General features: G+C 33.6%; 5 protein-coding genes, 2 long non-coding RNA genes and 1 pseudogene across 10 annotated transcripts; 4 read left to right on the top strand and 4 right to left on the bottom strand.

Moving 5' to 3' along the window:
* The first annotated feature begins 11,657 nt into the window (after nucleotides 1-11,657).
* On the top strand, nucleotides 11,658-16,587 carry LOC112006432 (F-box/LRR-repeat protein At5g63520). Its single transcript, XM_024038696.2, has 10 exons — nucleotides 11,658-11,969; nucleotides 12,093-12,200; nucleotides 13,229-13,321; nucleotides 13,475-13,594; nucleotides 13,973-14,074; nucleotides 14,153-14,192; nucleotides 14,418-14,567; nucleotides 15,109-15,290; nucleotides 15,588-15,709; nucleotides 15,862-16,587. Exons 1-10 carry the CDS (start codon nucleotides 11,769-11,771, stop codon nucleotides 16,256-16,258), a joined length of 1,515 nt encoding a protein of 504 aa, XP_023894464.1. The 5' UTR covers nucleotides 11,658-11,768; the 3' UTR covers nucleotides 16,259-16,587.
* A 267-nt stretch (nucleotides 16,588-16,854) lies between these two features.
* LOC136071431 (uncharacterized) lies at nucleotides 16,855-26,487 on the bottom strand. The gene is made up of 3 exons (XR_010632732.1): nucleotides 26,195-26,487; nucleotides 24,254-24,531; nucleotides 16,855-17,358 (listed from the first exon to the last, which is right to left on the bottom strand). It is a non-coding gene; the product is annotated as an uncharacterized LOC136071431 (long non-coding RNA).
* A 5,179-nt stretch (nucleotides 26,488-31,666) lies between these two features.
* LOC112006449 (gamma carbonic anhydrase-like 2, mitochondrial) lies at nucleotides 31,667-38,306 on the bottom strand. Its single transcript, XM_024038719.2, has 2 exons — nucleotides 37,794-38,306; nucleotides 31,667-32,244 (listed from the first exon to the last, which is right to left on the bottom strand). The coding sequence occupies exons 1-2, from the start codon at nucleotides 38,203-38,205 to the stop codon at nucleotides 31,868-31,870; spliced, it is 789 nt and encodes a 262-aa protein (XP_023894487.1). The 5' UTR covers nucleotides 38,206-38,306; the 3' UTR covers nucleotides 31,667-31,867.
* A 5,641-nt stretch (nucleotides 38,307-43,947) lies between these two features.
* On the bottom strand, nucleotides 43,948-51,351 carry LOC112006468 (truncated transcription factor CAULIFLOWER A). The gene is made up of 9 exons (XM_024038745.2): nucleotides 51,223-51,351; nucleotides 50,926-51,131; nucleotides 50,708-50,786; nucleotides 46,561-46,622; nucleotides 46,361-46,460; nucleotides 45,911-45,952; nucleotides 45,041-45,082; nucleotides 44,834-44,913; nucleotides 43,948-44,297 (listed from the first exon to the last, which is right to left on the bottom strand). Exons 2-9 carry the CDS (start codon nucleotides 51,105-51,107, stop codon nucleotides 44,270-44,272), a joined length of 615 nt encoding a protein of 204 aa, XP_023894513.1. The 5' UTR covers nucleotides 51,108-51,131; nucleotides 51,223-51,351; the 3' UTR covers nucleotides 43,948-44,269.
* An 8,973-nt stretch (nucleotides 51,352-60,324) lies between these two features.
* Nucleotides 60,325-60,990, bottom strand: LOC112006462 (uncharacterized). The gene has a single exon (XM_024038735.2). It carries the CDS (start codon nucleotides 60,781-60,783, stop codon nucleotides 60,574-60,576), a length of 210 nt encoding a protein of 69 aa, XP_023894503.1. The 5' UTR covers nucleotides 60,784-60,990; the 3' UTR covers nucleotides 60,325-60,573.
* Nucleotides 60,991-63,275: 2,285 nt separating this feature from the next.
* Nucleotides 63,276-63,382, top strand: LOC112006484 (U6atac minor spliceosomal RNA; annotated as a pseudogene).
* A 14,424-nt stretch (nucleotides 63,383-77,806) lies between these two features.
* On the top strand, nucleotides 77,807-85,256 carry LOC112018407 (CBS domain-containing protein CBSCBSPB1). 4 transcript variants are annotated; one of them, XM_065782722.1, is made up of 15 exons: nucleotides 77,807-78,149; nucleotides 78,286-78,452; nucleotides 80,119-80,287; nucleotides 80,417-80,549; nucleotides 80,658-80,825; nucleotides 80,931-81,009; nucleotides 81,137-81,250; nucleotides 81,430-81,496; nucleotides 81,689-81,794; nucleotides 81,875-81,942; nucleotides 83,055-83,164; nucleotides 83,252-83,394; nucleotides 83,790-83,875; nucleotides 83,972-84,061; nucleotides 84,584-85,256. In XM_065782722.1, exons 2-15 carry the CDS (start codon nucleotides 78,304-78,306, stop codon nucleotides 84,761-84,763), a joined length of 1,662 nt encoding a protein of 553 aa, XP_065638794.1. In that variant the 5' UTR covers nucleotides 77,807-78,149; nucleotides 78,286-78,303; the 3' UTR covers nucleotides 84,764-85,256. The 4 variants fall into 4 exon arrangements, with proteins under 4 accessions (XP_065638794.1, XP_023906702.1, XP_065638795.1 ...); XM_024050934.2 differs by having other exon boundaries at nucleotides 77,808-78,149; nucleotides 81,875-81,933; XM_065782723.1 differs by having other exon boundaries at nucleotides 77,808-78,149; nucleotides 83,258-83,394.
* Nucleotides 85,257-86,486: 1,230 nt separating this feature from the next.
* On the top strand, nucleotides 86,487-87,291 carry LOC136071430 (uncharacterized). Its single transcript, XR_010632731.1, has 2 exons — nucleotides 86,487-86,935; nucleotides 87,035-87,291. It is a non-coding gene; the product is annotated as an uncharacterized LOC136071430 (long non-coding RNA).
* Nucleotides 87,292-118,694: the final 31,403 nt, after the last annotated feature.

Raw genomic sequence — 118,694 nt, 5'->3', positions numbered from 1 at the left:
TTTTTTTTTTTTTTTGGGTCCATATTCATCATCTTCTTCCTCTTGTCTTTAGTTTCGTACATTGTGATTCTTTCTTGTATTTCTTATTCTAAAATTTTCCCAGAAATCATTTAATAATCATCTGGTGTATTAATTTGTTTTTTTTTTTTTCAATAGTCTGTTGAATTAATTCTTTTATCCTTCAATAATTTTCATATTGCTAATTACTTATGACAAGAAACTTAAGAACAACAACCAAGGATATAAGAAGGGATTCAAACTCACTTGCATTATCTCCCAGATAGCCATTGCCCATGGCCTCAGAATATAACAGCTATAGATATCATAATACTCAATCACAATGTACGAAAAGAAAGACAAGGAAGATGATAAATATGGACGAAAAAAAGAGAGTTAATGCTGTGTTTTTTTTTTTTTTTTAATAAGAAGAGTTAATGCCTAAATCACTAATTTATAGGGAGTAATAATGATACTATTATGAGTGTTTTTTGACATTTAGATCTAATAGTAATCAATGGTTTACAAAAAGCGTAACTTTTGTGAAGTTACATCAGGTGTAACTTGAACCCATCTCTATATATATGTGTGTGTGTGTGTGTGTATAAAATATGCCTTTTGAAAGCACAACTTAAAAAATCACAATTAAACATTTGATTTGGGCTTTTGGGCTAATTTGAATTTGTTTGGAAAATTTTAAATGATAAGTTGTTATTAGTTTTAATTTGAACTTATTACTGAAATTACTTTTTGTTTACTAATAATAGCAAGTAACAATCTGTTACTTAAGATTTATTTGTGAAAGTGTTGTGAACATAAAATTTCTCATAATTTTTTTGTTTAATTTTTAATGAACCAAAATTTTGGAGAGATGAAAATTTTTTTTTAATGGGCTCAAAATAAAATTTTTTTGAGGGTGTTCAAGTTTTTTTTTTTTTTTTTTAAGTGGTCAAGATTTGTTTCTAGAGTGGTCAACAATTTATATTAATATACAATTTAACTTTTTTTAAGGTATTAAAAAAATTTTTAAAAAAAAATTCAAGTTCGATGTTCAGGTGATCTGACCACCTTTCTCCTTGTTAGAGCATTAGCAATAGGGAATGTTAATACTAAATCTAAGGGAAATTTGAAATTTTAAGCTCCAAAACCATCTGCATTGGGGAATGCTAAACAGCAGCATTGCAAATTTTTTTGCAATACTGCTACAGTGCAATTCTAAACATAGAATTACACTGTAGCAAGTATTGTAAAAAAATAATAATATTTTATTATGTAGAGAGAGGAGAGAGATGAGAGAGAAAAGATATAATTTTAAGATATATTATATTATTATGTAGATATATTATTTTAATGAGTAAAAGAGGGAAGTAAAAATTTGAGATATAGAAGTATTGTAAAATGGTATGGTATAATGATAAAGTGACTTTTAAAAATTGTAAAATAGAGTAGAATTGAAATTTTTCAATGTTAATATTCTTAACAAGTAAAGCCGCCCCTAGCCAGCCATTAGTCCCCTCCCAAAACGAGGTCCTATTTGGTGTTTTTTAATGTTTAATTAATAACTTTAATATTTTATTATTTATTTTTAAATTAAAATAAAAAACCCACCCCCATACCAAATCCCAAAAAAAATGTTCAAGTGCTGGTCAAATGTGGAAATCACTCTCTTTTTTTGGGAACATTGTCGGCGACTCCAGTTCAGTTCTTTGCCGGAGGTTTCATAGACCCATTTTCTTCGCAATACTTGTAGTTTGAGACTTTTTTTTTCTTTTTTTCTTTTTTAATGAACATAAGACTTTAGTCTTTAGGTTTGAAAATTGGAATATACTTTTGTTTGGTAGAGAACATAAACTCATTTCAGTAGCACCTTAGTTTTGTTTTTGGTCAATTCAGTCTTTTAAGTTTTAAAAGTGTTCAATTACGGCCTTTGTTAAGCCTCCATTAAATTGAGCCATTAATAATGGTGGCTCTAGAAACTTTTTTAAGAGTGATCATTAAAAAATTTAAATTAAAAAATTAATAAAAATAAAACTTGAATATTATAACTTGACAAAAAAAAAATGCAAATATATAAAGTTTTGAATTTTTTTATACGAGTTTTCATATTTTGAAATTGTTTTATTATAGATTCATTATCAATATTTTCAACTAAATTTTTTTTCAATGTACACAACCAAGTTATCATTAAACTATCTAGCATTCAATTAATAAGTAACAATATAAACAAAATGTAACATCCTTTTTTATGATTTTTTTTCCAACCAATTTTTGTACTCTTTAAACTAATTAGGATTAAATCAACACAATTCTTCATTAATTCCTTTTTTAGGGAAATCATGGTCTAGAGGTTGACAAGAACCTCTTCGCATGTTCTTCGTCTTTGGAGTTTTGTGATGGAAGTTCTTCAGGGCTTTTGGGGCTCAATTCGTAGAGTTTCAGTAATTTGTGGTTTGTTGAAGTTGCTAGAGACTTTTGAGCTTGATTCCAGCAAACTTTAAGGTCTAGGCAGGTAGTTTGGACGATTCTGCTTCGAATGTTCTTCGTATTCGAGGTTGAAGTTATTGAAGTTCTTGGAAGCTTCAGGACTTGATTCCAGCAAAGATTTTGTAGTTCTGAATCTTCTTTTATGTTGTTTGTGCACTAAATGTCTAAGTATGTGTATGGAAATGCCTAAGGAAGATTTCTATTTATAAGAGTTTGGGGGTGAGTGAGTAACATGTGGTGGAGTCTGATTAGTGTCATATGTTACAATTTGATTGAAGGAGCTTTAAGACTTTTTTCTTCAAGACACGTGACATCTTTTGATTGGCTAAAATATCTTGATTTTTGAGGTAACACATGTTAGCATTCAATTGGACTGTCTATGTCATTACTTACACACGTCGGACTATTTACGTCATTGCTTACACGTGCCAGACTGGATGTGTTATTGTTTACATGTGCCAATGTATGATTGGGATTTTGTATGTTTTTTATGTTTTTATTTCATGACACTTGGCAAATTTTCATTGGTTCCTGAATGATGATGGTAGAACCTAGTTGTAATAGGTAGTGTTTTGTAACTGGCATTACTTTGTCAACTTGGTAGTATGATGTGTCAGCTTGTGATAGGTCGGGAAATTTTCCCTTTCTACACAGGCACTAACATACTAACTATTTGAAAATGTATGTTTTTTATACTATATATATATATATATATATTATATCTATACTATCTATAAGAGGATTTCCCATTTTGAACTGGATTTTTTTGTGGTTCAAAAATACATTCATTAATGAATGATAACTTCTCTAAAAAAGAATGTCATAAATATCAAATAACAAATTTTATTTTGAATTCAAAAAGAGAACTTCTAAAATTTAGGATTTTTTTTTTCTCTTCACATTCAAGAAAGAAATTACAGTTACTGTTTATCTCTAAAATTTATCATTTTTATTTGTTTGAAAAAAGATATATTTCTAAATTATAATAAATGCAAATTATTAATCCTTACACAAAAAATTAGAAGAGCCTTACATGCGTACTCAGAGGCTAGCGTATGTGTGTGTGTATATATATATAATGATTTTAAAATATGCATCTTTAAAACACAATTTAACAAATCACAACTAAACATTTGATTTAGGCTAATTGTATTTGTTTGGAAAATTTTGTGAAATATTATATTCACAACATTTTCAAAATACTTTCTAAATGGTAAGTTTTTATTGTTTATAATTTGAACTTACCACTGAAAATCACCTTTTGTCCACTAATAACAGTGAACATCAATTTGTCATTTAGAATTTATTTATGAAAATATTGTGAACATAAAATTTCTTATAATTTTTTAATTCAATCTTTAATAAACCAAAATTTTAGAGAAATCAAATTTTATTTTTAATGGATTCAAATATTTATTATGGGTGTTCAAGCTTTTGTTTTTTAAGGTGATCAAGAATTTTTTTTTTGGTGGTCAACAACCAATATTAATTTAAAATTTAACTTTTTTTTAAGTACATAAAAAGGAAAAAAAAAAAAATTCAAATCCGATGTTCATGTGATCTGACCACCTTTCTCCTTATTAACAAGTAGCCCTTAGTCCCCTCCCAAGACGAGGTCCTATTTGGTGTTTTTTTTTAATATTTAAATATTTATTTTTAAATTAAAAAAATTTTAATTAAAAATAAAAACCCACCCCTACCAAATCCTTGAAAAAGGTGCAAGTGCTGGTCAGAGGTGCAAATCAATTTTCTTTTTTTGGACATTGTCGGCGACTCCAATTGAGTTCTTTGCCGGGGGTTTCACAGACCCAAGTAATATAAGACTTAGTCCATAGGTTTGAAAATTGGAATATACTTTTGTTGGCTAGAGAATATACTTAGTCCTAAGTTATTGCACCTAATGCTATTACTATTAATGGTTGAGATTAATAGATTTTTTTTACAACTTTAAATCTCAACTATTAATTAAAAAAATTAACAAAAGTAAAATATAAAAGTTTAAAAGGTAAAATGTAAAAAAATTTTGTGAAAGAGAAGAAGGTGAATTACACCGAATCCTAATCTTAACTTTCATTAGTCAAACTGTTTCTAATTCCTTGGTTTTATTAAAAAAAAAAAATAGTTTCTAATTCCTTGGGCCTAGACCCTAAAGAATAGTCTCTCTCTGGATGATGTCATTTGGTTTATTTATTTATTTATTTTTTATTATTTAGATATAAATATTTAAATAATAAGTTTATTAATTAAATATTTAAAAATTACGAAAAACGGGTCTACTGGAAAGCCTCAATTGAATATAATTTTTAGCTTTTACTTATAATTTTTTTAAGTTAAAAAGGAAACTTAGACATAGAGGACAAAAATAACAAAAAATAGAGTTAAAAATCATTAAAATAAATTCTAGTAAAACCTTTAAAGGTATGTTTATTTATTTATTTATTTATTTTTATCCTTTAAAGATATGTTTTGTATTTTAGTCAAAGAATAATAGTTATTGAAAGGACACATTTGGACCTACCATTTAACTTTCACCATTTACTACTCCCTACATGACAAGTTATGATAGGTTTTAGTTAACTTAACTAGTAAAATCTTTGATGGTTGAATAAAAGATCTGGAGTTCAATCTCTGCCTATACCAAAAACTGATTAGTATCTTGGTCTGATAATAAAAAACTATTATCAAAAGCAGACGTTATAGGTTGAAACTCTCTCTAAAAAAAAAAAAAAAAACATGACAAGTGGTAGATTTTTTTTTTTTTTTTTTTGGTGGCTGGCATTCAAAGTTCTACTAAGAAGGACTATTCAATGGCAGACGTTGTTGTCAAAGTTCGACATCACTTGCGTCACGCAGAATTGTCAAGGTACTTAGAAGTTAATTGTATCTATCTATACATTTAAGAAAAATAAAAAATAAAAAATATAGTAAATGACATCAGTTTCAAAGTTCAAACATCAGTTTTAAAGCTATCCCACTTCAATTATTTGGAAGTAGAAAAGATTATATCATGTGAAAGTATTCTAAAGATGGTGAAGTCTCCACTAATTCAACCTATCAAATAGCCAACTAGCCTAATTCAATAGAAAACCATTTTCAAGAGCAGTGGATTTGGAAATTGAATATTTTACCAAAGATAATAAGCTTTCTCTAGCTATGTGTACATGGCAGCATACCTGTGAAGAGTGTACTAGTGGCTAGGGGCATTAACTGTGATAAGGCTTGTCCTATGTGTAAACGGCATGAGGAAACAATTGTACATCTGCTTCGAGATTGCGTGGTTGCGCGTGATTTGTGGTGTAGGTTGGGAGTTCCTCTTTCTCATATAAACTCCTTTAATGAGAATTTTGTAAATTGGCTTAGAATTAATAGTTTAAGTACTGCTAGGCACAACACGCATATTCCTTGGGGCATTAACTGTGATAAGGCTTGTCCTATGTGTAAACGGCATGAGGAAACAATTGTACATCTGCTTCAAGATTGCGAGGTTGCGCGTGATTTGTGGTGTAGGTTGGGCGTTCCTCTTTCTCATGTAAACTCCTTTAATGAGAATTTTGTAAATTGGCTTAGAATTAATAGTTTAAGTACTACTAGGCATAACACACATATTCCTTGGGGCACGGTGTTTTTATATGTAGTTTGGTGTTTGTGGAAAAACAGGAATAATGTGGTGTTTGAAAATGGTGTACCAAATCCTAAGCTAGATAAATTCTGCCTTGGTCAAGCTAGGGAATTTCATTTCTGTGTGAGCAAGATCAACCAAGTCTCCTCCAAAACTTCCATTCCAATCAGATGGAATAAGCCATCAATTGGTTAGCACAAATTAATACTGATGATGCTTCTATTGGAAATCCTGGCAAGGAGGGTGGTGAAGGAATAATTAGGGACTGTCATGGAGTTTGGGTCAAGGGGTACTTAAGATCATTGTTATTGATTCCGTTCCGTTCCGGCCGGAACGGCCGGAATTTTTCGTACCGGTATGCAAACCGGTACCGGAATACTCCACGTTCCACCTCGGGTCAAATTCCGGCCCGTTCCGGGCCATTCCGGTCAATTCCGGCCAATTCCGGCCGAGATGCAAATTCCGGCCGGTACCGGATTTGGCCTATTATTAAAAAAAAAAAAAAAGAAAAAAAAAAGAGTAAAGGTCCAATGGGTGATGGTAGTTCTTGGGAGTTCTTTTGATGATGAATTTGATCCTTCTCTCATGGATGATGATGAAAAGGATGAGTAAATCTTGTATTTTTTGATATTTAGTTATTGTCTTGTAAATCTTTTTATTGTGTGATGTTAAATTGATGTTATATTGATGTTTAAGACTTAAGAGTTAAGACTAAATGATTTGTATTATTTGATATTTAGTTATTTATTTATTAGAATTGACAATTTTATGTTCAACAAGAATATATATAAATTATTTTTTAAGAATCCCGAGACACCCTGAAACGGTACACCGAAATTGGCCGGTACCGAAATATTCCATTCCACTGGACAAACCGAAACGGGGTCCGAAACGGTATTAATAACAATGCTTAAGATCAATTGGATATACCACTAGTGTGTTGGTTGAATGGTGGGCATTGCGGGTTGGTCTAATTTTGGCCATTCAATTGGGCATAAACCAGCTAGAGGTGGAACTTGATGCTAAGGTGATTGTGGAGTTGTTCAATGGTGTTGAATGTCCTAACCGTAGTTACTCTCCTTTGTTAAATGATTGCAGGTCCCTCATAACTAGACTAGTGCAGGTCCGGGTGGGGCATGTGTTTAGAGAGACGAATCAATGCACTGATTTCTTGGTTAAAAGGGGTTGTTCCATGATGGAAAATTTTGTTGTTTTTTGATTTTCCCTCCTCTACTAATCTGAATGTTTTGATTGACTCAGATAAGAACAGGTTGTACTATTATAGGCATGTTGCCAATACTTTGGCCTTTGTGGCCAGTTTGTAATAGTTATTGCTGTTTGATTAATATATATCCATCCTTTTAACCATATATATATATATATATATATAAATGATGGGCCTGTTCTCATAAAAAAAAAAATGATGGGTCTGTTTGGGATCTGATTATTTTGCTGAAACTGAAATTTTTTTACTAAAAATATTGTAGATAAAGGTAAAAGTTAGCTGAAATAGTATAATGTGACTTATGAATAGTATCAAAAAGTGCAAATAAGACCTATGAATAATAACAAAATAAGCTGAATGGTAAAATAAATTGGCAAAATTTGCCAACTTATTTTCACTTTCAGTTTCATCAGAAAGTTTTTCAAAGTTCAGTTTTTCAAACTTATTTTTAGTAAAAAAAACTTTCAATTTCAGCAAAATAATTGGATCCCAAACGGACTCATAGGTTTTAAAGTTCAAACAATTGTATTTATGTGAGTTTTAGTTAACTTAACTGATAAAATTTCTGATGATTGAATAAAAAATTTGTGGTTCAATTCTCGCTTAAACCCAAAACCGATTGCCTTGCTCTATCATAAAAAACAGATACAATAAATTGAAATTCTCTGAAACATTTGCTTATCTAAAAAAATATAAATAAAATAATAATAGTAATAAAAAAATCCACGTGGCTGGACCATGTTATTACATAGTAAAAGCAGCCGTGAAGAGTAAGCCAAAGCGTATTGTCTTTAGTTTTTTAGTTTTTTCGATTTCAACAACTATGGCAGTGGCAGAGACTTCTTCGTCCAATCGTCTTCTTCATCATTATCATCAACGTCGTCGTCGTCGTCAACAACGTTGAGAACGAGCAAGACCAAAACGCACCGTACGACGTCGTGGTTTGAGGAGATAAACAGTTAAACACAATTTAACAAATCACAACCAAACATCTAATTGTATTTGTTTGGCTAATTTTTGAAAAGTGTCAATATCACAACATTTTCTAAATAATGAGTTTTTATTGACTATAATTTGAACTTATCACTGAAAATTACCTTTTATTCACTAATAACAGTAAGTAACAATTTGCACTTAGAATTTATTTGTAAAAATATTGTGAACATAAAATTTTTCATAATTTTGTAATTCAATCTTTAATAAACCAAAATTTTAGAGAGATCAAATTTTATTTTTAATGGACTCAAGTATTTATTATGGGTGTTCAAGTTTTTTTTTTTATTTTTTTTTAAAGGTGGTTAAGATTTTTTTTTGGGTTGGTTAATAACCTATATTAATTTAAAATTTAACTTTTTTTTAAGGTACATAAAAAAAAAAAAAAAAAAAAAAAAAAAAAAAAAAAAAACATTTGAAGTCCGATGTTCATGTGATCTGACCACCTTTCTCCTTATTAACAAGTAGCCCTTAGTCCCCTCCTAAAACGAGGTCCTATTTGGTGGTTTTTAATATTTAATTAATAAATTTAATATTTAATAATTTATTTTTAAATTAAAAAAACTTTAGTTAAAATTAAAAACCCACCCCTACCAAATTCCTTATTTTTTTGGACATTGTCGGCGACTCCAGTTGAGTTCTTTGCCGGAGGTTTTATAGACCCATTTTCATTGCAATACGTGATTAGTAATTTAAGACTTTTTTTTTTTTTTTTTTGGGTAAACCTAGTAATATAAGACTTAGGGCTGTTTGGTAGATCAACTTAAATACATATTTTCAGTTTTTAAACAATATTGCACATATTTTTATATACTTTTTTATCTACACATATTTTTAAAAAAATAAAAAATATTATTTAAACACACATATCAAACGAGCCTTAATCTTTAGATTTAAAAATTAAAAAATATTTTTGTTTGATAGAGAATAGTTTTGAACTTTCATTAGTCAAACAGTTCTAATTCCTTGATTTTATAAAAAAAAATGTTTCTAATTCCTTGGGCCTAGACCCTAGAGATTAGTCTCTCTCTCTCTCTGCATGATGTCATTTGGTTTTTTTTAATAACTTTCTTATTTAGAAATAAATATTAAAATAATAAATTTATTAATTAAATATTTGAAAATCACCAAAAACCGCATTGTTTTGCGAGGCTGTTTTGGGATGCAAAGAGCATATCCGCATCTGATTTTTATTAAAAAAAATTATTTTATCATTTCAAAAATTACTTTATCATTTATATTATATTATTTTACAACACACCTAACATTTTAACTTTTATTTTTCTATACAATACATTAAAATAATATATTTATCCAATAAAATATATAACCAAAAGTTATTCAGAGAGAGAGAGAGAGAGAGAGAGAGAGAAATTAATAAAATATGGGATTCATGTTTTACAAGTTGCTACAATATCGTCTTATATATAAGACAATATTGTAGCATTATTGCAAAAAAAATTATAATTAATAGTGTCGATAAAGCATGTCTTTTGCGCTTTGATGGTAAAATATCTCAACATATGCTGTAGGGACCAGATTTGGGACACTTCTTCAGGTTGAGAGAGTGGACCCAAACCCAGCTTGCCCTTCAATGAATTTATAGAGAGTGGGTTCAAGAACTAGGCCCTAGTAAGGGGTACAATTGCCCTGCGTGGTTGCATGTGGATTTATCAACTTAAACATGGATTGGGATGCACAATGATGCTCCTCGGACTGGTCTTCCGAGGCTTGATGTTCTTATTACTTCTTTTAAGATCGATTACAAAGGTTGAGAGCATACAAGTCGCTGCAGTACTCCTTCATGCAGATTTTTTTGTCCCCCTTTCAGGAGAGACTCCTTACGTTATATACCTCTTTAAACTGATCCTAACCCTCCATTTGTTGATCAGTTAGGCCACCACTTAAGAGCCTGTCCCATCAGCCGCATCCCCATTCTTCCAGTGGGTTGCAGCACCCAAGACAGCACTGTTCAGGGGTCCTGTCCTCATTAATGCGGCCAGGACGTTAGTTAAGGGCATTCAATGCAGAGGTGACAGCTCGCCTAAGGCTTGCTCCTTCGCCGTGCTTCCGTCATCGACACGTGGCACTGGACCCTCTCCTCCTTGGATATTCAAGAAGACCTCTCTTTGGTGGGGTGGTGCTCGTGTTCTTCCGAGGTCTCGGATGACCGAGGACGGGGCCATCCTCGGATATGTTCCTCGGGGGCCGGTCCTCGCGCTTTCATCCTCGGACCCCTCATGCATCCTCGGCGCGGGCCCCTGGGCCTGGCTTGGAGTGGGCCAAGGCTGCCTGATTTTCTGGTCCCACATATGCAATATAAAAGTGTGGGTGCAAATGCTCTAAGGACATAGTTAAATGGAGGTCTAATGGAAGCCTCAATTGAATACAATTTTTTTTATTTTTATGTACAATTTTTTAAAATCTCAATTTTTCCCATTTACAAGTATACTTTAGCATATTTTTAACAAAAAATTTAAATAAATTATTCTCAAACGGACACTTCGAGGACAAAAATAACTGAAAACAAAGTTAAAAAGAACTTAAACGAATTCTAGTAAAACTTAGCAAGATGAGTTTTGCATTTTAACCAAAGAATAATAATTATTGAATGGACACAAAAAATCCCATAAATTTTGTTCACAACTTGCCATATAACAAGTTGCAAGTGGTGAAGACGTTGACTCGCCATTTAATTTCTATCGTTCACAGCTCGCTACGTGATAAATTATGATAAAAATTGCAGGAATTATTTTTTTATTTTTTTGCGTGGCTGGCATTTTCCATGACATAAGTTTCAAGGTCCTACCAAGGATGAGTAATGCTAGCACTACCAAAATTGGCATAATTTTGTGCCATGCGAGTTGTAGCACAATTTAAAATTGTGCCATTTTGCCATTTTCAGTGTTACTAGCATTACTCACCAAGGACTGCTCCATGCTCGTTGTTGTTAACTACGTTGCTTATGTCACGGAGAATTCCATCCAGGTACTTAAAAGTTAGTTGTACTTATATATTAATAAAAAAATAATAGTATATGACATAGTTTTCAAAGTTCAACCAATTGTATTTATATATATATAAAATAATAATAATAATAATAGTGAATGACATAGGCTTCAAAGTTCAAACAATTGTATTTTTTCTACGATAGGACAAACAATTGTTTATATATATATATATATATAAATAATAATAGTAAATGGCACAAGTTTCAAAGTTCAAAAAATTATATTTATATATAAAAAATAATAAAATAAAAATAGTAATAAAAAAATCCACGTGGCTGGACTATGTTATTACATAGTAAAAGCAACCGTGAAGAGTAAGCCAGAGCGTATTGTCTTTAAATTTTTTTTTTTGTTTTTTCGATTTCAACAACTAGTGGCAGAGGCAGAGACCTCTTCATTTTCACTATCATCATCGTCGTCGTCGTCGTCAACGTTGAGAATGAGCAAGACCAAAAAGCACCGTACGACGCCGTGGTTCGAGGAGATAAACGGCGACGTATTGCAGAACATTCTAGAGAGACTGCCAGCGACGTGGTTCGCATCAGCGACGTGCGTTTCGAAGCAGTGGAACAGAGTCTGCAATCGCATCCTCTCTCGCCCTAAGCTCGCTTCTGCTCTCTCTCTCAACCCTTCTCTTGATGTAAATATATTTACCATCCTACCCTCTCTCTCTTCTCTTGTCTGACTCTCACAATTTCTTCTCAAATTGGAGTTGAATTTTTGTTGTTGTTGTTGTTGTTGTGTTTGTTGAAAAATTTGATAGATTGCTGTGAAGGAGGTTTTTGATAAGGCGTTATCGGAGCCGATTCGACCGCATTTCGCTATTGCAAACATTGGCAGTGGATTCTCCTTGATTGATGCTTTTCGCCTTGTATGATATTCATTCCAACCTTAATCTTACTTTTAACTTTTTATTTATTTATTATTCTTATTAGTTGTGAAGCTATGGATATTTCAATTCACAAAAAAAAAAAAAGAAGTTTTTTTTTTTTTAAATAATATATATTACCATTTCAGTTTTTGAATTTTTATTTTTATTTTTTATAGTTTGCTATATATATACAACTTGTCAACTTGATGAGGTGTTAAGGTTTTTATATATTTTTTTTTTTGGAGAAACGAGGTATACCTTTTCGAGTATCACACCAGGTTATTAGGGAGGAATCCTTAGGAAGTAGCCAAAATACTGGCAAGAGGTTTCGATCTCATGATTTTATGGATATCATGACACCTTAGAAATCTTTAAGCTGAGCCCTTGGTGTTACGAGGTGTTAAGTTGTAATCGGTGTTAGTTGTAATATTACTTTTTCAGTTTCACATGGGCTTACCACCCTAATCTTAATCTTACTTTTAATTTTATTATTATTATTATTAGTTTTTTTCTTTGATTTAAGGAATTTATTTTTAATTAACATTTATTGTCATGCAAGTTCAATTTTTAACAATGCTATATTTCTTTTTTTTTTTTTTTTTCTTTTTTTTTGAGGTTGTGCAACATAACTTTTTAGTTTCACATGGACTTACCATTGGCATGACTTTTATTGTACATGAGTTACAACATGTCAGGAACTTAACACGGACACAACTTTTAAAGTACATGAATTACAATATGTCAACTCAACAATAGTGTAAAAAGTTGTGAAATTTTTGTGTCCCTAGACTTATTATTATTAGCATTTTGACATTTTCCAGGTCAGCACTTTGCAACATATGGAATTACTTTAATAGAAAATAGATAGAAGGACAATTTATTTATTTATTTGAATTTTTCATGAACTGAATTGCAATTTTTTAAATATGAGGAACAAATATCGAACTTGAACTAAATTTAAGGGATGAGCAGTGTGTTTTAGCTTTTTTAAAGTGTGACTTAATTTTTTGTTAATGCTTATAATGCAGATAACAAAAAGATTGGGACCAAGTACTCCGCTTATTATTTCTACTGCTAGTGGATTAATTGGAAGGGAAGCTCTTACCAATGAATTTAGAGAGGTTTCTATCTTCTTCTTCTTCTTCTTCTTCTTTTTGGGTTGGGGGGCTGCTTTTTATTGATAAATTGTCATTTTTTGTTGAAGCTGTTGCCGAAGAATAATAATTTTACTTTTTGATGATTTTCTTTTCCCTTTTACTTAAATGTTAATGTAGGTCAAGCCTGATAGTGAAGCTGACAGTTACGTAGAAGCTATAGATACTGGCATTGTTTTCACTCTTGGCTATGTACCCGGATTAAAAGTTGATGCTATCCCGCTTCTACGAACAGCAAAGGTGACAAATTTGGCTCCAAAACATGAATTTGTGGTTATCTCTAATAGAGGCTTTATTGTGGAAATATTGATATTATGTTAAAATAATGAATTCATCACAAAATGCCCTTAAAATAATGAATGCATCACAAAATGCTCATCTTAGATGATGTGGCAGGGTGTGCAAGATATTTGGATACAATGTTCAATTTTGAGAGAAAATTAGGAAATTAAGCAAGCATGTCAGTTTGGATTAGATTAAGATCGGTGGACTTGTACAACTTTTTGTCATTCATTATTTTTTAAGATATGCATTATATATATATTTATATATATATATATATTTAGGAGCTTTTGAGTAGTTTGAGGGCATTGACATTAAGAAATATTTGGATATTAGGAACCTCAAGTGGCAATGCCTGACAAGTTTGTGAGGGATATCAAGGATTACACAGCATCTGTTTCGGGTTGTACATCCCCGGTTGGGATTATAATGTTTGGAGTAAGTTCATCCTTCTGTATCTTTAGGACAGTTCATCCTTGGTTGTGTTGCTAACTTGTGACATTGATGATGTTATAGGATCCACGTGTTGACATGAAACCCATTATTGATGTTTTGGGTAAGTATTTATCTGCCAATTCAATTTCCTTATTTGCCTTTTCTTGTATTAGACTTTCTTTTAGAGGAAAAGGAAATTAAATCTTTGTTTGGTGTATGTGAAAAGTCATGTAATGGAAGGCTTTCTTTGGTCCTTGGAAGATTTTTACTATTACTAGTAACTTTTGATGAACTGCTATATGGCAAGCTCATGCTTGATTTGCTTATGACAACTCGTGTATTGCAGATTATGCTATGCCAGAGGAAACTGTCATTGTCGGTGATGAGAGAGGCCACTTTCTATACAGAAGTGGGAATGAAACAAGAAATGTCAGTGGCAGTACAAAATCAGATGCTATAGCTCTAATATTCGCAAGGGATAAAGACAAGTCTAGTGGTATTATTTCTGTGTTTATTTATGTGGTGCTCTTTTTTTGATATAACATTTTCTGACATGCACACCTTTTCTATTTATATGTTGGATTTTCTAAGAGCACACAATAGTAAACTAATTTTGGAAAAAGTTTATTGGGAATTGAAAAAGTTTTGACAACTTTTTCAATTTCCAATAAAACTTTTTCAAAAATGGATTTGTTAATGTGTGCCCTAAGGGCATACATTAACCGGACCCTTATATGTTTAATAGATTTATGGACAATTTTGGGAAATAGAAATTAAAATTTATGTACAATTAAGAGGAGAGGGTGCTTGGTGAAGCTCACCTTTGTCACATCAATGTTTTCCCTCTTTTTGTTTTTAGGTCTTTATTGCTCTTATTAATATAACATTTCTGTAAATCTTTTGTTTGTTGCTTCACATTATAAACTTGTCTGTATTCTATGTACGTACTTTGTTTTTGCTCAAAGTTGTGATTTTCTATCACTAACGTCTCTCCTTTTTTTTTTTTTTTTGCCCTTGGGTTTTCTGTAAATTATAAGGTATAGGGGATATTCAATTCCATGTTGCATTGTCAAATGGTGTATCAGCAGTAGGTCCCATATACAAGGCAGTTTCTGTTAGAGTGAACAAACCTGATTGCACTACATGGCTTACTGCTAAAAGGGAAGGAGACATGGATATTCTTGATGGTCAGAGAATTCTTGATGATATCTATGATGAGGTGCATTATTTTCAAACAATAAATTTGTGGTTGAATCATAATGTTGTTTCCCCATAGTTTCTGTTCTTTTGAAATCATGGGACCAGGAGATGATAACCTTCAACTGCTTCTCTTATTTCTCCTTTTATGTACTCAAACATGGAGACTATGTTGATGCAAAGATCTGCAAACCCCTGCACTAACTCACATATTATAAAATTTAAGAACGATTTATATAGAATGAGATATGTAGACTTGTTTTATGTCAGTTTGTCTCTTTCTATATGTTTGCTTCTTATAAAATGAAATATGTTGCAGATGGAAAATCATACTGATGAGTCTCCTGATCTGTACATTGGGGTTACAAAACGAAGAAAGTACTGTATTGAGTCAGAGAAAACGAGGTTGATAACATCCTTGGCGCTTCATGGAGTTATAGAGTAACTATTCGAAACCTCTTCTTAAATGAATAGTTTATTTGTTGGGGTTTCTTTTGTTGCCACTTGACTAGTATTATAGTTTAAATAGTTCTTTGTTGCATTCATCTTTTAAAAAAAAAAATTAACATCAGAAGTATGTTTGCTATAAACAGAGGAAATGAAGAGTGCCTTTATGTCAATGGTGTCAACATCAAAACTGGTGATTACTTCCAATTCTACCATTCAGATTCCAATTTCGCATTATCCTCATCTAGTGATGCCTATGTAAACCTCAAAAGCTTGAAGAAGGAAGTTTTTGGAGGGCTTATTTTTGCATGTTGTGGGCGCGGCGAGTCATTCTTTGGACGCTGCAACGTTGATAGCTATCCACTCTTGGAGAACTTTCCTGGGGTCCCATTGGCAGGAATATTCTGCTGTGGGGAAATTGGACGTGGCCCTTCAAGTTTGATTGGAGAAAGCAACAAGGAGAAGTCTGCCCGCTACTGTATGCATGTCTATAGCACTGTTTATCTAGCGATGTCACATACCTCTGCATGTCCAGAGTGTTAAAATTTTGTGCCAACAGAACCCCAGGAAAGTTCTCCGTGGACGGTGGAGGGCAAAAAATAATATTCTGTTGAACTTACAAAAAGTAGAAATTTGTGGCAGCCAAGCTGATCATGGTGGCCTAGACTGTTTATATTATATCTGCTTTGACTGTAGCTATGTTTTTGTATAAGATGTATGTTTTTCTATTTTGTTAACAGAAACATACATTAGGTTATTGTTTGTCATAAAGTTTATTTTCCTTGTGGACTCTAATATTACAATAATCAGGCTTTAGTCCCAAAATTTCGGGGTTGGCTATGTGGACTTCAATATACCTCTTTCAAATTTTACTTGGTTGCATGTTGCCACATTCCCCTTATCTTTTGTTGTTGCTGTTGAACTTACATTCACGTTTACTTCTGAAGTCAGATCTAGAAAATTTAATACCCTGGCATTTTACAGTTTGAAGCTGAGCTTGGTTCATTATACTGGATTATGTAGATTCCTGAACAAAGTCGTAGGAAATACTTATAAACGATGGTACAAAATAAACTTAATAATTTTTCATGAATTTTATAAGGTGGTCAAGAAAGATGGGTACAAATTAAAGGGCAGTATGGAGTGAATCGATAAATGTCTTTCATCTTTTGAAATTCCCATTTATTTTGGGACCAACAAAAAGCATCTCTTCGATCTTGAGAGGAATAGAAATACGAAACGTTGCAGTAATCTTCTGGTCATTGATGCCTTCTATTTTTCTCATCCGAACTTCTATTTTGGTTTTTGGTGAAAAAGGAATAGAATTAAACAAAACTAAAGATTACAATGTCTTTCATACCCCAAGCATCCAAAAATAATTGGTACAAAATAAAGGAAGGGGGTGCAAATGCAAAACAAAGCTATCACTAGTAGGAGATCATTCCTTTGCCAAAAAGTCCGTGCATTGAATACCTCTGCAGAAAATGTGGTTGATGTGAGTTTGCTCAGACAATCTTCTCTTTCAAAGAGAAATTTGTACACGAATGTAGAATTCCATGCTTGTGTATTGTGATTTTGACTCTTTCATCCAATCCGTCAAAGGCTCCAATGGTATAAGCAAAAAGTCCGTGCATTGATTACCTCTGCAGAAAATGTGGTTGATGTGAGTTTGCTCAGACAATCTTCTCTTTCAAAGAGAAATTTGTACACGAATGTAGAATTCCATGCTTGTGTATTGTGATTGTGACTCTTTCATCCAATCCGTCAAAGGCTCCAATGGTATAAGCTCAAAAGTCTCTCCAATTACGTCGCAACAAGACTTTCAACACAACTTTCATGTTTGTTTTCACGTTTTTCCAGTTGCAACTTGCAATTGATGCTGGAAAATATGTTCTTTTTGGCCTCATTGACAGTGAGACAGTTACTTATTCCATTCATATGATACTTGGAATGTTACCAATAAAACAAGTGTAACAAGTTGAAAATTGAGGAAACTGCTTTCCTTTTCTGGTGGCGCATAAATTCATAAACTAAAACAATGAAAAAGGTTAGTTGACATGCTCTTGAAGATTCTAGGGAGAGTTCACTTGGTGGACACATTGACATAGTATATTTAGAGGAGTTAAAGCTGAGCAAGGCGCACGCGCACACAGACACATATTTGCTAGTCTAGGCATCAAACTTCTTGCTTTTATACCATGGAATTCAATGGTAGTGAATTACTCTGGGAGAAAATATCTCTTGTGACAGACATATCAATTCATCCATGTAACAATCTAACGAATAAATGTCATGTGATTAACAGTCTAATGAATGAATGTTATGTGATCTAATTATATATATATATATATATATATGTTTCAGTTGGTCCCATCAACTTTCTTCGTGCTATAGACTCATTAGGTTATTATATAGGTGACTTGATAGTTGATATACTTGTTACAAAAGATGCTTTCTCCCTCTCCACCTAAAAGAAAAGGAGATTTAAAAAAAAAAAAAAAAAACTACATACACTGCATTGCCCATTTATTATTATTATTTGAATGCACATACATGAGCATTATTAGTTTTTAAGGGTCTCTCAATGCTCCAAAACTTATATTTTATAATAGGAAAAGAGTATCACCTACCTACCAATAAAATATAAACGGAGTGCATGTTATTCTCCAAAACAAGAAAGATGGTAAAAGAAAGTAAGCTGAAAATGACTTTTCATTTTCAAATGAATACTATTAAGATTTATCTAATAAAATTTTGGCCATGAAGTGGAGTCTCTCTTTTGAGTAATTATTAAATAATCCAAAAGCAATTATTCCCCCTCAAGTTTCACTAATAAAATTCATAGTATAATCCACCAATGGTTTCACTAATGAAATTCATAGTATAATCCACCATTCATGTGAGAAATGAGAGTATTACATTATTACTCCTTGAGTATTGAATAATTTTTCTTCTTTGTTTCACTTAAGCAAAGAGATCAAATCCTATTTCATATAACTTGTGTACTTATAATTTTCTATACAACATGGAAATAAATGAAAACGAGGAAAAAAAAAATCCTAATGCTAGATGCAATGATCATGCAGTTTGTGTCATAATCTGTAAGAAAATTGTTAAAGTTATGTATTGCAAATTTTACTATAAGAGGCTTACAAATTGATATGACAATAAATATAATTGATGTCACTTCAACAAAATAACAAATGTTAGAGATTTTACCAAATCAAGGAGTGACAATGAGAGAACAAAAAAACACATCAAGTAAATAGAAATTAATGATTGACTTGGAGGCACAATTGAATGTTGTCCTTAGACAATATTTGTCCCCATACGCAAGTTGCTAAAGGGTTTCTATGTTGGGTTTTATGGAGCTTAGTTGTGTTTGATCCGGTTGACGTCCCAACCCGAAATAATGTTGCATGGTTTTTAATGAGAGATTTTCTGAGGTTTAGTCCATGGAGCAGAGGTTTGGCCTGATAGGCCCAAGCCGTAGCGCTTTGGCCCGTTTTGTAGCCCATTGCGAATCCTGTGCGTAGGATATAGAAACCATTGTTTTGGTGATTTGGGCTTCTTGATGTAGTTTTTGAGAGAGAGAAAAACGGCATTGCTGCACTTTATATTTTTCCCTGATAATAGTGAAATTCTTGCAACTCCGTGGACGTAGGCAAATTGGTGAACCATGTAAATATTGTATTGCGCATGTGATTATTTTTCTTTGGCATGTGTTTTCTCTATTTTGTTTCTCACAAGTTTATAAATTCCGTGTTAAGTCCCTACAACTGGTATCAGAGCCTAGGGTTAGGTTTGAGTGGGAGCAATGGCAGAAGAAGTAGGAAAGGTGTCTGGAATAGAAAAGTTCGATGGCACTAAATTTGGATTTTGGAGGATGCAAATCGAGGATTATTTTTATGGGAAGAAGTTGCATCTGTCATTTCTAGGGGAAAAACCTGCAATTATGAAGGATGAGGAATGAGCTTTTCTTGACAGATAAGTACTGGGAGTCATCAGGTTAACTCTGTCTTAGTTTGTTGCACACAATGTTGCAAAGGAGAAGACCACAGCAGAACTGATGAAGGCTTTGTCTGGTATGTATGAAAAGCCGTCAGCAAATAATAAGGTGCATCTGATGAAGAAATTATTCAATTTGAAGATGGCAGAGAATGCATCAGTAGCACAACATCTGAACAATTTAACACTATCACAAATCAATTGTCGTCTGTAGAAATTAATTTTGATGATGAGATCCATGCATTGATCGTTTTGGCTTCTTTGCCAAATAGTTGGGAGGTAATGAGGATGGCAGCAATCAATCCTACAAGAAAAGAAAAGCTCAAGTACAATAATATATGAGATTTAATTCTGGCTGAGGAGATTCGCAGAAGAGATGCAGGTGAAACCTCAAGATTTAATTCTGCCCTAAACCTTGAGATAAGAGGCAAAGGTAATGACAGAAATTCAAATCGGGGCAGATCAAAATCCAAAAATTCTAATCGGAACAAAAGTATATCTAGATCAGGCCAACAAGTACAATGCTGGAACTGTGGGAAAACAGGTCACTTTAGGAGGCAATGCAAAAGTCCTAAGAAGAAGAATGTATATGATTTTGCTAATGCTGTAATAGAAGAGGTATAAGATGCATTACTTCTTACAGTAGACAATCCACTTGATGATTGGGTTTTAGACTCAGGAGCTTCGTTTCATACCACTTCACACCAAGAAATCATACAGAACTATGTTGCAGGTGATTTTTGTAAGGTGTATTTGGCTGATGGTACAACCTTGGATGTTGTAGGTATAGGAGACATCCGGATATTGTTTCCCAATGGGTTTATTTGGTTACTAGAGAAGGTTCGACATATTCCTGACCTGAGAAGGAATTTGATTTATGTTGGACAACTTGATGATGAAGGGCGTGCAATACTGTTTGTTGGTGGTACTTGGAAGGTTATAAAGGGAGTTAGAGTATTGGCCCGTGGAAAGAAGGTTACAATTGCAGTTGTTGAAACAAGTACTAATACAAGCCTATGGCACTGTAGACTTGGTCACATAAGTGAGAAAGGAATGAAGATGCTACTCTCAAAAGGGAAACTACCAAAATTGAAGTCTGTTGATTTTGACATGTGCGAAAGCTGCATCTTAGGAAAGCAGAAAAATGTGAGCTTCTTAAAAAATAGCAGGACACCAAAGGCTGAAAAATTGGAATTAGTACACACTAATTTGTGGGGGCCTTCTCCGGTTGCATCTCTTGGAGTTTTAAGGTATTACATCACTTTCATTGATGACTCAAGCAGAAAGGTATGAGTTTATTTTCTGAAAAATAAATCTGATGTATTTGAGACTTTTAAGAAGTGGAAGGCTATGGTTGAGACAAAAACAGGTCTGAAAGTAAAATGTTTGAGGTCAGATAATGGAAAAGAGTACATAGATGGAGGGTTCAGTAAGTATTGTGTTGCACATGGAATCAGGATGGAGAAGACTATTCCTGGGACACCACAACAAAATAGTGTGGCTGAGTGCATAAACAAAACTCTCAATGAGCATGCTAGGAGTATGAGGTTGCATGTTGGATTACCAAAAACTTTTTGGCTTGGTGCTATTAGTATTGCAACTTACCTGATAAACCGAGGACTATCAGTTCACATAGAGTTCAGACTTCTTGAAGAGGTTTGGAGTGGTAAAGAGGTAAAGTTTTCCCATTTAAAAGTTTTTAATTGTGTTTCTTATGTTCATATTGATTCTGTTGCTCGTAGTAAACTTGATAGAAAGTCTAAAATATGTTTTTTCATTGGCTATGGTGATGAGAAATTTGGCTATCTATTTTGGGATGAACAAAATAGAAAAATCATCAGAAGTAGAAATTTGATATTTAATGAACATGTTATGTACAAGGATAGGTCAACTGTAGTGTCAGATGTTACAAAGATAGTTCAAAAGAAATCTGAATTTGTCAATTTAGATGAATTGACTAAAAGTACTGTCCAGAAAAGGGGTGAAGAAGATAAAGAGAATGTAGATTCACAGATAGATCAGAGTACACCTGTAGCTAAAGTACGTAGATCTTCCAGGACCATTAGAGCTCCACAGCGTTATTTACCTGCTCTAAATTATCTCATGTTGACTGATGTTGGTGAGCCAGAATGTTATGATAAAGCTTTGCAGGATGAAAATTCAAGCAAGTGAGAGTTAGCCATGAAGGATGAGATGAATTCCTTGTTGGGGAATCAGATATGGGAATTGACTGAATTGCCAATAAGAAAGAAGGCTTTGCACAACAAGTGGGTGTACAGAATAAAGAATGATCATGATGGTAGCAAGCATTACAAGGCCAGATTAGTTGTCAAAGGGTTCTAGTAGAAGAGGAGTATTGACTACTCAAAAATATTTTCTCCAGTTGTGAAGATGTCAACAATCAAACTAGTACTGGGAATGGTGGCTGCAGAAAATTTACATCTTGAGCAGTTAGATGTGAAGATGGCATTCCTTCATGGTGACTTGGAGGAAGATATTTACATGATCCAACTTGAAGGGTTTATTGTTCGGGAACAAGAGAATCTAATCTGCAAACTGAGAAAGAGTTTGTATGGCCTAAAACAAGCTCCAAGATAATGGTTCAAGAAATTTGACAGTTTTATGCATAGAATTGGGTTTAAGAGATGTGAAGCCAATCATTGTTGTTATATCAAGTTCTTTGGCAATTCTTACATCATTTTATAGTTGTATGTGGATGATATGTTCATTGCAGGGTCTAACATTGAGGAGATTAATAATCTGAAGAAGCAATTGTCAAAACAGTTTCCAATGAAGGATTTGGGAACTACAAAGCAAATCTTTGGTATGAGAATCATTAGAGACAAGGTTAATGGTACATTGAAGCTTTCACAGTCAGACTATGTGAAGAAAATTCTCAGCAAATTCAACATGAATGAAGCTAAACCAGTGAGCACACCCTTGGGTAGTTATTTCAAACTAAGCGCAAAGAACAGTCACCGAAGACAGTAGAAGAAAGGGACCATATGAGTAAGGTGCCCTATGCCTCAGCTATTGGCAGCTTGATGTATGTTATGGTGTGTACAAGGCCTGACATTGCACATGTAATGAGAGTTGTAAGTAGATTCATGAGTAGGCTTGGAAAGCAGCATTGGGTGATAGTCAAGTGGATTTTGAGATATCTGAGGGGTTCATCAGATACGTGTCTTTGCTTCATAGGTGCAAGTTTGAAATTGCAGGGTTATGTAGATGCTGATTTTGCTGGTGATATTGATAGTAGAATGAGTGCTACTAGGTTTGTTTTTACTCTGGGTGATACAGCTATATCCTAGGCTTCAAATCTACAAAAGATTGTTACTTTGTTTACTACAAAAACTGAGTATGTTGCAACAACTGAAGTTGGAAAGGAGATGATTTGACTACATGACTTCTTAGATGAATTGGGTAAGAAGTAGGAGATATGCATTCTACACAGTGACAGTCAGAGTGCAATTTTTCTTACTAAAAATTCGGCTTTTCATTCAAAGTTGAAGCATATACAGATAAATACCACTTTATCAGTTACCTTGTTGAAGATAAGCTGGTAATACTTGAAAAGATTTGTGGATCTAAGAACCAGACAGACATGTTGACTAAGGGTGTCACTATTAAGAAGTTGAAATTGTGTGTAGCTTCAGTTGCTCTTCTAGCTTGAGGAAATGAGGATGAGTTACAGGGATGAGAGATTGTTTTTTGAAGGATTGTGGTTGATGTTGGAGATTGAACTAGTCTCTAAGTGGGAGATTTGTTAGGCTTTATGGAGCACAGTTGTGTTTGATCTGGTTGACGACCTGACCCAAAATAATGTTGCGTGGTTTTTAATGGGAGATTTTCTGAGGCTTAGTCTATGGAGCGGAGACTTGGACCAATAGGGTTTCTTGATATAGTTTTTGAGAGAGAGAAAAACTGTACTGCTGCACTTTGTATTTTTCCCTAATAATAGTGAAATTCCTACAACTCCGTGGACGTAGGCAAATTGTCGAACTACATAAATACTGTCTTGTGCATGTGATTATTTTTCTTTGGCCTGTATTTTCTCTATTTTGTTTCTCACAGGTTTGGGAATTTCGAGTTAATTCCCTACATTCTACAAACTTGTCCCCATGATACAACCAAATTTATTAGGTTCTACAAATAGCAATTTTGGAGAATACCCACAGGATTTTGTGTGTTTCTTTGTAACTTACTATCTTGGAGAGATATTCTAACATGTTATTTAATGTTCATTTTTCAAGCGAACATAAGCCTCTAAAGTGAGATATTCTAACATGTTATTTAATGTTTTCACTTAGTTTAGAAAATCACTTAGGAAAATGTTCACATACTCTATCACTTTAAGAGTTTAAATTCCTATCCTTTAGATTCTCTACTTCACTTTATTACATTTAAGCATGTCAAAAGTTCATTCTTATTTCTCAATTCAAATAAATTTGCAACACATGCAAATATTCTAACAAAGAAACTCATTAATCAATTTGAAATTTAAATTGCCCATGAACAAGAAATTTGTACCTTCAATGTTCAAACTATGAACATGGCTTTTAATGCGTTCACAATGTGAAAGAATCATCACATTGTCTTGCCAATAAAGAAACTTGTTTCTTTAAGCCTTGTTCCATTGAATCTTCATTGTGATCGATTCATCATTTGAAGAACTCTTCAAATCCAAGCCAATTGCTCTTTCTACCATGTAAAATTGGTCCCATCAAAGCAATCCAATTTCACCAAACCATGGTTCAAAATCTTCAAAGTTGTACCATCTTTACTCCTTGTCTTGTAGCAAATATTGTCTAAGATTGTTAGGGATTTTACCAAATCAAGGAGTGACAATGAGAGAACAAAAGAACACATCAAATAAATAGAAATTAGTGATTAACTTAGATGCACAATTGAATGTTATCCTTAGACAATATTTGTCCCCATACGCAAATTGCTAAAGGGTTTCTACAAACCTGTCTCTAGGATACAACCAAGTTTATTGGGTTCTACAAATAGCAATTTTGAAGAATATCCACAGGATCTCGTGTGTTTCTTTGTAACTTACTATTTTGGGGAGATATAAGCATTTATTTATACCAATAGGGTTATATTCCATCAAAAGACATGTATGGAGAATTAAAATGTTTCATAAAACCGTTCACAATGCTTGAAACCTCTTCAAACTCTCTAAACAGTCACCAGAAAATTTTGCAAAAAAATCCTGTTCACGATTTTCGATCAGTCGAAAATTACTTTCGATCGATTGAGTGTTCTTTTTGATTGGTCAAACAGGAATTGAGCAGCGATCAAGACATCTAGAAACTCTAGGATTTTTTCTTTACCATTTCGATCGATCGAGCCAAAGCTTTGACCAATCGAAATTCCTGGAATTTGAATTTTCACAAACAAAATTCTAGAATTCGAATTTTAACTTTATTCATTTTACAAATGAGTACTCTCCAACCTTATATCATTATTACAACCTATCCATGTATATACTTATATATACAATAACAAATAGGTGTTTAAATTACTATTTGTGACTGGAAACACATTAGTTGATACTTTGTATGACTTATGTAATAAAATTTGTAATATTCATAACATCACTCCATGCCAATAAAATGAGATGCGCGTATACTCTATTGGATGTTGATATTTCATACCTTGAAAATGCCAGTCATGCAACATTCAGATTTGTATATTTTCAATTCTTCTCTGACATCTAAGAGCAAATTTATGCATGGTATTCTTTTTTTGTACGTGCAAAAACTGGGGGAGTGGGAGAAAACAAAAAGAGTAGTAAATGCATTGCAGAAGTACTGCAATAGTTTCCATTTTCACTAAATTGATTGTATTGCTTTCACTAGTAACTTTCACAAAAAAAGTATTTGGGAATGTTAATTACTTGTGGTTCCTTAAATGTATCCTCCAGATTTTTTGGTTTTTGTTTTTTGATGAAAGAATTTCAGTTCATCAAAACTGAGTGATACAACATATTACAAAGATGCAGCCTTGCTGCAAACAAAGCCAACAACATTCTCAAACTGTTAAACATAATTGCATAAGCCAGCTTAATTTGCTATAAAAGAATCAACAGGCTTTATCCTACAAATCATGGAAGCTATAAATCTATAATATCCGAATATTCCCTATATGGTGAATGATAATGATGACTCATAAAATCATATCAGACATGTTAGAGGCCATCAGCACCTATCATCCTCGATTTTCATTCTAAACACACTCTTATAAAAGAATTATTAAAGAAATCAACATGGCATGACAGTGTATATATATATATATATGACCACAAAAAAAGCAACATATAAATGAGGTATATTTCAAGCATACAAAATATATAAGTAAATATGATATTGGCACGGCTCAATCAAATTAAAGGACCCAAACCCTTGGGAGATTTGATTTGATTGAGCCGTTCCAACATCCCAAAAATTTTCATTATTTACTTACCCCTGCAAGAAGTTGATACTAATGAAGGATGAAACAGTACTCAACACATTTATGTTCACCTCGATCGATCATGTTCTTGAGTAATTTGGGCTTGTTGATGTACAAATCTATTCATGTTGCATAGGCATGAAAATAGATTGGAAGAGAAAAATGAAAATGAAACGAAAACCGAAACCTACTAGCAATAAGCAACTATTAGCAGCAGCCGGGTTTGATAAACATGATTGAGATATAAGGAAAAGAAGAAGGAAGTGAGAGGTAAATATAAAAGGGGTTGGCAAGAAAACTATGGTTGGTTGAGACGTCAGGGTATTTGCTTCAATTAGAAGACCTTTAATTTATATAAAATTTTCCGATTAGGTCTTCCACCAAGAACAGTGGTTGATGACAACGTCAAATAATGCACATAGGAAATTTCCTTTCGTCACTAGTATCACCAAATTCATTTCTTGTAGTGTTTCTAATGGTGTGCCAAAATATTATGTTCTTTTTCATGCACGATATTGTCTATAGTCCTGAATTTGCAATCAAATTATTATAACTTTAGAAAAACTAGAACAAGTTTCATCTGGAATATATTTAATTAACTACAAAAAGACCCGGTAATCCAATTACCGCGCCCATAAAGTCACTTTGTCGATGAAAATTTTCATATCCTATTGTATCACCTCCACCAAAAAGAAATATTGGGATCTTGACCTAATAATAAAAAAATAATAATTATAAAAAATCAGGCCATAAGTTTCACATCCTAACGTATTATGTCCACCCCGTCATATGTCACGCACAGCAAAAAGAATCTATTGGCATGTGAAGAAAGATTGTCATGGAGCATGAACTCATAAGTTTCAAATAGTATAGCATCTTTGAAAAAAAAAAATACAAGTATGAGTGATAAACTATTTAAATATTATTTGCATTTAAATGCATAAATGTGTGTGGCCTATTAGTGTTAATTACAATATGCACAAGATCATTGAGAGGTTGAACTACCAACCTATGAAGGCATGAACCAGCCAATACTTAGTAATTTGCCACATGATAATGACGCTTTGAGAGTGGGATGATTGCATTTTCCACATCATATTGTGGTGGAGGGGTCCCATATTATTAACAACAACAAAAATAATAGGCTACTACCATGTCCCTATATTGTCCTTAAGATTTTTGTCCAAATTGATTGGAAGAACCATGGTGTCATATTTTGGTGTGTACTTGGATGCAATTTGCTGATTGCCTTTTTTTTTTTTTTTTTTTTTAGGTTAAACCAAGAAAAATGGTTTGGATGGAGTGACTTGTGTGACTTTTCGACTTAGGCGTAACCATAATAACCCTTAATTGCTCTCAAGCTAAGACCTCATTTTAATGAAGTATAAGGAGCACCAACACGTCACTAATGGGGATTGCTGATTGTTTATTTGTGGAGAGTACTATAGAAGAAAATAAAGGGGAAAAAAATGTATTTTATATTTTATTTTAGGGATTTTCAAACCCACTTAAGAGGGTTGTTGAAAAGTGTTTAATAATATCATATAATTTAGTCATTAAATGCGTTTGACAAAAAATCCAACAATTAATATGGAGCAAATTGTAGAATTATACATTACAATTATTTTCTAAAATTTTGTTTTTGGGTGGGTAGGCTTTTTATGGTTCATCCATTCTCTCCACTAAAGACACAAAGAAGAAGCTTCCTACCATTGGAACACATACCTAATCTCTTGTCCTGTCTTTCTCACTACATAGCTCATATAGTTTATTTAATTAAGAAAATCAATCCGCACGATCCTGAAAATGAAATTAGGTTTGACCTATAATGTGTAAAAGCAAAGCCGTATATTCTGCCATCAACTTCCAAAGTAACCAAAGTTCGACCCTCAAAACCCAAAGTTTTGACTCTACTGAGATTGGTAATCATTTTTTCTTGTTGCTCTTGGATACACATGCATCTTTCTGCTCAAAGTTAAATGGATATTTCGGCCCTAGGTCACAGCACCACAAATCTAATACAGTTTTCATATTGATGTGAACCAATTCCTTATTACTAAACCTCTTTTTTGTTCCAACCAATCTATTTTTTTAGCCGTGTTTATTACACAAGTTATTTTACATACATAAAAAAAAAGAAAAAAAAAAGAAAAAAAAAAGAAAAAAAGAAAAGCAACTGAAATCATGACTTAAAGGTCATAATTTCAATTGCTTTTTTGTTTGTGTGTATAAACGTATATTCAACAAGTTTAATCTTTCTTTTTCTTTTCTTTTTCTTTTTAATTTTTGTGGGTGTCTAGAACTCTTAAAGAACCTAATTAATCCCTGAGCATATTCCTTTTTATTTAACCTCTTTTTTGGTTCATGAATTCATTGTCATTTCTTAACTTAAATTTAAATACGCTTTGTGGGATAAATGAATTATAAAACAGAAATGTGTCCAATCAATCTATTTTTTTAGCAATGTTTATTACACAAGTTATTTTACACAAGCATAAAGAAGTTTCAGTAACTTTATTCAACAAGTTTAAGGTCTGTTCGGTAATGTTGTTTTAATAACGTTATTTGTATTTTTTAGAAATACGTGTGGGTAAAAAATTATGTAAAAATATATGCAATGTTGTTTAAACGCTAAAAACTATTGTTCAAAATATACTACCAAACACCCCCTTAACTTTTTTGTTTTTGACCGAAGTGGATGTCTAGGACTCTTAAAGTACTTGATTAATCACTAAGTGAGCATATTCCTTTGTCACATTTATATTGGATAATTGGAGGAAGCACTTCGTTGGGATGAACCCAAGTGTTGGCGAAAAGACAACCCAAAATCCTTCTGAATCACATTAGTGATTAGACCTGAAATCAAGTAGGCCTAAATCACTATGGCTAGTCTTCTTAAAATAGTTTATTTGAGTGGAGGAAGTACACCCTGATACGGGTGTATACTTCCTCCTTCTCACAAGTTAGAGGGACCCATAGTTGGTGGGTTCTACCAACTATAAGAGGAGAGAAACATACACCCGTAAGAGGGTGTATTTTCTCCTTTTAGTGAACTCTCTCTCCCATAAAAGATTATGAATAGTTTTAAAATCATAAATTATTTCATAACTTTTTTGTTATAACTCTTGTAGGGACTCAGATTTAGAAAAGTTCCCCCCAACAATACATTTTTAGAGAGTGGACCGAAGGTTTAGGCGCTAACAGACTAGCAACGGAATACAAATCGCTCCTTTTTCATTAAAAGGGGGGGGGGGGGGTGGGGGGGGGGGGGGGGTGAGCCCAGTTTACAACTGAGGGTGGCTCCTCGGCAAACGTCTGAGGAGGCCTCTCTCCCTGAAACTAACACTACCTCTCAGTCCTCTATCTCCTTTCTTTTTATTTTTTTCTCTCCTTGTTCCTTTGTTCACCCTTCTTATATCCTGCTTCTTCTTCCTTCTGTTGATCATCCATTGGCTTCCGCTCTGACCCTCTGTCCCATCAGAGGTCTTATCCGTACTCAAGTGGCTCACCATGATCGATGTTGCCCTGCCAAGGAGTTACATCTCCATTAATGCGGCTAGGGGGGTTAGGTGAGCGCATTCAATGCGGAGGTGACTGCTCACCTAAGGCTTGCTCCTTCGCCGTGCTCCTGTCGCCGACGCGTGGCACTGGGTCCTCTCCTCCTCGGATATTAAGGATTCCTTTGGTGGGGTAGTCCTCGTGTTTTTCCGAGGTCTCGGACGCCCGAGGACAGGGTCATCCTCGAATATTCTCATCGAAGGTTGGTCTTCGCGCTTTCATCCTCGGACCCATCTAGCATCCTCGGCGTGGGCCATTTGGGCCTGGTTTGGAGTGGGCTAAGGCTACCCGATTTTCTGGCCCCACAACTCTGATATAGTAAATTGTGAATGGTTAACCATAATTTTCACATGAATCATCTATTTATTCTTCATTAATCACACTTTATCACATCACAATTGTAGCAAAAATTTGCGATACTATACTTTTTCAAAAGATTAAATGGTGATGGGTGAAAATATAGTAACATTAGAACAATAGCATTGGAGGGTGTGAACACTCTCAAGTTGCTATTTTACAACCTAAGTCACCCAAAACCCACGAAAACTTAAAAACAAAAATTGCAACCTATGAATAGTAAGGTTGCATATATGCAATCTTGCTGTTCATAAGTTCTTAAAAAAAATATTATTTTAATATGTGGTTGTGTGTGAAAAGAAAAAGTGAGTGGGAGAAAAAGATTGAGAAAAATATTTTTTATTATTTTAGTTGGTAGTTTATATTATTTTATTGAATTGTATGTAAAAATAAAAACTGAAATGTAAAGTGAATTGTAAAATAAGTTAGTAAAATAGATAAAATAGTGGTTAAAGATGCAAAATAGATTTTTTTTTTTTCCTGATGCTAAGGGGGTGTTTGGTTAGTGTTTTCAACAACTATTTTCAGTTTTTAAACAACATTTTACGCATTTTAATACACTTTTTCACCCACACGTATTTTCACAAATATTTTCAAACAATAATTTTTAATTTTTAATCAAAACGGGCTCTAATGCTCTTACCGCTCAAAGCTGTATAATTTCGTACCACTAACGAATAGCTCGTACAGAAATATGTACTTTCGGCTTTAGAATGGTGGATGCTACGTGACAATCAAACTTTCTTTCACCATTTCGAATCAATCTAGTCCATATAGCGATGTGTCGGCATACATATGCTTCTAGTCCTAGAAAGTAAAATCACAAAAATTCTAGGATTATGGGAATCATCTTTTGCAGAGGCAAAAGGCATCTCTTTTGACATTCCTCTTGCATTAAGTTATAAACAGAGAACCCAACTTCAGGAGATGGTAAATCAATTAAGATTTCTAAAGTTTTTAATGGCAAGTTTAGATAGGAGAGAGTGGAGTAAAATTGGTCAGTCATAAAGTAACTTTATCGTTAAGGGTCTGTTTGAGATCCACTTATTTTACTAAAATTGAAATTTTTTTACTGAAAGTACTACATATAAAAGTTAATTGAAATAGTATAGTCGAATTTATAAATAGTATCAAAAAATACAGTAAAACTCATATATAATAGCAAAAATAAGTTAAACGGTAAAATAAGTTGATAAATTTAATTATGTCAAAAGGATACTAAATTCTTAAAATTTTATTCATCCATTTTAAAATGAGCGAATTAAATTTTGTCTCATCATCAATGATTTAAATAAGTATCAAAATTGAGATAATTAACTTTTGTTTATATATTGATGCCGTAATGAAGTACAATCTACTCATTTCAAAATGAATAAATACGATTTTAGGAATTCCATGAATTTTGCATTGAAAATACTTGAAATTGCCCTTAAGAACTTTGAAAGATCCTAATCCCAATCCATCATAATATCAATTTGGATTTCGGGAGTAATATCAATCCTGTTTGGCATTTCAACCACTTGGAAGGAATAATCTTCAATCATACCAGAAAATAATGGACACAGCACATAATAGAAATTGACAAGTGCCTTCAGTCATTACTTCAACATTTTTCGACTGATACACTTCAAAACAATTCTTTAAATAGCCAAAAAAAACCAAATACAATGACAAGGATTGCAAAAGCTTGCCTCATGTCCTGGACCTCTTATTTTCCTTACAAAGAAACCTCCATCTATGCAATACATGGAAAAATGGCAATAAAGATGATCAAATAGATATCCCCAGGGACTTCTTGAACTTCTCGAGCTCCAAATACACGGTAGAGTAGGGAAGGAACTCTGAGAAGTGTTCTTTGCTCAGATCGTTGATTGCAACAGCAAGTTTAGGGATTTCTAAGGTCTCTTCATGAGTGAGAGTCCTGACAAACCTGGCTGGATTTCCTGCCCAAAGTTCACCAGTTGGAATTCTTCTCCCGGGGGGAACTACAGACCCAGCCTCAAGGATAGAGTGGGTTTCCACCAAGGAACCTTCCATAAGAATGGAGTGCTGCCCAATAATGCACTCCGGCTCAATCATGCAGGATCGTAGGAGACTGTATGCACCAATCGTCACAAATCTCTCAACGATTGTCTCTGCCGGCAGTCCTGAAACAAGGAAAAGAGTTGCACATAGTATAAGATCAAAGGTATTTGGCAAATCAATGATATTTAACGTTTGCACTTTACAATTCAAAGTCCAATTGGAAAGACTAATAAATATTAGTAAAAATCAATAACACAAGAACAACGTCGCATAAAAGAGTCCATGTTACCAGGCAAGTTTTAATGACATCTCATTATTACATTATGATGCTGGCTGTATTTATATCTAAAATCCCAGAATCAAATTGGTCATAGTTATATTTACAAACCAGATCATCAGCATAAATCCTGTCAAGTACTAAGTCCCAAATCAAGCACCCAATATCACTATTTCAGGAAATAAAATGAATAAAAACCACTGGTACTATATGAAGCACAAAGAAAACAACAAAAAGAAGTCACTCTTAGACATGGTGAAAATTCAAAAAAAAAAAAAAAAAATTGAAAGTTCCAAATCTATATATTTCACAAATCTACACCCCTGGCTATGTAGTGGCAAATCTAATCACATCAATACTAGGTGAATGGAAACAAGTGACAAATTCATCAAGGGTAGTGGGAGAGAGAAAAGGGGAACGAGGATTGATTAATTTACTCAAACGTCTATCACATCCATTTTGTATAAAATAAACTCGTTTGGGTGCCAGAGATCCTTGAAGAAGCTGAGCTAATCAACCCACTTAAATGAAAACACTATCTACTAATGTTCTATATAATCAAATCAATGAGTAATATTCTAATTTACCATGTATCTATAAAAAAATAAATAAATAAATAAAAAAAAATCTTATGTATCATGCACGAAAAGGTATCCCCAAAAGAAATGTGCTTGATTACAGAATTTCCATTTTAAAATGAAAAGGCCATAATAGAAAAGAGAAGAAATTGGTTATGGGACCCATCCAATCACTAAAGAGATCAAAAGAACACCATATTGACAATAGACCTCCATTCATGTCCCTAGCTATCAACTAATTCTGATTTTTTTATAGGGATCATGAAGAAACTTTATCAGACATGTCAATTAAAACGCACTCCTAGCATATCCCTTTGTTCATAGTACAAGCAGTGTACCAAGCATCTCCCAATAGGCATGAAAGTTGACTAAGAAACTCGAAGAGGCAAAGGAAAAAGGATAACAAACTAGCAGATGGCTCAACAAGGGTTCCACTAAAATGTTTCACAAAATACACACTTCTTAATACCAACACCCACAACAAATGACCCATTCAATAACCTGACTGCCAGCTGCATCTCATTAATTCAATTCAATAGAAAGGAGCAAGAATACTATTATCCGTATAGACTGGTAAGTTCACAACAGCCTAAAATTCATACTTGTATAATTGTATCATGATATCATCAGTCTTTAAGTTAAATATACATCTTCATGATTGTAAGACATGGCTATGCTCACTGGACATAAAACAGCCAACCAACCACTATGGGCCTTATTATGATACCTTTGGCAGACCTAAGCATGCAACTTAGCTGACTTTAAATGTTTTGTTCATAAATAGTGAGAGTTCAACTTTGATAGATTGATGCATCTAATAAGGTTGCCCCCCACCCTCCCTTCTCTCCCTTATAACTTCACCTTCATCCATTCTTATGGGTGAGGGAACAGGCCATTTCAGCTAGGGCTCTTTGCCGAAACTAATAAGTGTTTTTATGCTTATTTGTTATCTTGTTGGCATCAGTGGCTTAGGAAGCATAATTCGAACATTTGGAATTTGATTTCAAGGTGCTTAATGTAGATTGTTTGGTTGGAACGAAATCGTCGCTCCTTTAAGGACAATGAGAAGACGTTGGATTGAGTTAAAGGTTTTATGCCAGCGTAGTTTTTTTGAGTGGTCTCGTTGTTGGGGTTTTACTGATTATTCTTCTCTCTCTGAGTTTATGTTTTCCCTTAGATTAGTTTCCTGATTACTCTCGTTTTTTGCTGTTTGTTTTATCTTTTTCTTGTTGTTCATCATCATGAACAACTTGTACTCTTCCTTATTTACTCATTAATAATGGTTCTCTGATTACCTAACAAAAAGAAAAGAAATGATATATGCTCAAGGCCATAGATTTTATATCCCAAAAAAATATAATCATGGTTCTGTTGGATTCATGGTCATTATTTTTTTTGGATAAGTAATAAAGTTTTACCAATGTGGAAAATCACTTCATGTTCATGATGATGAACACAAAGCATCTTAAAAAATTACTAAAATCATATAGAAATACAAAAAATCCGCTTGTGTCTGTGCTTAGTTCATATATTTTGTTCACAACCAATCCCAAGCCTAGGAATAAGAGGAAGGTTACAGTAGGTTGATAGCCAGCATATAATTTAGTCACTCTTTTATGAATGGATCCACTTCAGATTTTGGTTGGGGCATCCCCTACTAGCGGCAAGCTGCATCAGACCTAGGTGTAGTGAAAAGAAGGGTTAGCTAGGGCATTCCCTGCATGCGACACACTACATTGGTGCTTAGGTGCAGTGAAAAATGGGCAAGAGTTCCCGCACTGTAATGGACAAGTGTGGGTTAAGAAGCTAGTCCAAGAGAATAGGATGAGGAAAAGAATACATATGGTCAACCCTAACTAATCTATCGATGATCCATAGCCTAAGCCTAAGAAGCACAAACACAGGCATTGGTACTGATACGGGTAAAAGTACAACACAGACACAGCAACATGAAAATTATTGAAATAATAGGATACGGGTAAGGCAGGACACGCCTATTAAATAACTATTAAAGATATTTTTATTTTTATTTCTATATATTATTAATCATTTATTTTTCATATAATGTTAAATATATATCAAATTAAGAATAATAATGGATAATAAAGCAAATCCATTACTATTAAAGGATATTCATAAATTATAATACAAATCAAGAACAAAGATGTTTATTAATTTTCAAATGCACTATTACTATTCAGAGCAAGAATGCTCTCTTTGTTTTGTGAAAGGGTATTCGATTCCTCTTGTTTCTCGTGTCTCGACTGTGTCCTACATTTTTTTTTTTTTTTAAAAGGACACGGCTGGGACACGCATGCAGAAGTGTCCGAGGAGTGACAAGTGCCCGATGCATGTCCGACATAGGTATGACAGCCCAACTGAAGTGTACGTGCTTCCTAGTCCAAAGCCAACTCTGTAATTTTGGAACTAAGGCTTTGTTTGTTTGTTTATTTGTTGTTATACAGAAAAAACAAAGGGAGTCTTGGAACTCAAGAAAAGAATTACAATGAGTAAAGCCCCACACTCTAGACCAATCAAACAAGGTTTGAATTAGCATGGATTACAGCTGCTCCTGAGAGCTCTCAATATTTTCAAAAGTGCATTTATTACGTTCCTTGCAAACATTGCACATCAAACATGATCATTAATTTTATGTTACATACTCTTTATCTCCTTTGTCTAGTGATTTTTTTTCTCCTTTTCTCCATTTGGTATTTTATCAGACATTGTAATGCGTTTATGATATAAGTATCAACATGTTTGCATTTATAGTTAAATCCATACCATCAAGAAGAACGGATGATCTATACCATAACTAGCCAGCTAGAGAATATTGAGTCAAATCATGTGATTTTCCAATTCTAAAAACCATCACATCACAAAGAACCCTGCTTCAGCCTGAAAAATGCTAATATGCACCGCTACTTAATCCTAATCATCCTGGCCAGTCCATTCCTAGCTATAAGTTAAGCATACACTAAAGACCTTAATGCAGCCAAAGAACCACTTCAATACAAAGTAACAAAGCTATAATACCATACCCCTCAAATATTAATCCCACTACTCAGCTATATTTCTATTATTTCCTCTTAAACTTCTAGCCATTTAGGAATGAAAAAGTTAAAAAAAAAAAAAAAAAAAAAAAATTTATTTCCACTTAAACTTCTTGCTAATTAGAAATGAAAAAAAAAAAATCAAGTAGTTTTCTAGACTCCATGACTCCAAGTCCCTACAATTATAAAGTTTCTGGCTTTCCACAAACATACATGCATTTATATTATAAAGTTTCAAACTTCAACACACAATCACACATGCATTTAGATTATAAAGCTTCCAGCTTTCAACACACACACACCCCTTTATATTATAAAGTCTCAAGCTTTCAAAACACACGAACATTTATTTATATTATAAAGTTTACAGCTTTTAAATACACATGCGCATGCGTGCACACAGGTTTATATGATAAAGTTTCAAGCTTTCACCACACACACAAACATTTATATTATAAAGTTTCAAGCTTTCAGCTCACACACTCATGTATAACATAAACCCTAACTTATTGTCAGCAGGATATGAAATTGTAAACCAAATTCAGCTATAGCCTCAATCAGTTCATAAATCTATGACATGAAACGGCTCTAAAAATTGGATTAGTCCATAAACCTCACTTTCAACACAGAACAACCCACAATCTATAATTCCCCTAACATTTTCTCAACAACCAAACAAAGCATTAAGCTCAGAATGAAAGGCACAAACAATTTTACACAACAGAGATCTGAACCTAAAACCTCAATTGTTTTTGATAATGTAGGGAACCTTTTTAAAGAAGAGTCTTTTGGATTCACCTCTAACCAGTAAAACTTACAGGCAACTAACCCCACTTGCTAGAACTAGATGCCATGTAATCCAAGGGCATTCACCCTTGACGGTCTAAGCAATTTATGCTCAAACCTAAAACCTCAATTTCCACACAAGCCAACTTAAAACCAATTGTCCCCCACATTTTCTCAGCAACCAAAAAAAAAAAAAAGCAATGCAACAAAGATTCAAACACCTAAAACCTAAATTTCCACAAGAACTAACCTAGAAACATTTTTTCCCCTCACATTTTCTCATCATCCCCAAACAAAAAAAAAAAAAAAGAACACTACAAAGAATCGAACAGCTAAAACCTCAATTTCCAGATGAACTAATCTATAATTGCTCTCTATCCCTCACATTTTCTCAGCAACCATACACAGAGATACACAACGCCTAATTCCTCAATTTCCACACAAACTAACCTATAACCATTTTTTCCCCTCACATTTTCTCACTAACCAAACAAAAAGCAACACAAACAGAGATTCAAACCTAACACCTCAATTTCCACACTAAATAACTTCTAATAGTTATATTTCTCTCGTTTACCAATAAAATCCACAAATTAATGCTATGTCTCATTCACAAAATGTGAATTCAATGAACAAACAACCCTAAGACCTCTAACCAATAAAATCCACAAATCTATGCCATAAATCATTCACAAAACTGCAAAATCAAACAGCCCCTAAGAATCTCTTTTTTGCCATTACATTTTCTCAGCAACCTAACAAAAAAGAACACCACAGAGCTTCAAACACCTAAAAACCTAAATTTACACACGCACTCATTCACAAAATGTGTCAGAGAACAAACAGCTCCTAGAATTAAAATGAGTCTACAAAACCTGAAATTCCTCACGAAATAACTCGTTTTTTTTTTCCCTCACATATTTCTCAGCAACCAAACAGAGCACTAATAAGCTAAGAGATAGAGAGAGAGTAAAAACCAGTGGGAGAGGACCAAGCGGCGTGGATAACGGAGCGTTCTTGAACATTGGAGCAGAATCCGACGGTGATTTTGTTGAGATCGCCCCGAAGAACCGACCCGGCCCAAACGGAGGCTCCGTCGCAGACGGTGACTTGGCCGGCGAGGACCACGTTGGGCGCCACGTAAGCATCCACTGCGATCTTCGGAAGCCATTGACCTAGCGGAATGATCCTCCTCTGGCCTCTGTAGTCCCAACTCACGCGATCTGGCGAAGGTGTGATCACGCTCCTCGGCGATGGTGAGGGTGAGGGTGAGGGTGATGGCGAGGCTGATGCTGACGTGGCGAGTGTGCGTTGGAGGAGGTTGAGGTAGTTGGTGGAAGTTAGGGATTTTTTGGAGAAGCGAGCTAGAGCCGCCGTAGCCGCCGCCATGGTGAGGGGAAGAGCTCGGCTGTGTGGGTTTCGATGGGTAGCTGGAAGTTTGGAAATGGAAGAGAGAGAGAGAGAGAGTCAGAGTGAGAGAGTGAGAGGAGAGTGGAAATGGAAATGTGGGTTTGGGCTTGGAAGGTGGGTTTTTTTGGGCTTGTGGGCTTTTGGTTTGGTTTCATTGGGTTTGGTTAACACTAATGTGTTTGAATGGGTTTGGATATTGGGCCTTGAGAAGACTGAGGCTTTTAACAAAATCTCTTTGATCCAAATCCAACATGTTCCCTAGAGGGATTGGGATTGAGGTCAATGGCCAAGAATTGGTGGATATTATGGAGTAGTACGGTGATGCAGTTCTCTGTTTTCTCATTTTCATAGTTGACTTTATTATGAATACAATTAGTAGGATCTATCATGGATGTAAAACAAATGAACAATCATTATATTTTGAAAGTACCTAATAACAATTCAAAATCAAGTTGTACTAATGAGAACACCCAAAGCCATGATGTTAGGTATCTAAGATATTCAGTAGGATAGTTAAGTCGGTCAAAGGAAAGTTACACATATATTTATCATAAAAGAAAAGTTAAATAGAGTGTGGGACACTCAAATAATCTGATTTGCATTAATGGCATTTCTACTCACTCGACTGAGTCTTGACTCTTGATGATTGATAGGCTAAGACAAATCACAAAAAGAACTATTTCCAATGACCTTGGAATGTTTAGAATTCAAGGACGCTCGACCATTATAAGTAGACCTAACCTCAAGGAAAAGGTATGCAATTTCCTGACCAAAAACACCTCATAATTCATATGTTATATGTTGATTTTAGACGATCAGAGTTTTCTTGTCGGTCCCTTAGAGAATTATCAAGAAGGAACATGATTTATGGTATATTCTCACAGGAAATAATGTAGAAGGAAAGGTTTAAAATTCAACTATTAGGGATTTTTCATAATAAAAGAAAATCCCACTACCCACATTACCTATTTCAAATTCTGTTTATGGATAAGACTTTGGAGTTAAGCTATATTTGTATCTTTTTCCAACTTGAATCTGATTCCTTACTAGCAATTGATTCGGTTAACTTCTTTTTATTCTCATTTCGGACATATACTGACTAATTAATAAATTGTTGCAGGTCTCTAATGTAGCAACAACCATGTACTATTCTAGGAGCATCATATCCATTTACAATTATAATGATATGTTCTTGTTTTCTTTAGCAATAAAGTGGGTTGTCTTTTTTATTATGTGATATGAATTCTCTGAGCAAACTCATGAGATAAAGAAGTCATTTCACCCTTGATCAATCCTTGGCTGTCCATTTCAATTTCACAAACACATGTATGAGATTCTTATCTGTACAGCTAGACTATAGTCAAAGTTTAAAAGACTGTAATCCAAGATTTAGTGGAGCATCAAATCCCTTTATAATTACAATTACTGTTCTTTGTCTTGTGAGAATAAAGTGGATTCAGGTTGTCCATATACCATTTATCCCACTAACTATGACATGAACTTTCTGTGCCAACTTGAGAAAGAAAGTCATTTCACCCTTAATTAATATTTTCCTATCCAATTTACCTAAAAGGATTTTGCCTTTTATTCTGCATATTCCAATTCTTGGCAGAAGGATAACTGAAAAAGACACTACACTCATTTAGATATTTTGGATATAAATGATCTTGAATTAATTAATTGTTTAAAATGGAATATAATCCACTTATAATTTGATTTAGCACAACAACAAATACAATCAAATTTTTTTCATAAATATAATAGGATTCGAAACTTATAATATGGACTTCGTGATGATTGTTTGTTACCATTAAACTAAGACACAAATGGGTTTATCTTGTGTAGCCTTTATTCGAGTACAAACTACTTTATTGGTTGATTAGTTAACTGGATCTTGAACAAACACAATTATTTTTACAACCAAGGAATGTAATCATAGGCTCTTCTTTTAATTGGCTTGATAAGCATTATACACAGGAAAGTATTAAACCTTTATATGGAAGCATCGCATATTTGTTGCATTATTGCAGATATCCCAGCAAAAGGATATGAACATGGAGTAGTGTAATCAACATTTAATCCCATATACCTTCAAATTTCACTGGGTGATCTCACGGGGCATTTCATTTGGTGATTTCACACAGAACCCATTTGCATTTATCCTAAAGATAGGACTGGGATTGGATTTCTCAGTTATCTATCTGAAGCATATCTTATAAGATATTTTTATAAGGACCACATACAAGATTTGCTCTTATCTTAATACTTTTGGACAATAAGTAGTAGGCCATCACTATATATAGAGAGAGAATTCACATATATTATTGCAATCCACAAAACCTTACATAGAAGAGAGCTATAATGGAGTACTCAAGTCTACAGCAGAAATGGATCACCAAAGCCAAGCCAATGGCATCTTCGTATCAAGCATCAAGGCCATTATCATCATCATCCTTTCAATATGCAGGCAACATGAAACACAACCCCTCTGCTTCACATGAAACACATATGCAGGCTAATATTGGTAATGGTTCATATTACCATGTTGGCATGCAGAGCTGTGATGAAAGCATTGATGCCAAAGCTACGAGTTACATCTTAGGCGTTCAAGAGCGTTTCAGGCTACAAGTTAATTAGCTAGCTGAATTTTTTTTTTTTTTTTTTTTTTATGGGAGCTAGCTGAATATTGAACCAATAATTGTAAGATTATCTTTTGTATGAAACATACTAGCTAGTAGCTAGTTTGTATAGCAGTGAGAGTTATTTTCATTACAATAACGAATTTGCTCATCTTGTCTCGTTTGGGAGAGCCGAAGTATAAAAAAAAAATAAAAAATAAAAAATTCAGTTTAACTCAATTTAGCATTGATTGTTGTTTTCAATATAATAATGAATTTGCTTATCTTGTCTAGTTAGAAAGAGCCGAAGTACGGTAAAAAAAATTAGTTTAACTCAATTTATCTTTGATTTATGAAAAGAGAACTTCATATTTTTTTTAAAATCTTAAAAATCATCTATATTTGAGTCCATATTAAATGCTTCAACAATTTCTCTTTCAATGTATAAAATTAACATGTTAAAATATCAACTTTCAATTTGTTGCGAAGCCTAATTTTGACAACATTCAAATGGACAAATAAAGAGATAGAGAGAGTTCGACATAAATTATGTTGCTAAGATTCTTGCTATTTTTTAAGATTAATTATTTGTCTAAAAAAGTATTAAAAAAAATTATTTGTGTCTAAAAATAATATTTTGTCTCTTTGATCTAATTATGAAGATGCTAAACAAACACCACAAATAACACCATGTTAATTATTCTAAGCACAACACCCACTATTACTGATTCACTGGGCCACTCGGCACTGCCAACATGCACTACAAAGTGCAAACCACTTTGTTTTTGGATAGATTTTGTAGTTGGGCTACTTTCTAAATCCAAGCCACGTGTACCTAGTATCTAAAATAAAAAAGGAAAAAAAATTGTTACACACACTTACACACAATAAAAAATTTTAAAAATTAAAAAAAAAAAAAAAAAAACTAAATTCGTGACTTGAAATCATATAAGTGTAAGAGCATGCGCGTAATAGACACGACTCTTAATAAAATTTGGATATGGCCAATATATAGCTCCATCACTATATATATATATATATATATATATGAGGTTGTGACCACACCATGACTCCAAGCATCCTCATGTAATTCTTTATTTCTTTTATTGTACTTTTGCTTCACATATAAATACATTGTTTGGTAAAGGCTTGGATGTAACCCTTAATAAAATATAGAGACAACTCTTTTTAGGGTTGTCACTGTCTTCATAGAAAGGGTGCAAGCAGTACTTTTATAAATATATATAGGACGGTCCTCATAACCTTTGTAGGGTTAGGATTTGTAGCCCAAGCCCAGAATAATGAATTTTTAGAGAATTGGTGAAAGAGCTGGATTGATTATGGAATTGACAACAGTTAATCACAATCTACACGTATAAACTAACATGAAGTTACTCATAAAAAATGGAATGACTTGGTTTCCGAAGAGGCATATCATTGATCATATAGTAGTTACAATTCTTAAAACTATAGTAAGGTTTTCTTTTTCTTTTCTCTTCCTTTTCTCCTTTTCTTTTTTCTCCCCCTTTTTCTCAGGAGCCTCCTTCCTTTATATATCCTCCTTTCTCCTCATCTCCATCGTCCACTTGTACCTAATCCGTGAGCCTACTTGAGTATATGTCATGTCAAGCATCTCCTTTAGCTCTGTGTGAGTGGCGGTAGGTGAGGTTACCCTGTTCAGGGGTCTTCTCCACATAAATGCGACCAGAAAAGTTGCTGCAGAGCCTTAAATACGGTGGTAGCAGCTCTCTCTTAAGATATTTCTTCATCCTTATCATCTCCAAGTATACTCAGAGCTTATCTTGATCAGGAGGAGTCCTCGAAAGATCATTTTGACCTTTTATACGTTCAATTGATCCATACTATACGCGTCAGAGGAATATAATCTCTTCGGACAGAAGACGACCTCTTCGGATTGTAATCACTTTTCTTTCTAGGAGTCCCTCTTTCAAATGGCCTTGCCCTTACCTCTCATTCTCTTCGGACGCACAATAATCCTTACATGGGGCTCCAGGCCCACTACATTAGATTGAGCCTTTTCCCCCCATAACCTTCATTCCACAAACTTTTTACAGTGTGTGCGAACTCCACCCTCAAGGGATGCCATTCTTATTTGGGACCAACATGTATAAAATAAGAGTAGTTAATTAAAGATTAATACAACATTCTTAAATTTGAAGCAGGTGTCACCTTATCAACATTATATATGGCAGTGAAATCATTCCAATTGCATCCACAGTGCATATCCAAACCTTAAACGCAGCCATAACCCAAAAAAAAAAAAAAAATTTGAGAAATATGGTGGAGGAGTTGGTTGTGGATTATGTGTCACTGTTAAATTATCGATTTTCTCAAAAACTTAAACTATTAGGAAATTGTGAATTTAATCATTTAATTATAATTTTAACACTCCCCCTCACGTGTGGGATGAGCCTAAACTTTCATTTAATAAGTAGGGTCCAACACGTGAGACTTTTAATACTTTAAATTGGAGGTAGAGTAAAGACAGTACTCGAACTCAAGATCATCAATTCTACCATATTAAATTATTAATTCTCCCAAATCACAAGCAACTTCACAAATTAACAACTTCAATGACCAAGAAACCTGAGAACACATACTTGAGGCTTTGTGTTTATCAATCTTAAAAAAGGTTAATCTAAAATATGAAATGTATGCTTAAGGCTTTGTGATTATACTCTCCAAAAGTTTTATGATTAGCATGATTTAGATATACCAATACATTTTAAACGTATGTGTCTTCTTTTAGATAAGAATATTTTTGGATAGGTCCAGCAGTTTGGGTAAGTACATTTGCTTGTGCTTGTCATATGGACAAAAGTCATCCACTACAGGTACGAAACTTTACAGTTCACTTCATAAAGCCAAAGTTCTATACAAAATTACAAAGCATAAAAGAGGGGAAAACAATAACAAGAAAAGCACAATATTTTTCACTACATTGAGTTGACAGTTTTTAATTGATTCTTTACTAACTTCACCTTATCATTTATCATTCACAACTTGCCATTTCAATAGTTATGAAATATTTTGTGAAAATTATCGTACTCCATTATTTATTAGAACAAAAAACACACAAAAGGGTGGCAAAGTACCTCGCATTAGCACTTTGTGGTGCTGAATATTAATTGTAGAGGAATGTTGTGTCTACAATATTTTCACAATATATCACAACAAATTTTAAGTAGCAAGTTATTACTGGCTATTACAGGTGAACAAAAAAGTAATTTAAGTGGTAGATTCAAATTAAAACCAATAACAACTTGCCACGTACGAGTTTGTTATAAAAATATTATGAAAATATTGTAGATGTTGTAGCACTTCTCTTAATTATATGATTACAACACTTATTGATGTAATTGATTATCCTTTTTTTAACTGGTGGAACTCATCTGGACCCTTGTTTAACGGACAACTCCATCTTGAAGAACCCTGCAATCCAAAATCCAAATGTATTAAAGGCAACCTAATCTTTTAAAAATTAGCCAATGAAATTCAGGACATTATTCTTGGTCAAAATTTTGGGATTTCCTAAAATATAAACGAGGCTTTCCATATTTTACATGAAATGGAATGAATCCATTTCACAATAAGTTTTTATTACTTAGATTTAACAATAAATGATGTGAAATTAAAGAGATCATTAAATTTATAATATTTAATCTGACAATAAAATGAATTTATTTCAAATGAAAGGGTGCACCAATTTGAAGTTAGAAAAATCCATAAACAAACTAGGAGACTTTGCTAAATTGCTAATATACATAATCATACTAATTACACAATACACACATGATCATTTGGAGACATTTTTCTTTCAATTTGGCAAAATAAATTAAGGGCAATGTTTGTTACACACAGTGTGTCGTGTATTTTCATAAAATGAAGAAGTGAGTTAAACTCTCGTTTTCAGTTATTGAAACACAAAGTGTGTGTAATAGAATTTACCCATAAATCAAAGTCACTACCTTGGGTTTGAGATGTTGCAGCTGCTCGCAGTTTGTCCCGAAATTTTAGAGCTTACGTTAGTATCATGTAGCTCGTGCAACTTCAACACAAAGCAAACATGAAAATACATGTCAACTCTAATATCCAAACTGTAAATCAATCTTGATTTCTAGATAATAAAAATCTCTGCAGGTACATATATAACACATAAGTCTTTGAAATCTCACTCGTCTCTGCAGATGAGAGTTTTCCTCTTGCAGGGCTCTTTGCTGCGTTTAAACAAGATCCACACAAACCAAAAAAAAAAAAATGAATCTTTTCTGTGTAATAGACATAAATTTGACTTTGAAGATAATAGATTAATTTGCTAGGGGTATATTTTCTAATTTTCTCAACTATTCTCCTCTTGTATTTTTCTATTTTGGTTAAGAGACATAAGAATAATAAGATTTGCTTCAAGGGAAACCTAGACCTCTAAGTTAGACTAGTTGATTTGATTTTCTATGTCTTGCAGGGTCTTCTAGGAAGGCAAGAGAGAGCTGAGTTGTCTCAAACCATTCCTCCATTAGTATTTGCTTGACCTCCACCATATATTATTGTGGGTTTGGGGCTTTTGTCTATTGATGCTCTCTCTTTACACATAAACATGGTTGCTGATGAGTTGTTTAAGATGTGCATTCAAGTTTAAGAAGAGAACATCTCCCATATCTCCTTGAGTATTTTCACCTCACAGGCAAAAATAGCCCAGTTCCTCCTTCTCTAAGTATTCCAATTGTTATTTGATATTGGCTCTGATACCAATTGTTACGAGCTTACTTAATAAGTTTTTGAGACGATAAAATAAATGCAATACCAGCTAAAATTACCATAAAACCTACCAGTTGATGTAGGTTATGTAGTCTGAAAAATGTGATAGGTCAGTTGGTTTTGTCATATAATTGATTAGGTCCATGGTACTTCAAGCTTGGCATAGCTTGAAAAAATTCCAGGGTCTTTAATTATTTACTGGAAGCATTTGAGTCCAACGAAGTCCCAAGCCCTAGACTAGCTAGCTAGTAGACTGGTTCCATTTTAGGTTATTAGTTATATTATCTCACCTTCCTTTTCATCAAGTTGATGTTCTCTGAAATAATGCGCCTCTGTTGAAAAATCAGAACAAAAAATTAGTCACAAGGAGGTTAAATTATATGTTAAGCCATGCATAAAATCAAAACAACAATGAATTATAATTTGCTATATTTATAGTGTTATCAAAAGTCTTATGCATTCTCATTGTTTTGTTTGTTTGATTTTGAGTATGAGTGATGTTACCACTACTATCAATTTTATTATAAGCCTTATAAATTGATGTATCAAGTTTTAAACACAAAAATTTAAGGAGTTATTTAGAGTCTTATTTGTTACATTATTTATTACGTTAGTGATGTGATACTAATTACATATATTATCACATTAGTTTATAAAAAAATTGTAGTAAAATTGATAATACTTTTAGTATTTTTCATTCGAATGTTATGGGTTTCTATGACGACAATATCAATCATTACCTTTTTAGCGCGGACACGTTCAACTGCAGTCCTTGTCTGTCGCTCTAGCTGTCTTAACTCTTTCATGCCCAATGATGATAGATCTTCTCCAGCTGAGTGACTACAAAACCATAAGATTGAAGATAGATGAAATTTTCAATGATATAATTGCAGACAGGTCTTGATCTGGCGTATGATATAATTATAGCCATTGAACATACCTAAGTCTTGCCTCCAATATGTCTACTGATCGCTTTAACTCTTCAATTTCAGTCCTCCAAAACTGTTAATAACAAAAAGTAAAAGCAGCTAAGAATTTAGTATCAATCACTAATCAAATGGTAGAACCTCCTGAAAAGATCAACAACATTCAAGCTTCAGCCTTTGAGGGGTTATTCAAGAAGCAGTTATTTGTGCAACATGATTTTTATTATACAGAAAGGTTCGGAGTCCGGTTGCTAATTAAGTGACCAAATGATCTTACAATATTATGTGATATTAGTGCATCACTTCCTAAACCAATTAGACTTATAATTGGGGACCACAAATAGATTAAAGTTGCTATCCTTGTGATGCATAATAAGACGCGAAGAAGTAAGTTCTAATGCAAAAGTACTTTGTATACTAATTTAATGAAGCATGAACACAGCAACATGCATGCAACTATATAAGAAGATTTGTATTCACCCTCTTAATTGACATATATTTTTTTTAACTACCACTAATGTTATTTTAATTTTATGTCTTTGTGTATAATCTTTTTTTTTTTTTTTGGTTCCTTTTACTTAAATCAATTCACTCTTCCTTACAAATGCATTAATCACTCTTCTCTACACATGATCAAACCATCTCAAATGACTTTCTCTCTCTCTTTTCATCAATAAGAGTCACCCTTACCTTTAAGCGACTTCCTCCATTTCAAATTTTTTTCATTCCTTATATTTCCACCTATCTATTTTATCATTCCCATTTCAGTTAAACTCATTTAATGAACATATATATATATATATATTAGCTCAACACTCAATACCATAGAGCATATCTAGTTTATAGCTATCTTAAATAATTATCCTTTAACTTGATACATATTCTATAATCGCACAATACTCTTGATGATGCACTTCTCCACTAAATTAAGCTATTTTTTATCCTACGATTTGTATCTTCTTCAATCTTTGCATTCTCTTCATAACCAACCTTTTGGGGTTGGGTGCAGTGTGACAACCAAAGCTAGAAGGACTAAAGTTGGAAGTGTTAGAATATATTATAATATGTAACCATGTCTTTGTAGAATACTATGAGTTATTGTGATTTAGGGTTACTTTACTAAACCTAATGTGTGTGTCTATCTTATATTGAGTTCATTGTAATATACAATTCAAAATAATAAATATGTAATCATAAGGGACTTTGTACTAAAGACATAGGTCGGTAGACCGAACCACAATAATTTCTATCTTGCTTCCTCTTTCTTTTTTACATCATTTTTTTTTTCTTATTTATATTATAACTAAAATACAGGGTTGAATTAGAGAACATTACACAATACTTTTGATGCGCATCTCCACTTCATTCTTTTAATTCTATTATTTAAATTCTCTTCAATCTCTTCATACTTATTAATTATGGATCCAATATATCAAATGCAGTCACTCTTTGGTATCTTTGTAGACCTCCCATCCAATCCTTAAATAATTCAATAAGCAGCATACACCTCGTATACCAAATTTTTTTTTTTAGTTTAATAAAAATTCTTTATTCCACTCTAACACCTAGAATACCAAACCATTTTTTAGCATAATAAATTTTTTTTATTCCACTCTAACACTTAGGGTCCGTTTGAATACCGTTTATTTTACTGAAAACTGAAAACACTATAGCAAAATAATTTTTTAAATATTTGAATTGTGCCATGAGACTCATTTTTAATAAAAAAAGTTACTGAATAAAGAGGTTTATGGGTCCTGTGAATAGTGCACGAGACCCACTGACAGACCACTCTCTTGCAGAAATGCGCTTCTCAACGGGCGGAAAAAAAAAAAAAAAAAAAAAAAAAAAAAAAAAAAAAAAAAAAATAAAAAAAAGAACAACAACAACAACAACAACAACAACAACAACACGGATGCTGAGGGAGGAAACGTTGCTCTAGTATACCAAAACATTTTTCTAGCTTAATAAAAATTCTTTACTCTACTCTAAGTGTTTCACTTTATTTTCCATCAATCACGTTTATCCACACGCCTCCCGTTTTTTCCCTTGTACAATAACTAAAATTTTAAATGAAAAAAATAATCAAACACATAGCATACTACAATTGGTAAAACATATAGTGCAATACTCAATGTGGAATAGAAGATTTTTATTCCTTTGTTGCCTTATATGAAAAAGTGAAAACCAAAGCTAGAATGGTGGAAATTGGAAGTGGTAGAATATGTTATATATATTATGATGGTGTTATAATCTGTAGATCATGGTTTTGTAGAATATCATGAGTTTTTGTGGTTTTAGGATTACCCTACTAAACTTGAATAATGTATTCTTACATATGTACGGGGGTCATTGTAAAACACAACTCAAAATAGTAAAAATATAGCAACAAGGACCTTTTGCCATAAATATAGATCTTTAGGTTGAATCACGTTAATTCTCCTAATGCTTCTACTATCTTTCTCTACATATATCATTTTTTCTTTATGTTTTAACAAGAGTTAAAACTACGTGGGTTTAATTAGAGAAATAATTATTTACAATTTAAGGTTATAGGGTGAATTTTATATATAATAAAAAATTTGGGGAGGACCATCCTTACAATATAAGTAATATTTAGGACATATCAAGAAGTTTGAAGGCCCGAGGTTTATTATACCAATGTTAAGAGCCACAAGGTCTGGGACTGGGTCCATTTCTAAATCTAAAAAATAGGAGACCAAGTTGTTTCAAAGGACAAAAAGGAAAGTAGTCATCATATGAAATAGCAATAATTTCAGTCACTGTGTTGAATTAACTTCAAGATGAACAGAAGCCCTTTCCCTAGAGTTTACATTTAATATTGGTCTTGGAAGTAATGTTTTTCTATGGACAGCTGGAGACACCCTAGCTAACAGTATATTTGTATCTTAGATTTGGTCACAGAGTGATGGTATATGATGCTGCTAATGATCTAAATGCCAAAATCTCAAGTGTTCTAAAGGGCAAAGATTGGCTGTGGAAACCTACTAGATATGAAGAACTTGTATCTATTCAAAGAAAGTTAGCAGATTTTCAGGCCATTTTGGCTGTCATCCAAATCAGGTAAGTATACATCCTCAAAAACCTATAACTATATATATATTTATATATATTGGAAAGAAAAACCAAAAGTTAATTGGTGGAAGTTGGTTTGGTTTGATTTACAAACTGTATTCCTAAGCATAAATAGGCTGTTTAGTACTGAACAGAGGCTAATGCAGTGGGGAATACAGGGTGAGGATCAATGTATAATTTGCAGGAATCGACTTGAAAATAGGGAGCATTTGTTTTTTGGATGTTAATCCTTCTGTAAGAGAATCTGGTAGTAGCCAATGAACTAGTATAGTACTAAGCACCCCAAGTTCAGTTGGGATGATCTAATGGGTTGGGGTAAATCTGAGCTTAAAGGATAAAGACATAAAAATTTGTGGTTTCCAAACTTGTTTTATGGGCTGCTGGATGCCACATCTGGCAGCACAGAAATGCTATGATACATAGAGGGCAGGATTGCAACTAAGGAATGAATTTTTAAGGCTGCAGATCAGATGGAAGTAAAAAAGGAATGGAAGCAAGACGAGGGTTTGCAACTCTATTAGAAACGGAACTCTCCATTTCAAGTTAGATGGAGACCATTTCAACCGCCGCATATTTTTGGCGTAATGGAATGGTGGGCAAAGGTCTGAGTTCAAGTTTCAAAGAAAAAATTTTATATACATATGCACTTGAATTAGGCTAAAATAAAATTTCTATCTTATATAAAAAATAATGAAGATTATTTCATTATTAAAATTTTATTTCCTAAATTATATTAAGTATAAAATCATTTAAAATTTTAAAAAACTTGACACTAAATACACTTTTTAATTTATAAAATTTAATCTACACTATGAAATTAATCCTTTTCAAATGAAAATTTGTACGGCATTATTTGTGTCACTTGTGGGGCTTTTCATATTCCGTCCTAAAGTCTCCTTGAATTAGTTTTGATGCTGGTAAATTGCCATGATTTTAGAGGTTGAGCTTTTCGCTACCCCTCTGTAAATGTTTCCTGCTATTCATTGTTTGAGATGAAATAAAATCTGCTCACTCATCTAAAAAAATAGTTCAAGTAGCTAGTTTGAGAAAAGCAATATAGGATACCTCCATTGGTCTAGAGTGTTGGTCAATTGATTGAGGCAGTCCTACTTCACTGCGATACCTTGCTATGGTTCTGTTCATACTGCATCCATTAACATGATCACAAACAAAATATAAACATATTTGTTGTACTTGCACGTTGCATATTTACACATATATATTCAAAAAGTAACTCAAAGAAATAATAAAAACAAAGAGATAGAGAGAGGGAGAGAAGTTACTCATGGCTAGCAAATTGGTAACCCTTTCCAGAGGGAGAGAAGATGACTAGTGCAACTTCAGCATCACATAGAATAGACAACTCAAAAGCCTTCTTCAAAAGCCCATTTCTTCTCTTTGAGAAGGTCACCTGCCTGCTTGTTGGGTTCTCTATTCTCTTCAGCTCTACCTTCCCTCTTCCCATTTCTTCAACCCGGCCCAAAAAAACCTAAGCAAAACCCTTTGTAATATGCTATGCGAAACTAAAACAAATATAAACGTATGCTTCCTGAGTAAAGAATATTATAATATACACTTACATATATATAGTGGTTTGTCTTGAAACTTCTTACATGCCCATGCAAGCAAAATATGCTAAAATTTCCATACGAAAAGTCAAAACTAGGATACAAAAATTAAGGAAAATGAAGGAGACGGTCCGGCGCAGAAGACGTAGGTGCGACACGACAGCACTACCCAATCTCCTGTTCATGGGATCCTTTTCTTTCATTATTATACCGAAGACCTTGTTGATTTCTTTGTACTACATGAGCCTACAGTATGTTTTCAACCCTCACCTCTATCTCTATGGTTTGTAATCGAGATGGTATCTTTTTTTTCTTTTCTTTTTCTTTTTTTTTTTTTAAATTAATTTAGGAAGGAAATGATATCTTAATTTTTTATCAGACTATTTCACTCCTTACGCATGAGACCTTACAGAAATTTCATTAATCAATAGTGTGGTAGATAGAACTTGAATTTTCAAGTTTATGACACGTCTTTCAAATTTATTGAACTCACCACTCGGATGTCTCGAAGAAACTATCTAAAATATAATATTGAATACTTAAATCTAATTTAGAGATTTTATGGATTATTTTAAACATGTTATCCTTACACATGAGAAATTACGGAAACTCCATTAATCGATAATATGGTAAATAGAACTTGAACTTCTAAGTTTATGATACGTCTTTCAAATCCATTGAACCCACCACTTGGGTGTCCCTGAAAAGACAATATCTAAAATGTAATATTGAATACTTAAATCTAATTTAGAGGTTCTGTGGGCTTAGTTTAAGCATGTTATGCTTTGAATGAATAATAGGTCAGGGCGCAGTTTAGTAAGAGGGATATGATGTTAAACCTATTCTTTTCTAATAATGAAAAATTAGTTGTTTTTATTGTCCATTTAGGTAGATTGTTGAATCACGTAAAATTCTGTGTATTGATTTTCTCTTCTATTCTCTTTATTTTTTCACAAAATTTCTTGGCTTGACAATAATTTTACATTTTTTATGAGGATGCGAGGGATATATGATGCAAATAAGAGTATATATTGTAGGGAATATTCACGAAATTTCTAGATATGTGAGATGCAAAAGAAAGGGAAAAAATATGTGCCAAAGAAAACAATCACACAATGTAATATTTATATGATTCAGCAATTTGCCTACGTCCACGAAGTTGCTGTGATTTCATTATTCACAGAGAAAAATACAAGATGTAGCAGTACAGGTTTTCTTTCTCAAAACAACACCCCAAGCCCTAATCTGAACCCATGGTATTTCTATACTACACGCAATTCACAATGGGCTAAAAACGGACCAAAACTTTTCCTCAGAGAGTGCTCCGGCTTGGGCCTCCACTCCATGGACTAAATCTCAGAAAATCTCCCATTAAAACTCGTACCACTTTTATATCAAATAAGTTCATAATTCGAATCAAACACAACTAAGTTCCACATAACCCAACATATATTACGCTAATATAACTATAAAAGCCTAATCATTATATTTCAGGCGTGCTCTTTCTCAAAAAACAAAATTTTACCACTCCAATAGCCATGCCCCTTAGTCAATACCCTTCATTTTGGACACTTGGAATCAACCCTTGCTAGTGGAAACCTTCCCCTTTGTTTAATAGAAAGTCTCTCATTAAATATTCTCTATATCTCTACCATGTGGGAAAACGAATTTCAAATAGGTAATTATGTTTATCAATTTGAAAGAAGATTCGTGATGGTTAGATACAGTGTGTACGAGACGCAACTAAAATTTTGTTTTCAAAACACCAATTTCATTTAAAATTGTGAAATAGTATTTTCAAAACATAATTTCACAATTATAATTGAAATTGTGTTTTTAAAACAACAATTTTAGCTAAAATGTGTACGACAGTTTATATATAGCTCAACATGTACAACAATAATTAGCGTTAAAAACAAAATTGCGTAAACCACATTTTCGTCCTTACATTTTTATACGATTCCCACTTTGATCTCTATTTTTTATTTTCACCGCTTTTAGTTCATGTTTAGAAAAACGTCATTCATTTTAGTCCTTTCCGTCAGTGCCCTAACGGCAAAGTCCTATGTGGTAGATGGATCTATTAAAATAATAATAAAATTTTTTATTTTGGCATTAAAAAATGCCACATCAACATCTAAATTAAAAAATAATAATTTATTGATTTTAACTAAATAAAAAAATTAAAAATAGAAATAAAAACCAAAAATCACATTAATTGAGATCTAAAGGTGTCTTGAACAAGAACACAAACCCAAATCTAAGAACACAAAATTAAAATCCAAAAATCACAAACCCAAAAAATAAGAATAGAAAATTAAACTAGAGATCCACATAAGAACACATGCCTAGATTTTCTAGCATTTTCTTGCCCTTTCTTGTCAACCAAACACAAAAACACAAACACAAACTGATTTCCAACAAGAACAAAAATACAAACACAAACCCAACAACAAATCTTCCTTGTCAACTAAACACAAAAGCAACAAACACAAACCCAACACAAGCTTTCACCTTTCAACACGCTGACACTGTCCCATTCTCAATCCTCCATTTCCTTCTTCTTCTTCATGGATCTAATTCGAGCTTTAATTTCAAACTCCATGCCTATTTAAAACCACTCAGCTACTCTTTTTCTTTTTAGCCAAAAATTTTCGAGCTCCAACATGTCCAAAGAACCCTCCACTTCTCAATTCGTAGCTCGAAACGTTTTAAAGAACACACACCTAGAATGAATTCGAAACTTCGCTAAATTCGATTCACTTTCCACCTCTAGGAACTCCTCTGAACACAATTCAGGATCCATCGCAATCTTAGTCCCAAAAGGATTTCCACGACTCCGATTTTGATTCTCATCACAAGCTCGAAGCGGTTCGATCAACTCAGGCTTTGGATAAGAAGCTTGAAGCTTTAGATAGAGTCGGAAATGCGACTCACAGTTACGTGACTCCTAGGGTTTCGGCTCAGGTTGGAACGAAGTCACAGTGCTGGGTTTGTGTTTGTTGCTTTTGTGTTTGGTTGACAAGGAAGATCTGTTGCTGGGTTTGTGTTTGTATTTTTGTTATTGCTGGAAATCAGTTTGTGTTTGTGTTTTTGTGTTTAGTTGACAAGAAAGGGTAAGAAAATGCTAGAAAATCTAAGCATGTGTTTTTATGTGGATCTATAGTTTAATTTTCTATTCTCATTTTCTAGGTTTGTGATTTTTAGATTTTAATTTTATGTTCTTAGATCTGCATTTGTGTTCATGTTATTCTTATTCAAGACACACTTAGATTTCAATTAATGTGATTTTTGGTTTTTATTTCTGTTTTTAATTTTTTTTATTTAGTTAAAATTAATAAAATAATTTTTTTAATTTAGATATTGATGTGACATTTTCTAATGCCAAAATAAAATTTATTATTATTATTATTATTTTAATAGTTCCTTCTGTTACATAGAACTTTGTCATTAGGGCATTAATAGAAAGAACTAAAATGAATAACGTTTTTCTAAACAAAGACCAAAAACAGTAAAAATAAAAGATAAAGGTCAAAGTGAAAATTGCACAAAAACATAAAAACGAAAATGTGTGATTTTCACTTCAAAAAAAATCCATAAATCTAATCTGCATTTACGGTCAAGGTTTAATCAGTACCATGATTTTGGAAATTCAAAAAAAAACATCCACAAGGAGTCGACACGTAAAATAGTACCATAAAAGGGTACTCTGAGATCCTACCAGAGATCGACACGTAAAACAGTACTATAAAAGGGATCCTCTAAGGTCCAACTAGAGATCAACACGCATCTTGATGATTTGATTGCCCTAGTATATTCATAAGCAAATTTGGACGTACATTTTGTTTGCAAAAAACAAAGTGTCAGAATCCCATCATGTGGTTTTGAATAAAGAAAATGAATGTTACAAAAAGTCTGGTTTAGCTTTATGAGAAAATGGGGGGTGAAAGGTGTCAAATATCATTCGAATCGGTAGAAAATATGGGGACATGATGAGTGCTGTCGAACTTTATTAGGAAAATGGGCTGACAGGTGTCGACATATCGTTGGAGTTAAGGTTAGCCTGACCTTGAGGTTGGGACTATAAGCCAAGTTGATAAAATGAAGCACCTCCTTGTGGCCATGGCCATTACACAAGGATAGTATTAAACCTAGGACATCAAAGTGTTTGAACTTTGAACTTCTCTGATCCTCGAATCCCTTGATATTGACATGGAGCATTAGCTGCTGCATTTTGTATATTCCATTGAGTTTGTGTGTGTGTGTATAATATATATAGAGTGTGATGTTGGTGTCATGATAAGTGACGTTGACTTGAAACATTAGCTGCATTTGTGCATTTTAAAAGATTCGCTCAAATTTCAAGTTTAAAATCATATTAAGAAGAGAATTGAATATTTTAAGTTTCAAACCACTCGTACAAGTGAAATTATTCTCGCTCGAGTAAGCATTAGATAGAAAGTTCGTGGAAGCCTTGCTCGACCGAAATTTAAACAAAATGTTCGTGGAACCCATGCTCGAATCCCTTGATGTTGACATGGAGAATTAGTTGCTGCATTTGTATATTCCATTGAGTTTGTGTGAGAGTATATAATATACATAGTGTGACTCTAGTGTGATGACAAGTGACATTGACTTGAAGCATTAGCTGCATTTGTGCATTCTAAAAGACTCGCTCAAATTTCAAGTTTAAAGTCATGTTAAGAAGAAAATTGAATATTTTAAGTTTCAGACCACTCATACAAGTGAAATTATTCTTGCTCGAGTAAACGTTAGATAGAAAGTTCGTGGAACCCTTGCTCGACCGAAATTTAAACAGAATGTTTGTTCAACCTTTGCTTGACACTTGGTCAAACGAAAATCTCATGGTTAGGTAGCGGACTTTTTATACTACGTGTTTAACCTAGTTTTGACTATACATACCAACCCTTGCTACACTAAGAGAGACGACCATACAAGAGAAAATCTAAAAGTCAAACTCTCTTGAGCCAAAGAGTTTTAATTCCTCTCTTTTGAGTGTTTCTTCCTACAAGATTTTAACCTAAAATTTCTCTATGAGAGTTTCTTGCATTGAGCCTATACTGACATACTGTTGATTATTTGAAATCACTTAAGTTAGTTCTTCAAAAGCAGATCATTTTTTTATTTTTGTAGTCCATATTATTGCAAATGAGGTTTCTTTGAAGAGAATGTTTGTGCATAGAAATTCCAATGTTTTTGGACCACTATTGTAGATGGCAAGTGGAACGTTAGCTGAAGTTACATAGAGAGAGTCTAGTTTCAAAAGTTTTGTAAGTAGGTTATTGTAACTGTTTCTTCTATAGTGGTTTTTCCTTTGAATAGGTTCTTCATTGGTTTTCCACTTCAATACCAAGTTTATATGACTTTTACTGCTTTCACTATTATTGTTTTTAGATTTTGTAACTATATGTGGTTGAAATAACTGTTTGTGCTAATCCATGAGAAATAAGACATATTTGATCAATTAATTAATCTGTTACTTAGTAGTTTGGGGCCTCCATAAGTTTTCATCAAGAATCAACCTCTTCCTATTATAAGGTGACTAAACTTGGACACATCCATAATCATAGATACAAGTGGTAAATCAGTTGTATGTTATTTTGTTCGTACTAATGATTTTTCATTTAAGAAAACTAATTACAATATTTTCAAAATCAATTTTAAAGTGGTGACAAAACACAATAAACAAGTCATTTTCTTATAAATTGTTGTTAACTGAACATATTTTCCCTGAATCCTTAATGGGATTTAAGTGATAACCCAATGGTAATAGCATTCTTTATGATGATGTTTAATGTTTATGGTTTGAACTTTACATTTCCATCTCCCACTATCTACCTATAATTTTTTTTTTCTTGTTGAATCAAACGGAACATTCAATTGGATTAGAATTTTAAATGTATATTGTGTAGGTGCATGCTAAGTCCTACATTGGATTTTTAGGAGAGTTTATCTTTTTGGATCTCTAATTACAACTTGACTAGTTCTTTTGGAATATAAGTGCAAATGTGGGTAATGTTTTCCTTAGGTTGTTACACTAGAGGTGATAATTACACACTACGTGTATGAGACATACTGCTGAGATCGTATTAGTTAAAATTCATTTCACAATTATAACTAAAATCGTATTTTCAACTATTGTGTGTACAATTATGTGCAAGTTACCACATGCAACAATAATTAGCTTTGTCAACTGAACTCTTATTCATCCGCCAAAAAATTTAAAATAATATGACAATTTCTCCGTCTCCATATTTGTAAAATTTAAATCTGAATCAAAAAATTGATCCGGACCATTTTTCTCAACCCTCATGTCTAATGTGACCAAGGCAGGTTCAGGCCAAAAGTAAGGGTCAGTCTGTCCAGTCTGTCACTCCCTCTTTTATATGCTTGTTCTATGTAATGGGTGGTACTGTATATTTTCAATGACAAAAGCCTTGTATTATTCAAGGACCACATATTATAAGCAATGATGCCAAATTAGCCGAGCCCAATTCCAAACTCAGGTTCAACCAATTTGAGGCTCATTATATATATAGGGTAAATATTTGAGGTTTTATTATATGGGGTTATGGGCCTTATGGCTTATTACCCAATATACAATCGAATCATTCACGAGTCTTATTTCAGTGGACGACATCATAAACCTTTGTAGAAAATCAAGTTTCACTCCCAGTTGAGCAATTACGAATTCTTTTTTTCTGTCCTTTGTTTCTTTGGAATCCTTTTGGTGCTACAATTTTTCGGTCATTTTAAAACAATTAGTATAAGTTTCGATAGCATCAAGCAAAGAGTTTTGCACGCCCAACGTTTTTAGTAAGTCCCGTGTACTGTTTACAAGACCCGCAAGTACTTTTTTTTCATAAAAATAACTTTAAAATTGGATCTCACAATACTATTCACGCATTTAAAAATTATTTTGTTACAGTATTTTCAGTTTTCAACAATAAGCGATATCTAAACAAACCCTTAGTAACTTCAAAAAAATTAATTAATTAATTAATTAAAAAAAATTCATTATTTAAGAAAAGAAAAAAGGGGATGGGAGGCTGAATTTATTAAAATCCTATAATGATTTTCTAAAAGGAATCGGTCGAAGAAGTTACATAAGGCTTAGCTCATGCTAGCCAAATTGTGTGAAAACTATAGTACCTTGCCAACATCTCCTTCTCTTTTCCCTTTTTTTCCTACCCTCTTCCACTCTCATTTAGCCTTTCTTTTGATAATTTGATAGCGAAAGAGCAACATAAATCTTAGATGTCTCCATCACACCAAAAAAAAAAAAAAAAAAAACCATTTCCTTTGATAATTTGATAGAGAAAGAGGAATATAAATCTTAGATGACCAGTGGAATTACAAGGGTTCTTTGGCACAGCCTTTGTATAAGGCTTTGATATGAATAGAAGCCATACAAGGTCCACATTATCTCCTTCTCAAAAAATAATAATAATAATCTGATGATTCTTCAGCTCATTTAAACAATTAAATAGGTTGTGTGATTAGAAAAAATCTAAATACTCATATGAGTTGCAAGATACAGGGTTGAAGGAATTTCATCCCAACTGGTTTGGAAAAAGTATATACGTTTGTAAATATATATTATATTGGTATCCTCTTCTAATAGATTGGGGAGAATCCATCTCTTTTTTTCCCATTTCAGTTGTGTATGTGCTGAATAGGAAGATGATACAATCCCTAATCCCTTTTTGTTGCAGTCAATTATTCCCATCCCAAAAAGAATTACACATCAAAAGTAGAGTACAATTACAAACCAAGCTATAAGCTTTCTGTCTCATTGGTCTTCTAGGAAGAAAAGGATAATTCAAGAACAAATAATTTTTAAAAAAGCTATAACTTTTTGTCTCATTGGTCTTCTAGCAAGAAAAGGAAAATTCAAGAACAAATAAATTTATAAAAAAAATAAAAATAAAATAAAAATAAATAAAAATAAAAAAATAAAAATCTCTTGTGATTCCCAATCTCTTAAAACTACAAGAAGATTAAGAATGAAATTTCTCACCCTATTTGACCACATTCAAAAGCAACAACTTCAAGTCTACAATTTTATATTATTTATAGATACAATTACTCTACCCCTAGAAAATACTCATATAATACCAAAATTCATTCAGGTCTTATCTCTTAAATTTAATCACCAATCTCCAACATCATCACATGGGTGCATGTGCATCACTAATAAATCAACTTCATTGACCTCAATTTTTCTTCTCTAACCTCATACAACTAAGCCATACAAGGTCCACATTATCTCCTTCTCAAAAAATAATAATAATAATCTGATGATTCTTCAGCTCATTTAAACAATTAAATAGGTTGTGTGATTAGAAAAAATCTAAATACTCATATGAGTTGCAAGATACAGGGTTGAAGGAATTTCATCCCAACTGGTTTGGAAAAAGTATATACGTTTGTAAATATATATTATATTGGTATCCTCTTCTAATAGATTGGGGAGAATCCATCTCTTTTTTTCCCATTTCAGTTGTGTATGTGCTCAGTAGGAAGATGATACAATCCCTAATCCCTTTTTGTTGCAGTCAATTATTCCCATCCCAAAAAGAATTACACATGAAAAGTAGAGTACAATTACAAACCAAGCTATAAGCTTTCTGTCTCATTGGTCTTCTAGGAAGAAAAGGATAATTCAAGAACAAATAATTTTTAAAAAAGCTATAACTTTTTGTCTCATTGGTCTTCTAGCAAGAAAAGGAAAATTCAAGAACAAATAAATTTATAAAAAAAATAAAAAAATAAAAAAATAAAAAATAAAAATAAAAATAAAAATCTCTTGTGATTCCCATCTCTTAAAACTACAAGAAGATTAAGAATGAAATTTCTCACCCTATTTGACCACATTCAAAAGCAACAACTTCAAGTCTACAATTTTATATTATTTATAGATACAATTACTCTACCCCTAGAAAATACTCATATAATACCAAAATTCATTCAGGTCTTATCTCTTAAATTTAATCACCAATCTCCAACATCATCACATGGGTGCATGTGCATCACTAATAAATCAACTTCATTGACCTCAATTTTTCTTCTCTAACCTCATACAACTTTAAATTCCCCAGTTATCATACACTTCATTATTTCTTTTGGTTATCACTCATAAAAGTAGCTAGATACACAGTTACACATACTCAAAGAAACAAATCATAAAAAGGAAAGGTATGACATTTTGTAAACACTATCAATAACAAGTTCAAATATAAAAATTACAAAGCAAGAAGCATCAAACTGTTTAATCTATGCAACCCCTTCAACAGATCCATAATAAACAATCCGTGAAATATAAAAAAGTGCTTAGCTTAATTAGCCAGTGTAGACGTGAACACCAATGGCAATAAGAAAGATAGTGATAAGGCCAAAGAAAATGATAGCATGAACCAGAATAGCAGCACCACTTGTCTGCATGTTCCCAAACTCAACCACCTTGCCCCCTGCTGGAATCTGAAACAAAAGCCCTGGACTCAACAGCACAAACAACACCACTGCTATTATCACTGGCCCCCAGTCTGCCATGCCTATCTAGCTAGCTAGATCCTTGTGTGCAAAGAAAAGCTGGAAACTTTTTGTGTGAACTGAAGAGAGATTGCAACAAAGTAAAGTACTAAAGTGTGTTTGAAACCTTTTGGCGAAATGGGTGTGCGAAAGTTCTGAGAAAAAGAAGTGGGGTAAGAGGGTTATTGAGGATTGAGATAGGGAACACAAAAAGACAAGTGCATTGACATGGGTGCTTTCTCGTGAGTAGTCAGAGATGACTTGAGTGCACCCAATAAAAAAAGCTTACCAAAAAAGAAAAAAACCAATAAAAAAAACCTTTGCCAGCACTTTGTTTCCGTGGTTTCTACGGCTGTGATTTTCTTGGGATTAAGCTGTGATCAAATTAATTTATTATGAATCTTTTTTCGGTGGGTTTTTTTTTTTTTTTTAATTAATTTATTTATTATAAATGAAAAGGACTCGGTTGGTAATTAAGTACAATTAAATTTTTGCATGCAAATTAACAAATATTTAGTGATTAAGCTATAAAATATTCTTTGGAGAGAGATCCTGTTAACTTTAATCTTATAAATATATGTTCATTCTAAATTGAATGTAATCACTCTAACTTTAAAAAGCATATAACTACAATCTTAAGGGAGAAAAAAAAAATTTACGTCATTATCATGTATATGAAAAAAAATTAAAGTTTTTTTTTTCATTATATATATATATATATAAATAGATGGATTATATTTTTTTCATTATATATATATATATATATATAAATAGATAGATTATAGTTACACATAAGGGTGTGCATAGGTCGGATTGAGGGGATTTTTTGATCTAACCCACCATAGTGGGTCAAAAAAATTCAATCCAACCCAACCCACATGGGTTGGGTTGAACCCATGAGTTGGACAATTTTTTTTATTACTATTATTAAATTAAGCAGAAAAAAATATATCACACTTGCCACCTGAATTGATAAACAAAATATACATTAATATATAGGGACGCAGAGATGGGTCAGATTTGCGGCGATAATGCCGAAATGCAGAGAGAGAGGAAGAGAGTGAGAGATATAAAAAAAAAATGAAGGTGAGAAAGAAATAGGGAGCAACGGAGAGATGGAGACCAGAAAGGATAGAGAGAGAGCTATGTTGCAGACGGAGAGAGAAATGTGTTAGGAGGAGAGAGAAAAGTAAATAAAATAATCAAAAGAATTATAGCATTTCTGACCGTACGCTCTCATATTTGAGAGTGCACTGTAGCATGTCTTAAAATTTTGAAACATTTAGCACACCTCATGAGGGGCTGTTTCTGGTGTTTGGTGTGCCAAATGCCAAATATTTGGCATTTGGCACACTTGATGAGAATGCTCTTAGTTGAGTTTCTTTGCCCTTCAAGTCTTTGAAGAACTATTTTCTATTTTTAAAACTGAAAATAAGAAAATAAATAAATAAGTTTGTTTAAAGCGTTTGAATGTAAGTTTGGATTATTTTTTGCTAAAATTTACCAATTAGAAGTTGACAAAAATACAATTGTACCTAAAAATATTGAGGCTTTAAAAATCAATATAGAAAATAAATAACTAAGTTAAAATGCAAAAAGAAACAAGCTAATCAAAACTCAAATTATACTTTTAAAAAAAGAAAAAACAAATTAAAAACCAGTACTCAAAAATATTTGTGTATAACAGTTTTTAGAAAACACCAAAATGATGTTTTTAAGGGTATTTTCTATTTTGCGTTTTCACAGTTGCAAACTTTTTGAATAGTAATTACCCCCCCCCCTTTTTTTTTTATCTTTCTACCCACCCACCCAAACCTCCTTAAAAAAAAATGTGATTTCTTAATTGATTTTTATTTTATTTTTTAAAACATGTTCTTAATTGGTGGTTGGGGGTTTCAACATGATTGGCAAAAGTTAAGTGAGTAAAGGTGTTATAATTTAGCTTGAGTCTAGTATTTCAACGCATTGAATCCAATACAGTAGGAATAAATGATCAATTTTGAACACTTGTTTTATACAGTGCTTTAGAGCACTCAACAAAAGTAAACAGAGTTAGTTGGTTTTGGTCATTGTAAATGATTTAAGGGTTTGGGTTGGTTTTGGTTATTGTATATGATTTAGGAGTTTGGGTCATTCTTGATTAGGCATGAGTTCGATCTCATTTAGGGGTTCATGAGTTCGATTTGGGCAATGAGCCTCGATTTGGTTTTGGGTGTAGATTTGGTTTTGGGGTGTAGTTTTGGTTGGGGGTTCACTTTAGGCACATGAGTTTGACTAGGCGATTTGTAATATAAAACTATAAAAGGTAAATCGGTTTTTGTTACGAATTATTCTCCCTATGTTGGAATAATACTTTTATGAATGTGTTATTCTTTTTTATTTATTTATAATTCATGTAGTAATTTTATCCATAAAGATGGTACCCACTATACTCAATTGCAATTCTAATCCCACACCGCAAACATCTAAGAAAGTTTGCTTCTTTATAACAATCCTATTTCGTCAGAGAGAATGTGTTCGTAGAAAGGAGAGATGGTTGGCATCTCCCCTGGCAAGCGGGAACGGCTTTCGAGCCTTCCTGTTACCTACACATCCGGTTAAGGCTTCCCACCCTTTTTCTAGATTTATGTTGCCATCCAAGCAAATGGACCAAGATATGAAACTACTTCCTATCGCAAAGTACGTAGCTATTTGGTTTTCTTGAAGTTAATTGCACTCATGAACAAAGTTACCTATACAACAACTTGTTTCCCTTGTTGGTAGGCTTGGGATTATTCTTCCTTTCCCCAATTCTGTTTCACAGGTGATTTATGAACATGCTTTCTTTTGGAAAAATTGTGCTCAAAAGTTATTCTGCTTTCTATTTCTACAGCTAAGCTATGCAAGGATTTGAAATAAATTTCCAACTCTTTTACCCGCAATGGTGAAAATACCACTTCAAAATTACAGATGCTCATTTTGGACAAGGAAATGTTCAAGTTCAATAAGTAAATTTGTAACCCCACCAATTTACAACCACATTTTCTTAGCTCTGAACAAAAAAGGGATGAGAAGCACAAATGAATGGAAAGAGCCTCCACCTATGCAAAATTTCTATTTTTTTCTTTCTAACCAAAAAAAAAAAAAAAAGTCTAAAATCTTAAAAGCAAGAAGATTTCTTTTCTTTTTCCCTACAAGAGCATTTCCCTGACACCCCCCATCTACAAATTCCCATTTTCATCCTCAAACCAATTATTTTTGGCATCTAATCGAAACCTTGATCATCTAAGATTAGCCTTTTTGCCATTATCTGCCAAGGTTCATCTATAAGCTGTATTCTTATGCTGTGCAACAAAAAATACTAATGAGACCCAAGAAAAATGGGTCATTTACTTCTGATACCGCTTGCGAGTAGCTCGAGTTGGAAATTGAAACTGCTACTTCACTTGTATAAAGATCGCTTGTTTATGAAGGTTTCAGAGGTACTTTCCTGATGACTTCCAAATTCTTCCTTCAAGTGATACAACCATAACAGTAACATCATCATGATACTTTTTTGTGATCTCCTTGCGGGATGTCCAATAATTCATGGAAGTCCATTCCTGCAAACAATACCACTTCAAATTTAACATTTGCAAGCCCACAAAATAGAAGCAGAATAGCAATGGATTAAGTTGAAATTGATGGGGCCAAATGAACACAAACTGAATAAAGTAAGTCTAGGGGTGTGCATGGGTTGGGTTGAGGGGATTTTTTGACCCAACCCACCATAGTGGGTCAAAAAAAATTCAACCCAACCTAACCCAACCCACATGGGTCGGGTTGAACCCATGGGTTGGACAATTTTTTCTATTACTGTTATTATTAAATTGAGCAGAAAAAAATATATCACACTTGCCACATGAGTTGATAAACAAAATATACATTAATATTCCAACCCAATTGTAAACAAAATATGTCTAAGTATCCAACTGAGTTGATAAACAAAATATACATGAATTCCTAACTCATTTATAAACAAAATATATCTAACTGAGTTGATAAAATATATATATATATATATATATAATAGTAGGAACCAAAGTGCCCTACAATAGGTTTTTTTTTTTTTTTTAAATTATTAAATATATAATATATTTTAAATATATATTAAATATGGGTGGGTTGGGTAAGATTTGGCGGATTTGTAATTTTATAACCCAAACCCAACTCGACCCAGTATAAAAATAAAAAAAAATAAAAAAAAAATTGTAACCCAACCCAACCCACCAAACCCTAAAAACCGACCCAACCCGGTGAGTTGGGTTAGGTCGGGTCGAGTTTGGTGGGTTGGTGGGTTTTCTGCACACCCCTAGTTACACGGTTACACCTAGAGTTGTTTTTGAAGAGTTGTTTTTTTTGTGTCCAATTTTGTTAAAAACAACTCTTCAACATTTATCATTATCAATAATCTCCAAAAAAAAATTCATGTATTGTTAAAGAAGTAAGTACGGTCAGAATATTGGGTTCTGAATGTTTGCAAACTCTTATTTTCAGTTTTTATTTTATCTTTCTTTTTTCCTACCTTAGTTTGGTTTATTTGAAATATAAGCAGCAAGCCATCAATGGTGGTAACCCAAACAAGAAAAAGAAATGAAGAGTAGGTGGGGAAGATAGTGGTGAGGAAGAGCGAGAGAGAGAGAGAGAGGATGGAGGGAGATGAAAGAGGAAATAATTTCGTTTAAGGAAATGATAAGTGAGAAAACATAGAATTTGGGGATAAGAAGGAAATTAGGGGGAAAAGCATTTTATATGTATGGGTAGTTCATAATTTCTCATTCTATATTTGAAAAATGAGCAAATACTTCTGTTTTGATACTTTTTCAGTCAAATCTAATAAAATTACAATGATTAAACATGTAATCTAAGAAAATAAAAATAAAATCTTTACCTTTTTCTCTTCCTTGTAGTGTACAACTAATAATTTTTTAAAAAATTTTCGTTAGATTTAATTGAGGAAGTAAAAAATTTGGGGTATTTACTCATTTCCTAAACATAAAGGGGAAAATTGGTTGATTTCAAAGATAAATGAGGAAATTGTGAACTACCCCAAACATAAAGGGGGAAATGTTTTTTCCCCAATAAATTAAGAGAAATGATATGTCTACAACATTTTTACAATATTTTTGCAACAAATCCTAAGTGATAGGTTGTTACTGGTTGTTATTGTTGGAGCAAAAAAGTAATCTTAGTATTAATTTCAAATTTGAACCAATAATAACTAACCACTTGTGATTTGTTGTAAAAATGTTGTAAAATTGTTGTAGACGTAGTATCTCTCATAAATTAATTACATGGCCAATAGTTATCTAAAGCATTAGATCTAATAGAGATCAATGGTTCAGAAAATGTGTAATGGTGTAACTTTATGAATGTTACACTACTCAATATTTTTTAAATTGATTCATTGTTAGATTACATTATTTTCATATATTATCCATGCTTGCAGCATTTTAAGGTGATCAAAGATTAATAGTCATGTCATCAATCACTTGTTTAAATTTAAATGTTTATAGTTTCAAATAATGTATAAAATATGAGTTTATGAACCTAATGGTAAATAACGTTTGATTGGTATGAAGTTAGCATACATGTTAAAAACATATTAAACATGTAATCTAATGGTGGAATTTTCAAAATATGAATTAAATAACAAGTTATTAAGTAATATAACATTGTTCAGAATTATATCAAATGTAAATTGAACCCATCCACACATACATGTATATATATACACAAACTTTGCAATTTATAAGCCACAAGAATATCATAATACATTTCTTTTTAACAATTTTATACATATGATCAAAATAATTGAAGATTGTAAAGCATTATAATAAAGGGATCATAGTTGGAGAGATATTATTTTTATCCACCTATGGTTCTTTGGTGCCCTATCTATGCCCTTACCCTTTATGGGTTTCACCTCCACTTCGCATGCTGCATTTAAAATATTTTCTTCCCACATAATTTATTCTACTACTATTAAGAGGATAGGAAAAGTTACTTATTACTTTAGTGAACCGGCTAAAACACCCCTAATCTATTAGATTATCATGGATAAAGTTTATATACAACCCAACTCCTACGAATTGGTTTGGGTGAGACAATGAAAAATTGGCAAGTGTCTTTAATCATTTGCTTCTCACATAAAAAATTAACTAAGTTATGAAACCTAAACAAAGTCTCCTACTCCTCACCTTTTGCTCTCACTACCCTTATAAACCCTAACCCATTCCTCCCTCCACTGTGAACACCACTGTCTTGATCTTCAACCTTTCTCACCTCCGCCATCGCCATTTGGATCTTCTTTGGCAACATGGACAAAGTTTTGCTCTACACCCTGGTAGATCTACTTTTCTCTTTGAGTCAAAGAAGAAGAAGGAAAAGAATAAGTGGAGATAAACTTGAGATCGACCTTCTAGTTCTAAGTGTCCGTTTGGCACGATTAATTTTGCCAACTTATTTTACTATTCAGCTTATTTTTTCTACTATTCATGAGCCCCACTTCACTTTTTGGTACTATTTATAGGTCCCACTGTACTATTTCAGCAAAAAAGTTTTTAGTTTCAGCAAAATAAGTGAATCCCAAATAGACCCTAAGTCACGTTCTTTGCTGCCACTCATTCAAATGACCTCCATGGCCCAAAATAATCTCTCTCTCTCTCTCTCTCTCTCTCTCTCTCTCTCTCCGTTACGCCTAGATCAAACCCAATCGATAAAAACCTAGAGCTTGTCCACCACCATGACAACCACCAATAGTGGTTCTAAACTCATCTTCCCTTGAGATTGACCCTTCTCTCTCTCCAACCGATTTTGCATTCATGACAAAATTTGGTTTACCGCTATTTGCTTTTAAAAAAATCCATTAAAATTAAAAACCAAAGTTCCTTCTCACACACTATGTATTATGATGCTTTTTAAAAAAAAATAATAATTCATATATAAAAGTATAGTTGTTGCATGCACACATACATTTATTATGAATTCCATCACTCATAAAAAATAGCCTATCTTAAGCACTCCTTTCATGTGATTAAAACATATAAAATACTGCATTGTAACTCAATCATTACCATCTAGGGTTCAAATCCTTCCACCTTAATTATTATATATTTTTTATAATAAAAAAACCAATATATTTTCTATATAAATTTTCATGTGAAATATTGGAGGAAATTAAAAAGTCAACAAATTTTCAATTTTAATTTTTTGGTGCTAGCATCATTAGATTCATCACACAGCTAGCTATTTTAGTAGTTCTCATATGCAAACAATCAATTGCAGCAAACACATGCCATTCTTATATTATTAACAAAACCTAGCCTATATTTTTATCATCCATACCACCAGATCAAGTAGCAAATACCAAAGTTTTTTCATCATGTACTTTTTTTTCTAAATCCATGGCCACTCTACTATCCAATGTATTCATGCATTAATCACCTATCTATAGTGGTGTAATATGTGTCAAACTTTCTAGAATATAGCTTTGAGTTGGGAAATGGGTAGGGAGTATTGATTATAGGTGACTTGAATAATCGTGAGACGATTATACAATTTTAATTGGAATTGGAGATAAGGTGGAAGTGTTATAGTTATAAGTGTATATAAGGGTGACTTAGATAACTTTGATACAATTGTACTGTTTTAGTTGGAAAGAACCCCAATCCCAATCCTACCCTGTTTAATTTGGGTTTTGAAAATTTCTAGTATTTTTGTTGTATTTGCCTAATGATACATTAGACTCAATTAAAAGCTTTTCTATTTATTTTTTTTATTGTTAAAACATTCGATTCATCTCAATTTGAGGATTATGGGTTTGTAGTAATGCAATCTAACAAAAAAAAAAAAACATTGAAGTTGTTGGGGGTTGTGAGTGTGTTCATTTTTTGGTGAGACCAAAAGAGAGACTCAAATCAATACAAATCAAATGCATAAAAATTAATTAAAAAAATTAACATGTAATACAAAATCACATTCAAATTTAGATATTTCATTCAATATCATCTTACCCTACCACAAAAACCCAAAAAAAAAAAAAAACATTAGTAATAGAATCAACATAGATACAAATTTAAAATAAAAATTTGCAGGCAACTTCTCTGTCTGATTAATTAAGAAGAGAAAAAATAATATCAACCTCGAAACAAAGTAAGATTCTAAATTTGTAATGTAGAAATTCCTTAGTACAAAAAAGGAATACAGAAGATCACTTATTACAAAAATTAACATGTAATAATACAAAACCACATTCTGATTTAGTTATTTCGTTAAATTTTATCTCAGTCAACAATGAAAACCCAAAAAATAAATAAAATAAAGAAAAGTTGAAACTTTCTCAACAATCATTTCTTTCAGAAGGCAATTACATTTTCTTTTATTTTTTTTTACCGAAACATTGGCATGTAAATATTGAAGAATTGATAAACGACAAGAAGGAATTTATGCAACGTGTAGGTTTCCAAAAAAAAAAAAAAAAAACCTCAAACGGCGTCTATGATAACCGAGATGTCGATAGTTGCCAAAGAAGAATTTTTATGACTTGTTGCATTGTGTTTTGAGAGAGTTTCAACTTATTGGCGTCTGCTTCTGATGATAGCTCTTTATCATTAGACCAAGACACTAATTAATTTTTGGTGTAAGCAAGGATTGAACTTCAGATCTCTTATTCAACCATCAAAAATTTTACCAATTGTGCTAACTAGAACCCACCACTTGTATGAGTTTAGTTTGCATTGATGATCAAGCTGGAAGAATTTGAGTAAAATTCTAATGTTTATATTATTATGAAAAAAAAATGAAAATTATAATTGACTTTATAAAAGTAAATTACTTGCAATTTTGTTTAAACCATTGTTATTGGTAAAAGGTTGATATTTGTGTTTTGATCTCATGATAAAGAACAATTATTATGAACAAACGTTATAGATTGAAATTATCTCTAAAAAAAAAGTTGATATTGGTAGAGCTCCTATTGAGAAAAAAACATATAAAAGGCATGACTATTGAAATATTTGTAACCTTCAGTTCCAATTCTGATTTCTGGGTTTAGATGGGATGCTAGATTTTGAATGTAGCAGATTTAAATTTTTTTTTTTTTTTTTTGGAAAAAAAAAAAGGTTGTGTTTGAAGGCATCTTAGATCAAGAAGTGCATAATCCCAACAATTCTGGATATATGGTCTGCAGACTCTGCACTATCAGATAATTTCAAGAAATGGAGCAATTATATCACTTTCTTTTAGCTAAGAAAGTGATCAATAAGCAAAATCTGCAAACCAACACGCCATTACAATGAAACAGTAACAAAGTCTTAAAGACAAAATTAAGGATCAATAATTAAAAAATATAAATAAAGTAATGGGGGAAAATTACATTGTAGATGATATAACATGATGCAACATGTTCAAAACTATCATAGGTAAGACTGTCTTGTAAAGGATGAAAGAATTGTTCTACAGCTACAACATTTTCACAGCAGTTTAGGTGCAATTGCATTATAGGTTAAAATAAAATAATTAAAAATTATACAAGAACTCACCAAAATTGAAAATAACAATGTTATGAAAATGTAGTGACATTTTATTGCGTCTCTAAACTTTCTCAGTTGAAATCAGCCAGTGTAAATGCGAATGCCAACAGCCAATATGAGGATGGTGAAGATGACAAAGAAAATTAGTGTGTGCATGAGCATAGACTTGCCATTGGTGGTGAAGCTGCCAAATTCGACGTGTCGGACATTCCCAGGTAGCTGAAAAAGGAGACCGGGGGAGAGCAATATGAATAGCAGATACCCAATTAAAATGGGTGCCCAGTCCATTGCTGGCTTTGTATTTTCTGTTGTGTGATTGAGCAGTCCAATATGCAATGCTTAGGACTTTTTATATAACATTTGCTAAAGAAAATTAGAAAAGTTGATTCCATTCCACAACATAATTTTAACTTTCAAGTTCAATAAATTGCTTTATATGTCCTTTAATTGTATTACATATATTGTATAGGCACCTTTTACATGCTTGTTAGTTTTTTGGTCATCTACAAGCCTGATCTTTTTGGATGCCCGATCATTTCCCTTGTTTATATTTTGATTGTGGTCCAAGATTAAAAGCAAATGGTTATTTTCAACTTCTTCTCTGCGTTTGGTATCTTTCAGTAGTACTTAATTTGTTTATATACAATTTTTAAGAACTTCATTTTTTTTTTTTAAGTTTTTTTTTTTTTTTTTTAGTTTCAACCTATAACGTCTGCTACTAATAATACTTTTGTTAAGATTCAATAAATAAAGAAAGCTAATACAAACACACGTCTACAAACATTGAAACAAACTAGCAGCTAAAAAAACTAAAGCATAATTCATTTAGTGTTATGATCCTCCCTAAACAGAGAGAAGACCATTCGAGATTACTAGCTTCGTAAAACTTTCTTCTGTATCGAATTAATTCTTTACTTTTTGAAAATATTTTTAAGTTTTCTTTCTTGTTGTTCAAGTAATGTATCCAAGTAGACATCTAAAGCTGCTAAATTAATTTGAGCATCGATCTATCCCTTTGAACAGTGTATGTCACACACACACACACATATATATATATATATAGGAATCAAACACTGAACACAACCACTTCTAGTTCAGAGATTTTGATTCCTGTATCAGAAAATAATATTATTCTTACGCAAATGACTCTTTCTTTTCACTAAAGAAATGTATCATGAGGTTCCCCAGTTGTTGGGTTTTGCACCTCTTTGATTCTTCCTTTACTACATAATTATTTCATAGAATCCATTCATAACCATTTTGGAATGAAAGTATTTCTTATCAGCCTTTATTAAGTGCAAAGCATTTGTAAACAATGTAATTATGGAAACTACCAACGCAATTGTGGTTGTTTGTAAGAACAGCAAAATCATAGAAACTATTTTTTTTTTTTTTTTAGTTTCAACCTATAACGTTTGCTACTAATAATACTTTTGTTAAGATTCAATAAATAACCAGAAAGCTAATACAAACACACGTCTACAAACATTGAAACAAACTAGCAGCTAAAAAAACTAAAGCATAATTCATTTAGTGTTATGATCCTCCCTAAACAGAGAGAAGTCCATTCGAGATTACTAGCTGCGTAAAACTTTCTTCTGTATTGAATTAATTCTTTACTTTTTGAAAATATTTTTAAGTTTTCTTTCTTGTTCTTCAAGTAATGTATCCCAGTAGACATCTAAAGCTGCTAAATTAATTTGAGCATCGATCTATCCCTCTGAACAGTGTATGTCACACACACACACATATATATATATATATAGGAATCAAACACTGAACAGAACCACTTCTAGTTCAGAGATTTTGATTCCTGTATCAGAAAATAATATTATTCTTACGCAAATGACTCTTTCTTTTCACTAAAGAAATGTATCATGAGGTTCCCCAGTTGTTGGGTTTTGCATCTCTTTGATTCTTCCTTTACTACATAATTATTTCATAGAATCCATTCATAACCATTTTGGAATGAAAGTATTTCTTATCAGCCTTTATTAAGTGCAAAGCATTTGTAAACAATGTAATTATGGAAACTACCAACGCAATTGTGGTTGTTTGTAAGAACAGCAAAATCATAGAAACTACCAAACTATAATTAGCAAGAAGAAGAAGAATGTGTGGCATGAAGGTAGTGTTGAAATTGGAAATCTGATCCATCATCTATGGGATGCAAACAATGTGAAAGCTCAATGCACACATGTAAACACTCAGAATCATTTAATGCATATTAAGCAAGAACATACTGTTAAGGAAAATTAATCCACCAACCCAATTTGTTGGGAAAGATCAAATTGTTAAGAGTCCATCCCAATTGACAAAGTCATCTCTGTGTGATCAACAAAATCAAATACAAAATGAAGCAATTACTATACTAATCATTACAGATTGAATTAGTGTGAGGGATTCTGTTCCCTAAAAGTTGTGTACATAAACAAAGCTATGAAACGGAGAAGTGCACTGCAAAATAAAGAAATAAAAAAGGGTCTATGTGGATGTAGTCTTTCATGGTTAAATATTCTTGTCTTCCTTTTATTATCTTTATGCTTTGTTTTAATTTCTCAATGTTCACTCAAAATTATGGCTACTTCTACAAAAATTTTACAATATTATGACCACCACTACAAGAGTTACATCAATTATTAGTGCATGTATATATATACATATTTGGACTACAAGCATGTGGGAAATTATAATAAAGGGTCTAGGACATTTAAGGTATAGTCAAATATTGAATATACCTCACTTTTCCTTAAAAGTTACCACGTTTTTTAGTGGAGTTTGTATGTGTTTTTATGTTCAAAAGTTAAAACCTCTCATTTCCTTTCTTTTATGTGTGTTTTTGTTTCTTAAAAATATATATATTGAAAATAACTCAATAATTATAGGATTACTAATTTTGTTTTATTCGAATTCGGCATGACCGACACAATATATAGATCAATCAAAGCTCTACACATTCCATAAAAAAGGATATTAAAACAAAAAGGTGGGTCGGATACTTAGTGGAACACTTCCTAGTTCCTATTAATAATAAAAAGAAGATAAGATGTCAACAATCGAAATATGTTAATGTCATGTGTTTTAGGTAAAGGTAAGGTATCGAAACAATATCTCACTTTCGAATATTTTGTTTCCATTTTCATATACTATTTTGGTATTTGGGAATAGGGGAGCACTTTCCCATTCCGGAGATTATATACAATTTAAGAGTTTATGGGGGCGCGCGCCCATACACACATATATATTTATATATTATGGGTATAACATTTTAGAAACTGTATGTCTTAATATAAATTGGCATCGTTTTCTTCTAGTTCTCAACTTGCTATTACAAGGATGCAATTGGGGGAAAAATCTTGTATGCACTGGTCTCATGAGATCCATGTCTCACTGACATGTATGAATCTCATGTGGAAGACACTTTCTCGTAATTGTGACACTCATACACCCTCCCCCGTTTGGTATACTAAAATCCTAGTGTATGACACTTTATGTCTATACAAACTACAAAGTATAAATGTATAATATATCCGATTCTTAAAAAAAAAAAAAAGTATAGTATATCCCGTTTGATTTTTATTTTAGAAAAAAAAAATTAATGTCAGGTTCAAATCTTAATCAACTAAAGATATTAAGTTCTTCCCCGAAATGCCACCCTCCAATCCCAACTTCCCTGTTTTCAGTATTAAATTCGAGAATATCAAACCTCCTCTAGACTAGATAAGAGGACACAATTAGTATGTCCACAGATTATCAACAACAACAACAACAAAATGTCCACTTTAGATTTTTATTTTGTTATTATTATTTTTTAATAAAAGATTAGAAATGTACCCAGTCCACTTTAGAACATCTCTCCCTAGATGTTGACACAATATCTCCATTTTTTACACCAAAATTTTGCTATTTCACGTCATCGATTATACCTTGAATATAATAGGTGCACATCTTTTTTGTATTCTACATAGTCAACCTAAGTAGGCTCAAGAGTCAAGTCTCAACTCATGCTCTAGACTGCCTCACCTTATATTTGGCTACCTGAAACCCATCATCTATCATAATCATAATAATTAGTTAGGTACATAGGTTTGGATTTGGGTTGTGTTTAATCAATTGGAGCATTAGACAGAACACAAAGACCGATACATGGTAAATTTTGAATACATATAACAATGTTGTGCTTGTGATGCGAATGTATGTGATTAACCGTTAGTTGACCAAAGACATCATAACAAGAAATGATAAGACTGATGCAAGAGTAAAAAGGAAGAAGAAAAAATTGCAATGAGAATGGATTTGTAAAAGAATAATCAATAGCAGTCAACGTATGTTAGAACTACAAACCACAAACAGCCCCTCTTTTTCTCCCCTAAGAAGTATTTTCTTGAACAATAGTAGAGACTCAAAATTTTTCATGAAATGATTGAAGCAACTAAATATAATTCCTCTCCATTTCACGACTAAGACTTCAGACTAAAACACACTTTTAATCTTTATAAGTTTGTGATTGTTCTTATTTTAGCCATTTAAGTTTCATTTTATTCATTTTAGTCTTTCATATTAGTCATGTCATTCATTATTGATAATAATTTAATTGTTAAGTGTCCAATAAGTGACAATCATTAAACTATGTTACTCATATAATGTCATCAGACTGAAATAGGTGATTAATAGACACTCTTCTTGTTAATGTTGAAAAGAAAAATTCCTCAAATCCGTGATACATTACTTGGGTAGTGCTATAGCATGATTCACCTCTACCCCATAATAGTACAAAGCAATATGCACTATTATGTTTTTTGACTCCACCACCAAACTTTTCGTAATAATATATTTTACAAAAATATAAACTTTGAAGTTAGGGTACTTATTACAAATATCAAATATAATGTTAATTTTAAGAGTTTAATGTGAACCTTTCAGATAACCCCATTGTTTATGGTGTATAACTATATTTAACAAAAAATAACAAATAAAATAATTATATTAAAAAAAAAAAAAAAAAAAAAAAAAAAAAAAAAAAAACAATAAAAATAAAATAATTATATTAAAAAAAAAAAAAAAAAAAAACAACAACAACAACAGCAACAATGGTCTAGTGTTCCAGGGACACCATATCTCCCAAGTGATAAGGTATGGTCCTCCGTGATAAGGTATGGTCCTCCATGCTCCATTAACCCAAAAATAAAAAGAGATATGGTCTCCTGAACTTATGTAGTATCAAGATCCAATTTTATCTTATAAGAATAGTCAAAGAATGAGCTGAATAGACTCGAAAGACCTGTAATAAATCTAAAAGTTTTAAGCTCCATCTTTCTATATGTTTTATGAACAATGAAAATGTTTTACTAAAAATTGAGGCACTACTTTTATATATAAACGGGTCCGGTTAATGTGTGCTCTTAAGACGCACATTAAGCTATCCAATTTTGGAAATAATTTCTCGGGATACTTTTTCAATTTTCAAGAAAAATTTTTTTAAAAATGAAAATTATTGTGTGCCCTTAGAGCACGCATTAAAAAAAATCTTTACTCAATTACTCCACTTGTACAAGAAAGTGATGACTCAACGTGGGACCGTTTTAGAGTGGACCCAGGGCTTGTTATAGCCTCAAACGTGTACAAATTCAGGGCATTCACTTGTTTTGTCCGCATCGCATCTTTCACTTTAAAAACGATGCTTAAGCAGGGATTTCATTTTCATTACATGGCCGCCTTACAAATTCAGCAATTATCATATGCCTTTTAGTTTTAGAAAGCCTTTTTATTTTATTTTTTTCAATTACTTATGAAATTACTGGACACTCCCCACTCCCCCACACTTTACACGTTCATTTGCTAAATAGTACATGCCACATTCGAATGACTTATAATTTCAATTCCATATAAGTTACAGGCTGAAAAATAATCTTTTAAAACTAATATATATATATATATATATATGTGTGTGTGTGTATTATTTCTTTATTTTGGAATTCAATTAGAAAATAAAATGATTATAACATAATGTTGATTTTCTTATATTTCTTTTTTCTTTTTTGATAGTTACACTATATTGCTAACTCTGTAGTTCAAATCATTTTTCTCTTAAAATCCCAAGTTCTTGATGTATAAGAAGGTCATAATTAAGTTACAGAGCCCTTGGCTCTTATATTCTCTTCTATGTATTCATCACAAGTTGTTTTTTCTTATATTATTTCTTATGTATTCATTACAAAAGTAGAAATAACCCTCATTCTTTTAATAAAATGAAGGTTAAATATCTATTTTTATTTATACTAAAAAAGATAAATAAAAGGTAAATAGTGTGTTTGTAAAATTATATAGTGATTTATTTGTCATTCATTCTTTTAAAAGCTTCTAACAAAGTATAAAAAATACACCAAATTGCATTACATTCTTTTATAATCGACCAACTTGATTTCGCTTTTATAAACTCCTAAGCATAGTTTTAGACTAATGTAGAGGGGTTTCTTCATCTGATAATAGTTGTAAGATTAATTTTATTGTAATTAAAAGAAAAGAAGGATAAATTCTAGCTTAGTAAATTTCAATGTAAATTAAGAGAGAGAGAGAGAGAGAGAGAGAGAGAGAGAGAGTTTGGTTAGAGTGTAAAGGGGGAGGAAAAAAATGAGATGGGTAGAGTTTTCCATCCGAGCCTACCAATTTCCTTTTTCTTTCCAAATTAAGGATAAAATGATAAGAGAAAATGACATTGAGTATAGAAATACAAAATTACCCTCAATTTTTCATTCTTCTACTTTTAATAGTAAGAGCATTTATATCCTCAGTGTATAATTATATAAATGTACAAGTCTATTATAATAATCATGTAAATTTACACTAATACTATTCATTTTGTATCTAATTCTTTATTATTTCTTTATGTATTCCAAGAATGTAGGAAGAGAGTATATGATGGTTGTTGTGTGTGAAGAAAAATAAGCAATTTAAAATTTTGGAGAAAAAAATGATATTTGAATAAAATATGGTATAAAATTGATAATATGATATGAGGTATTTTAAAGAATGAGTATATAAAATAAATTTTTAAAAATAAGTTTTTATACTAAAATAGAAAAAAAATTAATAGTGTTTCACATAAAGATGTACATATTCAAATCTCGCTATCATTAAGCCTTAATTATCAAATTATCTAGAACCAGGTTTTGAAAAATAACTACAAATTCGTTAAGATCCTTGTAAATCAATTGACAATTCCTACGTTCAATGTTCAAATCTCCTCCTGCAATCATCAAATTGTCGGTTAAAAAAAGACAAGGTTTCTTTCTATTTTTTTTTTTATAGATAAATAAATTTATTTTTTAATTTTTTGAGAATCTTTAAAGATAAAATTTTGTGGTGTCTTGTCTTAAAATAAACCTCATACAGTTATACCAGTAAATCTAGTACACAAAGACTGTATCTTGTTGTCCAAAGGCTAAAATTGTAAAATCACCTGCACAGTATTTGGTTTTTTCCTACGGAAAGTTTGGAGCCATTTTTTGCTGAGACCTTGTTGTTTTGCAAAAAAAAAAAAATCTATCGTATTGAATTTCATTTCTTAGGACTTTAAAAGTCCAAAAGAAAACCAAATTCCAATCTCTCTCTCCGGTCGGAGTAATTTCCCGGAAAAGTCAAAACTTTCCTTCCAAATTCTCCGACCGACTACGATTACTGCGTTTTCCCGAGAAAATTTAAAAAAAAAAATCTCAACGAATCTTCTTCTTCGATTTTTGTTTTTCTTTTTTTGGTAAAATCGAATCTTCTATTGTTTATTCATTATCATCTATTTCAACTCTGACTTGAAACAACTTTTCTACGATTTTGGCTCTGGTAAGTTTATTTCAACGCTCTGTTTGGTTGCTGAGAAAATTTTCTCGGTAAACAAGCAGAGGTATTGGGTTGTTTTAATTTTTTTAATTTTTGATATTGGGTGATAACTGGGTGTGATTTTTTTGATTGTTTATAGGTATTTTTGAAGTTGAAGATGGCCAGCCATGGCGTAGGTGGTGGTGGTCCTTCAAGACGAAGCATGTCGTTGAATGCCATGCCGAACAAGAAGAAACAACCGTTGGAGAATGGATCCAATGAGGGTTCGCGAAAGTCTTTATCAGCTTCTTCGCGTTCTGCTTCTCTGTATGTGTCCAATTCCACTAGATTTCATATATGCATGTGTGTGGATATTATTATTGGTTTTATCGGTTTCGTTAGGGGGAGGTTGATTGGTGCAAATTTGTTTATCTAATTGTTAAGAAGTTCGAGAAGTGAGGAAAATTTGAAATGTTTTGAAAGCACTTTTTGATAATGGAATGTTATGTATGAATATGGGGGGCAATTCGTGTTTGCATGTTGGGTTTGTCTCGTGGCAACTTATGATTATTCAACTATATGGGTTAACATTAACCCAACAACTTATGATTAGTAGTAATTCAATTGATTTGAATTATGAAAAACCAAACAAATAGATTCTTAATATTAAATTCAAAACTAACAGAGTAATGCATCACAAATAATCATTCAAAACTAAAGCATGTCTCAATATCACAAATAATCAATCAAAATATGTTAAACAAAATAAACCAGAATAGCTAATGTAAGATCCCAACAATCAATTTAAGGAAAATAGATAAAGGTAAAATTAAAAGTAAAGTATGACGGTGATGATGCAATGGTGGCACTGTGGTAGAGAGTTCAAAGATGAAAGTAAAAGATGACGACTAGGGTTTCGAGTGATAGAAAGAAGCGAAAGACGAGGGCAACAGAAGGCTGACGGTGACTAAGAGAATACGGTGAGATTGAGGTTTGAGAGGGAGAGGCGGCCATGGGGCTTGGGAGAATGCAACTAGGAAAAAAAATAAGTTTATATACCTACAGTTTTGATTGTTATATTGGTAAAATAACATTTAGTTAAATGAGTTCCATGAGTGGGACACAAACCCAACACGTTTAATAAATGGGTCAATCATGTCAACCCGAATATGCCACAAACCCGTTAAACCTTAACCCATAACCTGCTAACTTCCTGTCGTGTCGGGTCGTGTTATGTTCGCGAGTTGTGTCAGATTTTGCCACCTGGCCCACCCCCATGTATGAAAACACTTGCAATAATGATAATAATAATAATAATAATAATCTGTTTCATGATTCTTTGTACTTTAGCTATGATGAATTAGCTTGGATGGGGTTTCTGAAAAATGTTCTTAAGAATAGAGGTGAATAGCCATCTTATATTACGCAGTAAATTTGAAACATTAAATATCACACATGTTGTGATGAATTTGAATTCAAGTTAGTTAGTTAGTAGTTATGTATTTGTAGTGTTGTAGGCCCTTAAAGTTGGATGTATCACTTTTTCAATGAATTTTCTATTAGGAAGAGTTATTGTGAGTTCTTTCATGTTTCTGTGTTTATGAGTCAAATCTTGCCAAGAGCCTCGTAGCTCAACTGGCACCTCGTGTGTTTTCAATGGAAACATCTTGGGTTCAAATCCCCCCATCCTCTCTTTTTTGTTTGCCAAACACTTCATGTCCTAAGGCTTTTAGAATTATTGGTACTTTTATTTTGGTCTCAAGAGTTGAATCACTTGTCCTCTTTAACAGCTTAAAATTATTGAGCACACACATTCATGTGTCAAACAAAATGCTTATTGAAAACAAAGCGCTATCATAAGCATACAGATAGACACACACAGCTACATCCACACCAACTCTACACCACCATAAAAGCCAGATGGCTAATAGGTCAACTCAATTTAACTTTTGTAAAATGAAATTCTAGTAATAAAATTTCCGTTTCTCAACAGGGGGCTAACTGTAGAGCGTACTGTGAAACGACTGCGGCTGTCAAAGGCCCTAACAGTACCTGAAAATACAACTCTTCTTGAGGCTTGCCATCGGATGGCTGCTCGTAGAGTTGATGCTTTGTTGCTAACCGACTCCAATGCATTACTTTGTGGAATCCTTACAGACAAGGTATGACTTGAATTCATTGTGCAATCAATTCTCCAAGAAAAGAAGTGTCTTAAATGCTAGGTTTACCTGGATTTTAAAGATTGTAGTGATATGTTTCATTTAACATTTAACTATTTTTTGTGGTTGAAGGATATAACAACTAGGGTTATTGCCCATGAGCTTAACCTTGAGGACACTCCTGTTTCCAAAGTAATGACAAGGAACCCAGTATTCGTTCTTTCTGACACTCTTGCTGTGGAAGCCCTCCAGAAGATGGTGCAAGGTTGATAGTAATTTGAGAGTCACATCCATTATTTTTTCCCTTTGTAACATAGTAAATACTGTTTTATATCTTGCTCTTTGAACATGAGCCTTATCTCTGTCTCTACAGGGAAATTCAGACATTTGCCTGTGGTAGAGAATGGGGAGGTCATTGCTTTACTTGATATAGCAAAGTGTTTATATGATGCTATTGCTCGTCTGGAAAGGGCAGCTGAAAAGGGAAAGGCTATTGTTGCAGCAGTTGAAGGTGTTGAAAAACATTGGGGGACATCTTCTGGTTAGTAGAGTTATGTAGAATACCTTATTATATGGTTGTGTAATAGTTATTTAGATAGTCTCCAGAAAAACAAAATTCATTCTATTATCTTCTGGTTATGTGCAGGTTCCAATACCTTCATAGAGACACTTCGAGAGCGGATGTTTAGGCCATCTTTGTCGACCGTCATTCCAGAGAATTCAAAGTAGGTAATATCTCTTTAATTTTTTATGTGGTTATAATATGGTTATATGGTTATGCAAGCTATTTTGTCAACTATATTCTTAAAAGCAAAAAAGTTGCTTTATTAAACAGATGGTGTCGTCTTTCAGGGTTGCAACAGTTTCCCCAACAGAAACAGTTTTAGTGGCAACTAAGAAGATGCTTGAATTTCGAACAAGCTCTGCAGTTGTGACAATTGATGACAAACCACGGGGAATTATAACGTAAGTCTCTTATTGATAAAGCTGCACTTCACCCTTGAGCAGCCCCCCAAGAAAAAAGTTCACATAACCCGTCAATTATCTGTTTCTTAGAGAAGAATTTTTAAATTTTATCATTGTGATGCATCTTAGTTGCTTTATAATTAATACATGTCATAATTTTTTCATCATACTCTTGTCAGTTCAAGGGATATCTTGATGCGGGTAACAGCACAAAATCTTCCTCCACAGTCCACTTTAGTGGAGAAGGTATTGTTTCTTACATCTGAGAAAATTTATTTGGGCCACTGTCTCAGGAAAAATAGGAACTTTTTACTGTGGGTCTTTTTTCATTGCTAGAAGTTGGAATATCAGCTGCTGCAAAGGGGCACCTAGGCTTTGGTTATAAATTAATAAAAGAATATAACTTGATTCTTGGTGCACCATGCTTTTGATTTACAGGTCATGACTCCAAATCCAGAATGTGCAACGATAGATACACCAATTGTTGATGCACTGCATACAATGCATGATGGGAAGTTTTTGCATATTCCTGTTGTAGACAGAGGTAATACACTTCTGAGTTTAGAACAAAAATGTTTTGTAAAACTAGTGTAGTTTCTGATAACTATTGGTTGATGAATACAGATGGAAAAGTAGTTGCTGTAGTGGATGTACTACAGATCACTCATGCTGCTGTATCCACAGTAAGTCAAGTCTGTACCTTTCTGGGACTACATAATGCTCAATTATTTTTGAGTTAGCACTGTTTGTGTTAATCTTTCATGAATTTATGGGAGAAATGTCCCAATATATGCATACAATCATATTTCAGCATTTTCAAAGAGAACCAAACCCTTAGGAGCACTCATGTCTTTATTGTAGTTTTTATTTGATTATTGTATTTAACTAATAAATTGCAAGTTTTATTGAGGAAACATCGGTTAACTTTTTTTTTTCTTTTTAATTGACCACTATTATAATAAATAGTTTTTTTTTTCTAGGTAAAGGGATTGAGGGACTAGGCCCCTTGAAATTTCCTTCACAAGGGTGCCAATTGGCATAATATATAGTTTTCAATGTTATCCTGAAAGTAACAGATTCACAAATATTCAGCATGTTTAGCCGTCTAGGATGCATTATGATGCCTGACCAGGTGCCATGCGTCTACACGTTTGTCCTAACCTAGAACACGTTGCCTTCACTGTTTAATTTTAAGTACTCTGTTGTGAGAAACAAGGGAGTGCACCACTACTGAATGGTTGATGGTTTAATAGAACCTAGAAATATAGAACTATTCTGCAATCCTACCAATACATGCATAATTACTTATAGTGACTTATCAGGAAGATAATAATGGCAAATTGGCATCATATGCTATTCGCTAAGGTGGCAAGTTATTTCTTTCCTTAGTTAAGAGAATAATATGGCACTAGTTGCCAACAAGTTATGCTCCCATCTTATATGCCGCTTCTTTCACTAAAAGCATGTGTTTGTAATTTTGGAAATTAAATTTCTATTTACTTCCAGTCTCCACCTTTTTTAGTACCCCGTTCTTCTGTTGCCCATATAATTTCAGACTTGGGGTGATTCAGAAATTTTCTTTGAACTGAAAATTTTGGAAGTAATGTTCAGTTATGCATACAAAAGATACTATTTAGCAGGCACCTTTAGAAAATTTCTTGATCAAAATAGATACCAAAGTTGTGCTATGGATTCTCATTTTGAAGAAGCATATGATTCCTTCCACCCCCCCTTTATTGGACTCCTTGAAAAACTGAGTGTTGTGGAGGATAATATGGTTTTTCCATTTTTGTTCACTGACTAGGTTGGGGGTACTGCTGGCATAAGTACTGAAGCAACAAACAGTATGATGCAAAAGTTCTGGGATTCTGCCATGGCCTTAACCTCTAATGAGGATGAAGAAGATGCACGAAGGTTATTTACATGCAATTGTAACATTTTTATTATAATGGTATTATTCTCACGTGGCCATTGATATGTACTGACACATATTTTTTGAAGTCTCAGTGAAGGTTCCTTAAAGTTGGCTTCAGATGGAGGAACAGAGACAGGACGAGCACTTTCCTATCCTTTGTCTGCCCCCCCTAATACATTTGCTTTTAAAATCCAAGATAAGAAGGGCAGGATGCATAGGTTTACTTGCGGTATGTTACTTGCTTTGCTTATCATATAAGGCACCCATGAAATGGTTATAATATGTGGTATTCCATTTTCCATGTGACACACATAGCTTCTGGATCTGATCTTTGTCCCCATTTGGTCCACCTGAGTGACTCACTCGAATAAATGGCTCTGTGTTGGTCCTGAGTTCTGAACTTGGCTGTTGACTACTGTATATATAGCTAGTAACGCTACACTGTTAGAACTATAGTAGTCTGGAGAAAGGACACGGGCTGCTTAATCTTTATGTTTTTTGAATAATGGATAAGGATTTTTGTTTAGGAGATTATCCGCCCTAGTGTTCATTCTCAGCATCTAAATATAGCAATGCACTTATATTTGGTAGTTGACCGGGTTTTGTCTTGTTGCTTGACTTCAGAGACACGTAGTTTGGCAGATCTTATAGCTGCGATCATTCAGAGGGTGGGGGAGGACATTGACCCCCACAAACTACCTCAGATTCTGGTATATTTTAAGATCATCATATTTCATTTTCATTTGGTTGGATTTTTTATTGTCCCTACTCCCAATTTAATGCTAATTGTTAGCCACATTCTGTAGTATGAAGATGAAGACCAGGATAAAGTTGTACTAGCATCAGATAGTGATCTTGCAACTGCTGTGGACCATGCAAGGTCAGCTGGTTGGAAGGTATGATTGATCTGTCTGCTGGTCCTTAATGCAACCATTGGGTGTTATCCTATAGAATGAAAGGACATGTTTATGGAACATTAGAAGATAGTTTAAAATATAGATACCCTTTTCTCTTTGGGAAGGTAGTCTGTACCTGTTTTTTTGGGTGATCTTCAAAAATGGTCCTCTCCATTGGGTTTGAAATGGACATTATCCATTTCATGGCTTAGATTTAGATTCTCATAAATCTATGGGGTACATAGTGCCATGTTGTTTTAAATCTCTTTCCACCAAATATGGAATGAGAATTGAGTTTAATCACGTGGTACAATATTAACTTTTAGATTTGTGAAATACTATATCTCCACTATAAAATGGACTATCTCCATTTCAAACCAAATAATGAGGATTTTGGTCTAATTTTCTCTCTCTAGCATTTTTCATTCCAAGCACAATGGACTCTTTCTCCATAGAAAGGACTTTTGTTTTGTTATAGCTATTCAAACAAACTTTGACATTTGAGTAATTTAAACCTTCCAGGGCTTGAGATTGCATTTAGACTATTCAGGAAAACGTGGTCGTGGAAGAGCTTACAGTTCGGGAACTCTGGACTATGCTGAAACACACGCAGACGCATGGGCTTCTGCATACAGTGCTGTCGCAGCTGGAGCAGCACTTGTTGCTGGGTTAGGCGTAATGACATATATGAAGAGGTCCTAAATATTGTGAAACATGTTAATTCTATAAATGAGTTTTCAAATTTTAGCATGGCTGATTTGATCCTAGACTAGAGGGCCAAAATGGAATTGGTTGTGAGGGCATGTCTTGTGCTTGATACCCGTTCTCGTAGAACCATATACATAATACACGAGGAAAATCATTTTTTTGTGTACTGGCTAAGTGGCTATTGCACTGGTTACATGCGTGACACTTTGGTGGCTTGTGTTCTTATCTTGTCCACCAAGGTATTGCAGCTTCACTGACCCTGGAGAATGCTTATAACAATAAATGGTGACATCAAATCTATACTGTGTTTTAGATTTCTGATATTCTAAATTCTTAACATGTTAGGAAACCATGGATCTCCCCAAAATTTGTAGTAAATTTCACTCTTCACCTTATACTATGCGGTTAGCATTGATCCTCATAGTCTGTTTGGGATTAATCTAATATTAGACTCTGTATTACCTCTTTAATATTTAAGTTTTTGTCACTTCTGCTAGTGTTATAAGTATTTCTCTTTTAACTTTTTTTGACCAATTATATTAAGCAGTGTGGGAAAACCTTCGCAAAGAATATCTAAAGGGGACAACTTCTTAGAATTTGTTTATGGTGGAGGACCCATATCATATGTCTCTTTTTGTTTGAAAGACTTTCTTGGCTTGGGTCTGCAGCATCTCCAACAACATATACTGTTTGGATAGTGAACAATAATATTTAGTTTTTACCTACTTACTTTTTCAAATATACTTTTCAATAGGTTCTCTATTATTTTCTCCATCTCATTTAAATATTATTCTTTTTTTCATTCATTCTTTATTCATTATTTATTCTTTTTTTAACTACACATCTTCCAACGTTTTTTATTTATTTATTTAATAACTGATAATTATAATAGAAGGACAAAACTTATATACAGTACCTTAGATGCTGTTTTTTAGATTTTCATCTTAAAATTTTGCCATGTAACTACTTAACTTAAAAAATATACTTCCATTAATAAGAAAAAAATCACATGACAGAATTTTAAGAGAGGAACTTAAAGAACAACATTTAAATACTGTACCAAAGTCTTACTCATAGTTAAAAATGTTTGAAGTGTGAATGGTAAATGTTACAGTGTTCTCTACTTGTAGAGAAGCACGATAGCAATTCTAATCTAAAAAATGAAGATGGAGAAGGTAGAGAAGCACGATAGCAATTCTAATCTAAAAAATGAAGATGGAGAAGCCGTTGGAGTGAGTTTTTGAGATGTTTTCTCTCTAAAATTGACTTTAAAGAAGCCATTGGAGATGCTCTTATTCCTATTTTTCAATTAGTTGGCAAATACATCAAAGTTTCTTTTAATGAAATCTTTTAAAGATAGAAAAATGTGAAGGAAACACATTTCTATTATTAACTACAGAGGTCCGGTTTTAAATCCAAGGTAACACATTTCATGTGTATGAACTATATAAATAACAAAATGCCGAACATCACAAAATAAAAATAAAAATAAAAATAAATTTGCTAGTGCTATACATGAACTATAGATTGAGCTGCCCTATTTGCATGCATATATATATATATATATGCATGCCCTATTTTTACATGATTTTGTTGGGTTTTGGAATTTGAACTTTGTACTATATATAGTATATAGAGGAACTGAAATCCATTGCTTTATGATATAGACTGTGTCGTGGCTATAGTTACCGCTGTAATAGGGCCTGTATAAAAAAAAATGTGGCTAAAAAACCCTTCAAATGCCGGTATAGACCGTATTTTTTGCAAAGTGCCGCTAAGTCAGCAGTCACAGTAGCATTTTTCAAAAACCCCGTCATAGTTAACCTATAACGGTGTCCAAAAAACACGGTTATAGACCTGTTTTTTTGTAGTGCAGCATGTTTTAGCATTGATGCTGCTGATTTGCTTAATGTCTCGTGATTATGCTATATATGCAGTACTGTTGTAATTGGACATGGTATTTTCTTTTTCTTGGTTATGATAGAATATAATTATGAAGAGTTGATCTATGTGCTTATTTGTCAGACTAATCAAGGGAATACTTGGTATTATGAAGATCATTAGATCTTTGTAACTCCAGTCTGTTGTGAATATGATTACTATTTTATATCCGGGTGGCATAATTTTGACATTCCAAACTGGAAAAGTCCATTGGAGGAAGAATACGTAAGTTGCCATTGGGTTATTGAACACTCATTGCTTTTGAAGCATGAATATTGTGTTCAGAAGTGATCTTTTTATCATTACTTTCTAATATTGAATCAGGTGAAAAAAGTGGGAATTGCATTATTCAAGTTGCCATCAGTTGGCGTGGAACCCCCTCAAGAATATAGGGATATCTAAGAGTCATCACCGAATCTAATAAAAAGGACTCTTCTTCCTTTTCACTTCAACAATTGCATATTTCGAATGCTAATAAGTGTTGTTTGTAAGTGAAATAGCAAGAGAGAAATAGTAAAGAGGGGAGTGTGTAGCAAAGTGTGTGTAATGTTTTAAGTATTAATAAAACTGCTATTTTATTAGTAACTAGTCGCAGACTTATGCATAATTATCTTTTAATTGTGGTATAATATATAATTTATTCTCTAAAATTTGATGAAGATAATTTGTTCTCTTTAAAAATTAAATAATTTCTAAAATTATTTATCATTTTTCTCTCTACTAATATATTATTTTATTATTTTGGCTGTGTTTGATTTATATTACTCCTTTATGAGATGATTCATATTCTTTGAAATTATGTTATATTGTGCTAGGTTTTTTTTTTTTTTTTTTTTTTAAATTTTTTTTTTTTTTATTTTTTTATTTTTTTTATTTTTATGTATGACTAAACTTTTTAAATTTCAAATAAATGGTTCAAATTGCTTATTCTCTTAAAGGAGATTATCATGATATTAATAAAAAATAATAACAAAATTACCTTTTAATATTACTCAAATAATTGATAGACACATTCAAATTAATAGCAAAAATTGTGTTTTGATATAAATTCAAATTCTCACTTTCAAAATAAGACCAAATTATCTTACTCAAACAAAAATCAAACCAAAACTATAAGAGGGAGAGATATTACTTGTGATGGAGAACTAAAAAATATAAGGGCATGGCTTCTGTCTAGTGCCTCCAATACATTGGACCCACTGTGATCATGACACGTGTCTATTTTTGGACACGTGTCATGATCGCAACGAATCTAGTGTCACAAGACATTGAACAAAAGCCAAACCCAAAATATTACATCAAAATGTTTTAAAACTATATACAGTTATAAAAATAAGAACAGAACAACTTCGTTGACTCCTGTGCTTATATATTACTCATTTTGAGCCATTCACCGAAAATGATAATGACAAATGGGCTTTTAAGTTGTAGGGATCAAGTATGTTGAACATGCTTCTTGAATAAAATTCTTTATGAACTACCCTTTGAGAACTCGGGAACCATTTTTTCAGTGAAATTGTACACTTCTATGAGAACTAGGGAACCATTCAAGCGCGCCCGTGCGTGCACACACACACACACACATATATATATATATATATAGCCTTTGAAGTGATTCTATAGGTGACACCAACACAGTTAATTGTAAATATTACAGTACCAAATATTGGTTGCAAGTTAAATGCAAGGTCAAGGAATGCAAGTGTCTTTCACCAAAAAAAGATATGTAATTCAAGTTTAGAAATTAATCTCTTAAAAAAAGGGGGCAAAATTTTTTACTTTTTAAAACTTTTTTGAAATATTGGCTTATATCAAAAGGTAACTTTTTAATTTTTGTTTTGAACCATTCAAAAGGTATTGCACCAAATCTTAATTCGGTTATATCAAAAGCCCTAAATATTGCACCTGATCTCAATCCTGTTAAGTTTGCCTACTAATTAATGAACTCTCTCTCCTCACAAAATGAAAGCTTAATACAGAGTAAGACCTTTTTTATTTGTTTAAAATTGCATGGTCCAGTGGTTAGCACTTGGCATGCAGGATTAGGCAGAATGGGGAGACAAACTTGCAGGGAAAAATAGACGCATGGGCTTCTGCATAGAGTGCTGTTGCAGCAGGAGCAGCACTTGTTGCTGTGTTAGGCGTATTGACATATATGAAGAGGTCCTAAATATTGTGAAACATGTTGATTCTATAAATGAGTTTTCAAATTTTAGCATTGCTGATTTGATCCTAGACTAGAGGGCCAAAATGGAATTGGCTGTGAGGGCATGTCTTGTGCTTGATACCCGTTCTCGTAGAACCATATACATAATACATTAGGAAAATCAATTTTTGTGTACTGGCTAAGTGGCTATTGCACTGGTTCCATGCGTGACACTTTGGTGGCTTGTATTCTTGTCCACCAAGGTATTGCAGCTTCGCTGACCCTGGAGAATGCTTATAGCAATAAATGGTGACATCAAATCAATACCTTTTTTTTTTTTTTTTAATGAACAAAAAAAAAAGGCTCATATGACACAATCTCATTATCTTATCTCACTTAAATCTGAATTCTATGGCGTGGGACCACTGAAGCTGCTTGGGGCTATCTATGTGGGCACAAATTTTAAATTTAAGCGTCACAACTCAAATCACAACCTTTGGACTCACAATGGTGGGCTGTCATCATTTAGTGGTGACATAAAATCTATACTGCGTTTTAGATTTATGATATTCTAAATTATTAACATATTTGTAAACTATGTATCTCTCTCTCTAAAAACAATAAAAATAAAATAAAATAAAAAACCAAATTTTTTTCGAAGTCAATTTCACTCGAACCCACGGTTGGGAATGGGGTATAAAATAAAGTTTGTCTTAAAACTATACTGTTAGTATTGATAGTCATGGTCTGTTTGGGATTTATCTAATATTAGAGTCTCTATTACCTCTTTAATTTATTTTTTTGTCACTTCTACCATTGTTATAAGTGTTTTCTTAAACTTCAAGGGGTTAACTTAGTAGTTTCTATGGCCTCATAATATTTACGAGATTTTGGATTTGAAACTTCTTGCAAACATCTTGAGGCCATCCTCAAGGGATTTCTTCTTGTAATAACACCGTGTGTGTGGGACGGGAGACTGCACATGCTCAAGAAAATAGTTAAATACTTAAGAGGTCTAGATATCTTTTTAATCCAAAAAAAATAAGTGATTTTCTTAACTTTTTTTTGACCAATTATATACCATAAATCAAATTATATTAAGTAGTGTGGGAAACCTACGCAAAGAATATCTAAAAGAGGATAACTTTTAGAATTTGTTAATGGTAGAAGCCCCATGTCTGACGTCCCTTTTTGTTTGAAGACTTGGGTCTTATTCCTAATTTCCTATTGGGAGGCGAATATATCAAAGTTTCTTTAATAAAATCATTTAAGATAGAAAAATGTAAAAGAAGAAAACACATTTTTATTATGGAAATTTTAACGAATGCTCGCTTTTTATATTTCTCATAAAAAGTGGTATTAAAAATTTCCTAATATAGTTTATTAACAACTGCTCTAAGAGTATCTATTAACATAACTTTTTATTATTACTTCGGAGGTCCAATTTTAATCCAAAGCAATACATTTCACGTGCATGAACTATATAAATAACAAAATGCCAAAAAAAAATTTTAATAATAAAAAAAAATTTGCTTGTGCTATGCACTGCTCTATTTTCATTTTTTTTTTTTTTGAGAAACTTGATAGAGTTTCAACTTATAACATTCGCTTATGAAAACGTCAAACAATTTTTAGTATAAGTGGAAATTAAACCCTAAATCTTTTATCAACCATCAAAGACTTTGTAGTTAAGCTAACTAAAATTCTTGCATAAATTAATTGCAATTTTTTTCTTTTTTTTTTGGGAGAATCATTAATTACAACAAATTGAGTTAAGGATGGGGCTTTTATGGAAAATTTGGACTTACTTGGCAGAGTTTTGACGTATATATATAAGGAGTTATGGACAAACCCCAATAGGGCCTTCCACCCCATCAGGGTTGGATTGTGATTCAAATTCATGCACACGTTGTCGGTGTGTGGGCTCCATTAGGCCATGTCCACTTATTTTCCATCTTATCTTGCAGAGTTTTGACGTATATATATACAAGGAGTTATGGACAAACCCCAATCTGGGCCTTCCACCCCATCAGGGTTGGATTGCGATTCAAATTCCAGCACACATTGTCGGTGTGTGGGCTCCATTGGGCCATGTCCACTTATTTTCCATCTTATCTTTTTTCTTTTCTTTTTTTTTTTTTTTTTTTTGTGGGGGTGGAATAATTTAGTCAATTTACCTTTCTTCTTGACACTTTGTGTAGAAAATTTTGACTCTGTCCCTCCCGACTTTAATACTTCATGCCTTTATTTTTAGTGTTCAAATCCACATTTTCATTGANAATAACACTCAGATTGTTTGTTTTAATGAAAATTTTATGTGAAGATAATTTTTCATATTTTTTAGTGTTTGGTATCATAAAAAAATAGTAAAAGAAAAATTATTTTTGGTCAATAGAAAAAGTATGACTTATTTCTAACGGTTTTTTTTTAATAAATTTTTTTGGAAAACAATTCCAAACATTAAAAAAATAAAATAGTTTTATCGAAAATACTTTTTAGAAAATGACTCATTTTCTTAAAAACATTATCACCAAAACAAATCTAAAATGATCCAAACTTAAAACAAATTATACAAGATTCACGTGCAGGTCCATTTAGATACAACTTATTGTTGCTGAAAACTGATTGTTACTGAAAACACTGTAATAAAATAATTTTTAAATGTATGAATAGTACCGTAAGACCTATTTTTAATATATTTTAATGCGTGTACAGTGTATGCACAATGCATACACTATTCATGAACAATAAATATTATCTCTCAAAGTCAACAAATGCGGGCAAAAAAAAAAAAAAGAGAAAACGCGCTTTGAAAACGCAAACGCTGGATTAATTGCTATCCAAACCCACACTATATATATATATTCATTGCATAAGCTTGGTTTTTGATATCTCTCTCACACACAGCTATGGGCGTGGATTCTTGGGTTTCTAGCCCTTTGTTCAACAATATGATCATAGCTTTGTCCATCAACATCATCATAGTTTCTCTCTTCTCTACACTCCCAAATGTGGTGAATTCAAAATCTGTGCTATCCAGACAACAAGAAGATCAGTGGTACTATGGGAAATTATTGTGTACTCCTTGAGTACCATAAATGTGTACTCCTTTCTTCTTACATGAATAGTGAGTTTCACTAATTAAATTTATGATGGGACCCATCATTCATATGAGAGGAAGAATTACGCATTTATGGTACTCTAGGAGTATATAATAATTTTCCAGTTCAAACATTTGTCGCCCCACTTTCGTGGGCTTTATCAATACAACAACCACACTTGAGTGGGAAGGTGGTTGTTTCAGGGACAACAAGGCTCAGTTGGAGTTGCAAGACACGCAAAATGGTGTTGCCACTGTTTCCCTCCAGGTCTGCATATCCAATTAGTTACTATTTTTACATGGTTTTGTTGGGTTTTGGAATTTGAACTTTGCACTATAGTATATAGAGGAATTGAAATCCATTATTTTATGATATAGACTCTGTGTGGTGGACTGTAACAGGGTCTGTATAAAAGAACGCGGCTAAAAACCCTTAAAAAGCTGGTATAGACAATTTCTTTTTCTGCAAAAACGCGGTTATAGACTCCTTTTTTTTTTTTTTTTGGTAGTGTAATTGCAACATGTTTTAGCATTGTCTCATGATTATTCTATATATGCAGCATTGTATTTGGACATGCATGGTATTTTCTTTTTTCTTGGTTATAATAGAATATAATTCTAAGAGTTGTTTATCTATGTGCTTTTTTTGTCAGACACAGGGGCGGCCCAACAAATTTGGAGGCCTAAGGCGATATATTTAAATGGGGTCTTTTTGTTATTACTTAAATAATATTTAACTAGAATTTAATATCATATTTTATAACAAAAATCTATTCCTTTTATTTTATAATATGCTCTCTTTTTTTTTGGGAAAAATGCTAAAGTTATAACAAATTTTACTAAAAAAACTTTCAAAAGATGTCAAAATGAATGCGATTATTAGTGACATGTCAAGAAGAAAATAAACAAGTATTTGAATGAATGATGTAAGGGGTATTAAAAATTTACAACATGAGGCTTACAAAGATGTATCATTAATCACAAAAAATAATTCAAAAATTCATTTAATAGGTTATTAGCATCCACATATCATATTAATTGTCACATTAATTTATAAAGTTTTCAAGTTAAATTAATAATATTTCTAATATTTCCTATCTGAATTATTTCTTGCGATTAGTAACACATATATTTATAAAGGAAAATGCTAGAAATACAAATTATCTTACAAAAACTTTTACAAATTGATAATGTGGTGAATGATTATAAAAAAGAAATGATGCTATTGGTGGGCCCAGATGAGAACTAATAAGAAATTGGCCATAACAACAGTTTGTAAAATTGTTGTTAAATAGTTTGTGAGGGGATAACAAAATTGATCATCTCTGGTTCGTCCATAGGGATCGTCCATGGGTATTGATTAGCTAAATAAACCTCAGACCATCTAGACGAAAAAGTTGTTCATGTGTAAAGCGTATGAACGACCACACAACATCAATCTATATACAAAGAGCCGTCCATGGGCAAAGCACACGGACGACCACATAACACTTGGCAAATTCTGGAGTGGTTAATCAACCCGTGTTCATCGCCACCAATTTCTCCTAAGTCTATAACTTCCATTAGTGGTTGCAACTTCTATAGCCGTTGAAGTAGTTATTTCCGGAATTCCTGATTTCCACGAATCTTGGGGAAGTTACTAAACCAAATAACTGGTCTAAGGCTGTCTATATAAGAACCGGTCTGAATCAAGCAAAGGTAAGGACATTCTGGTATTTTACTCCTAAAAAGTTGGTACTCCATTCTTGTGAGAAACTAACTTAGCCATCGAAAGGTGTTAGGTCGGTCCACCCCGGTCTCCTTTGATAGTGTGTTCATTCTTGTAGGCCTTCGCCACAACCTTCAGCCCATCGAAGCCAAAGCATTCAGCCTACTGATTCTATTCAGCATCAGTTGGCGCCGTCTGTGGGAAAAAGAAAACTTCAAGTTTGGCAGTTTATCTTTCTCCGACAAAAGGTTGTATGGTTCGGACAAGATCAAGGGCCACTAGCCTAGGCCACCAAGAGAGTAGGGATGCTTCTAGCCATCCTAATCGAGATCGCCAATCAGCATCTGTCACGCAACCGCCTTTCATCCAATATATACAGTCCATGGCAACTGCCATGACAGAGTTAACTTGTTAGAACCAAGAGTTGACTAGGGAGATAGAGAGGCAGCGCCGTGAAGGATATGCTGAAGGACAAGCCCAGAGTCAAGAAGATAGAGGGGGAAATGCTGAGCCCGAGACTCAATCAAGGGGCACCACTTCGTGAAGGGTGCTACACTTGGAGAAGGAGATGGATCATATGAGAAAGGTTATGGACGAGATGAAGGAGAACACGAGAAGATCAAATCCCATAGAGGATTTGGTTCACCAAATAGATTCCCTTTTCACGGCTTCCATCATTGGCCATCGCTTGCCTCTAAAGTTCAAAATGCCTTCCTTGGATTCATATGATGGAACACGTGATCCTTTTGATCATATTGCTACTTTCAAGACAACCATGCATCTTCAAGGAGTCCCAGACGAGATTATGTGTAGAGCTTTCCCTACCACCCTTAAAGGACCAGCGCGAGTATGGTTTAGCAAGATACCTCCAAGCACAGTCAGTTCTTTTGAAGAGTTGAGTAAGTTGTTCGTCAACATTTTCATCGGAGGACAAAAGTACAAGCAATCCTCATCCAGTCTTTTAACTATAGAACAAAGAGAGAATGAAAGTCTGTGGTCTTTCATTACTCGTTTCAACAGGGAAGCACTGATAGTGGATAAGGTGGATGACAAGCTATTGTTGGCAACCTTCCACAATGGGGTTAACTCGGATTTATTAATTCACAAGCTTTATGAGAAAGAACCTCAGTCCATGGCTGAATTCATCCATTCATCCCAAAACTTTATGAATGCAGAAGATGCAATCATCGCTAAGAAGAGGAAGAGAGCTGAAAGAATGGAAGCGAACCCCACTCGTCACTCTAAACAAGGGCCTCGTCCAAAGAAGAGACGAACGGAAGATAAGAAAGACCGAGACAATAGGAAGGTAAGTCCTTTAGTAAGGAATAAGAATTATACACTCTTAAATGCCCCACTCGATCAGGTGCTCATGCAAATCAAGGATGATCCTTCTTTGAAGTGGCCAGAGAAGATGAAAAGAGATCCTAACAAGCGCAATAAGAATAAACATTGTCGCTTCCATAGAGATCATGGGCATGACACGGACGAGTGTTTTGACTTGAAACAGTAGATCGAGAACCTCATTAGACAAGGGAAATTGAGGCACTTCGTTGAAAGGGATCATAAATATGAGAAGTTGAAGAGGAAGATAGAAGAATCATTACGACCCCCGCTTGGAGAGATAAGGGTCATCATAGGAGGGACTTCTACATAACAATCTTTTAGATCAAAGAAGACATATCTCAAAGTGGTGCAAATCGTCCAACTTTCTAGACGATCCCCAAGGACGAAGGAGACAGACGAGCCAACTATTTCTTTCACGGACGAGGAAGCTGAAAGAATCCATCATCCACATGACGATGCAATTGTCATTACCTTACTCATTGCAGATTACACAACCAGGAAGGTGTTGGTGGATAACGGAAGCTCAGCGGATATATTGTATTATCCTGCCTTCCAGCAGATGAGGCTTAGACGAGATCAACTTCGTCCAGCATCTTCACCACTAATAGGATTTGGAGGAATGAAAATGCAGCTCGCGGGCACCATTACATTGCCTATAGTGGTGGGATCATACCCATAGCAGATAACTAAGGAAGTGAATTTTCTTGTGGTGGATTGTTCATCCTCATACAATGCCATCATTGGAAGGCCAACCTTAAATAGTTGGAAGGTAGTAACATCTACCTACCACCTATCAGTCAAATTTTCTACGGAGTATGGGATAGGACAAGTACAAGGAGATCAGTTGGCAGCTAGAGAATGTTATCCAGCCATGTTGGCTTTGGATGAGCAGGTGCAGACTATGAGTATAGAAGAGAGAAGAGTTGTCGCGGAACCTACTGAATTATTGGAAGATGTTTTATTACAAGAAAGTGATTCTAAAAAGTTCACTAGAATTGGAACAATCATGAAGGAGAAGGCAAAAAAAGACCTCGTCTAGTTTCTGAGGAATAGTATCAATGTTTTTGCATGGAGTCATGACGACATGCCAGGTATTGATCCAAGTGTAATTACTCATTGATTGAATGTGTTCCCCTTTTTTAAGCCTGTTCGTCAAAATAAGAGGGTGTTCGCTCCTGAACGAGATAAGGCTATTAAGGAAGAGGTTCAGAAACTAACCATCGTACAGTTTATCTTGGAAGTCTATTACCTAGATTGGTTAGCGAATGTAATGATAGTGAAGAAGGCAAATGGTAAGTGGAGGATGTGCGTAGATGTTGACACCCCATTTTGCAACCTGTGTTTAACCACGCATGGAGGGTAAAAGGGTAATTTTGCCTTGGAAATATGCATCTTGATTCTAGCCATTAGATCCTTGGACTCATTTCACCAAAATGATCTTGATGTTATAACGATCAAATCAACTGGTCATAAGCCCTAATCAGACCACCATATTGAAAGTTATCATCAAATAAAGTTTTAATGGCTAAGATGTACTATCACAAATTGAGTCGAACTATATATGATTATGAACAATATATTTTAATTGGTTATAGGAGTGATCAATTTGAGATCAATGATGTGTCATAATTTGATTAGTTAGGACTACATTTTATAGTGAGATTGCATACACCTAATTAATTAGATAGTTAAACATTAATTATGCAATGAGTAATTTGTGTAATTATCTTTTAATTAGAGTAAATTTGGAACCAATTTAGTCTGAAATAGGAGTGATTGGAGCCATTTAATGTTAATTGGGAGCTAATTCGGGACCTATTAATGTTAATTGTGCTGAAACCATTTTCTATCAAATGACCTCTGCTCACCATTTCATCAATATCTCTCAAAATATTTTGAATCTGTGAATGAGGTTAATTTTTCCAAAAACTAGACATCCGGGGCTTCAATTTGAGCATAATAACGAGGCAATTCCTAGTAGAATTGAGTCAGATATGATTTTTCGAAGTTGGCTCTACAAGCTGTTACAGCAGCTATGGAAAAACCGAATTTTGGCTTGCTCCCCACTCCCACCAATCTCTCCATTTAATGCATTAGATTTTTCCCAAGGCTAAAATGAGGTCTAGGTTTATAATCCTTGTCAACCCTCATTAAATAGTCTTCCATTGATATTCCCTTCACCACTACTATATAAACCTTTCCTCTCCTTCATTCTAGAGGACACAAAAAAATCCCCCTCTCTTCTCCTCTCTTGAGTTCTAGTGAAGTTGAGTAGTCTTGTCATATCTTAGTCTTCTTGAGACTCAAGGTATTGAGTGAGACTCACTCTCCCTCTCTTAGTTCTTCTTTTCTTCACCTTTAGGACCTTCACCAAGAGTCTCCTCCTCCACCATATGGATCTTGCATGAAAGTATAATCCCTTTCCCTAACTTGTTTATTGTATTGTCATGATGAGAATTTAGGATTAAAGCATGATAGTGATTATTTAAATTCTCTTGAATATGTTTGAATGTTCTTAAATGTTCTTATGCGTTCTTTACATGTTCTTGGTTGTTCATCACATATTCATGCATATCACTAGTTTTGATCTTAAATCTACATCAAAAATATGAAAAACGTATTTGTTTCATAATTCTTTCTATCACCATCCACACACATTCACTAGAATTTTATTTTTCAATCCAAATGCAATATTTAATAAATTGAATTAGGGTTTATCACATACACACACATTGAATTCAACATGTAAATTGATTGACATATTAGATGATATGATATGATTGTTGGCCACCATAGTCTTGAAGACCGGTTTCACCAGGCAAGGTGGGTGCCTAACACCTTCCCACCTTGTAACATAGACTCCGAACTTAGATCAAGGGTTAGTAGATCAAATGCTTATCCATGTAATTTTCAATTTTTAGATTGTAACTAGGAAACAAAGCCATGTACTTTATCTTAGATTGTATCTAGGACCAAAGCCATGTAATTTTCCTATGATCAATGTAAATTCAAATTTCAAATTAATAAATTTATATTTCTCATAAAAAGTGGTATTAAAAAATTTCTTAATATAGTTTATTAACAACTGCTCTAAAGTATCTATTAACATGAACCTTTTATTATTACTTCGGAGGTCCAATTTTAATCCAAACAATACATTTCACGTGATGAACTATATAAATAACAAAATGCCAAAAAAAATTTTAATAATAAAAAAAAATTTGCTTGTGCTATGCACTGCCCTATTTTCTTTTTTTTTTTTTGAGAAACTTGATAGAGTTTCAACTATAGCATTCGCTTATGAAAAGTCAAAAGTTTTTAGTATAAGCGGAAATTAAACCCTAAATTTTTATTCAACCATCAAAGACTTTGTAGTTGAGCTAACTAAAATTCTTGCATAAATTAATTGCAATTTTTTTCCTTTTTTTTTGGAGAATCATTAATTACAACAAATTGAGTTAAGGATGGGCTTTTATGGAAAATTTGGACTTACTTGGCAGAGTTTTGACGTATATATAAGGAGTTATGGACAAACCCCAATACGGGCCTTCCACCCCATCAGGGTTGGATTGCGATTCAAATTCTGCACACTTGTCGGTGTGGGCTCCATTAGGCCATGTCCACTTATTTTCCATCTTATCTTGCAGAGTTTTGACGTGTATATATAAAGGAGTTATGGACAAACCCCAATCTGGGCCTTCCACCCCATCAGGGTTGGATTGCGATTCAAATTCCAGCACACATTGTCGGTGTGTGGGCTCCATTGGGCCATGTCCACTTATTTTCCATCTTATCTTTCTTTTTCTTTTCTTTTTTTTTTTTTTTTTGTATTTAGTCAATTTACCTTTCTTCTTGACACTTTTGTGTAGAAAATTTTGACTCTGTCCCTCCCGACTTTAATACTTCATGCCTTTATTTTTAGTGTTCAAATCCACATCTTTCATTGTAAAAAGATATCTGAATATGTCAAAGAATAACACTCAGATTGTTTGTTTAATAAATTTTATGTGAAGAGTAATTTTTCATATTTTTAGTGTTTGGTATCATAAAAAAATAGTAAAAGAAAAATTTTTTGGTCAATAGAAAAAGTATGACTTATTTCTAACGTTTTTTTTAATAAATTTTTTGGAAAACAATTCCAAACATTAAAAAAATAAAATAGTTTTATCGAAAATATTTTTAGAAAATGACTCATTTTCTTAAAAACATTATCACCAAAACAAATCTAAAATGATCCAAACTTAAAAAAATATACAAGTTCACGTGCAGGTCCTTTAGATACAACTTATTGTTGCTGAAAATGATTGTTACTGAAAACACTGTAAAATAATTTTTTAATGTATGAATAGTACCGTAAGACCTATTTTTAATATATTTTAATGCGTGTACAGTGTATGCAATGATACACTATTCATGAACATAAATATTATCTCTCAAAGTCAACAAATGCGGGAAAAAAAAAAAAAAAAAGAAAACGCAACGCTGGATTAATTGCTATCCAAACCCACATTATATATATATATATATATATATATATATATATATATATATTCATTGCATAAGCTTGGTTTTTGATATCTCTCTCACACACAGCTATGGGCGTGGATTCTTGGATTTCTAGCCCTTTGTTCAACAATATGATCATAGCTTTGTCCATCAACATCATCATAGTTTCTTTCTTCTCTACACTCCCAAATGTGGTGAATTCAAAATCTGTGCTATCCAGACAATAAGAAGATCAATGGTACTATGGGAAATTATTGTGTACTCCTTGAGTACCATAAATGTTACTTATTTCTTCTTACATGAATAGTGGGTCTCACTAATTAAATTTATGGTGGGACCTATCATTCATATGAGAGGAGGAACTACACATTTATGGTACTCCAGGAGTATATAATAACTTTCCAGTTCAAATGCTTATCGCCCCACTTTCGTGGGCTTTATCAATACAACAACCACGCTTGAGTGGGAAGGCGGTTGCTTCAGGGACAACAAGGCTCGGTTGGAGTTGCAAGACACACGAAATGGTGTTGCCACCATTTCCCTCCAGGTCTGCATATCCAATTAGTTACTATTTTTACATGGTTTTGTTGGGTTTTGGAATTTGAACTTTGCACTATAGTATATAGAGGAATTGAAATCCATTATTTTATGATATACTCTGTGTGGTGGACTATAACAGGGTCTATATAAAAGAACACGGCTAAAAACCCTTAAAACGCTGGTATAGACAATTTTTTTTTTCTTTTTTGCAGAAACGCAGTTATAAACTCTTTTTTTTTTTTTTTTGGTAGTGTAATTGCAACATGTTTAGCATTGTCTCATGATTATTCTATATATGCAGCGTTGTATTTGGACATGCATGGTATTTTCTTTTTTCTTGGTTATAATAGAATATGATTCTAAGAGTTGTTTATCTATGTGCTTTTTTTGTCAGACACAGGGGCGGCCCAACAAATTTGAAGGTCTAAGGTGATATATTTAAATGGGGTCTTTTTGTTATTACTTAAATAATATTTAACTAGAATTTAATATCATAATTATTTTATAACAAAAATTTATTCCTTTTATTTTATAATATGCTTTCATTTTTTTGGGAAAAATGCTAAAGTTATAACAAATTTTACTAAAACAACTTTCAAAAGATGTCAAAATGAATGCGATTATTAGTGACACGTCAAGAAGATAATAAACAAGTATTTGAATAAATGATGTTAAGAGATATTATAAATTTACAACATGAGGCTTACAAAGATGTATCATTAATCACAAAAAATAATTCAAAAATGCATTTAATAGGTTATTAGCATCCACATATCATACTAATTGTCACATTAATTTATAAAGTTTTCAAGTTAAATTAATAATATTTCTAGCATTTTTCTATCTTAATTATTTCTTGCGATTAGTAACACATATATTTATAAGGGAAAATGCTAGAAATACAAATTATCTTACAAAAACTTTTACAAACTGATAATGTGGTGAATGATTATAAAAAAAATGATACTATTGGTGGGCCCAAATGAGAACTAATAAGAAGCTGGCCACAACAACAGTTTGTAAAACTGTTGTTAAACAGTTTGTGATGGGATAGCAAAATTGACCATCTCTGGTTCGTCCATAGGGATTGTCCATGGGTATTGATTAGCTAAATAAACCTCAGACCATCTAGACGAAAAAGTCATTCATGTGCAAAGCGTATGGACGACCACACAACATCAATCTATATACAAAGAGCCGTCCATGGGCAAAGCACACGGACGACCACATAACACTTGGCAAATTCTGTAGTGGTTAATCAACTCGTGTTCATCGCCACCAATTTCTCATAAGTTTATAACTTCCATTAGCAGTTGCAACTTCTATAGCCGTTGAAGAAGTTATTTCCGGAATTCTTGATTTCCACGAATCTTGGGGAAGTTACTAAACCAAATAACTGCTCTAATGCTGTCTATATAAGAACTGGTCTGAATCAAGCAAAGGTAAGGACATTCTAATATTTTACTCCTAAAAAGTTGGAACTCCATTCTTGTGAGAAACTAACTTAGCCATCGGAAGGTGTTAGGTCGGTCCACCCCGGTCTCCTTTGATAGTGTATTCATTCTTGTAGGCCTTCGCTACAACCTTCAGCCCATCGAAGCCAAAGCGTTCAGTCTACTTATTCTGTTAGGTCGGTCCACCCTGATCTTCTTTGATAGCAAGTTCATTCTTGTAGGCCTTCGCCACAATCTTCAGCCCATTGAAGCCAAAGTGTTCAGCTTACTAATTCTATTCAGCATCAATTGGCACCGTTTGTAGGAAAAAGAAAACTTCAAGTTTGGCAGTTTATCTTTCTCCAACAAAAGGTTGTATGGTTCGGACAAGATGAAGGGCCACTAGCCCAGGCCACTAAGAGAGTGGGGATGCTTCTAGCCATCCCAACTGAGATCGCCAATCAGCGCCTGTCACTCAACTGCCTTTCATCCAATATATACAGTCCATGGCAATTGCCATGACAGAGTTAACACGTCAGAACCAAGAGTTGACTAAGGAGATAGAGAGGCAGCGCCGTGAAGGATATGCTGAAGGACAAGCCCAAAGTCAAGAAGATAGAGGGGGAAATGCTGAGCCCGAGACTCAATCAAGGGGCACCACTTCGTGAAGGGTGCTACACTTGGAGAATGAGATGGATCATATGAGAAAGGTTATGGATGAGATGAGGGAGAACATGAGAAGATCAAATCTCGTAGAGGATTTGGTTCACCAAACAGATTCCCCTTTCACGGCTTCCATCAATGGCCATCCCTTGCCTCTAAAGTTTAAAATGCCTTCCTTGGATTCATATGATGGAACACGTGATCCTTTTGATCATATTGCTACTTTCAAGACAACCATGTATCTTCAAGGAGTCCCAAACTAGATTATGTGTAGGGCTTTCCCTACCACCCTTAAAGGACCAACGCAAGTGTGGTTTAGCAAGATACCTCCAAGTACAGTCAGTTCTTTTGAAGAGTTGAGTAAGTTGTTCGTCAACAACTTCATCGGAGGACAAAAGCACAAGCAATCCTCGTCCAGTCTTTTAACTATAGAATAAGGGGAGAATGAAAGTCTGTGGTCTTTCATCACTCGTTTTAACAGGCAAGCACTGATAGTGGATGAGGTGGACGACAAGCTATTGTTGGCAGCCTTCCACAATGGGGTTAACTCGGATTTATTCATTCATAAGCTTTATGAGAAAGAACCTCAGTCCATGGCTGAATTCGTCCATTCAGCCTAAAATTTTATGAATGCAGAAGATGCAATCATCGTTAAGAAGAGGAAGAGAGCTAAAAAAATGGAAGCGAACCCCACTCGTCACTCTGAACAAAGGCCTCGTCCAAAGAAGAGATGAACGGAAGATAAGAAAGACCGAGACAATAGGAAGGTAGGTCCTTCACTAAGGAATTAGAATTATACACTCTTAAATGCCCCCACTCGATCAGGTGCTCATGCAAATTAAGGATGATCCTTCCTTGAAATGGCCAGAGAAGATGAAAGAAGATCCTAACAAGCACAATAAGAATAAATATTGTCGCTTCCATAGAGACCATGGGCATGACACGGACGAGTGTTTTGACTTAAAACAGTAGATTGAGAATCTCATTAGGCAAGAGAAATTGAGGCACTTCGTTGGAAGGGATCATAAAGATGAGAAGTTGAAGGGAAAGATAGAAGAATCATTACGACCCCCACTTGGAGAGATAAGGGTTATCATAGGAGGGACTTCTACAAGATAATCTTCCAGATCAAAGAAGACATATCTCAAAGTGGTGCAAATCGTCCAACTTTTTAGACGATCCCTAAGGATGAAGGAGACAGACGAGCCAACTATTTCTTTCATGGACGAGAAAGCTGAAAGAATCCATCATCCACATGATGATGCAATTGTCATTACCCTGCTCATTGCAGATTACACAACTAGGAAGGTGTGGGTGGATAATGGAAGCTCAGCGGATATATTGTATTATCCCGCCTTCCAATAGATAAGGCTTGGACGAGATTAACATCGTCCAGCATGTTCACCACTGATAGGATTTGGAGGAATGAAAGTGCAGCCCGTGGGCACCATTACATTGCCTATAATGGTGGGATCATACCCATAGCAGATAACTAAGGAAGTGAATTTTCTTGTGGTAGATTGTTCATCCTCATACAATGCCATCATTGGAAGGCCAACCTTAAATAGTTGGAAGGTAGTAACATCTACCTACCACCTATCAGTCAAATTCTCTACGGAGTATGGAATAGGACAAGCACAAGGAGATCAGTTGGCAGCCAGAGAATGTTATCTAGCCATGTTGGCTTTGGATGAGTAGGTGCAGACTATGAGTATAGAAGAGAGAAGAGTTGTCGCGGAATCTACTGAATTATTGGAAGATGTTTTATTACAAGAAAGTGATCCTAAGAAGTTCACTAGAATTGGAACAAGCATGAAAGAGAAGGCAAAAAAAGATCTCGTCCAGTTTCTGAGGAATAGTATCGATGTTTTTGCATGGAGTCATGACGACATGCTAGGTATTGATCCAAGTATAATTACTCATTGATTGAATGTATTCCCCTCTTTTAAACCTGTTTGTCAAAAGAAGAGGGTGTTCGCTCCTGAACGAGATAAGGCTATTAAGGAAGAGGTTTAGAAACTAACCATAGTACAGTTTATCTGGGAAGTCTATTGCCCAGATTGGTTAGCGAATGTAGTGATAGTGAAGAAGACAAATGGCAAGTGGAGGATGTGCGTAGACTTCACTGACTTGAACAAGGCTTGCCCTAAGGATAGTTATCCTTTGTCACACATTGATCAATTGGTTGAGTCTATAGCCGGCCATCAGCTGTTGAGCTTCATGGATGCCTTCTCTGGATATAATCAAATAAAGATGAACGAGGCTGACCAAGAAAAGACCTCCTTTATTACCAGTCAAGATTTGTTATGTTATAAGGTGATGCCCTTTGGTCTGAAGAACGCAGCGGTGACTTATCAAAGGTTGGTGAATCATATGTTCCGTCCTCATATAGGACGGAATGTGAAAGTGTACGTCGACGACATGCTTGTAAAGAGCTTGGACGAGGGAAGCCATTTGGACAATTTTCTGGAAACCTTTGAAACACTTAGGCAATATAAGATGAAGTTGAACCCAAGTAAATGCGCATTCGAAGTATCATCAAGAAATTTTTTGGGATTCATGGTTTCACAGAGAGGTATTGAAGCAAATTCAGACAAAATCCAAGCAATATTAAACATGGAACCACCGAAGAACATCAAGGAAGTCCAATCCCTCACTGGACGGGTTGCAGCTCTAAACAAGTTTGTTTCAAAAGCCACAGATAAGTGTTTTCTCTTTTTCAAAATTCTCAGGAAGGCATTCGAATGGACGAACGACTGTCTAAAGGCCTTCCAAGATCTAAAGAACTATCTTACCACGACTCCATTGTTAAGTCCATATGTGCCAGGAGAAGAATTATATCTATACTTAGTAGTGTCCTCGCATGCCGTGAGTTTAGCATTGATCAGGGAGGAAGAAAAGATGCAAAAGCATGTGTATTACACTAACCGAGCACTGAGAGGGGCAAAAGGAAGGTACCCACTGATAGAGAAGTTAGCCTTTGCACTAACAACAGCTTCTAGGAAGTTAAGACACTACTTCCAAGTTCATGTCATCAATGTCATGACAGACTATCCACTCAATAAGGCAATGAACAAACTAGAAGTTGCAGGACGACTAATCCAATGGGCAGTTGAGTTCAGTGAATTTGACATTTGGTACCAATCGAGGAATGCAATAAAGGCTCAAGCCCTGACAGATTTCATTGCAGAGTTCACTTTAAGTTATGACGACTTAGATGAAAGAGATAATAAAAAATGGGTCATCCATATAGATGGATCGTTTACATTGCATGCAGGAGGTATAGGAGTTGTTTTATAGTCATCAAAAGGAGATAAAGTGAAGCACAAGGTTTGCTTGTAGTACCAAACAACTAACAATGAAGTGGAGTATGAAGCCCTTCTTAAAGGGTTGGAGTTGGTTAAATTAATAGAAGCAGATTTAATACTTGTCTTAGGAGACTCTTAGTTGGTTATAGGCCAAGTAAATAGGACATGTGAAGCCAAGGAAGACAGAATGAAAAGATATTTAAAGAAGGTGGTATGTCTTATGAAGAAATTCAAAGAAGCTGATTTCGTTCAAATCCCAAGGGAAGAGAACATAGAAGTAGATACTCTAGCAAAGGAAGCCTTTATGAACAAAGCAAAAGAAGAGTTCGATGAAGCACAATATATGCGAAGCATAGACCTCCCAGAAGTGTTATAAATAGAAGGTGAAGAAAATTGGATGATCCCGATAGTATCATACCTGAAGGACAGAAGGCTTCCAGAGGGGAAGGATGAAGTCAGAAAACTTAGAGTTAAATCAGCAAAGTATATCCTTATGGACGAGGTACTATACAAAAGAGGTTTTTCCTAGCCATACCTAAGGTGTTTAGCTACAGACGAGGCAAATTACGTGTTGAGGGAAATTCATGAAGGGGCATGTGGAAATCACTCAAGAGCCAGATCACTTGTCCATAAGGTCGTCCATGTAGGATATTATTGGCCAACCATCCAAGCTGATACTAAGGCATATGTCAGGATATGCGATCAATGTCAACGTTTTAGTAATGTTCCTAGATAGTCGTTAAAGTATCTCACTCCAATGATGGCCCCTTGCCCATTTGCATAATGGGGTTTGAATATATTAGGCCTCTTTCCAACTGGAACTAGACAGATGAAGTTTTTGGTGATAGGAATAGATTATTTTACTAAATGGGTGGAAATTGAACCCTTAGCAAAAATTACGCAGCAGAATGTCAAAAACTTTGTCTGGAAGAGTATTGTGTGCAGATTTGGAGTACTAAGTGTACTAGTATCTGATAATGGACGACAGTTCGACAACACATCCTTCAGGAAATTTTGTGAGCAACTGGGAATCAAGAATCATTATTTTTCACCCTCCCACCCACAGACCAATGAACAAGCAGAAGTGGCAAACTGATCCTTATTAAAAATCATCAAGACTCGGCTTGAAGGGGCAAATAAAGTATGGCTAGATGAATTACCGGGTGTTTTTAGGCTTACAGAACAACAACGAGGACCCCCACTGGGGAAACTCCTTTTAAACTAGCTTATGGGAATGAAACAATCATACCTATAGAAGTACACATGGCCAGCCATAGGGTGATGAAATATTAAGATGAAGAAAAAAAATAGCAGATTCATCTTAACCTCAATCTTATAGACGAGGTTAGGATGGAAGCAGAGCAGAGAACAACAAGATACAAAAATCTCATGGCAAAGCAGTATGATGCCATGGTGAAACCTAGGCGCTTCAACATTGGGGATCTCGTCCTAAAAAGGATTTCTTTGGCCACCAAAAACCAGGCCCACGAGAAACTGGGACCAAATTAGGGAGGACCTTATAGGGTTATCAACTACAAGAGGCAAGGATCCTACTACTTGGAAGCCCTGGATGGAAGGAAGCTGGAACACCCTTGGAATGTTGAACACCTAAGAAGGTACTATCAATAAAAGGTGATCACGAATGAACATTGCTGCAGGACGAATACCATGGATGTTTGAAGTAATTTATTGCTTGAAGTGTTATTTTCTTATGTTTGCTTATTACTACTTACTATGTGTTTTAGATATGTAAGTGTTTTGTGTTACTTATGGACAAATTTGTGTTGTATAAGTATTTTTAATTCCCTAAGGGCAATAGCTCTTAAGCATGTGCCATGCCTGTAGACGAATAATTACATGGTGTGGATTTCCAAATATATATATATATATGTGATGTATTTTCAAGTATATGTATGATTGTATGGGAATCTTTCATTTCTATGATTTCATTCAAAATAATCTACAGAAGACAAACAACCAAAGACGAATAAAATCCTTGGACACAAGGATGTACCGTCTATAAACTTTCCTTCAAATAAGGATAAAGCAGGAAAAATAAGCCTAAGGTATGTCCGTCTATAGCTCAAAACGAGATAAAGCCTAAAGTATATCTGTCTAAAGCTCAAGACAAGATAAAACCTAAGATACATTCATCTAAGCTCAAGGCGAGATTAAACCTGAGGAATGATCGTCTAAATTATGGACGAATAATGTGCTTGAAAAAACGCCACAAGCCCATAGACGAATCAAACCAACCTAACCATCCAGCACATGGACGATCATTTGTTGGGAACAATTTCGCTAAGGACGAGTAAATGATCGTCCTAAGTTTGAATAATGAATAAAGTTGGCAAAAAGATGTTACTCATGGATTCATGTAACTATTTTTGACAATGCAAGAAGAAATTTGTTCTTATGCTCAAGACGAGATAAAATCTTCTTAAATGGTGAACCCCAACCACAAAAATGGTATGGACGATATAAATAAAACTTGCTCACAAAGCTTATGGCATATTCAAACACAATAAACAATGAAAATAAAAAGCATTCATATATTCATTCATAAAATTCAAAGGGTAGACGACCACCGTCCAAAAACCCTTGGAAGTAATGAGTAATTATTCATAAAGCTCGTCCATAAATTTGGACGAGAGAATTGTACTTGAATAAATTTAAAAAAGAAAAGAAAAGAAGCAAAGGTCCAAAACAACGGGCATCTCTAACAAAATTAAAATATAAATTTTCTAAAGGGAAGATAAAATCACTTGTGATCGTCTTGAGTAACTTCATTGTTGGCATCATCCATAATGTTAACATCTTCAGAACTCGTCTGCAGCAAGGAGCTTTCTGTAGAAAGGGGAAGCTTGAAGGAGTCAAAGTTTAAATCAAGAAAGGCTTCCTTGGCATCAGCATGGAAGTCCTCATAGCCAACAACATAGTGACTGTCTAGACGATTCTTGTACTCGTCAAACTTCTTGAAGGTTAGAATGGCTTCCTGATGTGCTTTCTCCAAGGACGAGGCAAATCTAGAAACTTGTCCCTCCAAGTGAGCAATACAAGTGTCTTTCTCGACAGCATTTGATTTGAGCTCTTCCACCTCATCCTTCAGCTTCTTCTCACTCGCTTGCAGACAATTGAAGTCATTAGTCAACCTAATCACCCCCCCTTCTTTAACAAAATTTCATTGTTCAACTCCTTAGCCTTCTCTTTCGCCGTCTTTGCCTTTTCACAAAGTTCCTTGTTGGCTTGGCATGTCGTTGTATAAAACTTTGACATAGCCTATGTGTGGACGAAGGAAAGTTAGACATTTCATTTTTGAAAAACTTATTGAAAACACATAAAGACGAATGAAACTCATACCTTAAAGAGGTCATGGATACCAGAACGTTCAAATTCCTTCACTGACATATTATAACATTCATTAACTTCATTATCAGTGATGATTCCTTTGAACGTCCTCCATGCATAGCCTTTGTCCAGCACTAGGTTCGAAAGACGATCAGATGGCTCAGACGGATGAGGCTTGTGAGGAGTCTTGGCTGGAGGGGGAGTAGGGTCAGTCTGTATAGGATGAACTATTTGGACGAGCTCCACATCTACTGGAGGGTCGACCATATTAACCGTCGGAGGTGTGAATTTGGGAACCTTGGGAAGAGAAGCCTTGCCAGGCTTTTGCTTTTTAGGACCTCGACGACTTGGAAGGTCGTCCAGGTCCACAACACTAGATATAGACTTAGACTTTCTCTTCCTTATTCGGATGGAAGATTTTTGGACGACTGGTGGTGCAGTTGCATCCTCGTCCCTACTAGTTATGGTTTTTTCTTTGTTCTCCCTCATTGTAATTTTTCCTGCGATGAGGAAAATTAAGTTAAAAAAAAAAAAAAAAAAAAAAGAGAGAGAAGAAGAAAAAAGAGAAGAATGGACGATACTTACTTCGACGAGTAGTCTCCTTGTGATTAAGGTTTTCAACGGTAGGTTCTAGGCCAAGCCCCCACGTAGCTAGATGACTGAGAGTGACTAGATCGTGAAAAGTTCTCCCAGGGAAGGCACGCACTTGGTCAATTCGATCCAAGTGAAATTTGTCCAAGCGTGGACGAACAACAGCTGCATCAATAAAAAGAAATAGGAGTTAGACGACTGAAAGTTAGAAAATATATAAAGAAAAATAAAATAAAATGGAAGGAGACATACCCTCAAGACGAAGACGACCTAGAGGGCCGGTAAAAGGTGGGAAGGGGGCATTACCCACATCAGTTGGGTCCCCAGCCCAATTTTCAGAAATAATAAAAAATTCTTTTTTTCAGAGCCTGTCAGACAAGCTACGACCCTTTATTAAACTATAGTAGGAGCCTCTGGATGAGAACTGGTAAAAACCAGCAAACTTCTTTATCTCTGAAGGCTTATCTCAGTAGAGGAACTCTTCCACTGTGACAGGATAGTCCCTTTCCAATGCCTCACACCATAGCACTTGCATGGCAACTATTGTCCTCCATCCATTGGGGTTGAGTTGGTTAAGTCCAATACCCAACCTATGGAGAAGACCTCTACAAAATAACATTAAGAGGAAACCTAAGGCCAGCTAAAAGGTAAAAACTATATACTCTTAAACAAGAAGAAGAAGAGCAACACCACTCTCCTTCCTTGGGTAAATGAGGGTTGAATTAAAGAGGGATCTAATATCTATCTACAAGGGTTTTTAATTTAGGGGCGTCTAGGGTGGACGCTATCTCGGGGGCACAACTATATATGACATTCTCCTCTTCCTCATCCTCGTCTTGAGAAACGCTAGGTGGCTCTTTGGACAAGCTAGTTCCAGCCCCAAATGCCATCCTACGTTGCATTTCCTGGAATTCCTCAAAGGGAATGCCAGGAACCCTAGACGAGTATTGCTCGTCTGAGGAACTACCACTGTAGCTCGTGCTACCTTCACCACTCTCATAACTCCCAGAAGAAGCGTCCTGGTACTCGTCTATTTCTTACTCTATACTACTAGATGAAGACATGACTGAAATAAAGATTAAGATGAAAAACCTAAGAAAGGAAGAAGAAATACCTGAGAACTAGGATGAAGAGCTAGACGAGACTCTTGGACGAGATGGCAGAAGGGAGATTATAAGAAAGGTGAAGGGCAGGAAAGAGAATATACCTATTTATAGGGCCTAGAAGCAGGTTAACAAAGCGACGCCAGCCATTCAGAAGAAGATACGTGGCTGTCCCTTTGAAAAACGCAATGGACATGATGGGTCAACCAACGAAATCACGACACGTGGTAAAAATAAAATAAAATATAAATAATAAATAAATTTTTAACCTTCTGGTTAATGAAAATAAAATCTATCCTTGGATGACCCCTAGACAAAGGGGGTAACTGATGGGATAGCAAAATTGACCATCTCTGGTTCATCTATAGGGATTGTCCATTGGTATTGATTAGCTAAATAAACCTCAGACCATCTGGACGAAAGAATCTCCATGTGCAAAGCGCACGGACGACCACACAATATCAATCTATATACAAAAAGTCATCCATGGGCAAAGCACACGGACGACCACATAACACTTGGCAAATTCTAGAGTGGTTAATCAACTCGTGTTCATTGCCACCAATTTCTCCTAAGTCTATAACTTCCATTAACGGTTGCAACTTCTATAGCCGTTGAAGAAGTTATTTCCGGAATTCCTGATTTCCAAGAATCTTGGGGAAGTTACTAAACCAAATAACTACTCCAAGGCTCTCTATATAAGGATCGTCTGAATCAAGCAAAGGTAAGGACATTCTTATAATTTACTCCTAAAAAGTTGGAACTCCATTCTTGTGAGAAACTAACTTAGCCATCGGAGGGTGTTAGGCCGGTCCACCCGGGTCTCCTTTGATAGCGTGTTCATTCTTGCAGGTCTTCGCTACAACCTTCAGCCTATCGAAACCGAAGCGTTCAGCCTATTGATTCTATTCAACATCAATTTGTAAAAGTATAGCATTACTCTATTTGTAAGACCTACATATTTAAAGTTGTATTATCTCTAGCATTACTCAATACTTTGGGTCTTCTTAAAAGAAGATGAAAATTATAAAACTATTTTTTCCCTCTATCTCCATTTAAATATATATATATATATATATCAATTTTTGACCCAAAATTTGGGGCCTTCCTCTAGTAGGGGGCCCTAGGCCTAGGGCCGGCCCTGGTCAGACGAAAGATTGGAATAATTGATATTGTGAAGATAAATATATGTTTGTAACTCCAGCTTGTTGTAAATATGATTACTATTTTAAATCCGGGAAGCATAGTTGTGACATTCAAAACTGGGAAAGTCCATTGGAGGAAGAATTCGTAAGTTGCCACTTTGGGTTATTGAAGACTCATTGCATGTGCTAGTTGGTTTTGAAGAATGAATATTGTGTTTAGATTTGATCTTTTAATTATTACTTTCTAATATTGAATCAGGTGGAAATGTTGGGAACTGCATTATTCAAGTTGCTGTCAGTTGGTACAGAACCCCTTCAAATATATAGGGATATGTAACTATGTAAGAGTCATCACCGACTCTAGCACATGGCCGGTGATACAAGCAAGGTGCGAAGAAAATATTAGGAATGCTAATAAAAAGGACTCTTTCTTCTTTTCACTTCAACATTTGCAACTTTCGAATGCTAATAAGTGTTGTTTCTGAAAGTGAAATAGTAAGAGAGAAATAATAAAGAGCGGAATGTGTAGCAAAGTATGTGTAATGTTTTAAGTATTAATAAAACAACTATTTTATTGATGATTAGTCGCAGACTCATGCATAATTATTTCCTAATTGTGGTATAATTGATAAGCATGTTCAAATTAATAGCAAAGATTGTGATATAAATTCAAATTCTCACTTCCAAAATAAGACTAAATTATCTAAATCAAACAAAAATTAAACTAAAACTATAAGAGGGAGAGATATTACCTGTGATGGAGAACTAAAGAAATACAACACCAAAATGTATTAACACCAAATACAATTGTAAAAAACACAATGATTCATCAACCTATGGAGTTGAAATAAAGAATAAAAAAATTGAGAGAGAGAGAGAGAGAGAGAGAGAGAGTAATCATTTTTTCAAGAGAGAATGTGAGAAAGAATAACAAATTTATAGAAAATAAGATGAGAAGAAAAATAGAAAAAATAGAAAATATACACCAAATTATCTAACTTATGCTATGTAATATATAACATTATATTCTTGTATACCATCTTTATAATGCAATAGAATAACATTTATGAAAACAAATAAAATACAAAAAATAAAAACTTAAAAACACAAAATTAAATCGCATCAACACAAAGTATAGTTCTAAAGAATACAAAAATTACTTATCCTAAAGTAGAGATGCAAGATAAAAAAAAATACACAAAAAAATTAAACAAAATTGAGAGAGAGAGAGAGAGAGAGAGAGAGAGAGAGAGAGATCAACTTTTTTGTGGAAAAGTTATTGATAGAATAGCAAAGAGAATCGCAAATTTATAGCAAGTAAATGGGAATAAGAAATTTCAAAAATAATGTAAGATAAAGCGGTAGAGAAAGAGTGATATTAAGATGGATAATAGTAGGAAGATGGAAAAGTAAAATGCATGGAAAAAGTTGAAAAAAGTGCAATAATATATAAGTTGAGAAATTAATAATAATAGAAATAGCTAAGAGAGATAGAGTTTTAAATAAGTGATAATATGGCTACTGACATGGCTCAATAAAAGTGTACCAGAATTTGTTTGAATTCAATTTCACTCTTCACCCATAGATTGGAGGGGGGGGGGGGGTATACAATAAAATTTGTCTTAAAACTATGCAGTTAGTACTGATACTCATAATCTGTTTGGGATTTATCTAATATGAGATATTAGTTTATTACCTCTTTAATTTATGTTTTTGTCACTTCTACCAGTGTTATAAGTGTTTTTCTTAAACTTCATGGCTTGGTGATTCCTAAGCCCTCATGATATTTATAAGATTCTAGATTTAAAACTTTTTACCTGCATTTTAGGGTTACCTTCAAAGGATTCCTCATTGTAATAACCCTTGTGTGTGAGATGAAAGGACTGCACTTGTTTAAGGAAATAATCAGATACTCGAAGAGATATAAATACTTTGTAAAAGAAAAAGAAAAATGTGTTTCTCTTAACTTTTTTTTGAACAACCATATGCCATAAATGAAAATTATATTAGCAGGTGGGAAAACCTATGCCGACAATTACCAAAAAAAAAAAGCTTTGGTGGAAAATTTGGACTTACCTTGGCAGAGTTTTAAAGCAGATATAAGGAGTTATTATAGACACACCCACTCAAGCCCCAATCTGGGCCTTCCGGCCCATCAGGGTTGGATTGTGATTCTAATTCCAGCACACATTGTCGGTGTGTGGGCTCCATTGGGCCATATCCACTTATTTTTCCATCTTACCTTTCTTCTTCTTTTTTTGATTGAAATTATCTTTCTTCTTGACAATTTTGTGGTAGAAAATTTTGACTTTCTGTTCCCTTCGGTATTCATGTATATGATAAACCTTGTCCCTTAAGTTACAAAGAACCATCCTGACTTTTAATACTTCATGCCTTTATTTGTTAGAACATAATCAATCACCTTAAATCATGGTTTTCTTTTTGAGACGCATTGAAAAAAAATATTTGACAACTTTTTTTTTGTACAACTCTAAAAGATGGTATACAGTTATTGATGTATGAATTATTATAAGATATGTAACAACTTATTGTATTTATTCTATTTCTAACCCTCTGATTCTTTAGATTAAAGTATATTTGAATAGTCAAGGTTCTTGTAACTCATCTAGTTAGTACTGAACATCCATATCAGTCAATGCAAAAATTTCTATCTATTTTAGTATAAGAACTTAATTTTCTATTTTGCATAGCTACTTTTCAAAATACTCACATCAAATTATCTATTCTATATTCTATTTTATTTAAACAATCATTATTCATTCTTTGTTTATTTTTAGAGAGAGAGAAAGAGGAATTTGATAAGATAAGAGGTGAGATTAAAACTTGAATGGGTAAATTTGACACATTTTTCTATTATACACTTACTGATGTGTTTAAGTTCGCATTTTCATCGCCGCACACTCTTGACGCGATAATCATTTTACAAATAAAAGTATTTGTAAGATGTAGGGGACAATAGCGAGTCCAAATCTTCTGTTTCACTTTCCTTACTCCACTCTATACTCCACCAATAAATACTTGTCACGTGATACTATTAATTAATAACTGTAGGATTAATAAGTTAATAATGATAATATTTAATTAATTAGGTAAACACGTGGTAAGTATTTATTGGTGGAGTATAGAGTGGAACAGAAAAAGTGGGACAGAGGATTTGGACTCGACAATAGCCAAGGTTACTACCAAATATTAAAAAAATAAAATAATTTTATCAAAAATACTTTTTAGAAAGTAACTCATTTTCTTAAAAACATTATCATCGAAACAAATCTAAAATGATCCAAACTTAAAACAAATTATACAAGCTTCACATGCATGTCTAGGCAGAGAATTCAATAGAGCACCATTGTTACTACAGACGAAGCCATCCAATAGCTCCTTCCCTGGTTAGGACGAAATACTACAGAACTTTGCTTAATTTCTTATTGAATGACACTTGGGTATGAGGTGTGCACTCTGCATGCTTGTTCAACATCATTTTTCTGCCACTTAATTCTTCACCTGGCTAGATTGTTCAACATCATTTGCTTAATTTCTGATTGAATGACAATTGGGTATGAGGTGTCCACTCTGCATGCTTGTTCAACATCATTTTTTTGCCACTTAATTTTTCACTTGGCTAGATTGTTAGACATCTAGTTTTTCAATTGCTTCTTTCGTCGATTGCAAATTACATTTTTAACATTACGTACTTTGTTTTTTTTTTTTTTTTTTTTCCCGCTTCTTTTGCTCACTCTGTTTCTCAGATTATATAAATAGAGCTAGTATTTTTCATCTTCAGCGCAGGAGAATTAAGCACCATTCTCAGATTCCTCCTACCATATGTATTCATTGCATAAGCTTGGTTTTTGATATCTCTCTCACACACAGCTATGGGCGTGGATTCTTGGGTTTCTAGCCCATTGTTCAACAACATGATCATAGCTTTGTCCATCAACATCATCATAGTTTCTTTCTTCTCTACACTCCCAAATGTGGTGAATTCAAAATCTGTGCTGTCTAGACAACAAGAAGATTAGTGGTACTACGGGAAATTATTGTGTACTCTTGAAGTACCATAAATACGTACTCCTTCCTCTCACATGAATGGTTGGTCCCACTAATTAAATTTATGGTATGGCCTACTATTCATGTGAGAGGAGAGACTACACATTTATGTTACTCCAGAAGTACTTAATAATTTCCCAAGTGTGTCGCCCCACTTTCGTGGGGTTTATCAATACAACAACCACGCTTAAGTGGGAAGGCGGTTGCTTCAGGGACAACAAGGCTCGGTTGGAGTTGCAAGACACGCAAAATGGTGTTGCCACCGTTTCCCTTTAGGTTTGCAAATCCAATTAGTTACTATTTTTACATGGTGTGGACGATTAAATTTTTTGGTTCGAAATGAATCAAACAAGTAAAATAGTTACACAAATGCGAATTTGTATTGATGAATGTATGGTACAATTCTCTGAAATTACAAAAAAGTGATACTCTGACTCGATCTCCTTGAAAGACTAGCTGATTGGAATTGTAAGAATGTAATTTTGACTCGAACACAAGATATCCCTCAATTTGGCTGAAGGAAAGGATCGAAGATCTTTGAAACAGAATCACAATGAATCTCTGGCTATGAGCTTGTTAGATATTCTTTGTTCTTCGTGTTCTTGGTGCGTCATTCTTCTTCGAAGGTTTGTGGTGTGAGTTTTTCGGTGCTTTGGACGCTTGAATCTATAGAGCTTCGTTGATTTATGGTTTGTTGAGGTTTCTAGAGGCTTTTGAGCTTGATTTCGGTGAACTTTGAGATCTAGGCAGATAGTTTGGATGATTCTGCTTCGAACGTTCTTCGATTTTAAGTTTGAAGTTCTTGAAGTTCTTAAAAGTTTTGAGGCTTGATTCCTGCAGAGCTTCTGTACTTTTGAATGCTTCTGAATCTTCTTTGATACTACTTGTGCTTCAGATGGCTTGATGTACTCTTAAATACCTTAGGAAGGCTTCTATTTATAGGAATTTGGGGGGTGGATGAGCAACACGTGGTGTAGTCTAATTGGTGACACATGTCACAGCCTGATTGGTCTGCTTATGTCATTGCTTACACATGTTAGACCGATTATGTCGTCGCTTACACATGCGAGGCTACTTATATCATCGCTTACATGCGCTTATGCGTGATTGGTTTTGGCATGACACTTGGCAAATTTCTATTGGTTTTTGAGTAGTGATAGCAAAACTTAGCAATAATACATGAAACTTTGTAATTTGTTGTATTTTGTAAACTTGGTAGTATGATGTGTCAGCTTGTAATAGGTCAGGAATTTTCCCTCTCTACGCATAGTTTTGTTGGATTTTGGAATTTGAACTTTGCACTATAGTATATAGAGGAACTGAAATCCATTATTTTGTGATATAGACTCTGTGTGGTGGCTACAGTTGCTAATGTAACATGGCCTGTATAAAAGAACGTAGCTAAAAACCCTTAAAACGCTGGTATAGACAATATTTTTTTGCAAAAACACAGTTATAGACTCTTTTTTTTAAGGATTGCAACATGTTTTAGCATTGTCTCATGATTATTCTATATATGCAGCGTTGTATTTGGACATGCAGGTATTTTTCTTTTTCTTGGTTATAATAGAATATAATTCTAACAGTTGTTTATCTATGTGCCTTTTTGTCAGACGAAAGACGGGAATAATTGGTATTGTGAAGATAAATATATGTTTGTAACTCCAACTCGTTGTAAATATGATTACTATTTTAAATCCGGGAAGCATAGTTGTGACATTCAAAACTGGGAAAGTCCATTGGAGGAAGAATTCGTAAGTTGCCACTTTGGGTTACTCACTACATGTGCTAGTTTGTTTTGAAGAATGAATATTGTGTTTAGATTTGATCTTTTAATTATTACTTTCTAATATTGAATCAGGTGGAAAAGTTGGGAATTGCATTATTCAAGTTGCCATGATCAGTTGGTACAGAACCCCCTCAAGGATATAGGGATGTGTAACTATGTAAGAGTCATCACCGACTCTAGCACAAGGCCGTTGATACAAGCAAGGTACGAAGAAAATATGAGGAATGCTAATAAAATGGACCCTTTCTTCCTTTCACTTCAACAGTTGCAAATAAGTGTTGTTTATAAAAGTGAAATAGCAAGAGAGAAATAATAAAGAGCAGAGTGTGTAGCAAAGTATGTGTAATGTTTTAAGTATTAATAAAACAACTATTTTATTGATAACTAGTCACAGATTTATGCATAATTATTTTCTAATTGTGGTATAATTGATAAGCATGTTCAAATTAAAAGCAAAGATTGTGATATAAATTCAAATTCTCACTTCCAAAATAAGTCTAAATTATCTAAATCAAACAAAAATTAAACCAAAACTATAAGAGGGAGAGATATTACCTGTGATGAAGAACTAAAAAATACAACACCAAAATGTATTAACACCAAATACAGTTGTAAAAAACACAATGATTCAACAACATATGGAGTTGAAATAAAGAATAAAAAATTGAGAGAGAGAAAGAGAGAGAATAATCATTTTTTCAAGAGAGAATGTGAGAAATAATAACAAATTTATAGAAAATAAGATGAGAAGAAAAATAGTAAAAATAGAAAATATAGTAATATACACCGAATTATCTAAGTTATGCTATGTAATATATAACATGATATTCTTGTATACTATCTTTATAATGCAATAGGATAACATTTATGAAAAAAAATAACATACAAAAAATAAAACCTTAAAAACACAAAACTAAATCGTATCAACCCAAAGTACAGTTCTAAAGAACACAAAAATTACTTATCCTAAAGTAGAGATGCAAGATTCAAAAAAATATTAGAGCTTTCTCAATAGTCCCTCCAAGGATTGTCAAAAAGGAACACGGTGTTCTATCTATATATGTTCGTAGGAAGTGACAGAGGAAGAATGGTCTCAATCTAATAATCCACACTGTCGGTTGAGGATTTCCCTATAATAAAAGAAATTCTCACCACTAATAGTAGTCAATTATCAATGACGTATCACTTGATC

Source organism: Quercus suber, unplaced genomic scaffold (genome assembly GCF_002906115.3).
Source record: "Quercus suber isolate HL8 unplaced genomic scaffold, Cork oak 2.0 scaffold_312, whole genome shotgun sequence".
In the NCBI taxonomy this organism is placed as follows: Eukaryota; Viridiplantae; Streptophyta; class Magnoliopsida; order Fagales; family Fagaceae; genus Quercus; species Quercus suber.
Note: the sequence above shows the minus strand (reverse complement) of the source record. Positions and strands in the feature narration are given on the sequence as shown.

Excerpts from the sequence above, each read along its gene's own strand:
- LOC112006432 (XM_024038696.2), top strand. The coding sequence starts at position 11,769 with ATGAGCAAGACCAAAAAGCACCGTACGACGCCGTGGTTCGAGGAGATA. Across the intron at positions 12,201-13,228 it reads TGATTGATGCTTTTCGCCTT|ATAACAAAAAGATTGGGACC; the intron begins GTATGATATTCA and ends CTTATAATGCAG. Across the intron at positions 14,075-14,152 it reads TTGGGATTATAATGTTTGGA|GATCCACGTGTTGACATGAA; the intron begins GTAAGTTCATCC and ends ATGATGTTATAG.
- LOC112006449 (XM_024038719.2), bottom strand. The coding sequence starts at position 38,205 with ATGGCGGCGGCTACGGCGGCTCTAGCTCGCTTCTCCAAAAAATCCCTA. Across the intron at positions 32,245-37,793 it reads CGCTTGGTCCTCTCCCACTG|GACTGCCGGCAGAGACAATC; the intron begins GTTTTTACTCTC and ends TCCTTGTTTCAG.
- LOC112006468 (XM_024038745.2), bottom strand. The coding sequence starts at position 51,107 with ATGGGAAGAGGGAAGGTAGAGCTGAAGAGAATAGAGAACCCAACAAGC. Across the intron at positions 46,461-46,560 it reads ATATTGGAGGCAAGACTTAG|TCACTCAGCTGGAGAAGATC; the intron begins GTATGTTCAATG and ends ATGGTTTTGTAG. Across the intron at positions 44,914-45,040 it reads ACTCTCATCTGCAGAGACGA|TTGCACGAGCTACATGATAC; the intron begins GTGAGATTTCAA and ends TTTGTGTTGAAG.
- LOC112006462 (XM_024038735.2), bottom strand. The coding sequence starts at position 60,783 with ATGGCAGACTGGGGGCCAGTGATAATAGCAGTGGTGTTGTTTGTGCTG.
- LOC112018407 (XM_065782722.1), top strand. The coding sequence starts at position 78,304 with ATGGCCAGCCATGGCGTAGGTGGTGGTGGTCCTTCAAGACGAAGCATG. Across the intron at positions 81,010-81,136 it reads GTCATTCCAGAGAATTCAAA|GGTTGCAACAGTTTCCCCAA; the intron begins GTAGGTAATATC and ends GTCGTCTTTCAG. Across the intron at positions 83,876-83,971 it reads ACAAACTACCTCAGATTCTG|TATGAAGATGAAGACCAGGA; the intron begins GTATATTTTAAG and ends CACATTCTGTAG.